We start from the raw sequence: 144,179 nt of genomic DNA, 5'->3' as shown, positions 1-144,179 counted from the left end.
CTGCAGCAACCGAAGAGACTGGACGTCGTTTGCTTCATCGGAAGACTTTACATTGGAGAAAGCATCGAGCACTGTATAAACAGCAATTCAGACACTCGAAAAATTCACTACGGTTTATTTAGGGTTGTCCTAAGATAAGTGTCTTCAGCCAAATTATAAAGCATCGAGAGTGAATCCTGGGCTATTTCTAAGACTCTTTGTTAGTTTCAGCTTTCTACAAGAACTTGGAAGAAGAAAGGTCCTGAGTTCGAGTTTACTGCAAGATGGTTATCCAGTTCCGCGAAGAATACTGCAAGTTCCTGTACATCGTCAGCGCCTCCATGAGTCACTAAACATGTAAGGCATCGGACATGGGCGAGACTTCGTTCGATGGAAGGTGATGTGACCACGTGCTAGGTCATCAGCCACAATCCAGTTCACACCAGTCACATGAGTATTCTTTAAGAATTCAATTTCTTTCTATCTTTGTAAATATTTGTAAGCGTAGCCTTACTTATTCATTTAGATTTCTATTAGTTTTGCAGTAGTTTGACTTTTCATTCTTCTTTCTTTGGTGAGAGGTAGTTAGAACCTTGGAATGAGTGTGTGTTTGCTCTATTAGTTAGAAATGAGTGTGAGTCATCGAGAGAGACCTTAACTGTCCTAAGAATTTAGAAGACAGGAGAGATAAAATTTAAATGAACCCCGCGTTAATTTTGATTGGTTTTGAAATAATTTGAAAATTATTTGAAACAAATTAGGACAGTATTTTAGTGTTTTTCTTCGTGTAGAATTTCATTCTACGATTGTACAACATGTTTGTGGGTTCGAATTTATTTAGAGTCATCCGAATAACTTCACACGACAACTTTGCGAATGAGATTATGCACGGTCAGGAATATAATAATAATAATAATAATGAATAAAAATAATTAAAGCTAATTACGGGCTAAAATGATTGAATAAGGTCATGAGTTTAATGTTAGTTATTTTGGGAAGTATTATCGTGTGCTCACTTGAGGTAAAGTAAGCCTGAGACATGGCAAATTCTCCGGACGGAGTATCGACGAATTATAGGTATATTTCTGCGCTATGAATTTGAGTATGACTTGCAGATGGGCATTATATTTTGAGTAATAATTTATGCACCCATTAGAGTCAATTTTGGGAAGAGATGTGTCACTGGACATGATTTCTTCGAGCTTCAGTGCAGAATAATTGAGAGCCACGACATTATGATGAATAAAAATAAATGCCGCAACTCATGTACCGTAAGCGCGTATTCTATTATTTTGACCTGTGTTATAATTATTCTACTCGCTAAATTAGGATGATTTCTGTTTAAAATACTCCTTGAACATCGTTGTATAGTTAATTTCTTTGTATAAGTGATAACCTTAATTCTATCACATTCTGAATTGATACCTGGGATGTGTGTGATAGTGTCATCTAGAGAATGATTTCCCTAATTTGCATTAAATCCTAAAATTAATAATAATGGGTTAGTGTTCGTGTAAATAATATTATAATAATGACGTGTACCCCTGTGTGAATGTGTGATGTGAGATTTGACCCTAATCTGTGTTTTTTTGAATATTTCATGTACGAATTTGTGATGGTAATTTTCATTATGTGCGTCAAAGTTTTGACCGACTTGTATTATTTCGCGTGTCCGTAATTGGATCAATTTTGAATCTTTAGAAGATTTTATCGTAATTTAAAGTAGATTAGGGCCTAATTTACTAAGTCAAAGTGAATAAGAGAAGGCAACGTCCGTGGACTGATGTCACGAGATTTAATTGTTAGATATTGTACAGTCACTTTCTGCATAAAATTGAGCAAAAGTTAGGATGATATAAGTTCAAGTAGAATTTATTATAAGAAGTTTATTCAATCCAAAAATTATGAAAATGAAGTAATTGTTGAAAGGAAAGTCTAAGGAAGACTTGCTAATCATAAATTAATGAATTAGATAATTTTCAATAATATAAATAAGGAGGAGAAAATAATCATTTTCTTGAAAATAAGTGAAATCCAGAAGGGAATATATTTAATTTAAATAATTGGATTATCATCATAGGAGAAGGATATCAGATATTATTTTGTTTTTTTATCAATTTTACAGTAAATTAATGATTTCTATATTTATTATTGCAGAAAAGAACAATCATTGAAAATTTATTTGAGCGAGATCCCTCATGAATGATAGCACGAGAGAAGATGTTTTTCAAGAATCAAACCCAGATTTGGTAAATTTAATTGTTTTCTTTAAAAGAGTGTTAGTTTAATAAATGTGTAAACTTATTTTAGTCTCCTTTCATTTGTCGCTAGTCCTTCATCTATCCCTGCCTTTAAAAATTTCTGCACAGCCGATAGCGAACGGTTCACCTCTGAGACCCTCGCTCTCCGGCGAGCTGAGCCCGGCATAAATGGGGCAGTATGTATGTATGTATGTATGTATGTATGTATGTATGTATGTATGTATGTATGTATGTATGTATGTATGTATGTATGTATTATAGGAAAATTTTATTCTCTTGTTAATTTAATATTTAGTACTTGACAATAATGTATTTTAGTGAACCATTTGCCACCGAGGTAGACACCTTATTTGCAAATAAAGAGATTTTGATTTGATTTGATTTTGATTCGTAGCGGTAATGAACTTCTTGTGATTTCGATTTTCCTTTTCCTTTCTTTCCTTTTTTCTCAGGAATATTCTCTTATCTTGCTTATTTAGTTTTTCACTAGACTTGATGAAATGTCTTGTACGGAACAAGAAGTCTTGACAACAATACCGGACTTGATATAACAAGGTTTTACCAAAGCAAGAACGTATTAGGCTACATGGTAGTTCTTATACATTATTGGGATAATTGGGTCCGGGGGACTCAGTTACTCCAGTGCTGCCAGACAAACCACAAGCTCAGGAGTGGTTATTATCATATTCATAGATAAAACCATTCATTATGTTCATGACTAACTGGTAATAAAGAAACAGGTATTTACTAAAAAGTGTGGAAGCCCGTAAAACGTTTGAAAACCCGACCTTATTTCTGAAAAATACTCATTAAAATTATGGATCCTCTTAGAACTACAAAGTGGCTCCAATTGAAGTAATGACTATTGTTCTAGAGGTAAACAAAGAAGATGAAGGTGTGCCAACCGAATAATATTGCAATTCCGACAAATATGGATATGAATAGCCCCTAGTCCAATTACCCGCTGGGCCCAGAAACCCCGGAGCACCTTACGCGGTATTGTTTGATAAACGACAATATTCCATTAGTTGTAAATACGTTGATAATTCTCCCTCTACAACAGGCTTTACTGTCGTAGGATTCTCAATTTGCTTGATTTTCAATCTACAGATTAAGTAATGCTACCTTCGATTGATGAAAATGGTAAAATATACATATAAAAACTAGTGGCGAAACTACTTGGAGTCATTTGAGACAATGCTTACCCTAAGAAATACGATTAAACATAAATCTCGTAACAAATGTACCTGCTGTTGTTATTGTATTAAATCAACAATAATCTCTTTAATATGTGCTACATGATGACAGCAGATGATGTGCTTCGCTGATCGCCCCGCTAGATGGCGACAGCAGACTACTTGCTCTGACAGGGAGGCAGTCTGTAAGTTGTCTCACCCGGGACTTTTTGTTTTGTTTCCCTTCAGTCAGCTTGGCGACTGGCACGGGGCGGTTGAGTGAAGATAGGTTTACCGCCCGCACTCCTCTCAAGACCCCAGAGAGGCAAGCCTCCTGTGCTATTTGAGAGCGTAGTAACTCCCAGCGCGAAGTAGCGGTACCCTATTGTTAAGTGTGTGTTTTTCTTTCTTTTGAATTAGTAGGCAATCCGTGCATTATTGGCTTTATTTTTGCCAATTTAGACATGGACTGTTAGTTGCGTAAAACGAGACTGACATCATCCGGTTGAAATGATATGTGATGTAGGCCCCTTCGGGAAATTAACGAGTCTTTTGAACTCTTAAAACCGTAAACCGTTCTCTCTTAGACTTACGAAGAGAAGAGTGAAGCCAAATACAAAAGATGTACGGTATGCCTAATTTGGATATTAAGTATTTTGACGGTAAAGTAGCGAGAAAATTTCAATTTTCTTGGTATGCACGATAATCGTGGTTAACAGCCTGTTCCGAAAGCAAAGACCTAGAGGTGGGAACGGTAGGAGCGGAGCGGAGCAGTTGTTTTCGCTCATCCTCCGGAGACCTCGGGTAGTCCTCCGATTGAATCCACTGGCGGAAAATTCAAATGCTTGAATGTGGGCAATGTAGTAACGGTGATCGTAGGAGGAATTACAATTTAGATTTCATTACTAATTCCACAGATGCATGTGTTCCCCTCAAACGCTGTAGTCGTTTCAAGATCGCCGCATTATTTGTTACGCTATGAATAACAGATTTTGATCAGCTGACATTCAGTTCGCAACAGGTACAGGTCGATAGAATATTGGCATATGTTATACCGTTACAATATTATTAATAGTAAAAATGTTTAAGTACCGTAATAATTATAATCCATTGCATGTAAACATGTACAATATACGATGCTCTTCCATTAATTATACTCGTAGCTCATTTATTACGGAAGAGTACGTCCCACTCCATGGCTACATGGTTAGCGCGCTGGCCTTTGGTCACAGGGGTCCCGGTTCGATTCCCGGCAGGGTCTGGAATTTTAACCTTAATTGGTTAATTTCTCTGGCACTGGAGCTGGGTGTATGTGTCGTCTTCATCATCATTTCATCCTCATAACAACGCGCAGGTCACCTACGGGCATCAAATGAAAAGACCTGCATCTGGTAAGCCGAACTTGTCCTCGGACACTCCCGGCACTAAGAGTCATTTCAATTTTTACTGAAGAGTACGAACTGTTTGAAACTAGTTATATGCTGTACCGGGCTGAGTAGTTCAGACGGTATAGCCTTCTGAGCTCAAGCTTGCGGTTTCAATTCCGACTTTGCTCGGCGGTACTTGAAGGTGGTCACATACGAGAGTCTCATGTCGGCAGGTGTACCGACACATGAAAGAACTCCTGTGGGACAAAATTCCGGCATCTGAGCTTCGCACAAAACCACAAATGTGGTTATGGGAGTACAATAATAATAATAATAATAATAATAATAATAATAATAATAATAATAATAATAATAATAATAATAATAATAATCTTTCTATCAGTTTACCCTCCAGGTTTGAGTGTTGCCTCGGACGCAGAGAGGGATCCCACCTATACCGCTTCAAGGACAGTGTACTGGAGTGTGAGACTTTGGGTCGGGGATACGTTTTTTGTTTTGTTTTACGTCGCACTGCCACAGATAGGTCATTTGGCGACGATGGGATAGGGAAGGCCTCGGAGTGGGAAGGAAGCGGCCGTGGCTTTCACTTAGATATCATCCCGGAATTTGCCTGGAGAAGTTGGAAACCACGGAAAACTATCTTAAGAGCTGCCGACAGTGGGATTCGAACCCACTATCTCCCGGATGAAAGTGGGTTCAAATCCCACTGTCGGAAGCTCTGAAGATGGTTTCACGTCGTTTTCCATTTTCACGCCTAGAAATTGCTCTCCTTTCACATGGTCGCCATAAGACGTAAAGCAAATTGTTACAACAGTAATCGACAAATGAAACACGAACGATAAATGAGAATGTGTATTCGCCTTCATCATCCTTATAAAGCACATCCGTTGCGCACCACTGCTGGAACTGCAAGCTAGCACATATTCAGTACTGTTGCTCCGTCCTCCGCTCACCCACCGAAAACACCGATTGGTTTCCAAGCAACAGTTTACTACCAGAGAATATCGGAAGGAGCGCTGCACTCGCACTACCGATTGCAATCATAGGAGCAACTGCTCCGTTTCCCAGCTCTACGTCCATTGACGAACCGATGTAATCTCAGATGAAACTGTGGAACATGACATAGCTAAGACGAAGAGAGACTGGCTAGAGCTGAGAACGGTAGGAGCGGAGCTGAGCAACTGTTTTCTCTCTTCCTCTGGAGACGTCCGGTAATCCTCCGATTGAATTCACTGGCGGAAAATTCGATGCTTTAATGTGGGCAATGTAGTGCCGGTGATCTTGGGTGGAATTACAATTTAGGTTTCAGTACTAAGTCCACGGGTGCATGAGTTTTCTACGTTTGTCATTCAAATGCTGCAGTCGTTTCAATATTGCCTCATCCTATTTGTTACGCTATGAATAACCGATTTTGATCTGTTGAAATTCAGTTTGCGTCCGCCTCTGTGGTGTAGTGGTTAGTGTGATTAGCTGCCACCCCCGGAGGCCCGGGTTCGATTCCTGGCTCTGCCACGAAATTTGAAAAGGGGTACGAGGGCTGGAACGCGGTCCACTCAGCCTCGGGAAGTCAACTGAGTAGAGGTGGGTTCGCTTCCCCCCTCAGCCATCCTGGACGTGGTTTTCCGTGGTTTCCCAGTTCTCCTCCAGGCAAATGCCCGGATGGTACCAAACTTAAGGCCACGGCCGCTTCCTTCCCTCTTCTTTGTCTATCCCTTCCAATCTCCCCATCCCCCCGCAAGGCCCCTGTTCAGCATAGCAGGTGAGGCCGCCTGCTGAGGTACTGAGCATCCTCCCCAGTTGTATCCCCCGACCCAGCGTCTGAAGCTCCAGGCGGTAGAAGTGGGATCCCTCGCTGAGTCCGAGGGAAAAACCGACTCTGGAGGGTAAAAAAATAAAAGAAGAAGGAGAAGAAGAAGAAATTCAGTTTGCAATAGGTGCAGGTGGATAGAATAATGTAGACTGAATATTGCAATATATTGTGCCCTTACAAATGCATTTACAATATTATAATAGTCAAAATGTTTAAGTAATAATTATATTCCATTGCATGTGAACAGGTGCTATATACGATGCTCTTACATAAATTATACTCGTAGCTCATTTATTACTGAAGAGAAAGAACTGATGTGCTGTACCGGGCTGAGTAGTTCAGACGGTAGAGCGCTGGCTAGTGGAGCAGCTGTTGTGACGTCATCACCCGGTTGTACCGAGTAAACTACGGAGTGAATGTAATGTAGCGGCACTTTTAAACGCGTTATTGGTATGACAACGTAAAGGTATTTCACCCGTCTATTCAATGCCCTTTTCTCACAAGATAACTGTCTCGCTTAATACAGCAATGTTGTTTTCTGCTGCTGAAGCCGATCTGCTCATTTCATCCTTGTGATGCCTCTTGATGCACTACCACCCGTCGCGTAAATGCTGATGCAAATTTGGTGATGTTTATCATCAGTAATTTCAAAGAAATGCCATGCAACAGACGGTCTTCGTGGCATTTGTGGAACAAATTTCTGTAAAAATTTATTAAATTCCTTTAAATATTCTAAAACATGAATAGCATCTAAACATGGGATTAAATATCAAACTAATACCAAATTATTTTGTAATATACTTTGCATTATCTGCAAAACACAACAAGCAGAGGAAATATAGACGCATATTTAATAAGCACATACTGAATACAGGTACAATACACTTACAAGGGGAGGCCACGACGTTCGGATCACGGACTACCTTCAAACTTTGTGCACATTAGGACAATATAATGTGCAAGTAGTAAGGCGTACTACTATCGAGAAAATCGCAAGAGAAATTTTCGCGTCGAATATGTACCGTAGCGTTGGGGTCACGAACACGAAACGGCTGTGGCCGAGTGGTTAGTGTTCAAGCTCCGTAATCGCTGGTTCGAGTCCCGCTTCTCGTTTTGTTTTTCAACACTGGTCATTTTCTTTAAAACGCTATTTGTTCGCGGCGTCCATCCATGTGGCCCTTTTGCTCCTACTGGAACCATATTGTATGAACCTGCGTGTAATTGGAATGGCGGTAGTGTGGAATGTTGTGTGTGAGGAAAGGAAGATTAAGGACATCAAAAACACCCAGTCCCCAGGCCAGGGATATTAATCATTACAATTTAAAAAACCCTGACCCGGCTGTGAATCGAACCCGGGGCCGCCGAGTGACAGGCAGACGCGTTGCTCCGTACACCGCGGGGCTGGACAACACTGTTCATAGTTCAAAGGAAATATGGACTTTTATCGGATATAACACTAACGATCAATGAGAATGTATATGTTCGCCTTCTTCACACTAACGTCGCTACCACGTCCGTTGCGCTCCACTACTGGAAATGCCAAGTAGTACACATTCAGTATTGTTCCTCTGTCCTCCGCTCGCCCTCCGTTCGCCCACCGAAAACATCGATTGGTTTCGAAGTAACAGTTTACTACCGGAGAATACCGGAGGGAGCGCTGCACTCGCACTACCGATTGCAATCATAGGAGCAACTGCTCCGTTCCCAGCTCTACAATGACCTTTTTGGTTGTACGTGTGTTTTGTTTGGTGGTGACACCTTAATTATGCAAATGGAAATAGGGTTTGGCGATTTTGAAAGCATCCGCTTTGTTGAGTTGTTGGATCCAAATCAACTTGCCGTTGTTCCCACCTGTTTTTACCAGCAATCATTCTTGCTACCGTCATGTCTGTTACTTCTAACTTATGAATAAGATATCCCGAGTCCACCCAGCTTTCGCTCCCGAAAATCAAAGTTGGTCTGGAAACAGACCGATGTAAAGATAGTTTCGTCCAGCGGCTGACTTCCTTCTTACAGAATACTGTTGATCGCAACTGCGAGCTCACTGCAATAGCTTTACTGCACCTTAATCCAGTCTCAATATATTACCATCCTAGGAGAACACAGCATAAATACTTAATATTATCTACCTGTTCTAGCTTTGTATCACGAATCTGACATTTAATTCTGTAGAATTTCTTGCCTACTGACAGCAATTTAGTCTTGGAAAGGCTAATTTTCATGCCATACTCATTGCACATATTTTTAAGTTCCAGGATATTAGACTGCAGGTTTTCGGCACAGTCTGCCATTAAGACTAAGTCTTCAGCATAGGCCAAACTGCTTACTACATTTCCACATAACTGAATCCCTCCTTGCCACTTTATACCTTGAAGTAGATGATCCATGTACTTAACAAACAGCGAAGGTGAAAGTTTACAGCCTTGTCTAACCCCTGTAAGTACCCTGAACCAAGAACTCATTCTACCATCAATTCTCACTCAAGCCCAATTGTCAACATAAATGCCTTTTAATAATAATCTACCCTTAATTCCATAGTCCGCCAATATGGCGAACATCTTTTCCGTCGGTACCCTGTCATATGCCTTCTCTACATCTACGAAACATAACTGTCTGTTCCTCTAGTAACATTTTTCAGTTACCTGGCGCATACTGAATATCTGATCCTCACAGTCCCCCTGTGGTCTGAAACTACACTGGTTTTCAACCAACTTCCTCGCAACGACTGATCGTAACCTCCCTTCCAAGATAGTAGTGAATACTTTCCCTGGTATAGTAATCAATGAAATACCTCGATAGTTGTTGCAGTCCTTCCAGTTCCCTTGCTTATAGGTAGGTGCAATTACTGCCTTTGTCCAATCTGAAGGTACCTTACCAACACTCCATGCTAATCTTACTACTCTATGAAGCCATTTCATCCCTGCCTTTCCACTATACTTCACCATTTCAGGTCTAATTTCATCTATTCCTGCTGGTTTATGAGAGTGGATTTTATTTACCATCCTTTCCACTTCATCAAGCGTAATTTCATCAACATCATTTTCTTCCTCCCCATGAGCTTGGTTGTTTGCGACACGAACAGGAAGGTTTACTTTTACGTTGAGATTTTCAAAATATTCTCTCAATGTGTCCAGTGATTCCCTGCAATCTATTATGAGTTCGCCTGAATTACCTAAAACACTCTTCATTTCCTTTTCTCGTCCCTTCCTAAGATTCTTTACTGCTGTCCAGAAAGCTTTTCCTGCTGCGTGACAATCAAGAAGGCGGGGGAAACATGTACACGGGAGTGCGCTGGTCCTTCACTTTTTTGTAAAATGAGTGGAAATAAGTGCAGTTAGAACAAAAAGCGTCTGAGATATGATGTACAGTGCAGTTTGTTCTAGATGGTATTTATAGTGTAAACACTGTGTGCTGGATGTACAGTGTGTCACGAATTGCGAATCGAGTGTATAAATAAAGCAGCGGTAATGAAGGTAATGGAAGAGGACTTAAGCGCTGCACAAATGGAAATCGTTCGACTGAAGGCAATGGACGACGATCATACACAATAGGTTGGTGAACTTCGAAGGGAGATCGAATTTAGGCCTAGGTTAAGTGGATAAAACACGCTTGCGACTTAAGCTACAGTGGATACAAATCCAGTTAAACTTTCGAACAGATTCGTCCTCCTTAGTGAACAAATACCGAACTATATACACTGACTGACAGAGCAAATGCAACACCAAGAAGGAGTGGTCAGAACTTTATGCCAATTGCAGGGTAGACTGACGTCACTGAGGTATGCTCATAATGTGAAATGCGCCGCTGTGCTGCGCACGTAGCGAACGATAAATGGGACACGGCGTTGGCGAGTGGCCCACTTCGTACCGTGATTTCTCAGCCGACAGTCATTGTAGAACGTGTTGTCGTGTGCCACAGGACACGTGTATAGCTAAGAATGCCAGGCCGCCGTCAACGGAGGAATTTCCAGCAGACAGACGACTTTACGAGGGGTATGGTGATCGGGCTGAGAAGGGCAGGTTGGTCGCTTCGTCAAATCGCAGCCGATACCCATAGGGATGTGTCCACGGTGCAGCGCCTGTGGCGAAGATGGTTGGCGCAGGGACATGTGGCACGTGCGAGGGGTCCAGGCGCAGCCCGAGTGACGTCAGCACGCGAGGATCGGCGCATCCGCCGCCAAGCGGTGGCAGCCCCGCACGCCACGTCAACCGCCATTCTTCAGCATGTGCAAGACACCCTGGCTGATCCAATATCGACCAGAACAATTTCCCGTCGATTGGTTGAATGAGGCCTGCACTCCCGCCGTCCGCTCAGAAGACTACCATTGACTCCACAGCATAGACGTGCACGCCTGGCATGGTGCCGGGCTAGAGCGACTTGGATGAGGGAATGGCGGAACGTCGTGTTCTCCGATGAGTCACGCTTCTGTTCTGTCAGTGATAGTCACCGTAGACGAGTGTGGCGTCGGCGTGGAGAAAGGTCAAATCCGGCAGTAACTGTGGAGCGCCCTACCGCTAGACAACACGGCATCATGGTTTGGGGCGCTATTGCGTATGATTCCACGTCACCTCTAGTGCGTATTCAAGGCACGTTAAATGCCCACCGCTACGTGCAGCATGTGCTGCGGCCGGTGGCACTCCCGTACCTTCAGGGGCTGCCCAATGCTCTGTTTCAGCAGGATAATGCCCGCCCACACACTGCTCGCATCTCCCAACAGGCTCTACGAGGTGTACAGATGCTTCCGTGGCCAGCGTACTCTCCGGATCTCTCACCAATCGAACACGTGTGGGATCTCATTGGACGCCGTTTGCAAACTCTGCCCCAGCCTCGTACGGACGACCAACTGTGGCAAATGGTTGACAGAGAATGAAGAACCATCCCTCAGGACACCATCCGCACTCTTATTGACTCTGTACCTCGACGTGTTTCTGCATGCATCGCCGCTCGCGGTGGTCCTACATCCTACTGAGTCGATGCCGTGCGCATTGTGTAACCTGCATATCGGTTTGAAATAAACATCAATTATTCGTCCGTGCCGTCTCTGTTTTTTCCCCAACTTTCATCCCTTTCGAACCACTCCTTGGTGTTGCATTTGCTCTGTCAGTCAGTGTATTTTAGAAGATAAGAGAAGAGAAGAAGACAACTGGGACGACGACGGTGGCGAAAGGATGGGAAACAAGGCTACCGAACGAGCGACAGTCACGGTCGGGAATGTAATGGAATCCTTCGTTCCAAATTAGGCCCAGGTAACGAAGTGCAATTATTATTAAACCGAATGAGCCTTTAACGGAAATTGTGAAAAATTGAAAGTAAGACAGAAAAGTTAGGAGAGAAAGATGTGCTCGTGAAAATGGGGGGAACAAATGATGTACGCCTACATGAACATGTAATGACTGAGGAACTGGACCATGCCATAAGTCATTTCGCGAAGTGTTTGTGTATGTTACGCACGCATCGTGCATGCGGAAGCGGGAAAGTGTGTTGACTGTGTTAATTTATTATCCGGACTGGCCTCAAGGGATAAAATTATTCTAATGTTAAGGACAAAACTTTGAAAGAAAGAAAGAATGAATGAATGAATGAATGAATGAAAGAATGAATGAATGAATGAATGAATGAATGAATGAATGAATGAATGAATGAATACTAATGTGCATTTAGCGCAGTCGCCCAGGTCGCAGATTCCCTATCCGTTGCTTTCCTAGCCTTTTCCTAAATGATTTCAAAGAAAGTATTAAACGTAGTAGACTTAGTTAAATTGGTGTGACTAAAGTGCAAACTGAGACATGGTCGGAAGTAATTGCGAGGAGTTGAAAGATTAGGCCTAAAACTAATCATGATGGGGTCATAGCCCTAGGTATTGTTTTAAGGAATAAGTTCCAGTTCCTTGAATCGATTACCTATAGTGAAGAAAAATGTGTAATGATTAATAACGTTCCAGTCATTACAAGGAAGCCTGCACTGGGGTTGAGGAAGAAAGAATATAAGGTAGTTGAATAGATTTATTAAACACACTGTGTACTTTTAACAAATAATGGTTATAAGGTCTCTTGAAAGTTATCATCGTTTGCATAGAAATTCAGGCAATTTATCCTCTCCTTACAATCGATCAAGTGGTACTCAGGGCAATACAAGCCGCAGAGCGTACAGGAACACTGGGTTGAAGCATGATGGTAACCTCGTTGGTGACAAACATGTCGGAGTTCAAAGTTGGACTCTTTCCATACATCTGTGTTCATTGCTGGAGTTTCATAGAAGTCTGGATCTATTGCTGCAAGCTTTTGCTGTCTTTGTTCCATGTGGGCTTCATATGCTGGGGTGGATTCTAGATTATTGCTTATCATTATCTCCCTTATGAAAAAGTCCGTGTCTACCAGTTTGTCCACTAACCGTGTCCGAACTGTTCTGTGTAGCCGTAATGCTCTTTTCAAGTAGGTGGGTTTCACAGCTTCCAGTCTCCCCAGGTTGGCCATAGTGAGGTGCGTCCATATTTTGCTGATGGCATAGCAGGCTATTGGAGCTATCTTAATGTTAAAGAGAATGAGGGCGGATCTTACTGATAGTTTCTCAATGCTCTTTATTTCAAATATGGATTTGATCGCTGCAGTGCAACGTTCCTCTATGTGTCGCCAGTGAAATACTGTCTATTCTGTTGAAATTCTTTCTTTAAACAAAATTTACAACAGTATCGCGTTATTAAAAGAAGTTATTACCTTCGTGAAATGGGACCGTTGAACTGCTATTTGAAATGCCCTGCCAAATGCCTGCACTAATAGACTATAACCGCTGCCGAAGTTACGACTCTTTTTAATATCCCGTCTTTGTAAGTACCGTATTTTATCAACAAACCTATTGATATTTTAATAATACTATTAAAAAGAAAGATATATTTCTTCTTTCACGCAGACCTAAATTACCAGTTGTAATCTAGAGAATGCCTACGGAACTACTCAGTGTGAAAACTGTAAATAAATGCCACTAATCGCAGATTACTACAAATAAACACAAAACACAATTATTTGTGGAGCTAAATGTATCACACACACACAAAATTTGGCAAATTTCTACAATTATTAACTACTTTATCACTGAGATAACACAGAGCTCTTGGAACAGTCAACCACTCGCTAGCGCACCCAACAATGGAATCATCTTCATTGGGAAAGATCTTCATTGGGGTAATCACATGGGTGGGATTGTAGATGGGGGTACAGATCTCTGCGTATGGTTCTGGGGTTGTTTGGGGGTTGTAGTAAGGATGTAAAGACCCCAACTGGAGTGCGGGGCCCTCACCGGGATTGCTTGGTTCGGGAACTGGAGGGGGTCCAAACAAGGGCGGGTCGATTTGTTCTGGGTGGTTTCCGGCGGGGGAGTGGCGTTGCAAGGGTGTTGCAGGGTTTGGGCTGGGAGGATTTGGGAGGGGGGAGACGAGCTGCTCGACTCAGTGGTATGTTCCGAGCTGTCAGCGGGGGATGGCGTGGAGTGACATCAGTAGACAAATGATTTTGAGTGGTGTCTTTAAAAGTAGGAAAGATCACAATATGAAGATAAAGTTGGAATTCAAGAGGACAAATTGGGGCAACTATTCATTTATAGGAAGGAGAGTTAGGGATTGGAATAGCTTACCAAGGGAGATGTTCAATAATTTTCCAATTTATATGAAATCATTTAAGAAAAGGCTAGGAAAACAACAGGTAGGGAATCTGCCACCTGTGCGACTGCCCTAAATGCAGATCAGTAGTGACTGATTGATTGATAGTAAACGTCTTCCCAGTTACTTGCAAGGTTAAGCATAAATAACGATACGAGTTTACTAGCTCTAGTTTGTTATTGCCGCAGTCAAAGACATCTTCTGTAGAGATATTTCCTCCTCGACTAAATTTCATAACTTTTGTTTTGCTGGTATTTATCTCTATATCATTTCTCAGAGACCTTTCGTGTAGCTTATTGAGTCCTTGTTACAGGGATTTTCTGTTTTTGATAGCAATATCATGTCATCAGCGTACAGGAACATTGCAATATCTTCCGAGGCCACCTCACTGATGACATCGTGAGTTAACAGATTAAAAAGCATTGGGCTGAGAGGGTCCCCTTGGAGTACGCCATTAGTCTGGGTTATAAGTCCAGACCGGCCTACTTTATCACTAACCGTAAGCTAGTTAGAACTTAGTATATCTTCCAATAAGTGCAATAGTGGATTCCCTGGTCCTAAGATAAAGATAGTTTCCTAAATAGAATGGTTCTATTAACTCCATCGAACGCTTTAGTATAATCCACAAAGATAGCGTAAACGAAGCCTCCAGTTATGCTTGTAGCATCACATATGATGCTAAGTACCCTCTCAATTGCTTGGATTGTTGATCTACCGGCAGTAAATCCATATTGCTATTCTGGTATGTACATCATGGCTTGTGGTAGGATGCGATCTAATATTAACTTGGTAAATACTTTAAAAGGAGCACATTCGAGGGCTATCCCACGATAAGAATCTGGTGAGTCCTTTGGCCCTTTTCCTTTATATAGCACCTGGATAGTAGATTCCCTACACCTCCTAGGGATTTTCCTCTGTACGATGCATTCATTGAATATTGCTGTCCATATAACTACAGTTAGAGAAACTGATTCTTTTAGAAGCTCGTTTGTGAGATTGTCCGGACCCGATGCTTTTCCTTGTTTACATCTTTGAAATGCATTCCATACTTCTTCCACTGTGATTGGCACGATTGGATCCTGCTGCGTGGTTCGAGTCTGTATGACGGCCATTTGGGTCCTTTGATATATACTTGAAAAATACTCCTCCCATATTTTTATCGGTATAGTGGGATTCACTTTCGTTCTGTGGGGTTCAAGTATTCTATACGGTTTTGATTCTGCTACTGCTATTGTCTCCAGCTCTTGCTTTACAATGAAGTCTTGTCGCTTCTTTCTGATTAATTCCTTGTATTTACTCCTTTCTTCTGAATATTCTTTCAGCGTTATTTCTGTTTTGTGTTCTCTCCATCTGTGGAGTTTCTCCAAGGTTACCTCGTAACGGATCTCATGATTTCCGTCAAGCAGTGCATGCTCCGCTACTGCTGATTTGTCGTATTGTCCCAAGCGACAATTCCTTTTGTGCTCCGTCAGGCGAGTATTGACACTTCTGCCAGTCGTGCCAATATAAACAGCTCCACAGCTGCACGGTATCCTATAGACCCCAGTAGATGTTAAAGGGTCACGTGGATCTTTGGCAGAACGTAACATGTTTCGTAGCTGTTGGGTCGGCTGAAAAATGGTTTTAACTTCGTGACGTTCAAGGAGCCTTCCAATACGATCAGTGACGTCCCGTATATACGGCAAATAAGCGATACCTTTCTTCCTGGGTTCTTCTCGCTTACTATTCGCTGGCTGACTTCTGGGGTGGAGTGCTCTCCTGACCTCTTGTACCGTGTAGCCATTGGTTTGTAAGGCTAAATCAAGATGCCGTAGTTCCTTCTCGATGTACTCTGGTTCACAGACACGAAGGGCGCGATCCACCAAAGTCTTCATCATGGCGCGCTTCTGCCCAGGATGGTGATTCGAATTTTTGTTTAAATATCGGTCTGTGTGTGTTGGTTTTCGGTATACTTGATGCCCTAGGGATCCATCATTCTTCCTCTTCACCAGCACGTCCAGGAAAGCTAATTCTCCATCCTTTTCCTTCTCCACAGTGAATTGTATACATAGTGATGATGGGATATGAAAGTGTAGGTTGGTTTGTTAAGAGGAAGCCTAGTTATCTTTACTGAGTTAAAATACATGCAACTCGAAGATTTTTATTACCTAGCGTAGAAGCATTTGCGTCGCACATTGTGATGATAGGATATGAAAGGGCTACAAAAGTTACTTGGTTTGTTAACAGCTAACTTGTTATAAATATCATCTAACTGTCTGAAAGTATCGTTAGCACATTCTTATGTTTACATTCACAGCACCTGCATCGCACATAGTGATGATAGGATATGAAAAGGTAAGTTGGTTCGTTAACAGGAAGCCTAGCTATCTTTACAAACATGCAGCTCGCAGATTTTATTAGCTAGCATAGAAGTTGCTTTCGAACAAAAATGCAAACACTAACCAACAGTTTAGGCTTACTTTAAGTTGAAGGCTGCAAACTGAAGAATGGTTACTGGAATAATGTTCACAACAGACGGTGATTTTATAAAAACAAAGAAAAAAGAAATCGTATATAATAATAATAATAATAATAATCATCATCAAAGAATTAATCTTACCTTTTGTTTTACACTAGACGTAGGCGATAAAGTAGGGGAATTGTATATGCACACACACTTAACACATACGGATAACTGCGTGCGCTTCGTACAGACTACACCCAATAAAAATGCGACTTCTTACTAGGCGGGTTATGCAATCTGCAGACGTGCGCACTACACTTGTAACGTCTGCACTACAATTGTAACAAACAGTTTATGCACCGAGAGTTCTCTGTAAATTTACCGAGTACATTTAGACTGAGCCAGGATCGAACCTGCTGTTTTCGGAGACGTCGAGGTGCCGGAATTTAGGAGTTCTGTTAGTAAACGAGGCTGACGTATTTAAGCACTATCGGACTAAGCCAGGATCGAACTTGGAGACGCCGAGGTGCTGGACTTTAGGATTACTGCCACCAACACGAAGCTAACATATTTGAGCACTACCAAACTAAGCCAGGATCGAACCTGCTGTTTTCAGAGAGGCCGAGGTGTCGGGATTTAGGAGTTCTGCAGGCTGACATATTTAAGCACCTTTAAATACTGGCGGATCGAAAATGGTGTTAGAAGGCCAGCGCGTGATCCTCGACCTCTGAACTCAGGAAGCGTAGACGGGGTGCTGAGCTGAGCAAAAAGGGAGGAAGCCAACATCTACGGTATCCCCTGCATGTAGGTAGACGGGGCTCTGAGCTGAGTTTTATGTAGAAGCGATCCACGTGCACTGAGCTAAGCTCACATCTACAATATCCCCTGCGTGATAGCGACCTCTTGCGACCTTTGAGCTAGGGTGAGAACAACACGAGACGCTGAGGTGCCGGAATTTAGAAGTTCTGCTAGTAAAACGAGGCGGACGTATTTGTGCACCTTCAGACTATGCCACGATCGAACCTGTTATGTTAGAAGGGTAGCGGCTCTGAGCTACTCAGGCTGCCGCTGTTACTTTTGATGCAGGCTGTAGGTAAGCAGTGAACTTTGTACTGAGCGAAACTCGCTGAAGGATCACATTCCAGCTGTGTCCATATGCTGGCCGACTTGATGTAGCTTGTGTGTGGGTTTGCTTTCAAGCTGACTCTAATGCAACGTTTCAGGAAAACACCCCCCCCCCAGATATTTTTCTTGCTCGGGAACTCTAGACTCTGCTTATTCGAAACCCGGTGCTGGTACATACCTACTCGCATAACATAACTCCCGAACTGCACTAGGCAGCGGCTAGCTGCTTCCCCGCTCCTAGTCCTGTTTTACAGCCAGATGCACTTCCTGAAGCTAGGACTGGGGATTTTAAGTCGCAAGAACCTGTTTTATAGCTGGATGCCCTTCCTGACGCAAGTTTTTAAATCGCTAAGATCTATTTTACAGCAGGATGCCCTTCTTAACACTAGGATTGAGATTTTACATTGCAAGAATCCGTTTTACAGTTAGATGCCTTTCTTGACGCGAGAACTGGGATTTTAAATCACAATATCTAGTGTCATACATCACGAACAATTGTTTTACAGCCGGTTTCCCTTCCTGACGTAACAGGTCCGGGATTTATTTTTACTTTGTCACTTCCGTTTTGCTTGAACAAGGGCATGTCAGATGCAAGTCGTGCTGAGCAGCATTCAACTAAGCCTGTAGTTGCTTCTGCATGCTTTAACTCGAATCCTAAAACAGATCCGTTGGATAGGGACCGTCAACAAAGAAAATAGCGTCTAACAAATTGCCTGCGTAAAGTTGCAAACATGTAGATTTAGCTAGCACTTTGTTTATAGTCGCTGTAAAATTACCCACCTCCACATTTCAAAGGTATGTAGCTAAAGATAGTAGCTTAATAGTATTTCAAATCAACGCAACCACATTTCAAAAGTATGTAGTTAAAAAAGGTAGCACCACGATGTTTTGTTGATTAAAGATGGTTACAGCTGCATATGGAATTGCCCGCTACTACGATAAAGATAGCAGCACGGTGCTCTGTTGATTAAAGATGGCGGATGACAGCTGAAGGAATATTTTTTAAATTGCCTGTTACTACGATAAAGATAGCAGCACGCTGCTCTGTTGATTAAAGATGGCGGATGACAGCTGTCAAAAAGCACATAGAATTTAAATTCCCACCACCACGACCATCGCATGTCAAAGAATAAGTTTTAGTATCATAAAGATGGCAGCACGATGCTCTGTTGATTAAAGATGGCTCCTTGTCAAAAAGCACGTGGAAATTGCCGCCACCACATTTCAAAGGTAGTACCGAAAAGATAGCAACACTAAGGTAAGCGATGCAAGATTGCGAATAACAATTACCGCCACCACATTTCAAAGGTATGTAGCTAAAGATAGCAGCACGTGCTCTGTTGATTAAAGATGGCAGCTTGACAGAAAAGCATGTAGAATTTTTCAAATTGTCCGCCACCACATTTCAAAGGTAAGTAGCTAAAGATTACAGCACTGAGGTTTGCGATGCAAGATGGCGGATGACAGTTGTCAAAAAATCACGTGGCTTTGTTTACCAATTCGAATCTCGCGCTAGTAAGGTTTAGTTGGCAGCAATGAAGTTTAGGACCGTCAAGATAGCAGCACTGAGGTTAGAGATGTTTTGTTGTTTAAAGATAGCTGTCAAAAAGCACGTGGCTTTGTTTACAATTCAAATCTCGCGCTAGTGAGGTTTAGTTGGCAGCAATGAGGTTTAAGCCCATCAAGATGGCAGCAGTGAGGTTAGCGATGCGTTGTTGTCCATGGCAGCTGTCGAAAAGCACGTGGCTTTGTTTACAAATTCAAATCTCGTGCCAAAATTCATATCTCCCGTCAAAATTCAAATTTCTCGCGGGAGGCGGAGGCCTCTGAGGTGGGCCGTAGGAGGAGTAGGAGGCCGCCGAATCCCATTTTATATCTACTCAAGTGGTTTATAAATTACGAGACCACATAGCCAGCATTCTAGACGTGTATGACAAACATCTTACAATGGAATGCTAGAAACTTTGGCTCATATTCTTATGATTCAAGAAACATGGTTTACTCCTCAATCCCACTTTTCTCTCCAGGGATATAATAATGTAAGACAAGATGGCTCCGGCTCTGCTGGCGTAGCGATATGTATACACAACTTATATTCCTATCTGCCTTTTCCAATCCACAATCAGATCCCCCAAACTTATGTTGTTGGTATCATACATAATGATGTACATTTAGTTAATATATACAGTCCCCCTGATATTTATATTTCGACAAAACAATGGTCTCATTTTTTTCGCAATTCGATTCTTTATCACATGTCATTGTGTTTGGCGACCTCAATTGCCACCATACAGAATTGGGAAGTATAAATGACACACCGAAAGATTCACAACTTCTTCTTGCATCTCAACAGCATAATTTTACGATCCTTAATGACGGTTCTCCCACGCGAATCTGCCCCCCGGGGTCTCCCTCCAGCGCTGTTGACTTAACTTTATGTCGTACATCTTTCGTCCCAAACATTACTTGGCACACTTTATCAGATACTCATACGAGCGACCATTTCCCAATCATCATTACTTACGGTATTGGTAAACCACGAACCTCGATGCGATTAGTAGAACAACGCAGTAACATACGTTCTTTTAGAAATTTTAATAACGATACATACATTGCGTACGTAAATAATCTATTTACAAATGAGCAGTCATAAACTTTCATTTTCAACTATTCTTATAATCCTCAATAATTATCTAAATACTCATCATCCTTTTAAAACCATAGTTTTATCTTCCCCCCAACCTTTCCAAATTATACATTGGTGGGATAAAGAGTGCCATGAACTCATCAAACCACGCAAGATTTTATTTAAAACATATCGTCAATCATTAACGCAAGCAAATTATATCGCTAAAACCAAACTTATATTTAATGCTAAAAGGAAGATGTTCCGTCCTCTTAGAAAATTTATACAGAGCGCGCTCTTGTCCGCGTCTCTATTGAGTGTCCAGAATGCATCTGGTTTCCGACAAGAAAAAGAGACAGGCTCGAACAAGACAACATGTCGGCTAGAGAAGCATTCGCGGCCACATGGCCTCTAACTTAATAGCCATCCAGGCATTTCAGTTCATTGTTAATGTGTAAATAATTTCTATGCAGTTTGTTAATCATGTTTAATTGTAATAAAAGTTTTATTTACGTGTAATATTGATGCATGACTCGGCCCTATGGTCTTATCACGTGCTTAACCAAACTACAGTCCACTACCAGAGTAATCATCGCTGTTTAGTAATACAACATGTGTGCTACAGCATTCAATTCGTCACCCAACATTTTGGTCCATTTCCGGGCCCGATATTACACGGTAAAAGTGAAACGCGTGTGAAATATCCGCAGGATTAGAAACATACAATGCAACGTGGGACTCTTCAGTTTACAAGGTCAGATTCCCTTTAATTACCTTTTCCTTATATTATTTACATTTGTGTGAGCCAGTGCTTTACGATGGACGAGAACGAAATCGCAAAGCTGATCAAGCAACGGGGTTATCTGAAAGGTGGAATCACAAAAATCAAAACTTTCGTCGAAAAGTACGACACTACTCAAAACCTAGCAGACATTAGGGTTAGATATGATGCACTTATTGATTTAGAAAGCAAATACGATTTAGTTCAATCGCAGCTTGAGGTGGAGGATAGTAAACGAGATCATGGGGTAGATAGAGATGAAGTAGATGACATTGTGTACAGTTTGAAGGCAAAAATGCAGGTATTATTGTCGCCAGACCAACACGAAAATGCCGGTAGTACCAGAAGTAACACTTCCAATTCGTCGCATGAAAATATCAACATCAAATTACCCGCGATTAAACTACCCATGTTTAGTGGTAACTATGAAGATTGGATGTCGTTTGAAGATAATTTCAAACTATTGGTGCATGAAAATTCCAGTCTAGCAACCATTCAGAAATTTCACTACTTACTAGGAGCAGTTCAAGGTTCAGCTAAAGCATTAATTCAGAACCTTCCAACTACTGAAACAAACTATACGGTAGCTTGGAACCTATTATGTGATCGGTTTCAAAACAAGAGACTAATAGCAGCAAAGCATGTTAGAGAAATCTTAAACATTGCAACAGTGGAGAATGAAACCGCTGAAGACCTCAGGCAGTTCATCGGCACATTCTCAAGCAACTTACAAGCACTTAAAGCATTGAAATTAGATACTCCTCTCGAAGAAGTAATATTATCACAACATATTGTTGATCATCTTGATTATGAAACCAGGAGGGGCTGGGAACTAGAAGCAAACGCCAACAAAAATTCCTCCCTCAAACAATTAACATCTTACATTGAACATCGCTGCCAAGTCCTTGAAAGCATGCAAACATCTGTCAGTCAAGTCAAGGTGCGCGGTAGTAAAGAAAGCTCACACAAGAAAAAACCGTCGTCCTATACACATGTTGCATGCATTAACAATCAGTGCTCTTACTGTAAACAAGGTCATACACCAGGACTTTTTGCATGTGAAGCATTTCTCAAGTTAACAGTGTCAAATCGCATTCAATATGCTCGTGACAACAAACTCTGTTTAAATTGTCTTAGAGCATCACATAAAACGTCAGAGTGTACATCCAGTCACTGTCGCAAATGCAACAAGGCCCACAACACATTACTACATCTTGAAAATCACAAGTCTAGTACAACTAACGAAACTACTTCTAACAACAAGGTGGTATTTGCCAGCGTTCACACAACCACCAAGAATGAACATCCATGTACTCGAAACAAACCATATGTGTTGTTATCCACAGTTATTGTCAAAATCAAGGATCACAGTGGTAAATTTCGCAAGGTTTGAGGACTCTTGGACAGCGGCAGTCAGACTCATCTCATTACTACAGACACTGTCAGCAGACTAAATTTAAAATGTAAAGAAGACACCACTTATATTGTAGGCATTAACAATTCTTCATCAACTCTGAAACACAGTGTGGATTTTCACCTCCAGTCCACAACATCAGATTTTAACACTAACATAAATTGTTTAGTGGTTCCTGCCATCACAGGAGAAATGCCTTCCATGGAGTTAGACTACAAATCGTGGAACCTACCTAATGACATCACACTAGCAGATCCTAAATTCTACAGTCCAGGCAAGGTAGATTTAATCATTGGTGCAGAGATGTTCTTAAACATTTTAAAGACAGATGGGAAAAAACGTGCAGGTGATTACCCGGTATTGCAGGACACTCATCTGGGTTGGATAATTTCTGGTAAATGCCCTCAGTCAAACAGCCATCCTGCATGCAACACAGTCACTTCTCTCTTTGTCAAAAAGGAAGATCAACTCGACACGCGACTTCGTAAATTTTGGGAAATAGAAGAATTGCACACTAAACCTAAAACTCAGGATGAACAACAGTGTTTACAGCACTTCAAGGAAAACACCACACGCACTCCTGAAGGAAGATTCGTTGTCAGGTTACCTCGTAAAGAATCTCGATCACCCTTGGGGAATTCTCGTGATATGGCAACACAAAGATTTCAACAACTGGAAGCAAAATTCAAGAAAAATCCAGTATTGCATGAACAATATGCAAACTTCATGTCCGAGTATGAACAGTTATCTCACATGAGGGAGGTAGGCCTACATGCAACAAATGATTCTGAACATTATTACTTGCCACACCACGCAGTATTTAAACTAAGCACAACTACATCAGTCAGAGTAGTTTTTGACGCATCAGCCAAAACTACTACTGGAGTGTCGCTTAATGATACATTGTTAGTAGGGCCTACTATACAACAAGACCTTTATTCCATTGTGTTGAGATTCAGGACACACAACATTGCATTTACGGGAGACATCACGAAAATGTACAGACAAGTTCGGGTTCATGAAAATGACACGCACTTGCAAAGAATTATTTGGAGGGAATCGCCACAAACAGCTATCAAGACTTGCGAACTATTGACTGTCACGTATGGTACAGCTTCAGCTCCATATTTGGCAACACAGTGCCTCAAACAATTGGCAGAAGATGAAGCAACTTCATTTCCACTGGCATCAACGGTTTTACAAAGGGATTTTTATGTTGACGATGCCCTCTGTGGTGCGTCCAACATCGCTGAAGCATTAAAATTGCAAAGTGAACTCATAGCCTTACTCAATAAAGGTGGTTTTCCCATCAGGAAATGGTGCTCAAATCATCAAGCTATACTTGCCGCTGTTCCACGTGAAGACAGAGAAATTAACTTACCTTTCCAGTTTGATAATGATGACACCATACAAGCTTTAGGATTATCATGGCATCCTACGTCAGACAAATTCTTAGTGGCAAACAGAATCAAACACATTCCAGGGAACAGTAACATTACTAAACGCACCACTACGTCAGTTGTAGCATCTATATTTGACCCATTAGGATTGATCAGCCCATTAGTGATACTATACAAGATATTTTTGCAGGACTTATGGTTACATCAACTTCACTGGGACGACCCACTGCCAGATCTATTAGCATCAGACTGGGCAAAATTACAAATGCAGCTAGCACACATTGACAATATACAAGTAGAACGCCACGTATTAATTGAGGGTGGCTTGGCAAATATTCAAGTTCATGGATTTTCAGACGCTTCCGAGCGAGCTTATGGCGCATGCATCTACCTTCGGTCAGTGAATCAGGAGGGTGAAGTATCAGTCAAACTGCTATGCTCTAAATCGCGCGTAGCTCCGGCTAAACGAGTCACTCTTCCTCGTCTGGAACTTCTCGGTGCAGCATTATTAGCTCAGTTGGTACACAAAACCATGCCAGTCTTAAACTTGGCCATTAATGAAACACATTTATGGACAGACTCCACTATCGTACTGTCATGGTTAGCATCACCAGCATCACGTTGGAAGACCTTTGTAGCAAATAGGGTAGCTCACATTCAACAATCAACGAACACTAGTGATTGGCATCATGTACCATCACAAGATAATCCAGCGGACTTGATTTCTCGAGGCGTCAGACCAGCAGATCTGCAAAACTCAACCATTTGTTGGTCAGGACCCGCCTGGTTGTCCACTTCTGAGTTAAATTGGCCGCAGAACAACAATGTTGAGGATTCGCTCGCCATAGCAGAGCAGCGACAATCATCCACACTATTAGTAGTGACACAAGCTGAAACTATTATTGAGAAATTCTCATCATTAATAAGACTGCAACGAGTAATAGCTTATTGTTACAGATTTTTGCATAACACTAAGCATGCCAGGGACAAGAAAATTGGACCTTTAAATGTTGAAGAATTGGAACATTCATTAGAAGTCTGCATTCGTATTGCACAAAATGCAGCCTTCTCAGAAGAGATTGGAGACCTGAAAAACGGAGGCGTGGTCTCTAAGAAGAGCCAGACAAGGAACCTATGTCCCTTCTTACACAACAATATTCTAAGGGTCGGAGGCAGGTTGAAGAATGCATCGATTCCGTTTTCATCCAAACATCCAATACTGTTACCATCAAAACATCACCTGACGACTCTAATTGTCAAACATGAACACTTACCACAAGCTCATGCAGGACCAGCATTGTTGTTAGCAACCCTTCGTCAACGTTATTGGATTCTGTATGGCAGAAATGTAGCCAGACAGCAAGTGCACAAATGCGTAACATGTTACAAATTGAAAGGCGTAACTAGTCATCAACTCATGGCTGACTATCCTGAGCATAGAGTTCAACCAGCACGTCCATTCAGTGTTTGTGGCATTGATTATGGAGGTCCTATTCTACTTCGCCCAATTAACAAGAGGAGCAATGTCCGTATCAAGGCATACATCGCACTATTTGTTTGCTTCACGACAAAGGCTGTACATTTGGAAGTAGTCAGCAGTCTTACTACAGATGCCTTCTTAGCCGCACTTCGCCGTTTCATAGCCAGAAGAGGAAAGCCCGCAGATATCTACAGTGACAATGCTACTACGTTTATTAGAGCCGATAGAGAATTAAAAGATCTTCACCAATTCATGGCATCACCGCAGCATCAAGAGGAAGTTGTAAGCAATCTGGCAAACAAGGGTATCAACTGGCATTACATTCCACCTCGTTCAGCCCATTTTGGAGGATTATGGGAAGCTGGCATCAAGTCAGTTAAATATCATTTGCACCGAGTTGTGGGAAACTCATCATTAACATTTGAAGAGCTTAGTACTGTGCTCACACAAATTGAAGCCTGTTTAAATTCTCGTCCACTTACAGTCCTATCCTCAGATCCGACTGACCCTCAACCCTTGACTCCAGGTCATTTTCTTACTGGTAACAGTTTGAATTCCATTCCTGAAACCAATCTGACACTTGTACCCAGCAATAAACTTTCAGCATGGAAACGGATGCAGCAAATGGTGCAACACTTTTGGACCAGATGGCATAAGGAATACTTAACCCAACTACAAAACAGGCCAAAGTGGGCCTCCCAGCAACCTTGTATACAACTTGGAGCAGTGGTGGTTATCAAGTAGGACAATTTACCCCGCTTCAGTGCAGACTAGGTGTGGTTGAGGAACTTCACCCAGGTCTCGATGGACTTGTGCGAGCAGTCACCATAAAAACTGCTCATGGAAATTTCAAGAGACCAATAGTGAAGTTGTGTCCCCTTACCATCGAGTAGTGTTTTCTTTTTAATGACAATATGATTCCTTACAGTGTCAGTGAGTTGATTGGTGTATAAAGTTGTATTTGTAGTTATATTGTACAGTCATTTAACAAATGAACAATTCAAAAACTCTCATTGTGCAGCTGTAAACAAAACAATGCATCAGCCTGCACACCAGTGTACAGTTCTGTTTCATTTTATCTATGTTAATTAGTGATTGACGTTCATTTAAGTGCAACATTTATTATTATGTATTTGTATTCTGATGACATTTTGTTTTATGTTAGTGTTATTTTCATTGAAATTGTATTTTGTCTTGATTGAATGCAATCAACAGAGGGGAGAATGTTCCGTCCTCTTAGAAAATTTATACAGAGCGCGCTCTTGTCCGCGTCTCTATTGAGTGTCCAGAATGCATCTTTTTTCCGGCAAGAAAAAGAGACAGGCTCGAACAAGACAACATGTCGGCTAGAGAAGCATTCGCGGCCACATGGCCTCTAACTTAATAGCCATCCAGGCATTTCAGTTCATTGTTAATGTGTAAATAATTTCTATGCAGTTTGTTAATCGAAAATATTGTTAGATGGACAGCAGACAATGGTATGTTGATAAACGGGGCTAAAAGTCAGGTTGTGAGTTTCACAAATAGGAAAAGTCCTCTCAGTTTTAATTACTGCGTTGATGGGGTGAAAGTTCCTTTCGGGGATCATTGTAAGTATCTAGGTGTTAATATAAGGAAAGATCTTCACTGGGGTAATCACATAAATGGGATTGTAAATAAAGGGTACCGATCTCTGCACATGGTTATGAGGGTGTTTAGGGGTTGTAGTAAGGATGTAAAGGAGAGTGCATATAAGTCTCTGGTAAGACCCCAACTAGAGTATGGTTCCAGTGTATGGGACCCTCACCAGGATTACCTGATTCAAGAACTGGAAAAAATCCAAAGAAAAGCAGCTCGATTTGTTCTGGGTGATTTCCGAGAAAAGAGTAGCGTTACAAAAATGTTGCAATGTTTGGGTTGGGAAGAATTGAGAGAAAGAAGACGAGCTGCTCGACTAAGTGGTATGTTCCGAGCTGTCAGCGGAGAGATGGCGTGGAATGACATTAGTAGACGAATAGGTTTGAATGGCGTCTATAAAAGTAGGAAAGATCACAATATGAAGATAAAGTTGGAATTCAAGAGGACAAACTGGGGCAAATATTCATTTATAGGAAGGGGAGTTAGGGATTGGAATAACTTACCAAGGGAGATGTTCAATAAATTTCCAATTTCTTTGAAATCATTTCGGAAAAGGCTAGGAAAGCAACAGATAGGGAATCTGCCACCTGGGCGACTGCCCTAAATGCAGATCAGTATTGATTGTATTGTTTAATTGTAATAAAAGTTTTATTTACGTGTAATATTGATGCATGACTCGGTCCTATGGTCTTCTCACGTGCTTAACCAAACTACAGTCCACTACCAGAGTAATCATCGCTGTTTAGTAATACAACATGTGTGCTACAGCATTCAATTCGTCACCCAACAGAAGAATGCCTGGAAAGCATTCATATCATCATTAACTTCTCCCAGCGACCCAATTATGGAATGCTATACGAATGATTACAAGAGCCTCTCATCATCAATCACAACTACCTATTCTCTGCTCCTTTCTTAATTCCCTCACTCCAGATTATACGGTACCTCAACTCCCGTCCCCCTCCTACGCGACACACTCTTATTTTTCTACGTTAATACAACCAATGCAATTAAATGAATTACGAGCTGTGCTGTTATCTGCAAACAGTTCTTCCCCTGGTTCGGATTCTATAACTTACAGATTGCTGCGACTACTTCCATCACAGGCACAACTTCTACTACTTAATTATTATAATGAAATTGTACACACTACACGCATCTCCACTCAATGGAACGATTTTCATTTAAAACCCATACTAAAAACACATAAACTTCCCGATACCCCCGAGAATTTCCGCGGAATAGTATTGAGTTCCTGCATACGCAAACCCTTTTGTAAAATCATACTACAACGACTGGAATGGTTGTTTGACTATAATTTCTTTTTTCCCAAATTTAATATGCCTTCATAAAAGGTCGTAATACCCAAGATCCGATTAATATACTTCTTCTTGATATTCTGTTAGCCCACTGGAGGAAACATAGCACTATTGCTATATTTCTTGATATAAAAGGTGCCTATGATTCGGTACCGTTACACCTCCTATGGGAAAAACTGGCTGCAATGGGATTTCCTTTCAAATTCTTATTTATGCCGCATCAATTATTTTCGTATCGTACATTTACGATTAAATCATCACACTACCATGTTCCGAGTCGACAGACATCGCATGGTTTGCCTCAAGGTTCAATATTAAGTGGAACATTATTTGCCCTATGTATGAGTGACTTAGAACAGATCATAACACCGCTTGATAGAGTTTTAGCTTTTGCTGACGACTTAGTCATCAATGTTATACATACAAGCATTGATGAATGTAGACAAGCAATAGCAACTCTCATGAGCGACATATTAAATGGTTCAACTGACACAACCTTCATCTTTCTATTTCAAAGTGCACTGCAACGGTATTCACACACAAACGCTCATTTGATAATAGTCCTATTTCCTTCGATGGCTTCTGTATTCCTACCACCACCCGCCATACCTATTTAGGCATACTTCTTGATCGTAATCTAACTTGGAAACAACACATTCAGACCTTACGACGAAAAGCAGATAGTTATCTCAAAATTTTAAAAACAGTTACCGGTACAAGACGTCAGTGGGGAGCAGAACCCTCAATTGCGTTAACGCTCTATCGGACAACTATACGCTCATATTTGGATTACAGCGCTCATATTACTGATACAGAGTCTGAAACCACCTTATCTCAACTTAATGTAATTCAACATCAAGCCTTAAGACATTGCATCGGCGCCCTAAAAACAACTCCCACTAATGCGCTACTTGTCGAAACAAGTGAATGTCCCCTTGTTATTAGACGCCTCGTGCTTGCAAAAAAAATATATACTGAAACATCTCGCCCTATCCCGTTCCACCCTTATACCGAAGCTGCAATTTCTCCACGAATACTATCGCCAACGCCCTCCAAAAACGGAAGCTTATGTTGAGATGAATTTTCTACGCTTCTCAGTTTTACGTTCTTCTCAGTTATCAATGCATTCTTTTCCTTACAACAGTTTAAACTTTATGCCCCATATTATTATTACTTCCCCATATATGGCCCCCTAATCGCTCACTATATACCCCGTTGTTTACTTCGCCGAATAAGAAGCTCAAAATCTCGTCAATCGGATGTGACGTGAACATTTATACAGATGGATCAAAATCCCAGCGAGGCGTAGGCGGGGCCTTTTCTGACTCAAATACGTTAACAAGTTTTCAGTATCATCTCCCAAATAATATCTCTGTCTCTACAGCTGAACTCTTTGGAATTAGGCAAGCATTATTATATGTCCAACAATATTCCTTCAAAAAAGTAAACATATTTACAGACTCCCAAAGCGTACTACAATCTCTAAGTCCCAATATACATTCGTACAATGGATATTTATATAATGTTAAACACCTTCTACATCAATTAGATAGTTCGGGTATCTACCTTATACTAATATGGATAAAAAGACATTCAGCACTCCCAAGTAACGACAAAGCTGATCTTGCCGCGAAAGAAAAAAGTAACTATTCTTCAGAACCTCTTCAGATTGAGATTCCTCTTACTGATTATTTTCCTATTCTAAAAGGTGACGCTTTACAAACTTGGCAGAATAACATACCTCATGTACGAAAGGACAGTTCTATTACCAATTACAACCTAATATTCCATTGAAACCTTGGTATCTAAAAGGCTCATACACACGACGATATATTACCAACATTATACGATTACGTTTCAATCATGCACTGACCCCTTTATATAAATACCGTTTTAACATCTCTAATCTCCCTTACTGTATATGTGGAAACCCCGAAGGCGATAGTCATCATCTACTTTTCGAATGTCCTCAATATTCTTCCTCCCAACGTATCTTATTCAAACAATTAGTAAAATTCCACATGCCAACAAGTGTTTCTTGTTTATTATTCGAACCTTCTTCGGATATACTTAAACTAATAAACCAGTTTCTTGATCACGCTAAATTAATTTTGTAAACAGACCATCTTCTTTTGTTTTATTCCTAAAGACTTTACACTCCTGCATTTCTTTGTTATTCATTCATTCATTCATTCATTCATTCATTCATTCATTCATTCATTCATTCATTCATTTATTCAATTAATTCCAACGAGCCTGCAGGCTCATACATAGGCATTGTTGTTGCTATTGGCTTTACGTCGCACCGACACAGATAAGTCTTATGGTGACGATGGGACAGGAAAGGGCTAGGACTGGGAAGGAAGCGGCCGTGGCCTTAATTAAGGTACAGCCCCAGCATTTGCCTGGTGTGAAATGGGAAACCACGGAAAACCATCTCCAGGGCTACCGACGGTGGGGTTCGAACCACCTATCTCCCGAATACTGGATCTGGCCGCACTTAAGCGACTGCAGCTATCGAGCTCGGTCATACATAGGAATTGTACAGGACATTACATACTGGCGGGCACTTACACATCAAAATATAGTTTGTGTATATAATATTATTAGTAAATGGTTGAGCATATAAACACATACAATACCGGTATATAAAATTTGTACATCATCAATATGAGGATTACAGATAATTATTTCTGACTGCGGCAACTGTCTACGATTTGTTTCATAGCTCCCACACATAAATGTGTGGTGTAGATAAGTAAGTGAGTAGTTTATTACTGAGTGAATTTTGTGTGGAAACCTTTAGGTCGGTCTCCACTGATTAACATTTAACACCAACATGTTAAATTTAACATGTTACAATTGACATGTATATTGTGATTGTGTCTTCCAATTGACTTTGCATGTTAACTCAGAATGTTGAGGTTAACACTTTTAACATGTAGGCGTGTTTTCCGCTCCAAGTGGAAAACACGTCAAGTCAATTCGTTGTTCGTGAGATGTTGGCACAGCTTCGGCAACTTCTTTGCCGTTTCCATATCAACATATAGCCAGACGACGCAAACGACGTGCTTCTCGTGAAGCAGGATTATAGTTACAACACTCCGCAACACTCATTCTTTTTGTTATAAGCTACAAATCCAGTACCGCTACCGGTACGCGCACGAGTGTCGTTCTCTCTGCACTATACTGAAATTTATAGTCAGAAATGGAGTGGAGCAAGATTATTTTGGACTTAATTGATGACATAATAGAAAGGCCTTATTTGTGGGATGTCTCATCAAAGGTATACAGAGATAAAGCGAACAAAGCCGACAGTTTCCAGGAACTCTAAATTATCTATAATTATTCCTGCGAGTGAATAAAAAAATCTAGCGTCCCTCCGCTCCCAGTACAGTGGATTATTGCAAAAAATCAGAAAAAGTCGGAAGTCGGGGGGCGAGAGCAGACGAAGTTTATACTTCAAAGATGTTTGCTTTCGAAGCAATGAGCAGGATGAGGGGAGAAAATGTATCTAATAACTGCATTTCTAAATCAAAACAAGAAGCAACAGTGGTAATAACAAAGGCCAAATCCTCTTCATCTGAGTCCATTTTCCTTGTTTGAAAATACTAGACACCACCTAAATGTATTACCGCAAATTGATATGATGAACTACCCATATATAAACAAAGAAAGTAAAGTTTGACATCAATCAATCAATACTGATCTGCATTTAGGACAGCCGCACAGGTGGCACATTCCCTATTTGTTGCTTTCCTAGCCTTTTCCTAAATGATTTCAAAGAAATTGGAAATTTATTGAACATCTCCCTTGGTAAGTTATTCCAATCCCTAACTCCCCTTCCTATAAATGAATATTTGCCCCAGTTTGTCCTCTTGAATTCCAACTTTATCTTCATATTGTGATTTTTCCTACTTTTATAAACACCATTCAAACTTATTCGTCTACTAATGTCATTCCACGCCATCTCTCCGCTGACGGCTCGGAACATACCACTTAGTCGAGCAGCTCTTCTTCTTTCTCTCAATTCTTCCCAACCCAAACTTTGCAACATTTTTGTAACGCTACTCTTTTGTCGGAAATCACCCAGAACAAATCGAGCTGCTTTTCTTTGGATTTTTTCCAGTTCTTGAATCAGGTAATCCTGGTGAGGGTCCCATACACTGGAACCATACTCTAGTTGGGGTCTTACCAGAGACTTATATGCACTCTCCTTTACATCCTTACTACAACCCCTAAACACCCTCATAACTATGTGCAGAGATCTGTACCCTTTATTTACAATCCCATTTATGTGATTACCCCAATGAAGATCTTTACTTATATCGCCTAGATACTTACAATGATCCCCAAAAGGAACATTCACCCCACCAACTCAGTAATTAAAACTGAGAGGACTTTTCCTATTTGTGAAACTCACAACCTGACTTTTAACCCTGTTTATCAACATACCATTGCCTGCTGTCCATCTCACAACATTTTCGAGGTCACGTTGCAGTTGCTTACAATCTTGTAACTTATTTATCACTCTATAGAGAATAACATCATCCGCAAAAAGCCTTACCTCCGATTCCACTCCTTTACTCATATCATTTATATATATAAGAAAACATAAAGGTCCGATAATACTGCCTTGAGGAATTCCTCTCTTAAGTATTACAGGGTCAGATAAAGCTTCACCTACTCTAATTCTCTGAGATCTATTTTCTAGAAATATAGCAACCCATTCAGCCACTCTTTTGTCTAGTCCAATTGCACTAATTTTTGCCAGTAGTCTCTCATGATCCACCCTATCAAATGCTTTAGACAGGTCAATCGCGATACAGTCTATTTGACTTCCAGAATTCAAGATATCTGCTATATCTTGCTGGAATCCTACAAGTTGAGCTTCAGTAGAATAACCTTTCCTAAAACCGAATTGCCTTCTATCGCACCAGTTATTAATTTCACAAACATGTCTAATATAATTAGAAAGAATGCCTTCCCAAAGCTCACATACAATGCATGTCAAACTTACTGGCCTGTAATTTTCAGCTTTATGTCTATCACCCTTTCCTTTATACACAGGGGCTACTATAGCAACTCTCCGTTCATCTGGTATAGCTCCTCCGACCAAACAATAATCAAATAAGTACTTCAGGTATGGTACTATATCCCAACCCATTGTCTTTAGTATATCCTCAGAAAACAGATCAATTCCAGCCGCTTTTCTAGTTTTCAACTTTTCTATCTTATTGTAAATGTCATTGTTATCATATGTAAATTTTATTACTTCTTTGGCCTTAGTCTCCTCCTCTATCTCGACATCATCCTTGTAACCAACAATCTTTACATACTGCTGACTGAATACTTCTGCCTTTTGAAGATCCTCACATACACACTCCCCTTGTTCATTAATTATTCCTGTAATGTCCTTCTTGGAACCTATTTCTGCCTTAAAATACCTATACATACCCTTCCATTTTTCACTAATATTTGTATGACTGGCAATTATGCTTGCCATCATGTTATCCTTAGCTGCCTTCTTTGCTAGATTCGATTTTCTAGTAAGTTCCTTCAATTTCTCCTTACTTCCACAGCCATTTCTAACTCTATTTCTTTCCAGTCTGCACCTCCTTCTTAGTCTCTTTATTTCTCTATTATAATAAGGTGGGTCTTTACCATTCCTTACCACCCTTAAAGGTACAAACCCGTTTTCGCATTCCTCAACAATTTCTTTAAACCCATCCCAGAGTCTGTTTACATTTTTATTTACCGTTTTCCAGCGATCATAGTTAGAAACTGCCTCATGCCTGCTTCATCAGCCATATGGTACTGCCTAACAGTTCTACTTTTAAGACCTTCCTTTCTATCACATTTATTTTTAACTACCACAAAAACAGCTTCATGATCACTAATACCATCTATTACTTCAGTTTCCCTATAGAGCTCATCTAGTTTTATCAGCACGACATCCAGGATATTTTTCCCTCTGGTTGGTTCCATCACTTTCTGAATCAGCTGTCCTTCCCATATTAACTTATTTGCCATTTGTTGGTCATGCTTCCTGTCGTTCGCATTTCCTTCCCAATTTACATCTGGAAAATTCAGATCTCCCGCTACAATCACATTTCTTTCCATGTTGTTTCCCACGTAGCTGACTATCCTATCGAATAATTCTGAATCCGCATGACTGCTACCCTTTCCCGATCTGTACACTCCAAATGTATCAAGTTGCCTATTATCTTTAGAAATGAGCCTTACACCTAGAATTTCATGTGTCTCATCTTTAACTTTTTCGTAGCTTACAAATTCTTCTTTCACCAGAATGAACACTCCCCCACCCACCATTCCTATCCTATCTCTACGATACACACTCCAGTGCCTTGAGAAAATTTCTGCATCCATTATATCATTTCTCAGCCATGATTCAACTCCTATTACAATATCTGGTAAATATATATCTATTAAATTACTTAATTCTATTCCTTTCTTTACAATACTTCTACAGTTCAACACTAACAATTTTATGTCATCCCTACTTGATTTCCAGTTCCCTGTTCCCTTATCACTGCTCCCTAGGCCATCCCGTTTCCCTGAATGTACCTCCCTATTACCCTTCCAAACAAATTTCCTAACTTATACGTACCACTGCGGTTTAAATTGAAGGCCATCCGAGCGCAGATCCCTATCTCCTACCCACCCATTAGGGTCTAGAAATTTCACTCCCCGCTTCCCACATACCCATTCCATAGTCTCATTTAAATCCCCAATCATCCTCCAGTCAGTATCCCTCCTACACAGTATTCCACTAATAACAATTTCCGCTTTCTTAAACTTCACCCGTGCTGCATTTACCAGATCCCACACATCTCCAACTATGTTGGTACGTATATCAGCTTGCCTTACGTTGTTGGTACCAACGTGAAACACTACCACCTTCTCCTACCCCTCCTCCCTCTCTTCTACTTTCCTCAACATCTGCCTCAACCTAATTCCTGGATAACATTCTACCCTGGTTCCCTTTCCTCCACACACTTTCCCCACATGTCTAACGATGGAATCTCCCATGACCAGAGCCTCAACCCTACCCACCTCATTTGATCCCCTTCCCTCCTGGTCAGCCCTATCTTTCCTGACAGCTGCAGAATCTACTTCCTCCTCCCTTTTCTCCTTCCTATGACCCTGTTCCATCTGTCTTTTCCTATCCTCTACTCTACATTTCCCTTTCCTACCATTTCCCTTCCTCCTACTTCCACACATCTCAGCAACAGTTCCCTGTCCTTCATCTTCCCTCTGTTGTTTTACCTGGAGTGACTCGTACCGATTTCGCACAGACACCTGTCCTGAATTCTGATCCTGAATAGAGCCCTTAGCCTGCAATCCCCTTTCCCTTAGAACATTAGACCACCTGTCTTCTATAACTCCTCCCTTTCCTTCCCCTCACTCTTGTACACCTACTGTAACCTGTACATTATTTGAGGGAGTCCTATCTTCCTTTCTCTTCTGTGAGAATCCTAATTATCTCCCTCAAACTTTCCAACTCCTCCCTCATACCCCTCAATGCCTCGCCACACCCACAGTTCGTATACTCGCGCTCCTTAGCCATTCTTTATGGAAAAAAATGAAATTAAATATAAAATAACTTATTTGCAAAAAATAAATGAACGGAGGGATATATTGTCTGGGATAGTACACAACAATAAGGTAATTTATATACGACTACATTACAATACTACTTAGTCGTGCTCTATTTTTTTATCCTACAACCCCTAAGAGGATAAAAACTGCTGTTAATTACTGAATATCGAAAGTAATACACAAGAACTACACAATTCCAAACTGCAATTAAGCCTATCCTAAGTACAACAACAGTATTTTAGTAAGAGTTTCTACGGATACCTCTACTACACCAGTAGTAAACAAATTTTTTACAATAATAAAATAAGCACACTAAATTCTAATATATATTACTCGTATACTACTGTACAGTACACTACAGTAATTTTAAACTACTTTCAGACGTATCCTAATTATGATATCGGTACCGTACCGTATGTCACTACTAAGCACAACAGAAATGAAATTTGCAAGAACTACCGTACTCAAAGATTACCAACGAAGCTAATTGCTTAGACAGATTATTATTAGTATTACGGTCTAACAGATACACACGAAAGATAAATGTACTGTATCTATACTACAATGTATCTACACTACACTACACATGTTTATTAAGTGTAGACACAATGTTAAATGAAACAGTATTCAACATTTAAAATTTAACACTTAACATGTCGATGGTGTCACCAGTTAACATTCAACACTTCTAACATTTAACATGTTAATCAGTGGAGACCGGCCTTTTCAAACACAAAAACAGGATAATTATACCACTGATTTGTGACTGGGTAACATTAAAAAAAAAAACAACTCCTCACCCCCCCCCCCCCGCCAAGCAGTAAGAGAAGAAGAAGAAGAAGTATTTCCTTCATTTGTTTTGTTGTTGTGTTCCTTTTTGGAATGTTTGAATGGGGCAAGTATTATATATAAAGTGAGATGATAAATAGCTGGAGAGTTTTATTCTAGTGTTGAAATTAATATTATGTGAATGGAAAATGGTAAGTTAATATTTTATTTTTTGTACTGTGTAAGTTATATTTCTTTGTAGAGACTGTGTACTCGCAGTCTGTACTACTTAACCTTACCTTCCAAATGCGGGGAAATGACATATTTCGTGATAGTGCTGGTGACTGGTTGATTTTTTCTTTTTCTTTTTTTGCAGTTGCCGCTATCACTTTTGAGAACTGCTCAGAACCATCCTATGGTAAGCACCAAGAGTATTATTTCTTCGGTAGTGTGTTGCTGATAATTGCTATGTGCTCCTGTATTGAGTAGTTACGTACCGTTACCGTACGCTATTTTCATTGTCTACAGACGTGCAGTTTTTAACCGACACCTTCATTTTTCGAAGTTTCGGATCGCTTCCATTTTCTCTCCTATTAGTGTAATATAGAGGGTTGCATACTTGTACTTCCTCTGAAAACAATCACCACCACCGTCCATCTCAATCTCATAGGGAGATATATTTAATACCGATACTGGTAACCGAATACGACTTTGTCCCATATTAGTTTCATAAGCAACACAAAGCTATGAAAAAGTGACTTGTCAAAATTACAAACTGAGACATTATGTAAACCTACCAAAAACATTATGAGAATTAAATTAGCTTTGATAAATATTACTGCTGTAACTTGTGGACTTCCAGGTGAAGAACTTGAAAGTGATTATTTCAACAACCAAACCTGTCTGTTCATGCTGAAAATTTCTCATTAGTGTGGTGTAGTAGCCTCTAACTTTCATAATATCATTTATAAGCATGGTTTAATGTGAGATATCTTTAAATTTTATTTTTGAAGTTCTTTCCTTATTAGGAACATTCTGTAATTGAATGCACTTGTATAAGCAGCCAGCATTAATGAGCAACTGCTTGTAATTAATAATATTATTGGTTTTATGTTGTGACTAAATCCTCTCATGTTTTTTGGAGACTACGTATTACTATAGTTTTTTTACTACAGGAGTTCTTTTATATTCTGGTCAATAGAGGCTAATGTACTTTAGCATCTTCAGCCTACCATTGTGAGTTTAGAAGGCCATTCTGAACTACTCATAATCATTATCATGATTGGGTTACACTTTATTAGCTCTTTCACACTTTTAGGAAGGTGAAATTTATGCTAAAAATGATGAAACGATGTCTAAAGTGGATGAGAGAAAGGATCCTTCCTCTGTGCTTGCCAGTGACCCACCAACTTGCCCCTAGAAATTTTCATACTTTAACAGAGAAATTAAAACAGATGCTGTGTCAGTCTCTGAAATTCCTGTGTTACTAATGGCTCCAGGACCGTTCTTATTATTTCCAATAGAGCTTACATCATATGTGGTGCACACCACCACATTCTGTGAATGAAACCACGGTGTTTGAAAGATTTGTGCCGTGTGCCAGATGCAGTTGCAGTATCCACGACGTAACTATTCAATGGTCTAGTTTGTGGGGGTACTATAGGCCCGTTTCCTTGCCCCCCAGCGCATGGTCCTGTCACTAGATGGACATAACCAATCCAGACTAATGGTCTTGTCACTAGCCAAACATATCTCATATTCTGTCATGTTCTTGTTACTAGCCAGACGTGTCTCATGTTCTGCCGTGTTCTTGTTACTAGTCGGACGTATGTTGTATTCTGTTATGTTCTTGTCGCTAGCTAGACGTATCTCAGATTCTGTCATGTTCCTGTCACTAGTCTGTTTTAAGTTCCTAACTTGGCAGGTGAGCTGTGCCATGTATTCTTGAACTGTCTTTTGCAAACTAATTAATAAAGTTTCACCCATTATTGTTATCTTAAGTATGATATAGAGTGGACATACAAATTGTATAGTACAGCCTGGTTACTTCCTAGAATAATAGTATGCCGGGCGAGTTGGCCGTGCTGTTAGGAGTGCTCAGCTTGAGCTTGCATCCGGGGGATAGCGGTGTCGAACCCCACTGTTGGCAGCCATGAAGATGGTTTTCCGTGCTTTCCCATTTTCACACTAGGCAAATGCTGGGGCTGTACCTTAATTAAGGCCATGGCCGCTTCGTTTCCAGTCCTAGCCCTTTCCTATCCCATCACTGCGACGTGCAAAGTAAAGCTGTTAGCAAAAAAAAAAAGAATAATAGTACAAATAGGCACAGCATTTTATGATTATTAGATATTTTAAAAGTTTTGGAACAAAGTACCATAATGAAAGCATCAGGGGCAAGTGTTGTGTAATGTTATTGGTTCAAGAGTTTCACTCGTAGTTATGTAATTAAATCACATCGCTTGGATTATCTGGCTACCTTTATCTTCTAAGCTTCAGTTCTTCAGGGGACACGTCATGGATGTAAATAGTTACCGTATTTTTGACAGTGGAGATTTACACATAATCCTTATAAAACTGAAGCAGCATTTTTTCACTTCAGCAAGAAGTACGCCAGCTGCGAACTGAATATTCAGTTTGAGAACAGTCTTCTAGTCAATAATAAATATCCAGAGTTTCTTGGGGGTCACACTTGACAGAATACTGCCCTTCAGAGAACATCTGGTATAAGTCAAGTGACGTCATGGCTGAAGGTATTGGGAAATTGAAGATTTCCTCCACCCATTTTCACACCAGGCAATTGCTGGGATTGTATCTTACTTCAATACACGGCCACATCCTTCCCCCTCCTAGCCCTTTTTTATCCCATTGTTGCCTTAAGACCGAACTGTATTGGTGTGATGCAAAACAAATTGTGAAGAAAAAAGAGAAATGGTGGATAATTTTGGTAAAGCTTTAAAAACTGGTTTATGAAAGAGATGTTTACAGCGCAGCTAACATGATGTTCTCGATTGGGTAGGTCTGGCTAGTGACAAGACCATTGGGTTGGGGGGTCTGGGAGCATAAGCCCTGGGGTTAGGGTTGAGGAGTGGCCAGCAGGCCTCTAGCATCCCCTAGTGACAAGACCATTGTAATCCACCGAAAACCACTGATAAGATTAGGTGCGACAGGATTTCTTATTGAACAACTGTTGTCTCAATGACTACCACTGTTGATGACATACGATTGAATGCAAAGAACATAAAAATTGAATCAATTATTGGTCCGTGAAGGTTTCATCTGGTAGATATGGGAGAAATTGGTGAACCAACACAATGGATACATAGCAGAGTCCTGCAGAGAGGTCCAGCCTATGAGCTGCTTCGGCAGTAGGCTGCAATGGGCTTTGAAAGGCGTGAACATAAGAAGCCCGTGACGTCATCGCACGGGCCGGTCTGGGCCAGCGCTATGTCATTCGTACGCGGTGAGCCAAGGACAGCGCTGTGATAGTTCTATGGGCTGACTGCTTCAATGTGTACAGTGTACTGTGTGTCAGCGGAGTGCGTTGCATTACGGTCGAGTGGAGCCGATCAAATTTGCTGTGGTTTTCACTTTGACTTCCCTATCTATCCTGTTATCCGAAACGAATGTGGACTGTAGTTCCAAAAGAAAGGAAACCGTGGCAAAAAATCGTGAAGTAAAAAAAAAAGAACAAACAAACTAAAAACCGCACAATACAAGACTTCTGAACCGGATCCTACACTTAAAAGTAGTATTTGGTTGGTATTCAAGCCTGCAGTTGACGGTGATGGGAAAGATGTTAATTTTGTGTGCTGTACGATCTGCAGTGAACTTTATGTACACACTAGCAGTTACCCGCGGCTTCTCGCGTGGATTTCGTAATTTGATAAAAGTAATCGTTCCTCGGTACTGTACTAAGACATTATCTGAAAATCCCTGAGTTTCATTTACCCCAGAAACTCTTTGTAAACCAAGTGTGTGGTATTGCCTTTTGGGGCTGAGATGACCATGCGACATAGAACTGTACACGTGAGAACGTCTTCTCTCAAGTTAAAAAAAAAAGTTTATTTTTAAAGGAGATTACAAATACATATTTCCACATCTGTAACATCTTCAGGTTTTGAGATATAGGCTATGTATCTGCATAAAAAGAATTCAACCCCTTTATCGGCCCTTCCTCCATCCCCACTTACATGGATTTTCCGAAAACAAAAAAGAGTGACATGTTTATTCATTTTTAAAGGACATTCCAAGTACCAAGTTCCATGTCTGTACTATGTAAAGTTTTTGACATACACTGTAGATATACCAGTACTCATTTTAAAAATTCACCTGCTTTTTCAATTCTTTTCAGTCCCTTAAGTGGTTTTTCCGAAAACCAAAAAGATAAAGGAGCTGCCAAATACCAATTATCACGACTGTAACATCTTCAGTTCTTGAGATATTTGTATCCTCATAAAAAGAATTCAAAACCTATTTCAACACCCCCCCTCCGAAGTTAATTTTACCCCCCAAAATGAGTGTTTTTTAATTTTTAAACGTGATTTCAAATACCCATTTTCACGTCTGCAACATATACGTATTTCTTCTTAAAGGAGACTCTAAATACTAATTTTTACGCCTGTAACAACTTCAGTTTTTGAGATATCAGTACCCTAATAAAATTAATTCAACCCCCTTTGCAGTCCCCCCCGCCCCAACGTTAAGTGGTTTTTCAAAAAACAAATAATACCTGTTGTTTTTTATTTATTTTTAAAATATTAAAAATATTAATTTTCACATCTGTAACGTGTTAAGTTTTCGAGATACAGTATATTGTACATATGCTCGGGGATTATGTGTACAAATTTTGGTTGGCAGCCATGCCCAAACGTACATGCATAATCTCATTGCTGTAGAATCCTGGAGCTGGCGTTGCTAAGGTTACGGCAGTTCATTTCCTTATCCAATTCCGAGAGCAGGGGTAGTGTGGCGCCAATATCTCCATAACGGTCGGTTTTGGGGCCTTAAAACATGGTTTTCGGACCCATAGGGCTTACTGAGATTTGTTCTTTGGGTCAAGGGGCTTAAAATGAGCTTAGTCTTGTCCTTGCACGACAAATTCGATATTTCACCTATATTAGCCTATTCTTTTTATATCTCCTTCCACCTCGAATTGTTTTGAAAATAAAATACAGCCCATGTCTCTCAGGGATAATGTATATTTACATTAGTAAAAGGATTTTTAGAATCGGTCCAGTAGTTTCTGAGATTACCATCCAGATATACACAAACTAACACATTTCGTGCTCTCTCTTTATTATATTAGTATAGATTAAAGGAGTCGGACTGATTTTGTCTTTTTATGATTAGATATTGTACCGGGAACGCCGCTACGAGAGAAGTCCGAAGTATGTTTGTTGAACTTTGCGCAAGGTGGAAGGTAGGCAGCCCGCCGAACGCAGTGACGTATCCAGCGAGCGACGTGGCCGCCGTAAGCCAGCTATACGCGACCATATATGGTAATGTTCCAGCTTACCCTCAAAAGTACATTTTGCACTACTTTATCGCTATTTCGACACTGCCATCTTAAAAACCATTACAATGGACGTCATCTGTCAAGATTTCAAGAAAATCCACCGAGTATTATAGGAGTTATAAGGGTAGATAATACCCGGGTTCTAGACACTTCCACGCGAACGGGTATAAAAGGAGGACCACCCAACCTACGAATTCAGTATCTGTCACTCCGCCGTCTCTGCGACACGGGTGACAGGAGGAGTATTGTGTGTGTCGAACTAATAGTTGACAGTCTTCGAAATCCAAGTATTGAAACTTCGGTATTTTCTCTAAGTGTTGTGTCGGGACTTTATCATATTCTTGAAGTGCCTGATTGGGACTTTGTTATTTTCTGCGAGCATCGTGTTGGAACTTCGTCATATTGACACATTGGAACTTTGTTATTTTTCGTGTGTCGTGATTGGACTTTGATATTTTCTTAAAGTGCCATATAGGAACTTCGTTATTTTTCTGAAGCTTCTCATTGGAACTTAGTTATTTTCGCCAAGTGTCACGGTAATACTTTATTACTTTCTTAAGGTGACATACTGGAACATTGTCATCGGAACTTTATTTTCTTCAGGTGTCGTGTTGGGACTTTAATATTTTGACACATCGGAATTTTATTTTCTTCGAGTGTCGTGTTGGGACTTTAATATTTTGACACATTGGAACTTAGTTATTCGACGACGATTGAAAGGACTTTGAATTTCCACGAGTGTTGTGTACCACATGGAACTTACGTTTCGAACTTATTCGAACTTGTATTTTGTGAATCAATTTCTGGAACATTGAAATTTTCCGAGCATGTAGGGTGAACTTGTGCCCTACCAACATAAACTTTCTTGTGAACGATATGACTTGTTTTCCCAAGTGCCTCATTGAATTTACGTTTAAATGTGAAATATGCAATACTTTCCAAGTGCTGCACTGGGGCTTGTGTTTTGATTCTTATCCTCATTAAAGACTGTGACAATTCAGAATACGCATGTCGCGTTCCCAGAAAGCCTAGAACTTTCCAATAGTTGGAGTGAATCCATAATTTATGAAGTCAGACTTTTTCTTTCAAATATCATTTTCTTTAATGACTATTCACTTCGCCTATTGACGGAACAAGACAGTTTCCGAGTGCTGTTTATTCAGTTCATTGCCAATGTGTTTTAAATCTTCAGAAACTATGCATTAAGAACTGTGGTGTCTATAATCCTCTAGAACATTCCAATTTACAGTAAGCTTGCGTTATGAACTTGCATCTCTACCGGTACAAAGTCAAAATCGTCTTGTTCTTCGAGTGATTATTCCAGAATGTTTTGATTTAATATCTAGAGTGCAGTAACCATAATTAAAAGGTCATATCTGTTCAGACAGTGCCATGAATGTGTGGAGTGCCGTGCAGAAAACTCAAGTGTGAATTACGTCCCAAATCGAACCCTGGAACGTGTGCCAATCTTTGAGACATTCCAGAACATCGAGACATTCCAGAACCTCGAGACATTCCAGAACTCCTCATCCGAGCAGGTGTGGTCCCTGCCCAGGCGATGTCCATCGCCATCCCAGGACTCGGAGGTACCAACCAGCCACGACACTTCCATGCTGCTGTACGAAGGTGATATGAACTTGCTTTTGATGATCAATAAACTCAATTTATCAAAAGAATCTCTAAAATTGATAACTATACCCCTCTCTGTACCAACTCCAATGATAAAGCCACTCCCTAGGATAAGATCCATGCTCGTTAATTTAATTTCAAGCGCCTTAAAGATATGAACACTTTTTACGGGTACAATATAGAACTTACGATGAACGAGGTGTGCTTGAATGACAAGCATTCTAATGTTTCCGTGTCATTAGACTCCACGACTATGCCACAACCTGCCAAAGTAATGAAGTTTTCTTCGTGGATTGACGTTCATGATGCTCCTATTCCAACAGATGAGCTGGAGATATTTAAAGCAAAATTGTGGAATGGAAGAAGATGGATATAGCGTCCTATTGGAGAACAAACAGACAAAACTATTCAAAACTTCACTAGATTGGTAAGAAAGTAATATGTATGCAAGCATCAAGTTCAGCTTCAGAGAGAAATTTCAGTTCAGCGGGCTTCATTCTCTTCTACAACCAGACAATTGCTGATGCTCTTCTTTTCATTCACAGTAATTCTATTCCACCACCATTAATAATGACCAATAAACTACGCACACTAAGTAAAAGCTATATTCAGGTTTCTTTTTATTGTTGGCATATTGTACATCATTTCTGTTTGTATTTTATTTTGAGGTAAATGCGAATGAAGTCCTATGAATATGCTTCGTGTTATTTAGATTCATTTTCAGTTAACTTGGTGTCAATTGCAAACGAATATTAGTTTATAATAAAGTTTCTGTGTTTTCAATTATTATTATTATTATTATTATTATCTTCTTCTTCTTGCGTTACGGCCTCTGTAGGACCACGGACAGCTCCTTCATGGATTGCATTTTCTTCTTGTCCTCCCAGAACCTCTTCATCCTTTCTCTTCTTCTCTCCCGCTCTTCTTCCGAGATATTCAGTATCCTCTTCTCTTGTCTACTCCACTGGTGACTCTCAATCCTTTTCCTGTACCCATCCCTATCATTGATCTCTGGCATATTAGTCGGTATGTACTTGCTTCTCCAATTTTCCTTTTCTTCCACCTTGATCCCCAATTCCGACCAATCTTTTCGGAGTTCAACTACCCACTTGGTTCCTGTCTTTCCTCGTGTCCTCGCTGTTGTTTCCCATACTCTTTTCGTCATTCTATCCATATTCATCCTGATTACATGTCCCGCAAACCTTGCTCTTTTCAGTCTGATTTCTTCTGAGATTGTTCTCATGTTCCGGTATAGTTTTTCCCTGGGTCTCCTCATCCATCTCTCACCTCCTCTCTTAGGGCCTAGTATTTTCCTCAATATTTTTCTTTCCTCTTTCTCTAGTTGTTCCGCACCATTTCTTCCTAGTGCTATTGTCTCAGCAGCATATAATAAAGCATTTCTCACCGTTGCCTTGTAATGTCTAATCTTTGCGTCTGTAGATACATTCTTTTTATTGTATATATCTCTGGTCATACAGAAGGCTGATCGCATCTTCTTTACCCTCTCTGTTATTCCCTCATTGCTCCTATTCCTTCCTGTTATATTATTATTATTACAGTGCAGGAGAAATCTCTACCGTTTGATTTTCAAATGCGATTAGCCTACTTTAAAATATGTTATTAGCGCACGGAAATTCGTAGAGTGAATGATCCGAATAGTAGTGTGACGTGAACATTTCGTTGCAGACGGCGCACATTATTGTGGAGAAGTACTCAACGTTATTCTACAGAGCCCGCCCAGTGCGGTGAACTGCGGTGGGCTGTATGAGCCCAGTGCTGTGGGCCAGTACACTGCCGCGTCAGAAGAGAACTGCACTGCACGGGCTGGGCTGCCGGAGCCCGTGGGTTTGAAGTGCTGCGCGGTGGGTCTGGCTGCAGGACTCTGTTACATACTGTAGTTTACAACAGTCGGTAAAATTGTATGTCCAACCAGTGTTCCGTTCCTTTACGGGGTCGGGTATGAAGCGAGATGAACCTTCATAGGGAGTTTTTGCGACCGAATGGCCTTACTGACGTCAACCTCATCAGAGAGTTAATGAGTTGAAATGAATGGTTGTGGTATATGATATTAGGAAGGGAGAGGCATGAAGCCTACTACTGTCGAATAGTACCAAGGGTTCTGCTCTGAGCTTAACATCTCCATCCGACAGACAAATCACCATCAACAGTGTCATATGCCCTCACTACATATTAACACTGCCTCTCCTACTCTGCTGGCCACCAGCTAACGACGCCTTAAGGAACACGGCCACGAGGCGGGCTGCAACAATTAGTAAAATGGTACGGTACTTGTTGTTCTTTAAAGAAAGGAAATATCCCCTCAAGTATAAGCTTAGTTGCAGTGAACAGATTCATGAACAAGTGTTTACCATTTTCATTTGCAGTGGTCCTTATCCAATGTTATATGTAAACCTGCAGAGGTAGTTCTGGTGACACATTTAGTGTTTAACAGACAAAATGAATTAAATTTGCTGTGAGTCATCCAGTAGAGTAGTAGTTGTTCTGCCATCTGGTAGAGTACAATAAAACATCAAACTTTACATGCAGGAGTCTAAATGAGGTGCCTGCTCATGGTAACTGAAATCAGATGATTATTATGTCTACGTCCATAGTGTAACAGCTGCTGTCCTCAGGGGCCTGGGTTTGTTTACCAGTACTGTCAGGAGGGCTAGTACGTGGTTGAAACGGTAGATGCAGCTCACCTGTGTCTGAAAAGAGCTGCACCACCTTTGGGTGAGGACACGAGTTTCTTCATCTGCAGCTGGGTCCATGGTCTACGGGTGCTGAGCCTGGTTCGAGATCCACTCAGCATGTTAGTCACGTCAGTCTATAAAGCCATGAGGACTCTTTGCACTGACCATGTGTCACCTGATAATCTGTAGCAGTGGTCGCTTGGTACACCAAATTCCAGGACTGTAGTGCCGTGACGTTTGGATTTGTATGATACATGACCTTGTTTGGTAACAAAATGGTCTTGTAATGTTATCCAACATGGCTTAGCAAGGTTGACACTACTGCATGGCTGAAAGCAATGGGGAAACTAAAACTGTAACTCTTGATGACAGTTTTCCATGATGTAGCGATGATAAATTTCTTCCAGATAAAATATTTCAGGATTAAGATGGTCCCCTCTATTGGTCTCTGGGTGGGGACTACAAGAGAAATGATGATGCTTGGTAAAATGAGTGCCGATTTTTGTAATTTGGAGACATGAAATGTGACAATTCTGAACTGTTTTGATAGGTTTGGGAATTTGGAAGGGAAGTTGGACTAAAAGTTAGATGGTATAACTGATGGAGATAGGTCAGTCAGGAAGAGAATTACCAGTAATACAGAATCTAGTTGAAGAAATGATGTTTGAAGAATAGCAAAATAAAAGTAAGAGAAGTAAATTACTATGAACAGGGTAGCAAATGGATAGTCATTGTCGAGGTAATATCATCAAAGTAGAAACCAATCTACATGCCTGCCAGTTCTGCAGATAATGAAGATATTGAAAGGATATGCTAAGACATGTAAATTGAGATGGTTAGGAAGTGGCTATGTCATTAACTAAAGTACAGCCCCGGCATGTGCTTGGTGTGAAAATGGGATACCACGGAAAACCATCTTGAGGGCTGCCAACAGTCTCACAATCTCCCGAATGCAAGCTCACAGCCACTTGCTCGGTCGTCGCTAACACTTGGTTCAGAAATCACAGAACACAACTGTTCAGCGTTCAGCTGGATGTCAAGAACGAGTAGCCAGGCGGGAAATAGGGTGTAAAAAATGGATATGATAAAATTTCAGTTTATTCCCCTCCGGGCATTAATAATATCGGACAGATACACAACTGCAGAGTTGAACTATTTTATTGTTATCACAAAGACATAACAGAGTATTTTGAACTTCTAGTGTTCTACTGTTCACTCGTAATCATGTAACACTGGGGCTTACCATTTCGTTGCCGTGGAGTGCCATACGGATTTGTGACATGCGGAATCGCATGCGATTCCACACTAATCCTAGCACCGCTCCCGCACAATACTATGTGTAGTCAAGCTAAACCTTTAAACTCCGATGTAATTGATGCAATTATTCCGACAATAACGAAGATTCGTCCTTGAAATAAACAGTTTTACGGTATTTAAATTTGGAACACCCATTGACTTGGGATATATATTAACATTATGGAACTAGCACATATCTAGGTTGTGTTAGCTGGGCGGTCTGTAATAACGGCAGGACAGTCCACCCAGGGAGAACACTGGAGTTCTTGGTTTATAGGACTTTGTGAGAGTTGACATGGATTTCAATCACAACTTTGTGGTCATAAAATGCTGTCTGAAGTGGAAGGATATCAAATAAATAAAAAGGTAAGTTGAAGAGATGCAGAGACCCAGTATGTGAAGTGAGCCCTAACAAAATTAAATGAGTAGTGCTGCTGATGAAAACAGAAATGTAAAAACCAAGTAAGAATCAATAGACGTGACTGATGATGACAGAAGTACAAGAATACAAAATATGAAGGGGTCAAAACGGAATACAGATGCCTAAAGTACACTGCCTGAAGGGGGGGAGGAAACAGAATGAAACTTCACATGTTGAGAGGGTACGTGACATTGCACCCCTTCTGGCCTGGATGCATGCACTGATTCGATTGGACCTCTCCTGAGGCAACTGTTGTAACTGATCCTTGATATACTGGGACAGAGTTGACATCCGAGCTGGTCCCACGCATGTTCTGTCGGGGTGGGGATCTTGGTAGCCACGGGAGTACCTCAACGTCACGCAAACAGTTCATAGAGACACGTGCCGTGTGTGGATGAGCATTATCCTGTTGAAAAATGGCACCACGATGCTGTTGCATGAGGGGTAAATACCGTTGTGCCATCAAAGTTCCCACAATCACTATCAGCCGTCGTATCTCAGAGCTCCCTACTCCATGACTCCAGGAGTAACAGGTCCCCGCCATACAGATGATGGTCGTCCGGGTTAGTGCAGAACTGCCATTCATCACCGAACACAATGCAGTGCCATTCATCACCGAACACAATGCAGTGCCATTCATCAGCAGCACCACACCTGGGATGGTAATTCCATAATCCGGGATGACACAGAATGTTGCAGCGAGTCAGTTATTTGTTCTTGGATGGCAGGCGCAGATGTGCTTGGTGCACAATACTGCGATCCTCCCTTGTGGTGGTCAGACATGATCTACCGGAACCTTGACCTCGTGTTCACCTGCAGTCCAACGTTGGGCCATTGTCACATCAAACTGCCCTACAAATCTGAATGTTGCAGGTGGCCAAATGGAGACCCATAATAAGGCCTCTTTCAAAATGTATCAGGTGCCGATAACACCGTCTCACCGAGTACGTGGCATCTCCGTGTCCTGCACGACCTCTGACGCTGTTCACGTCCCTCGTATACCCTACCGGGCATCGTAACAACATTCTACGTGTCACAGTGAATTGCAGCTTCATTCATATTCGTGTATGAAGTTACATTGACTTCTGGGTGCTTCTGAAGATTAGGTAGGTAAGTAGAAATATAAAGATGTTGAAGATTGTAGGATATAAAAGAAAGAAGTAGGTGCACAACTTGAGAACTTGGATGGAAAACTGTTTCTAAAGAAAGAAGATCTAGTAAAAGGAAAGTGGGAACATGCTACCAAGGAAAGGAAATAAATGTACTGGAAAGAGAAGAGGTTTATTATTATTGAGAGAAGGAGCTGGTGAGTTGGGTCACAATCAGAGAACAAGGCTGCCACAGTGGGACGAAACTCTGCTTGATGTGTAAAGAAGTTCCCCTACATCACTGGATTTTTGTTTCCTCAAAGAGTGTTCACAATGCGAGGTGATTCGTATTCTCTCCCACATGTGTAAACAATAAGTCCGTGAGACATAGTGTCCACGTTCTGGAAAGTCGGGGGAAAATTCCCCAATGATGGATTTGAGGAGATATTTTTATGCTCTAGTCTGCTGTAACTCAGGCTGTTTCTTTTTCAGGTATGTTTTTACAAGAAGTACAAAACATTTTATAATTTTTGTTGTGCCCTTGCATCATTTGTTTCAATCATTTTTATTTGAGTTCTAGGATGCTTTCTTGAAACTCATGACTATGGCTAACAAGCAGTTTGCTAGACAGTAAAGCGAGTGGTTAGTTGGACACATTGTTAAATGATGCAACTTGAGTATATTGTAAAGTGTGTTGTACAAGCAGTCACTTCTCATGCTAATGGACCTACTCATATAAAATAGGGCTCTTCAGGTTCTCACTGGAAAGATGAAACCTCCGCAGCATTTAAAACAATGTTCCCAGACAGTAAAAATGCTCAGAACTTTACTATGGGGGAAGACTAAAGCTTCCTATGTTATAAACAATGGATTAGCCCCATATTTTAAAGAACGCTTGCAAAATGACTTCAGGCAGTGATTTGACTACGTTGTTTGTTTTGATGAATTGTTAAACAAATTTGTTCAGAGAGGACAAATGGACTTGGGTGTAAGGTTTTGGGATGTAAATCTTCAAAAAGTTGCAACAAGCTATAGGAACATTGTACTTTTAGGCAGGGCAAATGCAGATCACTTAAGAAATGAGTTTATACATGGACTCTCCTTACCTTTAGGAAATATTTTGCAAGTCTCAATGGATGGGCCGAATGTTAATCTCAGTTTTATTTTAAAAACTTGAAAATCATTTGCAAGTGCTAAACCCCAAGGGTAAGTCACTTCTTGATATAGGCATATGAATGGAGCCATGAAAACTGGGATCTCCAAAATTGACTGAGACCTTTGTAATTTTTTTCAGGTCTCTGTACAGTCTTTTTAAAGATAGCCCTGGTCGACGTGCTAAATATTTGGACATGACAACAAGCACTGCATTTCCTTACAAGTTCTCTGCAATAAGACAGTTGGATAATGGACGCTGTGTTGATCGAGCTCTTAAAATATATGATTACATTGACAAATATGTGAAAGAGTACACTGGAAAAAAACCTTCAATACCATAGAGAAGCTGGGAAGAATCCACTACTTAAGGCAAAATTAAGTGCTTTAAGAAGTATCTTGCCAGATGTTGAACCTTTCCTCAGAATATTTCAAAGTCAGAAACCTGTGGTGCCTTACCTTTTTTTGTCGCTTGAAGAACTTATGAAAAACATAATGAGATTTGTTAAGTCTGAAAAGATAGCTGAAGCAAGAACTTCCTAAAAGTTAAAAATATTTAGACTTACTAGATAGTGCCTATCTGCTTTCAGTAGAAAAGTGGACATTGGTTATTCTGCCATGAGCTTACTCAAACAAGTTTAATGTTCTGAAAAAGAAAAGGTTACTTGTAAGAATGAATTCAAAAACCTCTTGATCACATGTTAGAAAAACTGAGAGAGAAATCACATTTAGCAAGGGGTCTCACTGCCCTAGACCCTAAAATGATATTGCTCAAATCCAGTTTGGCAATGAAAAGGATTGATGTTGTTCTTGGAAACTTGCACAGCCATACAAGAATGTGATAAAAGTGCTGAAAAGGCCAAACGACAGTTCTAACTAAGCATGTGTCTACTTCTTTTATAATGTTAAACATGGCTACAAAGCCTTCATAAACATAACCTTACTGTTCAACAGACAAATATGTCACTAAAAGCCGATTATTATACTTCACTTTCAATACTTTCTTCTTTTTTAACTAAAATACTAAGGTGTACACCTTATAAAAACAATCTTTTATCGCACTGACTGTCAGCTTATATGTGTATATACTTTTAATTATATTCATGTTTATATTCAATACTATTAATGTAATATTACTGTAGGAGTCACGATTAATGGAATATATCTTTGTATAGTTGTCCTGGCTGATGATGACATCAAACATTGTCGAAACCGGTACCAAATGTAAATAAACGTGATGTTTTAAATGTAAACCTTCACGTAATATATTGTATTGAAAAGGTGGATATTAACTTTCCCATTTCTGTGTTGTGAGCTATTCAAAAGAGCGAATACTAAACAAGTTATACGGGGCCTAGTTAATAAAGCATTTCCTGAGATGGGATAACCTAAAAGAATACTCGCTGATAGAGGACCGCAGTTTACATCTATAATATTCCGTGAGCGAATGAAAAATGAGGGTATCAAGCATACATTGTGTTCGGTGCGTCATCCGGCAGCGAACCCCGTAGAAAGATACATGAAAGAAATTGCCAAATTCGGGAGAATATACTGCAGCCAACATCATTGGAAATGGGTAGACATGCTAGACATCATAGAAAAGAGCTTAAATAATACCGTTAACCAATCAATCGGTCAGATTCCCAGCGTAGCCCATAAGAATATACACCCGCATAGAACTTGGGACAGTATATTCACAATGCACTTAGAAAAGAAGCCAGATCCGCAAGAAATAACAGTTATGATCCAAGAAAGGCTAAAGAATCAGTCACAGAAGCGGCTAAGAAGGGTATGAAACAAGAAATTTCAATTACCATTTAAACAAGGCAATCTCGTCTTAATTAAAACTGCTCCGTTATCCAATGCACCAGCTAAAATATGTGCAAAGTTCCTACAGTTGTACAATGGTCCATATAAAGTTGAGCGTGTGCTAGGAAACAATGCATATGAGATAGTAAGCTTGAACGGTAGATATCGAAACATGCATAATGCCTTACTTCCAAGAAAATGAGACTGTGGGATCTGAACATGAAAAACAACAGGTCCAAGAATGAATAACAAACGTACCATCATGAAATTCGCTGGGGAAATGATAAAAAGGTTTCATTTGGACTGGACATGAGAAAGAAATCAGCTGTTATATACGCAGTTATCGGCAAAGAAGACAAATAGTATCAATAATGACAGAATCGATATCAATCTAGTGATATTTGGTAATCGAATAGCCAGTCTAGGAATGACAAAGAATCTATACGAGATGCAAACTCACATTTACGATTCGAGTTAGAAAAGAGAAAATATATTGTGACCAATATATTTTTGTCCGTGACAGGGGACAAAATGTGCCCGTTTACATCTCGTATACAGCTTTCAAAATGGCTACGAAGGAAGGTATGGGCCATCCGATCTATGAGATACAAGGAATATATATGTAGTGCGATATTATAGAAGGCCACGCATGTCTGGGAACGGACAAATATTGAAGGCACTACGGGACAGTAGAGAGTCAAGTGAATTGTTTTACAAAAAAAATAGAAGCGAAGGGATTGTTAAAAAACTTCACTTAAAAAAAGAGTGAAGACGTAACTGGTAAACGAGCTATATATTGAAAGAAAATACAAGAATTTAGAGGAGATTCTTGAAGAAAAGGGATCGTCGTTGTAAAACAAATAATATAATTCACTGGCCGACGAACCTGAGTTAATTGAAATATTAAAAAAATAAGCAAGATACGGTGATATACGCCTAGAAGGATCCCAAGAGCAATCTGTAAGGAGGGACCAATTGAAACCCAAGACAAATACTTTGACACGGCAAGAAGACTACCTTGGTCTAATTCAAGAAAGAAGAAGAATAAAAAGTCTTACTCACTCATTATATTCCTATTTATGGATCCAGACATTGTTGCGATTGACAGGAAAGGAATCATCGGTCTTGGGAGCAACAGTTCACAGGCCAAGACACTATGAACCCTGTTTTGGTTAATTTCTTTGTTCATTTTCATATTTCTGTTTCATTTTTAAAAGAGATTTGTTTAGATCTTTTATTTAATTCACTGCCAAAAGTAAATCGCCATTTGTATGGTATACCCAAACAAAGTGTTACGAGAGGATCTACAGTTGATGCAATCTTTAGCATGAGACAGCTGATGGAAAAGAACTGGGAATATGGAAAGGATTTGGTCATGACTTTTCATAGATATAGAAAAGTGTACCCAGAGAGAAGGTTTGGGAAACCATGGTTAAAAAGAGACTTGGAAGAGAAATGTTAGGAATGGTGCAAGCAGAGTATTGACCCCAGTTGGAAAGACAGAATGGTTTAGGAATAAGACAGGGGAGAGTGCTGGTCCTGGACAAAATTGTAAAGGAAACAAAAGATGATGTGATCTGGGGAAAGAAGTGCAACAACAACTAGATGTACAGAACAAATAAAGATTGAGAAAAATGGCATGAAAATCAGTTCAGAGAAAAGCAAGACTATGGTGATGTCGAGAGGGGAAAGGGCACTGTAAAAATTGGAGTCAGAGTCTGGAAATTCTGGACAGCTTTAAATACATAGGAAGTGAATTGGACATGGAGATTCGCAGGAGGGTACAGCAGGGTAATGCATTCTACCAGAGTGTAAGAAAACTTGTTTGGAGTAAAGAAGTACCAAGGTAAAGTAAAGAGATAATGTACAAAATGTACTATGTACCCTTACTGACTTATGTGGCTGAGACTTGGACTTTGACTAGCAGGCAAGAGAGTAGAATTCCAGCCAGTGAGATGAAATTCCTAAGAAGTAAGATAGGAAAGACAGTGAGAAATTAAGATGTTAGGAAGGAAGTTGGCATAGGAAAGCTAAATGAGAGAGTTGAAAAGAGTAAACAAAGGTGGTTTGGACATGTAAAGAGGATGGAGGAGAATAGAATTCCAAGACAGATGTTGGAGGCAAAGCGCGAGGGCAAGAGGAAGATGGATTGAATCAGTGAAGAGTGGCATAAGAAGACTAAATTTAGACTGGGACAAGATCGTGGAAGGGGAATGGTAGAAGGAAAGAGGAAGATGGAGAAGTGCCATAAATACCTCGACCCGGCAGGAACTGGATAAGGGGAAATGATGATGGCCCAATAAAGTATTCCTCATCAGAGATAGCTGTCCGGCAGGGGAATTCAGAATTAAAGATATGTAAACTCATTTTATCCTATAAATTGTATGTGAAAATTTGAATGGTGTTATCATGTACAGTACCCCTTGTCCTTGTTCCAGGGCACCTATCCCTTGTGGATTCTGATTCTTTCTCTGTAAAGAGTTATCAATCAATCACCACTAATCTACATTTAGGGCAGTCGCCCAGGTAGCAGATTCCCTATCTGTTGTTTTCCTAGCCTTTTCTTAAATGATCGCAAAGAAATTGGAAATTTATTGAACATCTCCCTTGGTAAGTTATTCCAATCCTTAACTCCCCTTCCTATAAATGAATATTTGCCTCAATTTGTACTTTTTAATTCCAACTTTATCTTCAAATTGTGATCTTTCCTACGTTTAAAGACACCACTCAAACTTATTCGTCTACTAATGTCATTCCAATGCCATCTCTCCACTGACAGCTCCAAACATACCGCTTAGTCAAGCAGCTTGTCTCCTTTCTTCCAAGTCTTTCCAGCCCAACTTTTGCAACATTTTTGTAACGTTACTCTTTTGTCAGAAATCACCCACAACAAATCAAGTTGCTTTTGTTTGGATTTTTTCCAGTTACTCTTTTGTCAGAAATCACCCACAACAAATCAAGTTGCTTTTGTTTGGATTTTTTCCAGTTCTTGAATCAAGTAATCCTGCTGAGGATCCCATACACTGGAAGCATACTCTGTTTGGGGTCTTACCAGAGACTTACATGCCCTCTCCTTTACATCATTACTACAACCCCTAAATACCCTCATAACCCTGTGCAGAGATCTGTAGCCTTTATTTAGTATCCCATTTATGTGATGACCTCTATAATAATCTCTTATTATATTAACACCTAGGTACTTACAGTGATCCCCATTAGGAACTTTCACCCCATCAATGCAGTAATTAAAACTGAGGGGACTTTTCCTATTTATGAAACTCACAACCTGACTTTTAACCCTGTTTATCATCATACCATTGCCTACTGTCCATCTCATAACATTGTCGAGATCTTTCTGCAGTTGCTCATAATTTTGTAACATTTGTTACTCTGTTAAGTATTTTTTAATACAATTTATATTTTTTATATAAATTTTTTAGCATGATGTATTGACCTTTTTTTTTTCCAGTTGGTGGAATTAAAGAATGGTGAAACCTATAACGGACATCTAGTAAGCTGTGATAATTGGATGAATATCAACCTGAGGGAAGTAATTTGTACTTCACGAGTAAGTATAATTTTAGCTGGCATTATGCTGCCAGAAATGCAATTGTTTCTCCTCGTTGAAACACATGCTGTTACTAGACCTTCTGACTTAACTATGCTGAAGATGCTGTGTCCTTTTCTGTTCATGCGTTTATTTGCATCTGATCATTGGATTCACCCACAGGCATATATTGTCAGCAAATAGCATTAATATTGTACTCCTTCCGAGTGTCCTTTTGAATTTTTGTATCATTCTCGTCCATCACAATGATGAAAGGAAGAGGGGAAAATCATCTCTTGCCTTAAGCTTTATGTAATTGTAAAGCGTTGCCTTGTGCATGCTGGTACATATTCGTAACACCTGCCTGCATTTTGAAATATTTTTCTCATACAATTTCTTTAAAATATGTTTTCCTGAATCACTTATTCATACTGATTCTAGAAATTATGTCCATCGTTCTTCTTCTTTGTCGTTTAGGCCTACTGAGGACCATGGGGCTCGTATCTATTCTTGGGTAAAGTTGTTTCTTTCTTCTTCTTCCAATACTCCATTTGCTGACTATGAGCCATCTTTCTCTCCTCGGTCCACTTAGTTCCTGTAGTCTTCTTACTTGTAAGGGACATTGGGAAAACTCCGTGTCGGATGGCTTGACGGAACAGTAGTCGGTCATGTGTTTGTCCCAGTGGGATATCTAGTTGTTCCATGTCTGACTTAATTGACGTGATCCATTTGTTCTTAGAAGCCTTGCCTCTTCCTGTTACTGTGAATCGTTTGGAATCCAGACGGGCCAAGTGTCCATAAAAGGTCAGGCACCTTTTCCTTATAGATGTGACGATGTCCTCCTGGTGTTCATACAGTTCATCATTATGGTGGATTCTGTAAGTGCCTCCTTCCTCTCTGATTGGTCCTAATATCCTCCTCAGGATCTTCCTCTCTTTTAACTCCAGCTTTCTGAGTGGGCCCTTCCTAGCCATTACAAGGCACTCAGAAGCATACAGAACAGATGGTTTGACTACCGAGTTGTAGTGTCTGAGTTTGAGGTTCTTGGAGAGGCACTTAGATGAATAGATACTATGACACGAGTGATAAGCCCTTTCAAACTTAGTACATCTGGCATCTATGGCTGGGTTCTCGCTCTGATTCGCAGAGATCCATTCTCCCAAGTACTTAACTGCAGGTACTTTTCGTATGGTAGCGTCTGTGAGAGGAATTGTAGAAAGGGCCTCCTTGATATTGGTCATAAATTCAGTCTTCTGGATGCTGATTTTCAGACCAGTCTTAACCGCTACACAATAAAGACTCTTTAAGTTGTAGGTAGCCTCCTCTATATTGTTTGCCAGTAGACTGAGGTCATCGGCAAAGGCTAGGCACGGGACAATGAGGTTCTCTCTCTTGTACCCAAGCTTCAGTCCAGCTCCCGGTGGTAGCATCGTTCTCCATTCTCTAATGATCTTTTCCAGGACACAGATGAAGAGAATGCAGGAGAGACCATCACGCTGTCTAACTCCTGTTCTGATTGGAAAGCTTTCAGATAGTTCACCTCTGAACCTGACCTTGGACGTCGTGTTCCTCAGCGTGGCTTGAACCAATCGTAGGGTCTTCCCATCCAGACCAAGTTCCCATAGTATGGAGAAAAGGGTGTCTCTGTCCACAGAGTCATAAGCTTTCTGAAAATCTACTAGGACCACCACCCAGGAATGTCCACCTCGGTTTTTGTAATTGAGAACTGTCTTAAGATTGTGTATCTGTTCTGGACAAGATCTAGTCTTACGGAAACCAGCTTGGTATTCACCTAACTGTGAGTCTAGCTGTGTGGTGACTCTGTTGAGCAGGGCTACAGAGAGGATCTTGTAGGTAATTTGTAACAAGGAAAAACTTCTATAATTGTTGAGGTCTGTCTTACTTCCCTTCTTGTGAAGGGGATGAATCACGGCAGACGTCCATCCTTCGGGTAGGGACTCTGTTGTCCATATGTCCTTTATGATTTGATGGATGCTCTGCAAAGACTGGTCATCTGCATGTTTCCACATCTTGGCAACTATGCCGTCTTCACCTGAAGCCTTGTTGTTCTTGAGACCAGCGATAATGTTCTTTATTTCTTCTCTCGTAGGTGGTTGAAAATCAGGGTTCCTGTGTGAAGGCTCATGGAAAATAAGCTTTTCTTTAGGTTCCTCTGCGTTTAGTAGCTTCTGGAAATAATCTGCAAGAGTTTTGGTGCAGTCTTTATTGTTCAGTTGAAGTTTACCATCTGGCCCGTGGAGGATGAGGGTAGGAACTGTGCACTGGGTCGTTTGCTTCTTAAGTCCTTTGTACAGGTCTCTTGAGTTGTTTCTCTGAAAATTATTTTCAGCCTGTTGCATTAGGCTCCTGAGGTAATTTCTCTTGGCACTGTGGATGGTGTTAGCTGTAGCTTTTCTTTGCATGAGGAAGGCTTCATAATTGGCTTCAATTTTATGTTGGTTCCACCTAGTCCAGGCTTTACGCCTTTCTTCTATAACCTCATCACACTTTGAACTCCACCATGGGTGTTTGCCTTTGGTTGATGAGGCAGGGATAGTTTCTTGAGCGGCATCCAGCAAGGCCTTTTGTAAGGCAGGCCATCCTTCTTTCTCTGTATTCTTCCTGAGGGTATCCTGAAAATCACAATCCTCATCACGCAGTCGCATAGTGCTGAACCTGGGTATCTTATGACTACTTTGGAGATTTGGTGTTTTTCTAAAGGGTTGCATATTAATCTTTACAAGTAAAAGGTAGTGTTCAGAATCTATGTTGGCTCCTCGCAATACCTTGACGTTCTGTATGTCCGTATGATGTTGCCGTGCTATAGCAACATGGTCTAACTGGAATTCACCAAGCATAGGTTTTGGACTCCTTCAGGTTTTGGCCTTTCTAGGTAGACGTTTAAAGGCTGTTGATTTCAGGACTAAGTTGTACTTGTCACAGAGTTCAATGAGACGTTCTCCATTTCTGTTTGTTCTCTTATGGGCTGGATAATGGCCTACTATCTTCCGGTACTTCCACTCCTTACCGACTTGTGCATTGATGGAATGGTGGGAAGGGATCTTATCTAGAGTTTCTTCTAAGGTGGCCCAGCATTGTTCTACATTTTCCAGGTTTGAACGGTTTGTGTCATTCGTGGGTGAGTGGAAATTTATGATTGTGTATGCTCTATTACGAGACCTGAAGGATAACGTGGAGGTCCTTCCGTTAGGTGAAGTGAAATCTAAAATATGGTCAACCATCTTGTGGTGTACCGCAAACCCAGTACCAAATTGTGGAAGTGTCTTGATAACTCTTTCACCAGGTTTCCCCTTGTAGATTCTGTACACTCTGGACTCTATTGTATCCTCGTCGGTAAACTGAGTCTCTTGTAGCGCAGCTATCATAACCTTGTACTTTTCCAGCACGTCAAGCGTTTGTTTGAGCTTACCTACCTTCAGTAGGGAATTTATATTTATTGTAGCAAAGTACTCGATGTTTCTCTTTGGTTGTCTTTTAGCAGAATTAGATAGAAGTGGGAAGCATGAAGGTGCAGGTTCCCCAGAATCCGATGACCTGCTTGCCCCAGACTGTGTGGGGGTGGATTGTTTACCACCCGGGGTACATTTCTGAATATTCTTTGTCTCCATGTTTCGAGTATTACGAGAGTCGTAATGGTGGTTACCTAAAAGGTAACGGGTTTTTAACTATCAAGGTTGTAAGCCTTGAAGCCACCAGCACTGATCGGCTCACCGACCCAGTTTCCCGCTGGGATTGGTTACCCAACCTTCCACTGGGTTGCTCGGTTTAACAGGGACATGCTGGAGTTGGAGTGAAAGAGGCTAAGTTGGGTTCTCTTGCTGAACCCAATACGTTATAGTTGCAGACGACAAGCAACGACGCGTTTCACTCCCATTTGCCCAGAGCCGTGTGGTGACAAAAGCCACGTGGACTCCTCCCAGGTTAATTCCTGGTGGGACCTATGTCCATCATTATGATTTAAATATTTAATTAAGTGGTTTAAGGACAAATATTCAAACATTATTTCTAACAGGGACTGTTGTTGTTGTTGTTGTTGTTGTTGTTTGAGTCATCATTCCATAGACTGGTTTGATGCAGCCGTCCATGTCACCCTATCCTGTGCTAACCTTTTCATTTCTACATGACTATTGCATCCTACATCTGCTCTAATCTGCTTGACATATTCATACGCTGGTCTACCGCTACCATTCTTACCACCTACACTTCCTTTAAAAGCCAACTGAACAAGTCCTGGGTGTCTTAAAGAAGTTTCCTATCATTCTGTCCCTTCTTCTCGTCAAATTTAGCCAAATCGATCTCCTCTCACCTATTCGATTCTGTATCCCTTCATTTGTGATTCGATCTATCCATCTCACCTTCAGCATTCTTCTGTAACACCATATTTCAGAAGCTTCTATTCTCTTTCTTTCCGAGCTAGTTATAGTCCATGTTTCACTTCCATACAATGCCATGCTCCAGGTGAAAATCTTCAAAAACGTTTTTTTAATTCCTATATCAATGTTTGAAGTGAGCAAATTTATTTTCTTAAGAAAGCTCTTCCTTGCTTGTGCTAGTCTGCATTTTATGTCCTCCTTACTTCTGCCATCGTTGGTTATTTTACTACCCAAGTAACAATATTCATCTACTTCCTTTAAGACTTCATTTCCTAATCTAATATTACCAGCCTTCGTTCGACTGCACTCCATTACTTTTGTTTTGGACTTATTCATTTTCATCTTGTACTCTTTACCCAAGACTTCGACCATACCATTCAGCAACTTCACAATTAAGTATTTATTTTCCACCTAGTCGATACAATGATTGCTTAAGGCAATTTTTAATGGTCAAAAGTGGTACATGTTTCGTATATTATCAACATCTTCAGCCACATAACACTGTTTAGATGAAAAATGTATAAAATTGACAAAGTAATGCTTTAGAGGAAGTGTCCTTAAAATTAACATAAGATTGACAAGATTAAAACAAACAAATAACTCAAGAGAAAATATATAAATTATTTCTACAATAGAAAGCAGTCGTCAAGGAAACACTTGTACAATATTCCATAGAGAAATTGTCCTAATAAATATTCTTTTCTTAATAATTCATGAAAAAAGATCAATTGAAGTGCGATACGGACCATGAAGCTGATTTTATGTAATTCAGCAACTTCTCGAGATGTTCTGCAGTCCCAAATAAAATAACAATATCATTGGCAAATCTCAAGGTTTTGATTTCCTCTCCTTGGATTGTGATTCCCTTTCCAAATTGCTCTTTGATTACCTTTATCGCCTGTTCTATGTAAACATTGAAAAGGAGGGGGGACAAACTGCAACCTTGCCTCACTCCTTTCTAGATTGCTGCTTCTTTTTCAAAAGCCTCGATTCTTATCACTGCAGACTGATTTTTATAGAGATTGTAGACAATTCTTCGTTCTCGGTATCTGATCCCTCTGCAACCTTGCCTCACTCCTTTCTAGATTGCTGCTTCTTTTTCAAAAGCCTCGATTCTTATCACTGCAGACTGATTTTTATAGAGATTGTAGACAATTCTTCGTTCTCGGTATCTGATCCCTATCATCTTCAGAATCATAAATAGCGTGGTCCAATCAACATTATCGAATGCCTTTTCTAGATCTACGAATGCCATGTACGTGGGCTTGTCCTTCTTGATTCGATCCTCTAAGATCAGACTTTACGTCAGGATTGCTTCACGTGTTCCTACATTTCTTCTGAAGCCAAATTGATCTTCTCCCAACTCAGCTTCAACTTGTCTTTGCATTCGTCTGTAAATTAATACATGTTAAAATTTTGCAGGCATGAGATACTAAAGTAATGGTACGGTAATTTTCACACTTGTCAGCACTGGCTTTCTTGGGAATAGGTATAAGGACATTCTGCCAAAAATCAGATGGCACTTCTTCTGTCTCATACATCTTAAAATACCAATATAGTTGGTCCATTATTTGACATTATTAATTTACCAGCTAACTCATACCAGCCCCAGTGTGCTAAGTTGGTAAATAGCACACCCACCAAGACGCATGGCTAGTGCATACCGTGGAGGCTGCTTGGAGCCACCGGCAGTGTCAATGCACTATGAGAGGCTTTGACTCATTTTCAGAAATTAATGCCTGGCTGGCAATCAGATGATAAAGATGTTGATTCCCTTAGGCTGGCAACCAAGAATGAGCAAGCTGGTAAATTAATAATGCCTAATAACGGACCAACTATATTGGTATTATGTATACAAAATTTCAGGTTCCTATGGAAATCAACATCTTTATCATCTGATGACCAGGCAGGCATAATGAGTCGGTCTCTCGTAGTGCATTAGCACTGCCGGTGGTTCCAAGTAGCCTACGCAGTGGCCTCCACGTATGCACTAGCCATTAGTATTTACAATTCTTGTATTTATTATCCACACCATTTCAACACATAAAATGTTTTCTGTCCGGTACACAACCTCCACAACAACAATAGCAAGTACTCTTTTCATTTTCATACATACACCAGACATTCCTTACAGATAACAACCACATAACGTGCATAGACGAGAGGTGCCACCACCAACTGCTCTAAAACCAAACCCTGTCTCGCAGTATATATAAAACTCACTGGAGTACATCAATAGTTGTATTGCACAGTACTCAATTTTCAAAAAAAAAAAATTAATGACAAGAGTTCTTACAACACATCAATATAAAGTATATCAGCCATAGAACATTCTCGACGATCATCTAATGCAACTACATTAGCACAACAACCACAAGAAGATTGAAGAATGAGTGCTACACAACATGAACTCAAATTTTAATAGACGTTTTTAAAATATATACTATGTTTTAATGTGTTATGATTTTCAAGTGTTTTATACTGTGGCCTATATGTTTTAATGTGTTTAATGTACTCGTATCCATGTACACTAAATAGGTTGTAGTTTATTGTAACCATCACCACCCCCTTTAATCACAAATATTTTAACATAACAATACTGCAATATATTTTACTTCCATTCTTCATTAGACATCCGGATGATCTAACGTAACATCTTTGTAATTTTGTCAAATGACTATAAATGTTATGTACTAGCTGATGATGGCCACGATAGGCCGAAACCAGTACTAGTGGAACACTTTTCTTGTCTACAAATTGATCTCTAGAAGGGTCGTCTCGTGCAATCGACCAACCGTAATCGGCAATCGTATTCACATCCCAACATCCCTGATAGCGTCGTTCTGCATCTTTGAGATCCTGGTGAAACCTTTCATCTTGTTCTTCACTGACAGTTCCTAAATTTGGAGGGAAATAATCCAGATGCAAAGCTAAGGAATGAAGCTTAAGGCTCATATTACAACTGAGTTTCTTAAACTTTACCAACATTTTCCTTACAATTTCTGAGGGTCCTTAATGTTGCTAAGGAATTTAGTCACTACATCTTTGAATGCGTTCTATGCCTCTTTCTCAATTTTGGTTATCGTGTCCGTGAAATTTTTTTTTAATTCATCAGTTTACGAATCTATGGTCCATCAAATCTTTGATTTTTGCATCTGATAATGAGGGAAATTTAGTGGATAAATATTGGAAGCATAGGCTACTTTTATCTCTTTCATCAATCCTAATTTGATGTGCAAGTTGAATTTTTTCACGGTCAATAAGAGTTACATTCAAGACATTTTTAGATCCTGGTTGTAATTTCCTTTCTGGCCAATTCACTGTATCCCAATGTTTATCCCATGCCCTGCTATACCATTCGCATAGGAAACAGGGAAAATTTGTATAGCCTTTTTGTTGTCCCAGCAACAATCAAATGATCTTCGAATCATCACAAATTTGCCACCCGTGCTTGTGATATTTAATTTTTTCAAGCACCAACTTTAAGGTCTCGTATGTTTCAGAAATTTTTGTGAAGTGTGCAAGTAGTACGGATGCCAGAACTTTTGTATTATGAAGCAAAACAGCCTTTAAACTTCTTTTGGAAGAGTCAATAAAAACACGCCAGTTACTAGGATCATACTCTTTCTCTCCCAATTGACATAGAAGTTTTGAAACATCGTACAAAATACAAGCTCATCTTCGTGAGTATAATACTTTCGGACTGTTATCTTTGCAAGGAAACTGCTTTTATTGGTCCATCATAAACATTGCATGAGGGCTGGGGCTTTTAACAAGTCTGTTTATTCAAGTGGTCTAAAATGAAAGACAAACGCTCAATTGTCTTATCTTCAATCCTACATACCTCGCGGTCTATTGCGCATCTGGGGGAGTTTGTTATAAATATACCAGGAAACCCCCAACTACAAAATGAAAATTTAGACAGCAATAAACCTATAATAAAATGCAAACAATAACAAATCAAATCACATAATTGTATTCTAAAAGAAAGTTGCACGAGAACATCTCTCAACATTACATCTTACGAATTCATGCGGATATTAAAACACTGAATTGCGTCAAAACTAGATGTGATAGGAAAGAAATAGCATAATTTTCGGAATCAGGGCAGCAATTTCCATAAGAATTACATATTTTCCATTTTTCCGCAAAATCATGTTAGCTAGTGTTATCATTATAGACTGTTATGCTTATGCCTTTCAGCGTTCAGTCTGCAAGCCTCTGTGAATTTACTAAACGTCGCCACAATCCTCTTATTTGTAACTAATGCTGTGGCCTCATTTAGTTCTATACCTCTTATCTTTAAATCATTAGAAACTGAGTCTGACCATCGTCGTCTTGGTCTACCTCTACTTCTCTTACCCTCCATAACGGTCCATTATTCTCCTAGGTAACCTATCCTCCTCCATTCGCCTCACATGACCCACCATCAAAGCCGGTTTATGCGAACGACTTCATCCATCAAGTTAATTCCTAAATTAGCCTGTATCTCCTAATTCTGAGTACCCTCCGGCCATTGTTCCCACCTATTTGTACCAGCAATCACTCTCGCTACTTTCATGTCTGTTACTTCTAACTTGTCCGACTCGTTGGCTGAACGGTCAACGTACTGGCCTTCAGTTCAGAGGGTTCCGGGTTCGATTCGGGGATTTTAACCTTAATTCGTTAATTCCAATGGCGCGGGGGCTGGGTGTATGTGTTGTCTTCATCATCATTTCATCCTCATCACGACGCGCAGGTCGCCTGCGGGAGTCAAATAGAAAGACCTGCACCTGGCAAGTCGAACCCATCTTGGGATATCCTGGCACTAAAAGCCATACGACATTTCATTTCATTACTTCTAACTTATGAATAAGATATCCTGAGTCAACCCAGCTTTCACTCCATTAAAGCAAAGTTGGTCTGAAAGCAGACTGATGTAAACAAAGTTTCGTCTGGGAGCTGACTTCCTTCTTACAGAAAGCTGTTGATTGCAAGTGCGAGCTCACTGCATTAACTTTACTACACCTGTTGATTAAATCTCATTTACTATATTACTATATTACCATCCTGGGAGAACACACAACCTAAATACTTGAAAGTATCAACTTGTTCTAGCTTTGTATCACCAATCTGACATTAATTTCTGTTGAATTTCTTACCTACTGACATCAATTTAGTCTTCGAAAGGCTAATTTTCATACCATACTCATTGCACCTCTTTTCAAGTTCCAAGATATTAGACTGCAGGCTTTCGGCACAATCTGCCATTAAGACCAAGTCGTCAGCATAGGCCAGACTGCTTACTACATTTCCACCTAACTTAATCCCTCCCTGCCACTTTATACCTTTCAGCAGATGATCCATGTAAACTACGAACAGCAAAGGTGAAAGATTACAGCCTTGCCCAACCCCTGTAACTACCCTGAACCAAGAACTCATTCTACCATCAATTCTCACTGAAGCCCAATTGTCAGCATAAATGCCTTTGGTTGATTTTAATAATCTACCTTTAATTCCATAGTCCCCCAGTATGCCGAACATCTTTTCCCTAGATACACTGTCATATGCTTTCTCTAGATGTACGGAACATAAACGCAACTGCCTATTCCTCTCGTAACATTTTTCAGTTACCTGGCGCATTCTGAAAATCTGATCCTGACAGCCTCTCTGTGGTCTGAAACCACCTGGTTTTTATGTATAAATGTATCCTCAAAATTGCATTTCCATATGTCCAGTAGTTTTGGCTCGGCGATGATGAATCAGTCAGTCAGGACATGTTATACCTTGAGAACATCGTGCTTTGCAGCGCAAATTACTCCTGTCTGACATGAAGATAATAAACAAGAGAAAAGTCTGGACCAAAGGAATCACATGGTGGAAATTAGATGGCGAGAGAAAGACAAATACAGGTTTCACAGATTGGTCGGGTCTTTGCCAAATGTTGGTGTTACAAAGCCATGCCGACATCAAATGGATGGATCAGGTACAAGAGAAAGTCCAAGCTAACAAGCTGCTGCAGACAGTGGACAACCATCAGGTCGTTAGAAAAGAAGTCAAGAAAGCAGTAGTGGAGCATTACCGTCGCGCGGGCGCGTGTGTGACAGATGATACTGAAATGGTGGCAAATGTTGAATTTCCTCCTCAGCATTTCCCCATGGCCAGACCACCACCGGACCGACTTCGCACTTCACATCTGAAGAAGCAGATCAAGCGACAACTAGCATGAAGACTAGATGATCTGTCAGCTGACTTCTGGAAAATCAAAGAACTGCATGGAAAGGTGATCCAGGTTTTTCAGTGCTATGATCTATCATGGAGAAGCACTGGGAAAAAGGAAAAGATGTCATCTTTAGGCAGATCAAGAGGTCGGCCAAGGAAGAGATGGTTTGTTGAAATTAGAAATGATCTAACTAAACGAGGTCTGGATTGTTAGCAGGTTATGGAAGAAAACCTCTACATTGACAGAAGAAAATGGAGAGCACTTACGAGGACGGTTTGAAAAGTTCTCGGAATCACCGCTAGATGTCGGTGCTAGAGCAACGAGGTTCCCGCGCAATAATCACACATCCTTTGTGAGTGAACACGTGGCACGTCAGTGCTCTAGCTGCAGGAGTGTGGTAGTGATGACTCTTTGTTGTTGTTCCCGCGTAGTGATTTGTGACATTGGAAAAAACTGAGATTCGAGCAGCGATTAAATACTTTGTCAAGAAAGGTATGAAAGCAAAGGAAATTCATGCCGACTTTCAGAACACACTGGGGGACTCTGCTCCTTCATTTTCAACTGTTGCCAAGTGGACCAGTGAGTTTAAATTTGGTCGGGAGAGCTTGGATGATGATCTGCGTAGTGGACGGCCAAAAAGTGTTACAACCCCAGAATTTATCGCAAAAGTGCATAAAATGGTCATGGAGGATCATTGACTGAAAGTGCGGGAGATTGCTGAAGCTGTAGGGATGTCTTCTGAACGGGTATATTATATTTTAACCGAAGAATTGGGTATGAAAAAATTATCCGCAAGATGGGTGCTGCGGCTCTTGACATTGGACAATAAACGCACCAGATCGGAAATGTCCGAACAAAGTCTGGCCCATTTTCAGTGCAACCAACAAGATTTTTTGCGCCGGTTTGTGACTACAGATGAAACTTGGGTCCACTACTATACCCCAGAGACAAAACAACAGTCAAAGCAGTGGAAACATGCTGATTCACCACCACCAAAGAAAGTAAAGGCAGTGCGTTCGGCCGGAAAGGTCATGGCCTCAGTTTTCTGGGATGCAAAAGGCATTCTGCTGATAGATTATCTTCCTACTGGCCAAACAATTACGGGGCAATACTATGCAAACCTCCTAGACCAATTACAGGAAAAGATACGTGAAACAAGGCCTGGTTTGGCAAGGAAAAAGGTCATCTTTCATCGGGACAATGCTCCGTCGCACACAAGTGTTATTGCCATGGCAAAACTTCATGAACTGGAGTACGAATTGTTGCCACATCCACCTTATTCAGCTGATTTGGCACCATCTGACTTTCATCTATTCCCCAAGCTGAAAATTTTCCTTGGTGGACAGAGATTTTCTACAAGGGAAGAACTGACAGCCGAATTGGAGAGGTATTTTGCAGGCCTGGAGGAATCTCATTTTCGAGATGGGATCAAGGCATTGGAACATCGCTGGACCAAATGCATTAGTCTACAAGGAGACTATGTTGAAAAATAAAAGCAGTTGCACCGAGGTAAGAGACTTAATTCTAGTACATTCCGAGAACTTTTCAAAGCACCTACGTACTCACTGCACCCGGGAAACTGGAACTGGTTCTAGATCATGATGAGGATGATCTACTCCAACCATTTTCCAGGTGAGTGGCTAGCCAGAGTCAGAAGACATATTTTTAAGAACAAAGGTGACCCTGTAGACTGTTCTAATTATCAGTCAATCCAGCTCCGGTCACCTTGTAAATTTTTGAACAAATCTTTGACCATTGCCAACATTTCTACAAACTAGTGTGGATTTGTCATGGGATGTGGGACTATAGTGTGCCGTTTCCGTGCTAGAAAAAATATGCCGGCGCTGTTGGAGAGCTTCGTGGTTACAGTTCGAAAAGAAAAATAGGGTGATAAATAAAACGAACATCTAAAGAATAGGATACCAGGGGTATATGGACAAGTAAACAACAACAATACTATGTGAATAAGAGGCAATATAGGGGGTAGAATGGATTTATTAAACTAAGCACATTATCAGTATTCACACTAAATGCAAGAACAAAACAAAAGACGATGCTGGAAATTGGCTCGAGTAAATATCAAACCAACACAGGATCGATCTTCAAATGATTTCGTAACCAAGTACAAAAGAAAGTCAGGCAACGACCCAAAATGAAATAAAACATTTACATAACTGAATCTTGGGGAACATTACACTTCGCTTCAAGTCGGCGCCACCAAATTCAGTGTGTCTAATATCGCATACGGAATTTAATTTTTAAACCATCTCTTAAGTTGCCCCACGATAGAAGAAAATCACACTAGATCCGATCCACATTTACATGTATATATGAACAAACTGACATCATCAAATCAAAGTTAATCCAGGGTTCACTATCTTAAAACTACACTGGCTCTACAGACAGACCATTTTGTCACAAATCGAACATCACAAAGCTGATGTCCCTTTGAAATTAGCTTCGGCTAATATTTAAGATACAAGTATTTAAGCAACGTTGAAACAATGACACATAAACAACGATAAAAAGACGACACAATCAAACCAGAAGCACAAAATCACAAAATCCTGTAAAATAAATACATGCACAAGAGGAAAAATCACTGCATATCCGGATACCTGAAATAAAATATACATGAAATAAATGCACTTCTTCTTATTGTAGGCTACTGCGATTCCTGACCCAGTTAACATATGCGCTGAGAGCGTGTTTCATCACCGGGCACGTCGTGGCCTATTTCTGCTCTCCCTTTTGTGCTGGCCTCCGTCTGTAAAATCTCCCTGCCTAGCAAAGGGACAGCTCTGCCTGAGAGGGGCTGTCAAAAGGGAGACACCTTCTGTTTCACTCCTCAGTGGTGCTCTGTACTACTCCGGCCTTCTTCCCTCATGGTACAGGAGTTCGACCCTTTCCTGTACCAAGCCCTTCTCTGTATACGCAGCTACAACGTATAATTTCGCCTTCACTAAATTTTCACAGGCATCTCAGCCCTGTCTTGACACCTTGCCTTTCTCTTATAGCTCGGTCCTGCCTTCTTTGCACGGATACTAACTACACAACGCCGCACGTAACTTCCTCATCTGCCATGAAATAAACCTCATGCATAACGACAACATATATTGAAATATATTCCCGAACGATCTTAAGGGCGCATAGCCTCTGCAGTAAAAGAATCTATCTCTTGTCTCTTAACATGACACACACAAATGGAATACACTGAAATACCGGGCGGGTTGGGGGCGCGCATCTGGGAGACAGTGGGTTCAAACCCCACTGTCGGCAGCCCTGAAGATAGTTTTCCGTGGTTTCCCATTTTCACACCAGCCAAACGCTGGGGCTGTACCTTAATGAAGGCCACTTCCATCCCATTCCTAGGCCTTTCCTGTCCCATCGTCGTCGTAAGACCTATCTGTGCCGGTGCGACGTAAAGCAAATAAACACTGAAATAATATCAAGGAAACACACACACCTAACTATAACCTCTTCCCCATGTAGTAAACAAACAAAACCAAACCCCTGGGATCAAGCACAACTGAGCTCCAAATGGCTGACAAGGATCGAACTAGGCTAAATCTAAGGACATGTTGAACTTAGCTTTGCTGATCTCAACGTCACAACACACTGTGTGATGTTAGAAGACACTCTGCTGGTCCTGGTTGCTGCCATCACTGTTTTTGAAATGTAGGTAAGGTAAGGGTTATTCTGCCCGAAGGCAGGTCGGAACCTCCGCAGAGGTGTTCCTGAGCCGGAGTTTACGTGCGGTAGGGTGGCCACTTCCTTTCCGCTCCTCCATTTCCTTACCCCCCACCAACAGCGCGTGGCAACCCATCCAACTCCTGATCACGCCCAATGTTGCTTAACTTCAGAGATCTCACGGGATCCGGTGTTTCAACACGGCTATGGCCATTGGCTTTTTGAAATGTGGTGCTCCTATAATGGAAATGATATTAAGATTTCTTCTCCGCTCGAAGTACACGAGTACTTATACATATATCTAAAAGAATGGTTGGTTTTGGGTAACAGCCGGTGTATTAAATATTCCCGTTCACACAGGGATCGGATTCCAAGCATTGCAATACACAAGAGCGGTAAAATAGCGGAACGCACTCACTACTATCATGACCACAATACGCAAACCGATTATAGTTTATGCATGGCACAAATGCGAATTAAGTCCATGGGCTTTATCATGTCGATCAGTAATGCCGTCTCTCACAGTTAATAGCTCCGTGCCAATCCCACCGTACCTTTACACACAGGGCAGAGATAACTGCCACGCTAACTCGGACTGTTCACTCCCAAATCTGAATAAATTCAGTCGCACAGGGATTGTGCATCTTAATTATAGTCTCAAAATGAAGTCAAATTGTTCTTACGTCTAACTTGAACATAGCGTCACTCCTGAAAGTACAAACTGCATCGACTGTCTACTGGAATAGACTGAGGACAAAAAACAAATGAGAGAGCTTTCCCCGCAGCTCACTCTTTTAAAGATCCCCTAGCTTCATTCAAACGAGGGGAACCCGCACTACACAATACCTTGACAGATCAACCGCTGTCTGAAGACAAAGCACTTCAATACTCCTGCATACAGGTAGCTGTAAATTCTTTGGACAAATCAAAACCGTGGAGCATAGGTTTGATAACAGATTTTGTACATAAAAATGATGATGATCCAGCACTGCAGTAAGCAAAGTTGGTAGTTTTGAAGCCACTTTCCTGGGGATCCCAGCTGCCAGAAACCCCATCTCCAAGCTCGCGATTGGCCTCTTTCAAACGTGCCGCACACAGGCGATACTGCGACACTCCCAACCAACTTATTAAAAAATTTCAAACTGAATGCTGATACAAAGCTAGGTACCGTCTGGTCTCTAACTTCGCGCGGTCCAGAAAGCGTCCGTTAACCAACTGCCTCTCCCACAAAGCTGTCCTTTTTAAAATGAGCCCACTGTGTTATGCAGTATTCCAAATACATATGTCTCAATAGATGCCATATTTGCAGCTCTCCAACTACTGTAATGGAGAAGCAACAGGAGAAGGTAAAACCTTAGATCGTGTACCACATTAACTGATTTGGTATGCTCTCTGTGACTTCCTGAAACACTCGTGAATTGGGTCAGAATGCTGCACGAGTCGTGTTCGTTGCTGTGTAGGTCTATTGAATAGTTCCCCTGTGGCATTCGGCACAGACCACTTTCCACTTCTATTTTTTTTGGTCCTGGAGACCATTATCCGCAATTTACAGAAGGACTTAAGATGTTTCTGTAGGGGACAAGGAAAGAGAACATCCTAAGTGGAAAAAAGTACTGTGGAATGTACTAATAAAAGCTATCCAACAAGGATAAGGAAACCTTAGATTTATTTTTTGCATGAGTGCATGTGTAGGTATAGTGAAAGCTGTCCAACTCCTTGGCTGAATGGTCAGTTCAGAAGATTCCAGGTTCAAATCCTGGTCAGGTCGGGGATTTTAATTGCATGTGATTAATTCTTGTGGTTCAGGGCTGGTTGTTTGTGTTATTTGTACCAACACAGGCAACACGCCACCCTACGAACCACCATAGAAACACGCAATAGTGATTGCATCGCTGTTCAAGGTGTAGAAAAAGCTGTAGAAGACAGAGAGGAGAGTATTAAAAAGGTGTGGAAAACACCAGATAACAAATATGAAAACATTTGGAGAATAAAGGTATCGATGTATTGTTGCAGATTTCACTCTATTACAAATGTTTGTTGAGGCCTTATATTTTGGATGAGTGGGTTTGTTTTCTGGTCTCACTCTTTGACCGTGTCGTATTCAGAGATTACGCTTGGCAGTGTGCGAGAGAATGATATTGCATATTATAAATCTCATTTTATTGGTCTGTATTGAGCTATCATATTTATTCTCAACAATTTTTGATGGTGTCCGCCTTTTCAATACAATTTATTTTTCTTTACAATAGAATCTTTGCATTAACATTGATTCAGTTGTTGGGACATCATTTAGGGCTTCATCCGACAGTTTCTGGACTCGAATACAACCAGAATTCGGATTATAATATTTTAAAAATATTGTTAAACTATTTAGTTGGTTATTTTAAAATTTCTTGTTTAACAATACCCGTTTGACTAGAATAACTACTTAGGTGAAGTAGTGGGATACACAAACTGTCTTATTGTCTGTTCACGTATTCTTCATGATACACTTAAATGTTTATGTTAGGGTGTTCTAACTGCTCCACTATTGAGAGAACATATTTAAAATGGACCGTCAGTTTGAATTTGTAAATAGTTGATACTGCATTCTCTGTTTAAAAGGGCAGTTTCATAACAGTTTTTAAGAACTTCAAAAATCATTAATTGATTTTAACTGACATGTTGTAAATTCAGATTTATGCGTGTACGATGAGTACGGGATGTTGCTTGTAGATGTTCAAGTAGTGAGCCGCATCTTGTTGGAGAGAGTCGAACAGGGGACTTTTCAATGTGTGCATGTAAATGATGAATTGGGAATGAATGTTGTTAAATTAAAAGTGAATGGCATTGGAATCTATCACTTTTGTCTCTCTCGCGGCTAGCTTATCTCGGTGACACTACTAGAACTGCAGGGGAAGGGCAGGCAGATGGTGAATTGGCTGGTCTTGAAGGAGTATTCGTTTTGGTTGGGAGTTTTTTATGCGAAGATTTATTGTCGTTTATAGAAGTTTTCTCCTTTATTTTCATTTTGAGTAACTATGGAATTAAATCATTTAGAGGGATTTTCATGTCTATTGTGTAATTTAAATTAAGGTTTTTATTGAAGTATTGGTCTATAAAAATGTAGATATTTTCATATTCATTCCTTAGATTTCCTTTTCTTAAGTTTTTTAGTATTGTTAAATCCTGTTCTGTTGTTGTGTAAGTGTCCTATCTCCTTCATGTGTACACTCATAGCTGGATATTTATTATGTTTCTTAGCTTTCAAATCTTCCAATTATCTTGTTGAAAAACTATGGCCAATCTGTCCGATGTACGAGGCAAAACAATTAGAGCACGTTAGCTTATAAATTCCTGAACCTGAATATTGATCTTTATTCAAATTAACACTGTTGTGGTTTAAAAATAAACTTTGATTGGTGTTGTGTGTTTTGAATGCAATTTTTATATCTTGTTTATTGAATTGGTTCAATACCTGATATATATTAAAGTTATTATATGTAAATGTAGCATATGTAGTCTTTTTTTGTTTCTCCGGAATAAGATTTGAGATTAGTTTATTTTTAACAGCCCTTGAAGAGTCTTGGCCTACCAAGCGACCGCTGCTCAGCCCGAAGGCCTGCAGATTACGAGGTGTAATGTGGTCAACAAGACAAATCTTCTCGGTCATTATTCTGGCTTTTTAGACCAGGGCCGCTATCCCACCGTCAGATAGCTTCTCAATTCTAATCACGTAGGAAAAATTCCCTGACCTGGCCAGGAATCGAACCCGGCTCCTCCGGGTAAGAGGCAGGCACGCTACCCCTTCACCATGGGGCCGATTAACGATTTCTAAATTAAGTACATGCTCTTAATATATTGTATTTCTTTGTTACGTTCTTTGGGCTTGAGGGGTATTTTATAGTAAGCTGCTTGTTTGTGTGAGTTAGTAGTGATATCTAAAAAGTTTATAGATTTATTGACCTCATCTTCTTTATATTCTGACCTAAGCTGTTCAGGTATTCTAAAATATTGTCACTTTTGTTAAGTTCTTGATCTGTTATTGTATCGTAACCATAAGTTTAGGCCTTGTATGATCCATATAAATAACTGCTAAAATACCTGATATCGGATCCTCCATGGATAATTCCTTGTTGATATAATTTCCCATTAAATGTGAAAAATTGTCTAACATGAAATTTAATATTTCAATAAAGTAATTTCTTTCAAGATTACTCAGATGACTATGTTTAGTACATGTTATATCGAATGACATGATTAGGCTGTATTTAAAATGTTTGTGATTGTTCGCAAAACTCGATTGAATTTCTTAATGGGGAATGGTTGTTAGGTTTATAACTGTGTATGAATCTTGATGTCTTGTATGTTGGACCGTTCTTACTATTGATAATAGGTCTTATAGGAATTTCAGCTTGATGAATTTTAGGCAAAGCCCTTGCCTTAGGAATATTCCGATTCATATTTATTAATTTTTGTGTTTCATTTTTGGATAGTAAAAAAGTTGAATTTTTAAGTAACATTTTGAGGTTGCGTTCTTTCTTTCTTCTTTATTCGTGTCAGAAGTATCAACTTTACTTACAGATATTTAACAAAACCAACAAGATATCTACATTCCTACTATACAAATATACAAGTCTATTATACAATCACAGACAGAGCAACAATATTCGAGAGCTAGATGATGCTTGCCCAGTATTGGGCGACGTCAATAGCGTTGGGGGAGGCTGCAATCAAGTCTTTCATAGTGCACATTGAAGGACATAAAACACACTGACATAGATGTTGGATCGTCTGCTGCTCTCCGCAATCACAAAGTGATGAATCACTTGAGAAGCCCCACTTCCGCAAGTTTACTTTGGTTCTGCCGACTTCTGTACGGAGTCTGTTAAGGGCTTTCCATACTGTCCACTTCTCCTGGTATACACATGGAAGACTTTCCTTCGGCTCTATCCAGTTGGAAAGGTGGTGGATTCTTTCTTTCCACATTGTGACTGGAGCATTCTCTGCTTTCCCCTCAAGGTTAACTGATGTGCGGAGAAAACTTTTCCTAGATTTTAGCCTCTGTGTGGCTGGGTGGTATCCATAGAGAGGATGTGCTTCTGAAGAAGATGCCTGGAGCCTTTCTTTGTTAGCTGCTACCTCCCTACGAATCTCACCGGGAGCAATAACAGCTAAAAGTTGGACCTTCTCAATGGGTGTAGGTTTCAGATATCCAGTAATGATCCTGCAGCTTTCGTTTAAAGCGACGTCGACCTGCTTCGTATGAGCTGACCTGTACCAAACCGGGGAAGCATATTCTCCTGCAGAATAGCATAGAGCTAGAGCTGATGTTCTAATTGTTTGTGGTTGTGTTCCCCAACTTGTTCCTGATAACTTTCGTAGAATGTTGTTTCTGGCAGCTATCTTTTGTTTCAGGTTTTGACAATGTGTCTTATATGTTAATGTGCGATCCAGCATAACTCCCAGGTACTTTGGTGTAAAGCAATGTTCCAGTAAGTTCCCCTTCCATAGTACTTTGAGTTTCTGAGAGGCCTGCGCATGCCGCAGATGGAACGGACAAATTTGAGTCTTAGCTGGATTTAGTTTGAGTTGGTTTTTCTCATAATAGGTACCTAGCTTTTCTAATGCAGCAGTTAAAGAGATCTCTGCTTCATCAAAGGTATCAGTTTGAGTAGTAAGTGCAAGGTCATCGGCATAGATAAAGCTTTTAGTATTTTCTGGTAATGGCTGGTCATTAGTGTAGATGTTGAAAAGAATAGGAGCCAGTACACTGCCTTGAGGTAGTCCATTCCTTTGATTCCTCCATCTGCTTCGGCGTCCTTGGAATTCGACAAAAAAGCGACGATTTTCCAGGAGAGTAGCTATCATCTTGGTTACCTTGATGTCTGTAATCATTCTATAAAGTTTGTGTAATAATATCCTGTGATTTACTGTATCGTAGGCGGCTGAGAGGTCCACAAAAGCCACACCAGTAATCTTCTTCATTTCAAACCTGTCCTCGATGTGCTGGGTTAGATGTAAAACCTGTGCTGTGCAACTCTTTCCTGGGCGGAAGCCACATTGCTGAGGGATTAGGACTTGGTCTACTACTCCCATTAAGCGATTGAGCAACATTCTTTCCATTATTTTGTATAGGTGGCAGAGTAAGGAGATTGGCCTGAAATTTTTGGGGTTCGAAGGTTCCTTTCCAGGTTTCAGAAATGCGATCACCTTGGATTTTCTCCATATTTTTGGAATTTTTAGGGAAGTAAAGCAGTTGTTGAAGAATTTTAAAAGCCATGCCTGTGTGGTTGAACTGAAGTGTTTTATTTGTTCTATTGTGATATCATCTAATCCTGCCGCTTTTCCATTTTGGCGCATTGAATCGCTTTCTGTAATTCCGTTATTTCAAATGGCCGGGATAGGTTACTGGACTTCATTACCTCGCTTTTTAGAATATTATGTTCCATCTTCTTTATTGGGTGATTTGTTTTCCCATTGATGGCAAGCTGATTTGCGATTTGGTTTGCCGTAACATTTGCATGGACTGGTCCCTTGGTTGGATCGTTGCTAAGTCGTTTGAGAAGCTTCCAAGCCTTTCTGCTATCCCTTGACATGTCAGTTTCCTCCATAAGTTTGATCCAAGCATCTTGCTTTGCCTCTGCAATTGAGGAAAGCAGTTTCCTTCCAGCTGAGATAGTGTCTTCACTTAGTGGATCTTCCTGAAACAGTGAAATATATGTGTTCATTTGGGCAGCTGTGTCTGAAGTTAGACCTTGTATATAGTTAACTCTGCATCCTCGTGGTATGGAAGCGCGGGAAGCTTTCTTCACAGCTTCAACAAACTGATCATAAAACTCTGGTGTTGGGTGGATATCTGATATTATTTTATCAAGGGTTGAGCTGAACTTCTCCCAGTCTGCTTTTTTGAAATTATATCTCCTTCGAAACGGAACCTTTATTGGTTGAATTGCAGAGAAAAGTTGACACATTACGGGCCGATGCTGGGTATTTGGAATAGGATTGCACATTGATTTCACACATTGCTGTGCCACGTGTTCACTCACAAATATCAGGTCTGGGTTGAAGCCTCGTCGCCATCTACTGCTGTTAAAGGATGGAGGTAGTTTGGGGTCATGAATAAGTTGTAATTGGTAATCATCAGCCCATTCTAACACAGCTTCTCCATTATTATCATCATCTGTATATCCCCATGCACTGTTATGGCTGTTGAAGTCTCCAACCACAAAGTTTGTCTTTTGCTTGAAGTAGTTATCTGGAATTTTAAAGGAGAAATCTACATTTGGTGGTTTGTAGACGCCCGAAACTGCAGTTACTGAGTTCCACAGTTATTATCTCGATTTGATTTTCATTGGTGGCTGCAACAGACAAAATTTGTAAATTTGGTTTGGCAAAAACAGCGCTGCCATACTGTCTGTTGGGGAATCTCGGTCACAAGTCTCATTCCCGCTATTTTTGGTCGCCGTAGTTGCTCATCTCTGTGAGTTTCCTGGAGGCATAATGTATCACATTTGTAAGTTTGACAAAGCTGGTGTAATATTCCTTCTTTAGATGGAGATAAACCTTCAATATTTACAGATATAATGGTTAGTGTTGGTCTTGATAAAGACCGTTCTGAATATAGCGATTGGGTCATATTGACTGGTAGGTTGCGTTGAACTCAGGCTATGGAGTCTTTACTTAAGGAAAAAAGATTTATCTGAGAAAAAATTTCTGTTTTATCAATATCATTCTTCTTATTCATTATAACTGTGGCTCCTCCTTTATTGGCTTTAGTGACGTCATTCTGTTTTATTTTGGTTTGTACATCTTTGTTTAATTTGTGGTTCATGAGTTTAGAATTTGTATTTAGTTCATTAGCGAAACTGGTGAGTTTTTACTTCATTTCATCTCTTGTGTCATTTCGCTGTTCTATGGGGAGCATGGATATGTTTGATTCAACTTCAGCTATTGTTATAATATCTCTTTCTTGATGAAAACTGGGCCAGTTCAACTTTAGTCCTTTATTAAGTAATTCTGTTTTTTCTTCTGAAAATTGTACGTTCGATATGTTTACCGTGAGCGGAGTATTGTCAACTGTGGAGTTAGATTTTATTGTTTCAGTAGTCTGGTTTGTTAACTTTGAGTAGGTTCTTTTGCGGCGTAAGAGTTTATCGTCTAGTGTTTTTTGTTTCCTACTTAAAATGGTTTCTCATTTATTATTTACATGCATTTCAAATGAATTCCATTCTAAGGAAGCTAATTGTTTCAATGCGTCTTGTACAACTGAGTATTCAAATATGTTTTCTTCTTGTATAGACATTTTATTTTGTTTTTTAGCCAGATTTTGTTTACCTTAATTTGGATGTTATTCATTTTAGTTGTTGGATAGCCTTTTCATTGTGTAGGCTTTATAAAATTGGGTACTAAATTGTCTCTTAAACATTCTTTCAGAAAACTTATATCTTTACCTATTTTACCTATTCTGATTTTGAGGTTTAGGAACTTGTAGGGAATTTTGTTTGCATGGTTGACTACTATATTGCATATTATAAATCTCATTTTATTGGTCTGTATTGAGCTATCATATTTATTCTCAACAATTTTTGATGGTGTCCGCCTTTTCAATACAATTTATTTTTCTTTACAATAGAATCTTTGCATTAACATTGATTCAGTTGTTGGGACATCATTTAGGGCTTCATCCGACAGTTTCTGGACTCGAATACAACCAGAATTCGGATTATAATATTTTAAAAATATTGTTAAACTATTTAGTTGGTTATTTTAAAATTTCTTGTTTAACAATACCCGTTTGACTAGAATAACTACTTAGGTGAAGTAGTGGGATACACAAACTGTCTTATTGTCTGTTCACGTATTCTTCATGATACACTTAAATGTTTATGTTAGGGTGTTCTAACTGCTCCACTATTGAGAGAACATATTTAAAATGGACCGTCAGTTTGAATTTGTAAATAGTTGATACTGCATTCTCTGTTTAAAAGGGCAGTTTCATAACAGTTTTTAAGAACTTCAAAAATCATTAATTGATTTTAACTGACATGTTGTAAATTCAGATTTATGCGAGTAAAATGAGTTGAAAAACTGGCTGATGAAGCCCTAAATGAGGGTGAACATGTCCCAACAACTGAATCAATGTTAATGTAAAGAAAAATAAATTGTATTGAAAAGGTGGAGACAATCAAAAATGGTTTTGAATAAATGTTATTAGAATGATATTGGTCACCATTTTGAACGCGGAAAAACTTTGACCGACTTGAAAGTTTTGACATTCACACCACCACTGTGCACTTAAACATGCGGGTGCCAATGCACTTGGTGAGGGGTTTTAATTTTGTCTTTCTTCTTCTTCTTCTTTTATGACCACATAGGATCACTTTAGTCAGTCCGTCGTTCAGGTCTCTTTGAAGGGATTGTTCGGGCTTTGCGGTCCTCCCAGTACTTCTTCAGACGCTCCGATCTTCGTGCCCTTTCCTCAGTTGAAAATGTGCTTGTTGTTGGTTTGTTTTGTGTAAGGGTAAAGCGGAGGTTTGTATTCTTGAGTTTTGTATTCAATTTTATCTTATTTGTGTGTCTTCTGTTGTAAGGCCTATTACCTTTAGATCCTCTCTTACTTCTCTGATCCATTTACATCCTGTTGTGGTATTTTTTGAGACGAGATTGTGTTGTAGTAGTTGTTTCAGAAGTCTCGAGTCCTGCATCCTCATGATATGTCCAAAGAATCCCAGTCTCCTCTTACGCATAGTATCTGTAATGGGTTCTAGCTCTTTGTACACAACTTTGTTAGGTATTAACCGCCACTGTCCATCTTTCTGGTATTTTTTGTTGATGCAGGTTCTTTCTGTTTTTTCAAATGATATTTTGACGCCAATTTTATTTGCAATGTTTTGAAGTTCTGATATCTGGGTTTTTGCTTCGTTTATGTCCACTGCTAGTAATGCTAAATCGTCAGCAAAACCCAGGCAATTTGTTATGATTTTTCGGCCAATATTTTGGGGGGACATTTTCTAAACCATTCCCTCATTACCATTTCTAGAGCACAGTTAAATAATAGTGGTGAGAGCCCATGTCCCTGCCGTAGTCCAATTTTAATTTCAAATGTCTCTGATGTTTCACCCGTAAACTTCACTTTTGATTTGGTATTGGTGAGAGTTAATTTTATTATGTTTATTAATTTGGGGTGTAGTCCAAGGTGTCTTAAAATTTTAAACAGAGATTCTCTATGGATGCAATTATAAGCTTTCTTGAAATCTACAAATGTTATCACCATATCTCTGTTTCTTCTCCTGTTATAGTCCATTATCAACTTAAGACTCATGATCTGATGAGGACAGCTCCTCCAGGGTCTGAAACCTCCTTGATATTCTCCTAGTTCTTTCTCAAGTTGTAAACTTATCCTATTAAGGATGATTATTGAAAATATTTTGTATGTTATTGTCTAGGAGCGAGATTCCCCTGTAGTTATTAGGGTCGGTTTTGTCCCCTTTTTTGTGCAGTGGATGAATGAGGGCTGTTGTCCAGTGTTCTGGTAGTTCTTCTTTAATCCAGATAGAGACAAGTTGTTGATGGAGGGCAACTTTTGCTGATCTTCCTGTCTTTATTAGTAAACAATTTCACGACTTTATCCGTGTGCATAACCAGGCTATCATAAGACATCTTCACAGGATTATGTTCATAATTTGTAGGTAGGAGATCTGTACTGCTCTGTCTTCTAGATGAAGACGCACGGTGAGGGCTCTTATCTGTTCCATTCACAAAAAACATTTTCAAAAATGTCATTACACGAAGTGGTAATTGCAAAAATTTATGACTTGTTAAGTGATAGATTTAACACTCCAGTGGTCATAGTGATCCATAATACCAATATAATGGTCCGTTATTGGACATTATAAATTTTCCAGCTAACTCATTCTTGGTTGCCTGCGTTTCGCCCTAAAAATATTTTAGGTTCCCTATGGGAATCAACATCTACTTCATTTGATGGCCAGGCAGGCATCTATTTTTGGAAATGAGACATAGCTCTCATAGTGCATTGGCACTGCTGGTGGCTTCAAATAGCCTATGCAGTGGCCTCCACGGTATGCACTAGCCTTGCGTCTTGGGTGGTGTGCTAAGTCCCAACTGACGAGCCTAACTTAGCACACGAGGGCGAAACGCAGGCAACCAAGAATGAGTTAGCTGGAAAATTTATAATGTCCAATAACGGACCATTATATTGGTATTATAAATTTACTCATTCAGGACAAATATTTTAGGTTCCCTATGGGAATCAACATCTACTTCATAGTGATCCAGCCGTTTATTTTCTTTCGCTCCTGTTTTTTGGTATGACTGTTGACCTTGAGCATCTGTGTACCTTCCTCACGCCCCATCCCCTCTCTGCTAACCTTCACTGATGGTTGTTGCATTTTAAAGCAATTTATTCTTGTGGATCACATCTGTGTGATTTCTTTTGACTTTGTTTGTTTTCTTATTACGGTGTCTAATCTCAGTTCATATGCATATATCTACTCCATTAATTGTTGGTACATAAGTACAAAATGGATGACTATGAGAATATAAATCGATGGCTGAATGAACGAGACAGTGAGGGTGTGAGACAAATCACAATGTCCGGTAATTTTTCAGGGATTGTTTATAAATGCACGCATAATTATGATATATTGTGCAGAAAGTAAAGTTCTTTTCACAATGCATAATCATATTCATTGAATAAATAGCATAGAATAGCCTCATATTACAAAGAAAGTACGAATCACAATAGTGATCCGCGCGACCACTGGAGTGTTAATACAATGGGAATCGGGACTTCAAATTGATGACACGTTAAGCATGCTAATGAGGATCACACTCACTGTACTTAGAACCCCGGTTCTATACAAGTAAACAGGTTCCTTTACCCAAAGTAGATAGTGTTCAGTACCTTGGATCCCATCTGCAACTGCAACGGCAAGGGTAAGATCTGGATGATGCGATGAAGGGGGAACCACAGGATTTCTGTTGTTGACTTTCCAGAAAACATAGTGTTCACTAGACTTGTGGAAACCTCAAGGGTTAGAGCTTTGCAGGCCGGAGTGGGCTATTCTGCAAAGAGACGCACTGAAATTGTACTTGGGGTCCTGCAGAAGTGGCTCATACAGGTTTCCCATCTTCTGCTTGTCTCCTGTAAATAGCTCTGCTTCAATATCTATTATGGACAACTTTCTAGTATCTTAATTTAACACGTGAAATTAATAATTGAATACACAATAGATGTGTTCGTAAATGCAAGGTTTTGATATATTAATGAACAATTTCTCCTGCTTCTTTCTTTATATTCTGATATAATTCATAATGTCAACATTCTGAAAAGTCAGGGGAATCTTCCCCAGGGAGGGATTTGAGGGGATATTTTTTGCTTTAGTCTGCTGTAATCCAGGCTATTGCAGCATTTCCTTTTCATGTATCTTTTCACAAGGGGTGCACAACAATTCTACAATTTTTCTTTCAACCATTTTAATGTTATTCTTTTTTATTTCTGTTCTAGGATGCTTGCTTGAAACTCATGACAATGGCTAACAAGCAATGTACATTAAATAAATTCTGGCTAGACGGTAAAGTGTTTCTTGAACTGAGTGGTTGGTTAGACATATTGGTAAATGATGCAACTTCAGCATAATCGTTCAAACTTAGTAATATGTTACCCATGATAAAGGACCTACTCATATAAAATACATGAAAGCTAAGTCTTCCCAGCCAACAATTTCTTTCTTTGCAAAGAATACCTCTACTCCATCTCCACTTGAAAAGTTAGCACTACATCCACAGCTACAGAGGAATCAGCAGTGCCAGGAACAAGTCAAATGAGTTTAAAGACTTTCCGTGTGAATGAAGATGTTACATTGGCTGAAGCCATGTGGGCTCTCCAGGTTCTCACTGGAAAGATGAAACCTCCGCAGCATTTAAAACAATGTTCCCAGACAGTAAAAATGCTCAAAACTTTACTATGGGGGAAGACTAAAGCTTCCTATGTTATAAACAATGGATTAGCCCCATATTTTAAAGAACGCTTGCAAAATGACTTCAGGCAGTGATTTGACTACGTTGTTTGTTTTGATGAATTGTTAAACATATTTGTTCAGAGAGGACAAATGGACTTGGGTGTAAGGTTTTGGGATGTAAATCTTCAAAAAGTTGCAACAAGCTATAGGAACATTGTACTTTTAGGCAGGGCAAATGCAGATCACTTAAGAAATGAGTTTATACATGGACTCTCCTTACCTTTAGGAAATATTTTGCAAGTCTCAATGGATGGGCCGAATGTTAATCTCAGTTTTATTTTGAAAACTTGAAAATCATTTGCAAGTGCTAAACCCCAAGGGTCAGTCGCTTCTTCCTGTAGGCATATGAATGGAGACATGAAAACTGGGATCTCCAAAATTATCTGGGACCTTCTTCATTTTTTCCGGTCTCTGTACAATCTCTTTTAAAGATAGCCCTGCTCGAAGTGCCAAAACAAAACTGTAATCTTTTCGACAAGTGCAAACTTTTCTCCTTTCATTCTTGTATTTTCTGACTGATCTTCAAATTTGAAAACTGCTTTGCATATAGACTTAGACTAATTGGAATTTGTTATATTCATGTACATTACAAACACAGGTTAATTGCTTTTGATCTCTAGAGTGCACTAATTCCACATAAAATAGTATTAGATTGCTGCGGTAAAATAACTTTATTTTCATATTTTAATTTTTCCATTAATAAGTTAGTTGTACTTTGTTCGTTGGAAATGATAAGATAAAGGTACATGTTACCATTAAAATATTTGTTTATATGTTTAGTGCCATCAATGTAATTGTTTTTCCATAAATAATTGAAAAAAAAAAGAAGTGGAGAGGGAATTAGGCCAGCTATGGGGATGGTGGGGGCTGGAATTTCCTTTTTTGTTCCCTGTAAAACATGCTGTTCAGTGAATTAACTTGTCACTCATTTTTCGTGAGTCAGGGAAATTTTTCTTTGTATGTCAGGGAAACTTGAGAGAACATTTCTCTTGACACTATTTAATGGTTCGGAAATATTTACATGCTCTTTTTGTTTGGTTATTCTACCCTCTATTATACTCGTCATGTTTATTTTCTGATCATCCATTCCTTACGTCTTGTTCTGGACAAGCCTGTAAGTCTGTTGCATTCTGTATTCCTTGATCCCTATGTAGAAGGACCCATGATATGAAACTCCTGTTAGTGTATTCTCTCTCCTGTTTTATCTTCTGTAGAACATCTTACACTGAGCTCGATAGCTGCAGTCGCTTAAGTGCGGCCAGTGTCCGGTATTCAGGCGATAGTGGGTTCGGCAGCCCTGAAGATGGTTTTCTGTGGTTTCCCATTTTTACACCAGGCAAATGCTGGAGCTGTACCTTAATTAAGGCTACGGGCGCTTCCTTCCGACTCCTAGCCCTTTCCTGTCCCATCATCGCCATATGACCTATCTTTGTCGGTGCGACGTTAAGCAACTTGTAAAAAAATTAAAAAGATCTTCCTGTTGTGAGGCAGTTGCTTTGTGGACTAGAAGCTGATTTTGACATTCTGATGCTTTCAATTATAACATTTCCCGATTAGGAAGTGGGATAGGTTTCTTGTATATACATACATTACCATTATAGACCGTTATGCCTTACAGCGTTCAGTCTGCAAGCCTCTGTGAATGTACTAAACGTTGCACAATCCTCTATTTGCAACTAGTGCTGTGGCCTCATTTAGTTCTATACCTTTTATCTTTAAATCGTTAGAAATCTAATTTAACCATCATCGTCTTGGTCATCCTCTACTTCTCTTACCCTCCATACCAGAGTCCAATATTTCCCTAGGTAACCTATCCTCCTCCATTCGCTTCACAGGTCCCCACCACCAACGCCGGTTGATGCATACAGCTTCATCCATCGAATTCATTCCTAACTTAGCCTTTATCTCCTCGTTCCGAGTACCCTCCTGCCATTGTTCACACCTGTTGTACCAGCAGTCATTCTCGCCACTTTCATGTCTGTTACTTCTAACTTATGAATAAGATATCCTGAGTCTACCCAGGTTTCGCTCCCGTAAAGCAAAGTTGGTCTGAAAACAGATCAATGTAAAGATAGTTTCATCCGCGAGCTGACTTCCTTCTTACAGAATACTGGTGATCGCAACTGCGAGCTCACTGCATTAGCTTTACTACATCTTAATTCAATCTCACTTACTATATTACCATCCTGGGAGAACACATAACCTAAATACTTAACATTATCTACCTGTTCCAGCTTTGTATCACCAATCTGACATTCAGTTGTGCTGAATTTCTTACCTGCTGACATCAATTTGGTCTTCAAGAGGCTAATTTTTCATACCATACTCATTGCACCTATCTATTTTCAAGTTCCAAGATATTAGACTGCAGGCTTTCAGCACAAACTGCCATTAAGACCAACTCGACAACATAGGCCAGACTGCTTACTACATTCCCCCCCCCCCCCCCCCCTGCCACTTTATACCTTTCAGCAGATGATCCATGTAAACTACGACCAGCAAAGGTGAAAGATTACCGCCTTGTCTAACCCCTGTAAGTAGCCTGAACCAAGAACTCATTCTACCATCAATTCTCACTGCAGCCCAATTGTCAACATAAATGCCTTTGATTGATTTTAATAATATTCCCTTAATTCCAGAGTCCCCCAGTGTGCCAAACATCTTTTCCATCGGTGTCCTCTAAATCTACGAAACGTAAACACAACTGTCTATTCCTCTTAACATTTTTCAATTACCTGGTGCATACCGAAAATCTGATCCTGACAACCCCTCTGTGGTGTGAAACCGCACTGGTTTTCATCCAACTTCCTATCAACGACTGATCGCACCCTCCCTTCCAAGATGCCAGTGAATACTTTGCCTGGTATACTAATCAATGAGATACCTCGATAGTTGTTGCAATCCTTCCTGTTCCCTTGCATATAGATAGGTGCAATTACTGCTTTTGTCCAATCTGAAGGTACCTTACCAACACTCCATGCTAATCTTGATACTCTATGAAGCCATTTCATCCCTGCCTTCCCACTATACTTCACAATTTCAAGTCTAATTTCATCTAATATTGTTCTTGATTTTATTAATCATAAGATACTATTTGAAAAATGCAACTCCCTTAGCTTATAATATCCACCAGGAAAACTAGTAGAAGGAGCCAGCTGTTCTTCAAGCTGGCTCAGTCAACTAGAAAATGTTTTGAATTTTAAAAGGCCATGTAAACCAAAACTAGCATCGGTAACCGAAACAGATTGGTCACCAAATTAAACCATTATCAAAGATAGTTTAGTAAGTAGCCAAACTCAGGTATTTTATTCTCCTATTCATAAAATACCAGTACATGAAACATCAAGTCAGAAATCTCCACCAGTAATGAGTGATACAAAAAGTAGTTGCCAAGAGGTAAATGGCATCCAAAATAAGGATAGCTAGGGTAAATCTCCCAATTTATTGCAAGTGAATATCCAATGCATTAGAAATAAGTTGTTAGAATTAGAACACTTTTGCCAAACCGAGAAAGTTGATGTGATTTGTGTATTGGAGCATTGGCTTTCTGAAAATCAAGTAGAATATTTTGTGCCCTGTGGATATACTGTTGCAGATTTGTTTTGTAGGACTAAAAAAGAAAAACGGGGGGGCTGAGATTCTAGTTAGAGAGTGTTTTAAATTTGTAAAGATTGATTTAAGTCAATATTGTGTGGAATTAGAGCGAGAATTTAGTTGTGTGTAGCTGGTTGATCAGAATTTGATAATCGTTAGTTTGTATAGATCTCCAGTTGCCGATGCTTATGTATTTCTTAAGAATTTTGAATTAATAATGGAAAAAATTTTGAAGTTTAAGGCCAGAGTTGCTGTTTGTGGGGATTTTAACATAGAGAGGCATATTCAGATGGGCAGATTTCTAAAAAATTAGAGAGGCATATTCAGATGGGCAGATTTCTAAAAAATTTCTGAAGTTACTAAGAACTCTAAATTTAACTTGCACGAACAAGCTACCTACACGTAATAATGCATGCTTGGATAATATTATTGTAAATTTTTCAAGAGATTTGTATGAACTTAAGACTTGTTGGTGGGGGTTTTACAGATCATGACCCCTTGTTTATATCATTATATCTTAACCAGCCTGACATAATTTACAATCACGAACCTGTTCTGATGTGGGTAAGAAGTCAGAGTGATGATTATATTAACATATTTACTAGAAATCTGAAAAAATTAACTGGAGCTTTGTATTTGAATTTCAAATGGGCGAAGATGATATTGAAACTGTATTTGGAAACTTTTTAGATAAATTAGTTGAATTGTGGCATTTATGTCCACCACTGGTAAAAATTAGTCATAATGGTAAACTTAAACTGATGAATTGACTCGGTATAGAGAAAGAATGCTTTTGCTGTATAGAATTAGTAAAAACTCTTTTCAAGGAGGAACCGAGCAGAATGGTGTGTATAAAGCTTATCTTAATTGTAAAAAGTTATATAAAAGAAAACTTATCCATGCCAAAACTTTAGCTTGTGAAGAATATATGAGAATGCACCCAACAAATGCAAGGCGGCATGGGATGTTATAGTACAAGAAAACATCCCTATTCGAGACACATTTCTCGATCGTGAAGAACTGAATAATTATTTCTTAAACTCTGTAAAAGAAATCGGAGATCAAATTAAGGCAACAGGTACGGCTGCAAGTGGCTTTTTTCACATTCAACCCCCCCTGCCGAAACACTTTCCATGGGGTTGAAATCACATCTGATGAAGTAATAAAGTTAGCTTAAAATTATCAAACTCTTGAGTATGGATTGTTATTGGTTATCTAATTACATCATCAAAAGAATAATACATTTGATTTCTGAACCTCTAGCTTTTATTTTTAATAAGTGTTTAGAGTTAGCAGTTTTCCGGATTTACTTAAAATTTCTAAAGTTATTCCAGTATTTAAAAGTGGGGACAAAGAATTTCTTCAGAACTATCGTGCAGTCTCAATTATTCTAATAATTTCTAAAATATTTGAATCACTTTCATACAGTCAACTTAGCAACTATTTTGAAACTTACAATCTCCTATCTGACAGTCAGTTTGGGTTTCGACAAGGTAAATGTACTACTACTGCTGTTCTTGAAATTGTCAATCAGATATTAACAGCTTTGGAAAACAAGCAGGCCATCTCTTTGGTGTTGTGTGATCTAAGTAAAGCTTTTGACTGTATTAATCATGAAACTTTACTTGCAAAGGTTGAGATGTATGGTCTCGAGTATCCCTCACTGAACATAATTCATACTTTAACAAGTATCAGTTTGTCTCAATTAAAAATAGGTATTCCACTTTAAAGAAAGTTACAACTGATGTGCCACAGGGCTCTGTCCTCGGTCCATTTTTATTCATTCTGGCAGTCAATGATTTACCGCAAAATGTCAAATGTCATGCTCTTATATCGTATGGAGACGATACAACGTTAATTACAAAACACCAGAGCATGTCCGGTTTGCATCAGATGTCATAGGAAGCTCTTGCAACTGCAATGCATTGGTTTTCATCCAATAGGCTGTTGTGCAATCAGGATAAAACTCAATTTCTCAGACTAGGATTATCCAAAGATATTGAAAGTCAGTCAGTCAAACTTTTGGGATTTCATACATACATACATACATACATATCCCACGTCCTTCCATCTTAAGCGATGGGTCGGCAAACGAGGCTTCTCCACCAGTTGCGGTCCCTGAACTTCTCTCCTTCTTCAATGCTTTCCAAAGTATGTCCTCTCTGTTGAATGTCAATCTTCACCCTGTCCTTGTACCTGAGTCTTGGTCGCCCTCTTGGTCTTTTGTCTTCAAGTTTTAGATCGTACATTTTTTTTGGTAATCTGTTATCACCCATGCGTCGCATCTGTCCATACCATCTCAGTCGCTGCAGTCTTACAACTTGAGCCTGCTTGCGGACTTCCTCATTACAGACTCTGTCCCTCCGTGTTTTGCCGATCATGCTAAGGACAAATTTCAAACATCTTTGTTTCTCATGGTCCATGATTTGCAACCATAGGTCAGGATTGGTACGTAATAGGTTTCATATATGACTCTCTTGCATTTTGTTGGTATTTTCTTGTTCCATATTATGTCTTTAACTATTTTGTAAAAGTTGTTACCTGCCTGAATTCTGTGGGAAATTTCCTTATCTATAGAACCAGTATCAGAGATAACACTTCCAAGATATTTGTATTGATGGTTCATCTGTAGCAGTTTCCCCTCCATTTCAATGTGTCCCGTTGGTTGCCCATATCTCTTCATGACCATAACCTCACTTTCCTCTTGGCTGAAGATGAGTCCATATTCCTTAGCAGATTCTGCCCAGGAGTTTATTTGTCCTTGAAGATCTTCTTTAGAGTCTCCCCACAAGCATATATCATCCGCGAACAATATAACTTTCATTTTCTTACTGTTCCGAGGTATCTGTGGAACAGCAGAGGTGAAAGAAGGTGCTGGGTGGAACAGGTCTCAACTACGAAATTAAAGTTAATTTAAAATTTAACAAAGGTTATATTTTCTTTTCAAGATCAAGAAATAACAAGTATAACAGGTACTCAGTAGCATATCAACAAATTAAGAATGTACAATAGCAATTTGTTAATGGATTTGGGCTTTGAGCCCCCAGACACGCAATCCTTGAGCAATGAGCCCAACTTTACCTATGTACAAAGTTCAACAAAGGGGCAGAAAACCCCAATCATGCCAAGGAGCACTAGCTCCCAATTACCCAGTTAAGCCTGCTCGAGGCACACAGAAACTAAATTTAAGAAAGAGCTACCCGCTCTCAAGCCTATGCAAAGGCCACACCAAACTCCACCTTCAAGCTGCCCTCCGGGTACACAAGAACAGGGTTAATGATACCCAACCTCCTGAGGCCTATTCAGTAAAGAAACAGGTCAATTACATGGCCCAAAATTCTGATTTGAATGGAGGCATAACTTGCACTCCTAATACTTTTTTAAAACCTACTTGGCACTAGGCTGCATACACAAGGGCTAATCCCATACTAAAGAGGTGACTTGTATAAGAAGACTTTATTACATTAAGAAGGGAAGAAACGGTTGTGAAAACAAAGTCACCTCAAAACAATAGGAGTGGGAGCTCGAGAGGGTTTAGCACTCTCTATCCAAATTTATAGTTAAAGAGACGAAGTTTTACCAATTGTATATTACATTTTTAGGATAGGTTACATGAGAAAAATTTCGAACCTGCCCCGAGGGTTAAACTGCTGAGCTAGCAAGAAATTAAGCTATTAAACGGCCATTACCTTGTGGATGAACTGCTGCCCGAAGAAAGGGGCGCTTCCCGCCCCCTGCTACATAATCACACTAGGAGAGTTGTTACTGAAGTGGCCAGGAGACCAGAAAATCAGCAGTTTATATACCCTCGTGGAAAATTCGAGACGTTTCATGAATGATTACAACCCGCCCACAAAATTTTATTGGATAATGGCAAAAACTAATACACCAGACGAAGAAGAAACACCTTATTGGTGGAAAATTAATTATAGAAATTCCTTATTGGTCAAATTCAAAACTGGCGGAAAGAGAAGGTTTATACTGCCAACCCAAACAATGACTGAAAGAAATTTAACAAAGAACAAACTTATGAATAGCAAATTTCTTCAAAAAAAAAAAAAATCCTTCACTTCGCACTAGGGTGCACAATAGTAGTTCTTAAGTAGTGCCACCTAGAAGAGAATGTTCACACTCCTTACTACAGAGAAAACAAAAACAAATCGAAACCGACATAGTTCAGAACACTTCAAAATTTACAGTAAAGACATCATCTGAGAAACCTTAGAATTAATGTGGTTGTTAAAGTTCAGGCTTTCTCCAGTAGAGGAGTTTCAACTGGCGCAATGTTTGAATTAGCGGCGTGGAGGTGTACCGCCCTGTACAGACCTCCCCCCCGCCCAAAAGTCCTTCCAAGGGGTGACACAGAAGAACACCAAATTTGTTTTAAACAAGGTCCAAGTTATGATGTTGATATAGAAATTAATTATAGAAGGATTCACAAAAAGGTACATACATTTTTTCCGTATCCGAAGTTTTCTTAAATTGATTTGATCCAGTTTCAAAATTCTATGTAGTAGCTTTTGATGAAATGTCTTTATGCTTGTAGTAGTTGAATTCAGAAAAAAAATCTTTTAATTCTTGAGAGGAAAAAAAAATTTTCTAAGTTCACCAGATGTTGCAGTTGAATCCAAAAATGTAGTGATTGTGGATATGGAATGTCCATGTAGCTGGATAAGTACATTAGTTGCCAATTACTTTGACTGCGAGACCAGCCGCAGCAGCTTGTGTCCAGAGGAGGCCGCTCGGACCCCTCAAGTACCCTGAGATACCGCTCACCCGCACTATGAGAGGGGTAGTGGTGGTGAAGCACGCCACACACGCGGCGATTGTGTACAGGCCGCGGGCAATTAGCAGGAGGTGCGCCGCACATCAGCCTTGGCCGGGAGGAGGGCTCCGGCTCGCCATACAGTGGTTGACCTCACTGGAGTAGATCGGGTCCGTGCTCCACTACAGTAGAGGTACGGCGCCGCACGGCTGCGGGGGCACTGAAACATTAAGATCTCGGCGGCAGAATTTTTGTTGGACAGAAATGTTTTTAGGGTACAGTCTTTGTGGTGAGGCTGAGGGGCCAGCGGCGTGGAAGTTTTTATTTCATTTTAATTAGCCACTGGTGTGTTTGAGCAGGAGACGGGAGCATGGTAATGGCCGTGGCGAGGACAGGATAGCAGTTTAACTGGTCGGGGGAGGTTGTACAATGAATATTTATATACAAGGAACCTAATTCATGGGGCAGAAGGCCTAAAAATGAAACAAAAAAAAAAATATAACCTTCCGAATTCTTTCAAAATGTAAAAAAAATAAAAACCAGCTAAGTTAGCGCGGAAGTTACACAGGTTTCACCTGCGACAGGTGAACCCTAAATATCCTCTCGGTGGCTGGATTGCTTAATAATAAAGTAACGGGTGTAAGGAAATCGAGAATAATACATGGCCCATGAAATCTGGTTGCAACCTTGCCCGCGGGAACAAAATTCTTGACCATAACCTGGTCGCCTACCTTCAAATGGGTGGGTCTCCGTCCACGATCATATCTTTCCCTAACCTTTTCATGAGACACTTTAAGATTGGCCTTAGCCTTCTTCCAAAGATCTTTAATGTTATCAGGATCTATTGTCTCAGGTAGAATGTCACTCAGAGACCAAAGGTTAGAGAGCGGCGTGTTTGGAACAAACTTGAACATCAAGGAAGCTGGAGTAAATTTATGGGATTCATGAACCGCCAAATTCAAGCAAAAGCTAACCAATTCAGGGATGTGTCCCATCGAGAATGATCTTCATGATGATAGGCAATAAGAGCCGACCTCAGGTTACGATTGACCCGTTCCGCCAGAGATGGTTGAGGATAGTAAGCAGAAGTAGTCACATGTGATATGGACAGATCAAAACAGAATTTACGAAAGAGATTGGATGTGAAAGCTTTAGCATTATCAGACACAATAAATTGACACGGACCGAAAGAAGCAAAAATGGAATTTAAACAAGAGATAGTGGACTGCGCGGTAGCCAGCTTAGTGGGAAATAACCAAGAAAATCTAGTAAAGCCATCTACACACACAAGAATGAATTTATAGGCATTCCCCTGTGACTGGGGAAAGGGTCCTACGTAATCGATGTAGAAACGTTCCATGGGGCGCGACGCTTGATGAGAAGACAAAAGCCCTTACTTAGTGGACATGGTAGGTTTACTAAGCCAACATGATTTACAAGATTTTACCAATTCACGGATTTCTCCGTCCATACCCTTCCAGATGAACATTTCACGAATCTTTTCTCGGGTTTTGAAGATGCCTAAATGCCCCCCTAATGGGGTCTCATGATAGTACTTGAAGATCATTGGTACAAGAACAGTTGGAACTACAACGTTCATTTTTTGATCATGCCTCGACGGGCAACATAAAACACCATTCCTCAATACATAAGGGACGACATGTTCCCCAGAAGAAAGGGTTTCCATAATGGGAGCCAGCACTGGATCTTCACGTTGATATTTTTCAATATCCCTAAACAACATGGGAGCATCAGTCAGAATGGCATAAACCTCAGGTAGTATGGACTCGGGAGGTGAAGAACTATCGACCAGGTTGTGGGTCTCTACATCATTGGAAAACATACGGCTTAGTCCGTCTGCCACAATATTTTCAGTAACCTCTGATATGCCTAACGTCAAATTGGAAGGCAGAAATTCGGATGGCCCACCGGGCTATAGGACCAGTACGACGCGGCCTAGCTAAGACCCAACTTAAGGCTTGGTTATCGGTCTCCAAGTCGAATTTGACATGTTCCAGATAGAGCAGGAACTTTTCTAAAGCAAATAAGACTGCCAAACCTTCGAGCTCATAGATGGAATATTTGGCTTCTTGAGCCGATAGAGTCCTAGATGCATAGGCGATGGGTCGCCTCCCTAGTTCAGTCTCTTGAAGGAGGACTGCAGCTACCGCCGACGACGACGCGTCAGTTTGGACGATGAATTTCTTGGAGAAATCAGGCATAGCCAGAACAGGGGCATTACACAGAGCTAATTTGAGATCTTCAAAAGCGGCTTGTTGAGAAGGTCCCCACTCAAATTTGACGCCTTTCCTACGTAGTAAGTTCAAGGGCGCCGCTCTATTGGCGAAATTTGGAATGAATTTCCTGAAGAAATTCATCATACCAATGAACCTAGCAATACCTTTGATGTCCTTGGGAGGCTTGAAATCACGGATGGCCTGTGTTCTAGAGTGATCGACTGCAACACCATCGGGCGACACAATATGGCCTAGGAATGACATGGAAGGCTTAGCGAAGGCGACCTAGGACAACTTCACAGTTAACCCAGACTTACGAAGGCGATTGAGAACTTCTTTCAGATGATCTAGATGTTCTTCGAAGGTCTCCGAAAATACGACGACATCATCAAGATAGTGGTACAAGTACTCAAATTTGATGTCGGAGAAGACCCTATCTAGCAGTCTAGTGAGCACAGCTGCTCCCGTGGGGAGCCCGAAAGGTACGCGGTTGTACTCATAGAAATTCCAATCCGTGGCAAACGCTGTAAGATGTTTAGATTCTTCAGCCAGAAGAATGTGATTATAAGCCTGATTAAGATCCAAGATGGTAAAGAACTTAGCCTTTCGAAACCATGAAAAACAAGAGTGAAGGTCTGGAAGGGGCACAGATTGTAACACCACCTTCCGATTGAGAGCCCTATAATCAATCACAGGCCTGAAGCCACCTGGGGGTTTCAGGACTAGAAAAATAGGCGAAGAATATGCCGACTTAGAGGGCCGAATTATACCATCCTTAAGCATCTGATCGATGATTTCCTTCAAGGCTTTCATTTTAGGAGGAGACAGCCTATAAGGTGGAAAACGGACCGGAATCGAATCAGTAACCTCAATCTTGTATTCAATAAGGTCAGTAACACCAAGAGTATCAGAGAACACCTCTGGAAACGACTGACACAACTTACGAATACTGTCAGCCTGCTCCTCAGGTAGATGTCTAAGGTATAAAAACATCTCATCCTGGGTAGGCGAAATAGATGAACATGATACAGAACTACACTTTAACAAAGGTATATTACAATTAGAAGCAAATTGTGCACGACCTGCTCTGAATGTCGAGCACTAGACCAGTAGAAGACATGAAATCCGCTCCCAATATAATGGGGCAAGACGATTGCTTAGCCACAAACAGTTTAATTTTCCAAGTAAATTTAGAAATCCAAATTTTGGCCCTTAAGGAACCTAAAATTTCTAATGGAGAGGAATTAGCCGAAACATATTGAACCGAAGACGAGCAAGGATCAGGAAGTTTACAAATAGATTTTAATTTGGAATACCACTCAGCCGAAATAATTGAACAAACACTGCCTGAATCTAAGAGAGCAGTTACGGGCTCATTATTCAATTCAGTTTTGAGAAAAGGAACAGGTGCGGGGGTATCCGCCGCAATCCTAAGACATTCTTTGGGACCTTCAAAAGATAAATTTGAAAAGTGAGTTTTCCCTGAAATTTCGACATGTTTACTTGGGGCTGAGCCTCGGACAGAGGAGTTAGTCGACTCAGCCGAAGCCATTAGTCACTTATTTTTATTGGCCTTGGTAGAAGTTGCACCAGAAGTTGAGCAGGAGGGGGTGCTACTAGCATTAGGGCAGTTCTTGGCAATATGTGAAAACGAGTCGCATTTAAAACAGCCTTGAGATGACCCTGCTCCATTCCTCGTCCCACTGGACTTAATTGATGGGCACTTGTTCCGAAGATGATCGGGCGACCCACAACCATAACATTTACGGGCGGTGACGGGTCGGCGAGGAGGAGGCCGAAAACTACTAGAGGATGGAGGGGGGTTCTTTCGCGACACGCAAGGTATCAGCATATCCAACTCCTTCAGCTGAGACTGCCATAGCCTCTAACTCGGCAAAAGTTTGCGGACGCGACGCAAAACACAAGTATGATCTGTACGGTGGAGAAATACCTTCCACAATTGCCTGTACAATCTGATCTTCAGGGAAGTGAAGGGCAAATACCCTAGTATAGAATTTGATGTCTTGAATGAAGTCTGCCAGGTTTTCATCAAATCGCTGCACTCTATAATAGTATTTCTGAATTAGAGATGACCTAGCTCGAGCCGTAATAAAATTACCTAACAGATGGGCGTGGAAGTCTTCTGTGGATGACTGTTCCGCAATTGCCCTAACTATTTTGTCTGAGAGGACACCAATGGAATAAGGGTAAATTATCTGAAGGATTTGACACGGAGACAGAGAAAAAACAAGGGCATGATCTTGGAATTCAACTAAAAACCTTAAGAAAGCAATGACATCGGTTGTGGAGTTAACAGAAAACTTTGAAATCCCTCTGAGTAACATAGCTAATGGATGGGGTAAACTGCTGAAACTAGGTGACATAGTAGAAAGGAGTCCAAGTGGTGGAGAAGCCGATTCCGAAGGTGCCCTATTTAACACAAAGGGTGGAAGGGACGTGCAACGATCGGACTCAGTTTCTAATGGGGCAGATGTTCATTGGGTAGTCGCCTCAGTACTACCAAATACTTTAATACACCAATACCGGACAGCTGTATCTCAACAGCATTGAGTGGAGTGCGAACAGCGACGGTGGTGACATCTAGCGTGTTGGTGTGAACTGCATACCCTGTCTGTGCTACAGCTGAGAGGAATGCACTACACTCATTGGAAATATTTTTGTTAAAATAATTGAATAACCATAGTAATTAAGAATGAAATTTTAAAATATGAAATTCCTCCTCCATAAACCTCCAAACGAACATTATGTTAGCCGTGCCTTTCGCTATGTCTTAAAAATTATAAAGCAGAATTTGTCTGAGGATCCACCCAGCCTCTGGGGAAATATTTAATAACTACACTCTCCTCTTCTTTCTAGTCTTTTCTCAATTACCTAGCGCAGGATTTTGTATGGACTTAGCCTAGTTTTCCGGCCGGATGCCTTTCATAACAGCAATCATATTTGGAGGGATATATACCGTACTCACTAGTGTTTTTTTGGTTGTTTTTTGCATGATGTGTTGTATATACTTGAAGATGCGTATGAATACGAACACAAACCCGTAGCCCTCGATCTACAGGAATTAACAGATGCGATTAAAATCTCCGACTTAGCCGGGAATCGTACCAGGGCCCTCTGAACTGAAGGTCATTACGCTGACCATTCCGTGGTGGTGATTATTTTAAAAGGAAGTACAACTGGCCAGCCATCCTCTATTAACACTAATCAGAAGGAAAATGGGCCGGCCCCGTGGTGTAGGGGTAGCGTGTCTGCCTCTTACGCGCAGGCCCCGGGTTCGATTCCCGGCCAGGACAGGGATTTTTACCTGGACCTGAGGGCTGGTTCGAGGTCCACTCAGCCTACGTGATTAGAACTGCAGAGCTATCTGACGGTGAGATAGTGGCCCCGGTCTAGAAAGCCAAGAATAACGGCCGAGAGGATTCATCGTGCTGACCACACGACACCTCGTAATCTGCAGGCTTTCGGGCTGAGCAACGGTCGCTTGGTAGGCCAAGGCCCTTCAAGGGCTGTAGTGCCAAGGGGCTTGGCTTTAGAAGGGTAATGGAAGAAGTCCAACACTCCATCCATGATTTATTAAGATTTTGGGAAAGAAAAGAAGCTGTAATTAAGAAATAGTAGTTTGGTCCATTATGTTGACTTCTTTCTTCTTCTTCTTCGGTACGGCCGATCTTCCCGAACTCTACAGAGCAACTCAACCTCACGCTGCTATCTCGCTTTTGCCGTTCTTTGAATTTTCTGTTTTACCTCTGAAGACAAAGATACATAATATATAACACATATTGGGGTTACGTGAGTGAACTACGATGTTCCTGACAAAGATGAAGGGTCCAGAATTTCCTAAAGTCTCTTTCACAAATTAATGCATGAAGAATTACCATACACATGTATTAAATTAATTGGACTGGTGCTCAAGCCTATGCCAATAATGCAATGAAATAATTTTCTTACGCCGGGCTGAGTGGCTCAGACGGTTGATGCGATGGCCTTCTGATCCAATTTGGCAGGTTCGATCCTGGCTCAGTCCAGTGGTATTTGAAGGTGCTCAAATACGTCAGGCTCGTGTAGGTAGATTTACTGGCATGTAAAAGAATTCCTGCGGGATTATATTCCGGCACCTCGGCGTCTCCGAAAACCGTAAAAGTACATAGTGGGACGTAAAGAAAATTATTATTATTTTCTTACAGTAAAAGTAAAGGTGACTGGATTCGAAACTCATGGCTTTGAATTTTCAATTTCAAGACTACCACGATAACCATTACGCTACAGACCCACAAGCTTTCGATTGTGAAATTTATGGCACTGTTTAACAATATGGACCCTCAAGCTTGAGTATACTAGATTTGCATATTTGTTAATATTATTGGTTTTACGTCCTACTAACATTTCAGTAGGGTATTTGATTGAATTTCTTAATATAAGGGGCATAGAATGTAACCTCAACACAGATGCGAGGTCATTACTTTTTGTAATACTTGCAATCCTTATCATTTCTCACGCCCATTATCTTGCTGGGTAATTTTTTTCAGCGCATAACACTTTTCTTGGAATATAACTGCAATGTAAGATTATTTAGTGACAAACACTGATACATTATAAACAACACGGCAGTGCGCCAAGAATCATGCAGATGGCAATATGTTTTTGAAGAGTTGGTCACACCAAGCCATGTAGGTAGCAGCACTAGCGGCTTTCTCGCTGAAAACAGCAAGCTGTCCGGTATTATCGTATTAAAGTATTTGGTACTACTTCCTTCCTCTTTAGAGGAATCCTCCATATTTACGATATTTACGACCATAGGCTGGTTGACTTTGGGAATCGCAGATCCAGATAACAACTGACTAACTTTACTAGACATTTTGGACAAGTTTTCAGCAAAGGCACTAGCTTCCTTACCCTGGAGGTCATTTAACTTCAGAGACAATAGATCACATACCCTGTTATAAAAGTGGTACAACCTGCCCTGTACTCTTTTGAGTTGATTAGGAGATGGATCACTTACTTGAAAAAAACTAACTACAGATGCTAGCTCAGTAGTATTATCATTGATCGTGGAGAGAGCGTCGTCAATCTCTTTCTCTCCCAAAGTTGGGATGGTAATCGGCAAATCAAGGGAATCTTTTAGCTTATTGGAATCGACTGCAACCGTGCCTCCAGATTGAATGTTTCTGAGAAATAGTTCATAAATTAATTCTTCTTTACGCAAATAGAAAGGATGGAGAACCTCGCGAGGGCAGGACATGATGACAGAAAATTTTTAGAAAAAATCAAAAAAATTCCAGCAACTGAGAAAATTGTTAGAGTTCGAATTAAAAACAATGTTTAGCCGTCAAAGGGGGCTAAATTGAGACCCATTCAACCACGCTCTGCTACCACTTGTTCCGAGGTATCTGTGGAACAGCAGAGGTGAAAGAAGGTGCTGGGTGGAACAGATCTCAACTACGAAATTAAAGTTAATTTAAAATTTAACAAAGGTTATATTTTCTTTTCAAGATCAAGAAATAACAAGTATAACAGGTACTCAGTAGCATATCAACAAATTAAGAATGTACAATAGCAATTTGTTAATGGATTTGGGCTTTGAGGCCCCAGACACGCAATCCTTGAGCAATGAGCCCAACTTTACCTATGTACAAAGTTAAACAAAAGGGCAGAAAACCCCAATCATGCCAAGGAGCACTAGCTCCCAATTACCCAATTAAGCCTGCTCGAGGCACACAGAAACCAAATTTAAGAAAGAGCAACCCGCTCTCAAAGTTCAAGCCTATTCAAAGGCCACACCAAACTCCACCTTCAAGCTGGCCTCCGGGCACACAAGAACAGGGGTAATGATACCCAACCTCCTGAGGCCTTTTCAGTAAAGAAACAGGTCAATTACATGGCCCAAAATTCTGATTTGAATGGAGGCGTAACTTGCACTCCTAATACTTTTTTAAAACCTACTTGGCACTGGGCCGCATACACAAGGGCTAATCCCATACTAAAGAGGTGACTTGTATAAGAAGACTTCATTACGTTAAGAAAGGAAGAAACGGTTGTGAAAACAAAGTCACCTCAAAACAATAGGAGTGGGAGCTCGAGAGGGTTTAGCACTCTCTATCCCAATTTATAGTTAAAGAGACGAAGTTTTACCAATTGTATATTACATTTTAAGGATAGGTTACATGAGAAAAGTTTCGAACCTGCCCCGAGGGTTAAACTGCTGAGCTAGCAAGAAATAAAGTTATTAAATTGTCATTACCTTGTGGATGAACTGCTGCCCGAAGAAAGAGGCGCTTCCCGCCCCCTGCTACATAATCACACTAGGAGAGATGTTACTGAAGTGGCCAGGAGACCAGAAAATCAGCAGTTTATATACCCTCGTGGAAAATTCGAGACGTTTCATGAATGATTACAACCCGCCCACAAAATTTTATTGGATAATGGCAAAAACTATTACACCAGACGAAGAAGAAACACCTTATTGGTGGAAAATTAATTACAGAAATTCCTTATTGGTCAAATTCAAAACTGGCGGAAAGAGAAGGTTTATACTGCCAACCCAAACAATGACTGATAGAAATTTAACAAAGAACAAACTTATGAATAGCAAATTTCTTCAAAAAAAAAAAATCCTTCACTTCGCACTAGGGTGCACAATAGTAGTTCTTAAGTAGTGCCACCTAGAAGAGAATGTTCACACTTCTTACTACAGAGAAAACAAAAACAAATCGAAACCGACATCGTTCAGAACACTTCAAAATTTACAGTAAAGACATCTTCTGAGAAACCTTAGAATTAATGTGGTTGTTAAAGTTCAGGCTTTCTCCAGTAGAGGAGTTTCAACTGGCGCAATGTTTGAATTAGCGGCGTGGAGGTGTACTGCCCGGTACACTTACCTTCAATGGTTTGGTGAACTTTTCTCTGAACCTCGTTCATCACAGTGATGAAAAGAAGAGGAGACAGAACACCACCTTGTCTTAACCCGGATTTTATATCAAAGGTTTGTCATTCCTACAGGTGTTTTGACTTTACTTCGTGTATCTTCATACAAATTCTGGATCCGGTGTATCGTGTCATCCTGTATTCCAATTTTCTTCAGTGTTTCCCACACCTTCTCTCTATTCACTGCATTGAATGCTTTCTTGATATCCAGAAAGGCTAACCACAAATATCGGTTGTGTTCATAGTATTTTTCCATTAATTGACAGACTGTAAAGATTGAATCAGTTATTGATCTCCCGTTCCTGAATCCATACTGTCCTTCGAAGAGGTTCTCTTTGTAACGTGACAAACCCCGGTCAGATATTATTATTATTATTATTATTATTATTATTATTATTATTATTATTATTATTATTATTATTATTATATATAATTCGCTGGGACCATCAAGGACCACGTTAAGTCTTGTTGCATTTGACACTGAACTTGGCCTTCTTTAGAGCCCAAATTTCCCTCATTCTTTGTGAGTGGGCCTGCTTACGCTCCTCTGTCCAAGGGGCACCGTGTCTTCTCTTCGGTTGCTCGTCTCGGTTTAGCCCGTTCGTCAATATTTTCTTCCGGAAGAGATCTCTGTTAAGGGCGTCTTCAGCTGAGATATGTAGCATTTGCAGGTCTTCTTTGGTATTTCTAAACCAGGCAATTGTGGTTTTGGGGTTTGAATAAAAAAAGTGAAAGATTTCTTTCGATAACTTTCTTCCGTCCATTCTTTTCAGATGACCGTAAAATCGTGCCCGTCTTTTTCTGATTGTGTCGGTAATTTTCTCTATTTTGCTGTAGACTTCCTTGTTGGATCTCTTTTGATGGATTCCATTTCTGTACTTCGATCCCAAGATTCCTCTCACAATTTTGCGTTCTCTTTTCTCCAGTTCTTCAAGGAGTCCTTTGTTGGCATTTAGAGACGGGGTTTCGGCTGCATATAGAACTACTGGCTTCAGAACTGTTTCGTAGTGACGTATCTTGGTGTTTTGGGAAAGGCATTTTTTGTTGTAGATTGTGCGGGATGTTTGGTAGGCTATTTCCAGTTTGCGTACTCGCTCCTGAAGTGCTTCTTTGTCCAGTCCATTTTTCATGATGTTCTCACCCAGGTATTTGAATTTGTCTACTCGGGTGATGTCCCCGTATTTTGTATGGAGTTTTGGTGGAGCCTCTTTGATGTTAGTCATTACTTCTGTTTTCTCAAACGATATCTGCAAACCAGTTTGTTTGGCAATTTCCTTTAAAATTTCAACTTGAGCTCTAGCGGTTTCTATGTCTGTTGAGAGAACAGCAATATCAATCGGCAAATGCTAAGCAGTCTGTTGCGATCCCCTTAGATTTTGTTGCTATTCTCAATGGACTGTAGTTGGTTTCCTGTAATCTCACCCGCCAGGTTCTGATGATCTTTTCAAGAACACAGTTGAAGAGTATCGGGGATAGCCCATCACTTTGTCGGACTCCTGTTTTGATGTCAAAGGAATGCGAGAGACATCCGTGGAACTTCACCTTGGATTTTGTATCGGTCAGGGTGGCTCTAATTAATGCCAGCAGTTTCAAATCAACTCCAAATTCATTTAAGATGTTTAGCAGGACTTCCCGGTCAATGAAGTCGTACGCTTTCTTAAAGTCCACAAAGACAGACACATACTGCTTGGACCTTAGTGTACAATATCTGATGATCGTTTTGAGATTTTGGATCTGTTCAGCTGTTGAGCGACCTTTTCTGAACCCTCCTTGGTATTCACCTATTTGATGTTCGACTTGTGCTTCCAAACGCTCCAGGAAGGCAAGTGATAGAATTTTGTAAGTCACGGGCAGCAAAGATATTCCTCTGTAGTTGTTGATGTTCTTCACGCTGCCTTTTTTGTGTAATGGATGGATCAAAGCTATTTTCCAATCTTCGGGTAGGGTCTCCTTGTTCCAAATTTCTTCTATTTGCTTTTGCAAGATATCAAGTGATTCTTCTGGGGCATATTTCCATAGTTCTGCTACTACTGAGTCTTCCCCCGGCGCTTTGTTATTTTTGAGACGGGCAATGTGGCGCTTGATTTCATCTCTGTCGGGTGGTCTGGAATCTGGGTACCTGAGTAAGGGTTCCTTAGTCTCAATGGCGCTTTGCAGTTTAGAGCAATTAAGTAAATTCTTGAAGTAATCTGCCAGAATGCTGCAATTTTCTTCATTTGACGTCGCCAGTGTGCCGTCCGTTCGCTCAAAGCATAGAGATGGTGGTTTATAGCCAGTGAGTGTGCGTTTGAAGGCTCTGTAGTACTCTCTGCTTTCATTCTTCCTAAAGTTTCGTTCTATCTTTTCAATGAGAGATTTTTCTTTACCTGTGTGGTTCTTACTTCTTTTAACTTGTTAAACTTTAAGTACCGGGCGAGTTGGCCGTGCGCGTAGAGGCGTGCGGCTGTGAGCTTGCATCCGGGAGATAGTAGGTTCGAATCCCACTATCGGCAGCCCTGAAGATGGTTTTCCGTGGTTTCCCATTTTCACACCAGGCAAATGCTGGGGCTGTACCTTAATTAAGGCCACGGCCGCTTCCTTCCAACTCCTAGGCCTTTCCTATCCCATCGTCACCATAAGACCTATCTGTGTCGGTGCGACGTAAAGCTGCTAGCAAAAAAAAAAAAAAAAAAAAACTTTAAGTATCCAATGAGGAGTCTATGATCACTTTCCAGGGAGACACTAGGATTCACTTTTACATCTAACAGTCTATTTTGTAGTTGTTTCTCGATGAAAATGTAATCTATAAGAGATTCACTTTTTCCATCCCATCCATATCTTGTGACCTTATGGCTTTTTTGTTTTTGATACTATGAGTTCCCTATTATAAGGTTGTTCCTCTGGCAGAAGTCAAATAGTCTAGTTCCTTCTGGGTTTCGTGGACCCCATCCATGTGCTCCTAGAATACTTTCATATCCATCTCTCACAGTTCCTACTTGAGCATTCATATCCCCTATGATAATTGTTGCATCTCCTCTTGTTCTTTCCTCTATGTATTCTTCAAACTGTTCTTTTTCTTCATCTTCACAACCAGTCTGTGGTGCATAGCACTGGATGATGTTGATGTTCTGGGAAGAATCCAATTTCAGCATTATGTGAAGAATCCAATCAGAAACATATTTTACTTCTACTACATAATCTTTCATTTGATGATCCATAACAACACCAACTCCATTTTTTGCTTGATCTCCACCTGACAAAAATAGATGGTATCCCTCTCTGCGTTCCTTTGATCCTTTTCCCTTCCACTTGGTTTCACAGAGTCCCAGAATGTTTGTGTTCCTTGTTTTCGTTAAGTCTACACATTCCTCTATTTTTCCAGTTAGTGTCAGAATGTTTAGCGTGGCAATTTTGATTTCAGTCTCATATTGAGTTTTGTGTGTTCTCCTCTTTGGTTGTGATGGAGCATCGGGTATTGAACCGTCATTAATATCATTACCAATGAGGGAACTAGAGTCATTATTCTGGTGATTACAATATTTCCATCCGAGGCCTCGTTTAGTTTTGCAAGCAATTCCAAATTATTCAGAGGCTGACTTGCTGGGCCTATCACTTCCGAAGATTTTTCTGTCGGGGTTATCTCCCTTAGCCTTTAATAGTCTCCTATCAACCTGCAAGGCAGAAGGCCCTGAGTCAATCTCAGGGATCAGATATTGCCTCTTCCGCCAGATCCGCCGTACCAGTGATTTTCACTTCCGCCTTCACTGCCATTGAGGTCTTCACCCGTATCCCTGGGCATGGGTTCTGTGTTATACCCCACAGGACTGGGTCCCCGACTGAACTCAGCCATCCTATCACTCCGGCCTACTGAAGTAGGGTGCCCAACCCTGCGACGTGGACGCACCAGACAGGAATTACTCAAGTGGAGGAATGGGGAAGGTGACCCTGTCTCCCTTGAGCCGAGTTAATGGTTGTGTGTGGTGCCACAACCAAAGGCAAAATTATTCAGAAGCTGACTTGCTTCTGACTTTCATATTGATGCCAAATAGAACTGGGAAACACACATTGATCATGTTTGTAAAAAATATCACGAGTGGCCTATTTGATATGGAAATTGAGGGATTTAGTTAGCAGTGACTACCTAAGGATGGCATATTTTCCAGTCACACATTACTTATGGACTGTTATTATGGGGGTATTCTTCTTATGAATATAATATTCTTCTAATACAGAAAAAGGTTGTCTGAACAATGTGTAGGGCTGGTGCAGTTGACCATTGTCGATCTCTCTTCATTCAGCTTAAAATACTGACAGTTATAAATTTGTATATTTATATATCATTGACATATGTTAAAAACAACATAAGTGAATTCAGTACTTCATGATACTCGGGGTAAAGCAGACATTGACATCCCAATTCACAGGCTGTCAAAAACTGCTCACTCACATTAAATCAGTTGTTTAAGATTATTTAATAAATTACCACATTCTGCAAGGTCACTCCTTTAAGTAATTTCATAAGAAAATTGTATGATTGGTTAATAGAAAATCCATTTTATAATACCTCTGAATTCTTAGAAATGCATAATGTTAGTATTAAGTTTTAATAAAAGTTGTATGTTTTTTTTAGCCTTACTAATATTAAGTACTAAATTATTATCCAGTGTCGAAGTTACCGTTCTACGTTGCGACTTTATTTGACGTAAATAAATATCACACGAGAACACGTTCACTTCCTTATACAAATTACTGTATTTACACTGTACGTCACAACACACAATTTTACACAGCAGCAAATGACGCTATATACACCACTCAATAGCGGAGTACCCTGAAGTCGATTCTGACAAGTACAGATATCAACAACACTGACGCGCGCACCATAACATACTCTCTCTTTAATTCCCCGCCTCACTCACTCACTCACTCACTCGAGTCCAATGATCTGACTCCACCTCAGAGCCCAACAGTCACTCCCAGTCCATCACTTGACTGAGTCCCAAGAACCAAGATCTGCGAGCTTAGAACTAAGAACTGCCTTCACTGACTGACATCTGAATATTTATACCATTCGATCAACCATTTAGAGTGATCGACTTCTGGAAGGGTTCTTGCAACGCTCTTATGAAACACACTCGAAACATCGATCGACCAGCTAGTCGAATGGGTACTCGAATGTTCTTTTGATATTAAAAAATGTACATGGAAATATCTACAACATTCGTAATGTCTCTACATGTATCTGGATATTAAAAGCTTACAGTAAGTCTCCAGAACCTTTCACCTATACCAAATTATAGTACAATAAGTCTAACATACGAACATTGTGGAATTTTCTACCGCTTCTACTCTATAGATTTTGAGGTTAAACAATACGTATTTGAGGTTATACAATTTAGATACTACATATTTACGGAGGAACCCTATACTAGTCATGTTTAACACATAATAAAAGATAATTTAGCATTAAATAAACTATAATTAAAATATATATTACATACTAATTGAAGGTTTTATGTCTATAGATGTACCTACGACTAAGTCTATTTCATTGTATATGGTCAATAACAAATAAAGATTCTTGATTCTTGATCTGTTCCTGTTGCTTTATGACAGTGGAGTTTATTTACCATCCTTTCCACTTCCTCAAGCGTAATTTCCTCCCCATGAGCTTGGTTGTTCGTTACACCACCAGGATGATTTCCTTTTACATTGAGAAGATGTTCAAAATATTCCCTCCACCTCTCCAGTGATTCCCTGGGATCTATTATGAGTTCACCTGAATTACTCAAAACACTGTTCATTTCCTTTTTCCCTCCCTTCCTAAGATTCTTTATTACTGTTCAGAAAGGTTTCCCTGCTGCTTGACCTAGTCTTTCCAGGTTATTACCAAAATCTTCCCATGATTTCTTTTTGGATTCAACAGCTATTTATTTTGCTCTGTTTCTTTCATCTACGTACAAATCCCTGTCTGCATCGGCCCTTGTTTGGAGCCATTTCTGATAAGCCTTCTTTTTACGTTTATAAGCTGCTCTCACTTCGTCATTCCACCAAGTTGTTCGCTTTTCCCATCTTTACACACAGTCGTTCCTAGGCATTCCCTTGCTGTTTCTATTACAGAATCCCTGTTTGTCACCCATTCACTTTCTATATCCCGAACCTGTTTACTGTCCACTGTTCGAAACTTCTCACTAATCATATCCATGCAGTTCTGTCTAATTTCCTTATCCTGGAGATGTTCCACCCATATTCGTTTGCAGACAGATTTCACTTTATTAGGCCTAGAGATACTTAGTTCACTACAGATTAGATAGTGGTCTGCATCATCGAAAAATCCCCGAAAAACCTGTACATTCCTAACAGACTTCCTGAATTCAAAGTCTGTTAAGATATAGTCTATTATGGATCTGGTACCCCTAGTCTCCCATGTGTAGCGGTGAATAGCCTTATGCTTGAATAATGTATTCGTAACAGCTAAACCCATACTAGCACAGAAGTCCAGCAAATGCTTCCCATTCCCATTAGCTTCCATATTTTCCTCACATTTACCAATCACCCTTTCGTATCCTTCAGTTCTATTCCCAACTCTCGCATTGAAATCGCCCATTAGCACTATTCTATCCTTGCTGTTGACCCTGACCACGATGTCACTCAATGCTTCATAAAACTTGTCAGCTTCATCCTCATCTGCACCCTCGCATGGTGAATACACGGACACAATTCTTGTCCTAATTCCTCCCACTGACAAATCTACCCACATCATTCGCTCATTTACGTGCCTAACAGAAACTATGTTGCGTGCAATGGTATTCCTGATAAAGAGCCCTACCCCAGACTCTGCCCTTCCCTTTCTAACACCCGTCAAGTACACTTTATAATCTCCTATTTCTTCCTCGTTATCTCCCCTTACCCGAATATCACTTACTCCTAGCACATCCAGATGCATCCTCTTTGCTGACTCAGCCAGTTCTACCTTCTTTCTTCCATAAGCCCCATTAATATTGATAGCTCCCCATCGAATTCCATTTCGTTTGCCAAGTTGTTTCCAAGGAGTCCCTCGCCTGTCAAATGGGAGTGGGACTCCATTACTCCCATAGGTCCGAGGCTTGCTTAAAATGTTCTGAGCTTGGTAAATTCATGAAGCAGGATGCTGCCCTACTTGCACATAGTCCAAGTGAGGTTCTCTCCTCTAACGGGTTATGGACCACCGGTGAATTGTATAGTCCTAGCCGCCTGAGCACAAGGAGGGCCGAGATGCCCACTCCCATTCCATAGCAACTGGTATCCCGACTCTCAGGACCACTTACTAGGCCATGGTTCACGAACTAGGACGCGACCACAATAACCCACACCATGAACCAAAGGTTTCTTGTAAATGATTGGAAATGTTCTTACTTTCCCCTTTGACTTCAGCATTGCAGTGATTCCTAAATATATTGTGAATGATGTGTAGAGAACTTGGTGTATATTTTTAATGGGAAAGGATAGTTTTAGTGTGCGTCAAAGCCACTTAAGTGCTGTGGAATTAATCATATTAGTTTTTGTACCTTTTCAATCTGTTAAGTATAGTTTATTTGTTTAGAAATTGTTTAATATTGTAAAAGAAACTGCATAAATTGTGTTTGATGAAGTATTGATGGATTTGCCAGACATAAACTGCAGGATAATAGGCCAAGAGTGTAAAATAAAATGTAGAACCACACTACAAAAATTCTGGATTTAGATCTAGTTGTTTTCTTAATAACGTCACTTGTGAAAACTTTCTTATCCATGGCTTCATTAGTACATTCTCAGTTTCTACTGTGCATTGCATTTCATCTTACATAGACGTGTGAAAACTTTCAGGATGGAGATAAGTTCTGGAGGATGCCCGAGTGTTACATCCGAGGCAGCACAATCAAGTACTTGCGGATACCTGATGAGGTGATCGATATGGTCAAGGAAGAGACTCTTGTTAAGGGCAGAGGTCGTGGAGAAATGAAAGGTCGAGGAGGTCAAGCTCAGAGAGGCAGGGGTGGAGGACGAGGTATGTTCATACTGCACTGTCAGTCTAGAATGAGAATCATGTATGTTGCATGACTCCTAAGATAGTCAATCAGAAGCTTGTCTGTTAGTCCACAGGTGCTTCTTATGGTAAGTTATGTTGCCCTTAGTGTTAGAATTGGGTTCAGTTGTTGGTCCAATGTGTGGCGTTATTGTCGTACCACATCTCATCACTATAACCTCGTAGCTGTTTAGTATGTGACTGTCTCCATGTACGAGGGCTGTGCCAAACATTTCCACCAGAGTGTGAGATTTCAAAACAACTACAACTTTTCAAAATACCCTCTATTAGCACGTATACATTTTTCATTCTTTGAAGCCACTTAGAATATGTCTCAGTCCAACCTTCTTGTACGCTGCAATGGCCTCTTCATCTGACAAAAACCTTCTTTCCTTGGTCTTAGGGAACTGAAACGAGTCAGGTGAATAGCGGGGGATGAGGTAACACTCTCACTTTTTCATTTTCCATTTTCCATTTGCCATTGTTTTGGCAACCCTGTGCACAGATGCATTGTGATGCATCAGAAAATGCCCACTCCTGGACTTCAGGTACTGTGACCTCCATGTGGTGAGGACTTTGGGAAGACATTCAGCATTGACTGTACAACATGTATCCAAGGTCACAGATATGAGATGCCCTATTTTCATAAGAAAAGAAAGTTGCCACCCTGTTCTTTCTAGAGCGCTGATTTTGTCAAACTTTTGTGGGTGATTTCTCCCCTGGAATGCACCCCACAGAAGACTGTCTCTTCGTTTCAGGGTCATAACGTAGACACATGTTTCATCACCTGTGATGATATTTTAGGTGTCTTGAGACTGACCTCCATTGAACTTTTCTAGCATGAAACTACACCAGTCTACTCTCGCCTCCTTTTGGCTTTCTGTCGGGGAATGTGGCACCCAATGGGCACGTCCCTCGGTAAGGCCTAAATAATTGTGAGCGATGGTCTGTGTTGCTGTTGACCCAATATTTAGGGTCCCTTTGATATCCCAAAATTTAGATGTGGATCTTCTTTGATCATTTTCCTCGCAACATCAATGTTTTCCTGAGTCACAGGTGCTGCTAGGCGAGCGGAAGAAGGTTAAATTCCATTTGACTGCCAACCCCTTGAAAACTTGCAAAACCAATTTCCAACTGTGGCCCTAGAAAGGGAAGCCTCACCAAAAACAAACAGCATGGCATTCTTCAGCACTTAAATTCTTTTTATAATCATAAAAAATCATTGCGCGAAAATCGCGGTGCGATAGATCCATCTTGCTCTGCGTCTGACTCAGCACTGTCTGCGGTTTCTTCCTGCGCTGTTGAGGAACCACTGCTGGGAGAGGTGCACGCGCGCATGTTCCAAGGTCGAGAAACATTGCTCTTTCAAACGGAAAGAATCCCGTTCTCCTCAGAATTACAGTTTACGGGATACTAAAATTTTTCAGCATAGCCCTCGTAATGATGTGGCTGGCTTCTTCTGTGGCAAGGTTTTTATTTTACGATATATTTGAGAAACTCAATTTCCACATTGTTCTTTTACTATAAAAGGTACTTGCCTACAGTGTTATCCCTCGTGACGTCTATCGTTGAATGTTTAGTTGGTGACATCCCATTAAATTAGTGGGTTCCTTTCTTATCATTACAGTTCAGTATACTGCCAGATCTTCAATCCTTTACATTTTTTTTCACACTACTAGGGCTGATTACTGCCACCTTTGGAATCAGTAGGCCTGCGTTTACATTTCTTCTTTTCAGCATCTTCCCCCCCCCCCCATCTTCATTTATTCCCTGCATAAGGTCTCTTAAATAATGGACCTGTTACATCTCGATATAATTCTGATAGCTCGTTTCTGTATTAGAAAAATCACATCAAGATTTGATTTGTAGCAGCCCCAGAGACCTATAGCATAAGTGATGACTGAATGGAAATATCCAAAATATGGTATTCTAACATATTCTTCACTACAACTATTAGACAAAATCCTCAAGCAAAACAAACAGAACTCTGAGACTTCCCTATTTTTTAAATATGATAATCCCATCTTAATTTTTCATCTACATATATGGACACCTAAAAATTTTGTGGTCAATGTATTTTCAATTGCATTCGCATTTTATATAAAGTTGTTGTGTTTTCTCTTCAGTTTTGTCATGGTAGTTAGATGCCTTGAATTCCATGTATTGAGTCTTTTTTAGGTTAAGTCTTAATTTGAATAGAATTTTATTGTCGTTAGGCAACTGGCAGTTGCAATGGACGGAGTCATAGGTGCTTAGTTACAAAATATTACAAGTATCTCATTAAGCACAGTAAATAAATACAACTTTATACACATAACACTATTCGTCCAAAAGAGTGATAAATAATTACTAATTTACCAACGTGTTAGGATGGCGTTGGCCTTTATTATAGATGGGAGCTCAAGAGAAGAGTTTCGCTAGGAATGTGGCCGGGAATGCGTAAGCCCTCGCTTCTCCCCTCGTCCCTGGCTTATCGTCACCAAGCTGGTGTATGTACTTGCGTTTCTGAAAACGTTCGCCCTCGCAGTCGCAGTGTCCTCAGGAGGTCTCTTCCTGCAAGGCACTCGATGTATTTTTGTATACCGCAGGTGGGCAAAATTATTCGTCTATTTATAGACTACATCTGACCAGCGGAATATTAAGACAAGGCAGTTTCCAACTAATAGTAATCCAGGTTATTTTCCACTGACACTGGGAATTTATGCCATCTTCAGAATTAGATGTTATCACGGGCAGAGTCCATCCTCAAGGTGCAAATCGAAAGAGCTTCTGTTATTATTTTTTATTTTAATATATATATATATATACTGCATTAATTATTATAATATTTTTTACATATTTTTACAAAATGATCGCCAACGTCCGATGACGGTTACATTACTAGAAGACGATATTTATATCCTGTATTTCAAATGTAGTAAGTTTCATGAAGTGAACTAAAGGCAGGTCAATTTCGTTCGTCAGTGTGCCGAGTTACGAATGCATTCTATCTCAAACACATGTCCCGGCGTGTTCGTTACGTGAAGAAAATAATAATAATAATAATAATAATAATAATAATAATGACCCAGATTGAATATTTGCGCGTATAACAATTCTATGATTACGATCCAATCATTCAACTCATCCAGACATGCAGTCAGTCATTCACTCATTCAGCCATTCAGTTAATATATAATGTCTATTGTAAGCTAAGGAGAAATATGTTCGTACTCTTAAAAACAAATTACACTAATTAATAATAGGAGTACCGGTTAGATACGTGTTGTCCTGTTAATGTCTAGGTCAAAAAGAAATACAATTAAAAAACTACAATTTAGAGATTGGGTGTAGGCTAAATAGTGATTAGAAGTAATTATGATGTTTAATGTAGTAATATATATAAGAAGAGCATTCATATAAAAAATAGCAATAAATGATTACCCTGTCCCCAGTTCCAGGAGATCCGGAACTAGGGGATGGGATTATTCTATTCTACTATTCGTATAACAATGGTCTCGCTTGTGCGTCACGAATTCTGTGCCGCAAGGGATATTTTACGTGTCGATAAAGCTGTCGACACGACGCTGACGTAGTTCAGCACCTTCAGATACCATTGCACTTAGCAGAGGTCGAACCCACAGACATATTGTACGCTCAGAAAGCCAGTGCTGTACCATCTGAAATGGGTGAGAGAGGAGGGAATTTACTCAGTATTCGACGAGTTAGTTTACTGACAAACGCACTTTTATAGAATTTTATTTAATCACAAAATATTTAAAAATACTGTAGGCCTAATTATCTTCATCAATCCTTGTGTCTCTATGTCACTTTTCTTGGTGACACACAAAACTATGAAATAAAATAAAATTTAAAACAATAGACTGTAGGCCTAAATTAGCTTAATCAATCCTTGTGTCCCTATGTCACTTTTCTTGGTGACACACAAAACTATGAAATATAATAAAATTTAAAACAATAGTCTGTAGGCCTAAATTAGCTTCATCAATCCTTGTGTCTCTGTGTGACTTTTCTTGGTGACACACAAAACAGTTTCCCTTCTCGTGCCTCTTCATCACATTCTTGGATAACATGTCTGATAACCTCCCTAGCTTCGCTGTGGATAGTCTTTCCTTTCTTCCGGCAGGGTTCCATAATTGTAATACAAAGTAGCACTATAATAACATAAAATATTTTATAACACAGTTGTGTAAGTCTCAGTATATAAATCGCTCTTCAACACTTACAACACACAGACAAGATCAACACTACCGAACTGTTCAACTGGCCATTTGTATCATCAAAGGGAGACTGGCTGCTGGCTGGCTGGCTGACGATACTTTTAGGAAGAGCCATAGCCGAGACGACAGAGAGAGAAAGCTGCTCCCCCGTGTCCCACCTCACGTCCCGCTAGTCTTCTCATCAGCTCGCATCTATACCCACCTTGAAACAGTAACGTTTTCTTGATCTTCCCTGTGGTCTTCTTCCTACGAGATTAAGGTCGAAATATTTTCTGGCAGGTCTTTCCCTGTTCATTCTCATTACGTGCCCATACCACTGAAGTCTGCGTTTCTTTATGACACTGATGATAGGAACCTCAGTACCAGCTACTTTCCTATTCACTTCATTTCTGATGTAATTAATAATAAGTCTAAATCTTTCACGCCATAGTAGGTAAGCTTACTTACTAATATATTGTGCAGTACTGAATCAAAAGCTTTGCTGAGGTCTAACAGTGTAGCACTTGTAGTGTGATGAGACTCAAAGCCTTGAATTACTTCAGTCACAACAGCAGCTAAGGCTTTAATGGTGGATTTATTTGTTCTGAACCCAAACTGTGCAGCATTTAATAAATTATACTTTACCGAGCTCAATAGCTGCAGTCGCTTAATTGCGGCCAGTATCCAGTATTCGGGAGATAGTAGGTTCGAACCCCACTATCGGCAGCCCTGAAAATGGTTTTCCGTGGTTTCCCATTTTCACACCAGGCAAATGCTGGGGCTGTAACCTAATTAAGGCCACGGCCGATTCCTTCCCACTCCTAGTCCTATCCTGTCCCATCGTCGCCATAAGACCTATCTGAGTCGGTGCGACGTAAAGCAACTAGCAAAAAAAAAATATATATATATATATATACTTTTCAAAATATACAGATAGCTGTTCCTTTATACAATGCTCTATTATCTTAGATATGATTGGAACAATTGAAGTGGATCGATAACTGCCTGGATCCATAACATCTCCATTCTTAAACACAGGATTTGTAACTGTAATTTTTAGACAGTCTGCGAAAGTCCCCTCAGCCAATATCCAATTGATGAGCCGAGTTAAAGGAATAATTATCATGTCAATAATTTATTTTAGAATAAAATTACTTATGCCATAGTAGTCTTCACAGTTTGAAGAATTTAGTTCTGAGACTATTTTGCAGACTTTCTTAGGGTTTATAACTTGCCATTTAAAGGAGGGGGGGGGTCTGTTATTTTCAGGAATTGCACTATTCTTTAGTAGATTGTTGTATACAGCTTCATTGTCCCCCGAGGTGTTACTGATATTCATATGTTTGGGACTGCTTACAAAGTATTCATTAAGTACATTCAGTTCTATTGGCACAGAATTCTCCCTCTTTGCCCTCCCAATTTCATCATTTATGATGGCCTTACATTTATTTTTAGAGTTATCTATAAAATAATCATTAGCTTGTTGTTTTGCCAGTTGAATTTCCTTACGGTAGATTTTTTTAATGAGGGTATAGTTTTCTTTATCTGTTTGTTTTCCTTGTTTTGCTTTATCATCATTAAGTTCCTGATACTTGCAAAGCGAGGAGTGTACCATTTCCCTTTGAGTTTATCTAATCCGTTAATTACCTTTGTAGTTCTAGCACTGCACTCTTCCTCACAATAACCTAGTACCTGTATAAAATTTTCGGTTGCTTCTGAGGTATTATTAGAATTTAGTATAATGTTGATGTGAATCTTAGCTTTAAAATGTTATTTTCGCCCCCTCCTGAAATGCCTATTGTCATGTTGCTTTTCCAATTCAGTTTTTAATTTTAGCCAGAGACCACTATGCTCTGTAACACCACATGTGAACATTAGTGATTATGTTGTCCAAACAAGAATTTTTCCTGGTGGGTTGATCATTGGCTAGATAGAAATCATGAGACCTGAGAATATCACAAAATTGTTTTCTGATGGATGATTCAACTAAAATATTAATATCACCCATACAGTAGATTTTGTAATTCTGATACCTCGCTAAGTACTCTGCAAAATGATCCCACACGTTCAGAAAGGCATGACTATCAGAATCCAGTGTTCGGTTCAGGGAAGTAATTATCAATTTAGTATATGTAAATACCACCCCAGCTTTTCTATACAGTAGTGCTCTAAATCTAAAACAGTGTATTTCATGTTAGAGTTTATTTTCCCATATATTGCAACTCCCCCATTTGTAACTATCTCATATCCTGCTGGGATATAATAACCAACCTCATCCTTTGCAAGCCATTGTTCATTAATACATAAAATATCAACTGGAAATGAATTCAAGAATATTTCAAGTTCACCTGGCTTATTTCTAATTGATCTGAATTTACATAATGTTCTCTTGAAACCTTCATTGCTGGTATAGGTTGGTATTAATATTCGTACTATTTCCTAATGTTGTAGAAGTTACAGAAGTTACCGTTGTTCCCTCATTCACCACCACCAGTGACCTGGAGTCATACCCAATGGCTCCTCGCACTACTGTGCCTCTCCAAAACATGGGACCTCTCCCCGTCTGGTGTAGTGCAGAACACAATGCGATGCCTTTCATCAGCAGTCCACAGCACACGTTGCTGTTTGTGCCCCAGTCCAGCTGCTGGTAGTCTCCAACCAATGGTGTGGCATGGCAAGCGCAGATGTGAAGGGATTACGATTTGCTTGATATCCTCCCTTGTGGTGTTCAGACGTGATTGACCGGAACGTTGATGTGTGTACTTCCCTCACATTCCCATGTAGTCCAACATTGAGCCAGTGCCACATCCGAATGCTACACAAATCTGGATATTGCATGATTAGACTAGCCAGCCAATTGGAGAATCACAATGAGACCCCCTTTTAAATTCTGGCAGGCGGTGATAATTAGTACGCGGCATCTCCGTGTCGCGATCGCTCTTCACGCCACTTATATACCCTAGAGGGCCTAGTAACAATACTACTGTAATTCACTGGCTGTTCTACCTGTCACAGAGATGATGTGTACGTCCATATCTTCTGGGTGCTTCAACTTTGTGGTACCAAATCATTAGGAGTAGAATTGATGGTTATGGCATATTTGTTGATTGACTTTTGGTAGGTTTCATGCTCCTCTAAGCAGCCCCTGCAAGCTATTTACTATTAATGCCAAACATTCTGTGCATTTTTATTAGCTTTTTCCATGTTTGAATTTTTAAGCACTATTTATAAATTTTCATCACCTGCAAATGAAAACACAGTTTGGCTAATATTATGTCATTTGTCTCTTGCCAGGTTCGTTTGGCGGACGAGGTGGAAGGCCGGCACCGCTTGGTCGAGGAGGTGTTGGTGGAAGGAACCCACCTAATAAATTGAAAAATAAATAGCCTTTATCATATCGCAGTTACTGTATGTCGTAACAGAAACACTTGCTCACTGTGAATGAGCTGTATGACCTCTGTAATACACAGGGACAATCTGTTTGTGTGTACATCTTTTCTTTTCTTTTTTTTTTTTTTTTGTTTTAAACTATTTATGATTGCAGACAAAGAAAAATAAAAGGTTACTTTTTCAGTTAAAATGGAAGATGAGGTGTTTTTGTGTTAATTAACCATGTCCACCTGGAATTGAAGCTAGTCCTGGAAATTGTGTTGGATTTTTTAGAAAATTCTATGCAAGTATTCCATATACTCTGAAAACACATGATACCCCTGCATTTGTCAGTGTTGTGCCTATGTAGAACAAAGGTTGTATTTTGTGAAATTCAAAACTAAGGATATCTGTGTAGACTTTTTTTTAAGGCCTTAAGCAGTAAACTAATATCTCATTAATGGAAAGGAACAAATGATAAATCATATAATATATAGGTGGGAGTACATAACAGGATGAGTGCATTGACTGGTCAGAATCATTTGCAGTCGGGAGATGATGGGTTCGAACCCCATTGACGGCAGCCCTGAAGATGGCTTTCCATGGTTTCCCATTTTTACACCAGGCAAATGCTGGAGCTGTACCATAATTAAGGCTACGGCGTGCTTCCTTCCTAGCACTTTTGTGTCACTTTACCATATTTCACTTTATAATTGTGACATCCTTTTTCAATACAAATTCTGATATTAAAATTTAATCACATAATCATTGCATGTTGAAATTTTGTTCATCAAGTTACTTATAAGGTAAATGTAACTGCAGTGTAAATTGCATATGAATGCCCAATTTAAATACTTGTATGGCTTATGGTTATGAGCAGTTTAGCAACACAGTCACATTTGTCAGATGTCGCACAACTTATAAATAAATAACACCAGCATCTGTACGATTCATGGCTTATTGGTAGTTTGACAACGTGGTCGCAAGGCAATGTACAATGACGTTGAGTTCCCACTTGAAATACGTAAGGCTGTAAGTTATCGCCAGGGAATATCAGCACGGCACACGTTTGTTTTCTAGGACTCGTTTCAAAGCCTTGCAACCAGGGATGCTAAGAAACGTATTCATGAGAATAGTTAATATATGTTCTTATCAATGGTATACATCGAAATAAATGGATATTACATTTGTGTAACCAGCCGCCTTTGTGTCTGCTAATTGAACGTTCCGTTATTGGGAAGTACATCCCCCCTCCTTGCAACCCTGGTACTTCACGTGAAGTGGGCCTCTCCATGTTCTGGGTGTTTGTAGTTCTTCCTGTTTCGCGTATATTAGATACTCTCGCAGAGCTCTGGTACGTGGCATGATTACTGTATGCGTGAGTATTGAAGTTTTATTTTGTTTCTGCTGTATTTGTGGAAATATTTTGTTTTTTTAATACAGTAATACTTAACTATAGCAAAACATTAACGTGTTATTAGCTGCCTCTGTGGATCAGTGGTAGAGTGTCGGCCTCCGGATCCCAGGATAGCGGGTTCAAATCCGCCAGAGGTAGTCGGATTTTTGAAGGGCAGAAAAAAGTCCATTCGACACTCCACTATGTTGGCATGTTAAAGATCTCTGGTGACACATTTGGTGTTTACCCGACAAAATTAATTAAATCTCAGCCATAGACTCCCAAGAGAGTTTTGGTTTACTCTAGTGGGCCTAGAGTAAAATGGAACGTCGAAATTGATGAGCAGACAGCCAGATGGCGTGAACTTGAAAGGTCTGCACACGGTAGCTGAAGCCATACAATTATTATTATTATTATTATTATTATTATTATTATTATTATTATTATTATTATTATTATTTCCGATGAGGCCTGCTAAGGACCACGTGCCAATTTCAATTCAGTTCTTCATACTGTGTTGTTTTCTCTTCTGCTCCTTCCAGTATTCTTTCATCCTTTCACTATGCTCTTTCCTTCTCTCCTCGGACCACTTAGCACCAGGCTTCTTGTTCAATCTTCCTTTGAATCCTTCCATACTTACTACCCTCTTTCTAAAAATTTCTCTGTCCATAATTTCTTCTCTTATGTTATTTCTTTCTAAATCTTTCTTTACTTCTTGAATCCAGCTAGTTGTTGGCTTTTTGTCCCAAAAGTACTTGAAAATCCTTTTTGTTAATCTGGAATCATCCATTCTGTAATTATGTCCGAAAAATAATGATTATTATTATTAACGTGTTATTTGTGATTATATAAACTGTTCCGCAGGCTTGTTCCCTGAACAGCACGGAAACAGAGCTACAGAAAGAAAATTTTCAGTGAGTGGGAAGTTTGTGCGTAACTGGCAGAAATTAAAAGATAAGCACAAACTGTTGTAGAGGTCCTAAAGCAGAAAAGTTTCAGACATTTCCATAATTCGGTTAAGGCTATGAGCTTTATGTGGCAGTGTGAACAACAAAACAATCAACTTATGAAAATTTAAATTTATAATGCCACCTTTTCAATACTGTAATCGTCTTTATTAATAAGACTACATTAAACTATTTTGGTGATACATGTTTTGTCCTCTGTCACACATAAAATCATTGATGGTAAGGACACATTAAAATTAGTGAATTAAAATCTGTGAAGCGGTGGATTAGTAAATAACACAACATGAACATGAAGTCCAGTTTATACAGGTTAAAATGTCCTTACATGCGTGGAATTACACACATACAAAACAGGCAATGCAAATTAATTTAACCATCGTAAACGTAATGTGCATGTTCTTGAATGTGGCTACGTTAAAATAACTTCTTGTGATGAGTTGAAGAAAGGTGTGTTGTTAACAATATGGGCCTAATGAACTAATGAAATGTAAACTGTGTGCCCATCTCTTCACTGACCTCCTTGCTTGTCTACCACACAACAAGTGTTGAAGCTAACCGAGTGCAGTCCTCGAAGGGGAGGGGTGTGAGGTATGCGCCTTTGTGTAAAGAATTTTATGATTATCTCCTCAAAAAGTATATTGATTTCTTCCGATATCTCATTCATATTATAAATCGGGTTACATTTTTTATCAGTATTTATTATAATGTTTTCAATACTATTCAATAGATCCCCATTCTTACTTAATTGAAGAATTTGAAAGTTTTGTTTTATGTCCGTGAACGTATGATTGGTATCAGCCATATGAGAACCCATTGCCTAGAATCTACAATATTTTGACGCATTAACACGTTCCTCATACCTTATACTAATATTGCAGCCTGTCTGTCCGACGTAACTGGCGGAACATTGCTGGCACTTTAATCTGTAAACTCCTGATTTCTGAAATTTGTTATTGACATTATTAATGGTGTGCTGATTATTAAAAAAATGAGCGTCGTTGGTTGTCTTGAAAGAAATTTTCGTATTTATTTCTTGAAAACATTTGTAATTTCATAGATATTACTATGACTGTAGACAAAAAGGGCGTAGCTGTATTCTTTCCTTTTAGTATCTTTAGTATTGTGCCATTTCACTGTCCTGAAGTGATAATTAAATGGAGCAAAAATGGACGCAGTTGCCAATATCAAAGTTAAACATGATGCATGAACTCAGTCATTCATATCAAAGAAATACAATATATTATGGCAGTGGCTAACACAAAGAAGGATACAGAATTGTTATGACGCTGTACTATTGAAAATTGATAATTGAATGGGCAATCTCAAGAAACGGACGTGTTAATCTGTACAGACTAAAAATGGACATATATTCTTAAAAGCTGCAAGTGATTCATCATAAGAAGATGATTTACGAGATCAACCTCTATTAAAAGACGCGTATTTGCAAGAGCTATAATAAAAATGGCGAAATACGAAGAGAATTAGAAAGAAATTAATTCGTTGGATTATCATCACAGCAGAAGATAAGCTTTGACACAAGTACAAGGAAGACAAATTCGAGATTTTGCATAAATAGTTAAATCAGTTCATAAAATAACAACTACAATATAGATATCTGAGACAGGGGTAGACATATTGGTAATCTGAAAGCATTAGCAAGATTAAAATCGAGACAAAAGAATGTATGTGTATTATCATTTAGACTTTCACGGCCCGTGTAACTATTCATGAGTTCTATTTTTGGGCTTATGCCGTGTAAATAATTATAAACACACTCAACGTTTCAAAAGGAACCTTGCCTTTCTTCATCAGGAGACAAAAGAGAAGAGAAACGACGTATTGATGGTTGCTAGGAGAAAGCAACAAGGAAGCTTCAAATGGTGCCCAAAGATGTAAAGGGGACGCCATTTTAGCCCAATGCTAGAGACAATGAATAGTAGCAGCAAAGCATTACTCTCTAATGGTTCTGATTATAGGTAGCCATGATTCACTGAGGTTGTAACCTGTATCGCGGTTGAAATTATCTGGATGTTTACGTATTTCAACCGCCTCCCTGATAATTCTTGGGCGATATTGCTTTATACGGGCAAGAACATCCACTTCTTGGAACAAGACATCATGACCAGGTGTTAGGGCATGGTCAGCAACAGCTGATTTATCAGGTTGGTTGAGTCTGATACATCTGGTATGTTCTTTGATGCGAGGACACACCGTTCTCGAAGTCTGCCCAATATAAACCTTGCCACAAGTACAGGGAACTCTGTAGATACCAGGTTGTTGTAATTTAGGCAAACTATCCTTAGTTGGTCACAGGAGTTGCCTAATCTTAACTGATGTTCCAAAAACAGTTCGTACATGGTACCTACGTAAGATTTTAGCAATACGATCCGTGGTGTTATGTATGTAAGGTAGGTAAGCAGTTCCTTTTACATCTTTTTTCTTAACAGACGTCCGATTATGTGCCGATTTCAGAACCCTTGAGATCAAAACTCTGCTGTAACCGTTGCTCTCAAAGGTGGTTCTCAAGGTGTTAATTTCCTCTTGTAGATCTGACGCTTCACAAATCCTCCTGGCCCTGGTAGTCAGAGTTGTAAGGATACCATGTTTCTGGGCAGGGTGATGGTGAGAATCTGCATGGAGATATCTATTGGTGTGTGTGGGCTTACGATATACGCTGTGTCCTAAAGATCCATCCTCTTTCTTGGTGACGAAAACATCCAAAAATGGTATCTTGCCGTCAGATTCCATTTCCAAGGTGAAACAAATGGAAGGGTGCTGGCGATTAAGGTGATCCAGAAAGTGACCAAGATTGTCTTCACCTTCTGTCCATACGACGAACGTATCATCCACAAATCGCCACCAGATCTTCGGTTTGCAAGGTGCCGACGACAAAGCTTTCTCTTCGAAGTTTTCCATGAAGAAATTGGCCACAACAGGAGAGAGAGGACTTCCCATGGCCACACCATCTGTCTGTTCATAATATTTCCCATTCCATAGAAAGTAGGAGGAGGTCATGCAGTGATAGAAAAGCCTTGCGATCTCTTCAGTAAAAATATCATTAATGAGAGACATAACACTATCAACAGGTACTCTCGTAAACAGAGACACCACGTCGAGACTCACCAAGATATCGCCTGGCTGAAGTGATATAGTTTTTAACTTCTCAATGAAGTGTGTGGAATCCTTAATATATGAAGGGGTGTTACCCAGGTGTGGTTGAAGAAGACTACCTAAATATTTCGAAAGGGCATATGTCGGGGAACCAATCGTACTGAAACGTTGAGTGTGTTTATAATTATTTACACGGCATAAGCCCAAAAATAGAACTCATGAATAATGTATGTGTATGTTTAGTCCTCAGCCCTAAGGCTGGTTGGATCCTCAACAGCTCCGCCATCAGCTGTCATAGTTGGCCTAGGCATCACCGAAGAGGCGTACTAGGGAAATGAGGAGTGAGGTAGTTTCCTGTTGCTTTCCTCACCGAGCCAGAATTTGCTATTACATATCAGTCAGCCAAGCCCACTGAAATGCATGCACCAACCGACCCTATGAGCAATATTTTCACACCATTCATAGCAGGGACTGGCTGCAAAAGGAATGGCATTACTAGCATCACTCATACCTCAGTCACTTTCATTTTGTCAAAGCCAAGGATAAAGCTGAGACGGATCATTGAAAGTAACAAGATTGCTCTAGCCCACACCAGAGAAGAGACAGTGCACTGTAAACACTAGGTCCCGCCAGCAAAGGCATGACAAAAGAATAGCCATTTGAAATTAAGATGTATATTTGAATTTTATTTGGCTGCCATGCATTTCTAAAAAGCTGATGGTGACATGTCCAGAGGAGACTACATTCCCCAGGTCATTCCGATGACTAGCGGCAGGATGTGATTGCCAAGCCCAAGCCGCACATGTCGAGGAGAAACTAAGTAAATCCCAGAGCAGCAGAGTGAAAAAGATTAGTTTTTCTTAGTAATGTAGGATACATAAATGTTGCAAATTCTAATATAATCATTGATATCTGTTGGTAAATAGATGGTTAACAGTTGTAGTCTTCGATATATCTCTAATATGTTAGATTCTCGCGTATTAACATTACAGTTGTGTCAAAATATATGGATATAGGTAGTCATCGGAAAGACATAGCCAGTCCTGGTTAGGGAACGTCAAGTGATTCATACGTTAGTGCCATTGCTATGATATTTAAGCATATTTAAAGGTTACCCTACATGAATTTTGATATGTATCGGAAGAATATTTAAGATTATTTGTGAGTGATGGTTAAGATCTTAAAGTATGAAGGTTAAACAGTGCCATATGAAGTCATATTAGTAAATGACACTCTGTAATGTGTTGGAATTCAGATATTTAAGTGAGAATATTTTTCATCAGACACATTTTTATGATTTAATTGCATTGAAAATTATGAGATGAATGATACATTTGTGTTGACAAGTGATATTAGGTATTAATGTAAATATATGATGGCTAACTTGATACTTATCTTTTTCCTGACGCTTTCTAATGCTCATCCTAAGTAATTACAAGAAGAATAAGAAGATTTGATGCTGATATATGATACTTTCCAAGATTTTAATTTACGAACAACCGGGCGAGTTGGTCGTGTGGTTAGAGGCGCACGGCTGTGAGCTTGCATCCGGGAGATCGTGGGTTCGAATCCCACTGTCGTCAGCCCTGGAGATCGTTTTCCGTGGTTTCTCATTTTCACACCAGGAAAATGCTGGTGCTGTATCTTAATTAAGGCCATGGCCAGTTCTTTCCAACTCCTAGGCTTTTCCTATCCCATCATCGCCATAAGACCAATCTGTGTCGGTGCGACGTAAAGCCACTAGAAAAAAATTTACGAACATTTTTCTTTTGTGATTGATGATGTGAAGGTGATGCGTGTTCATTTCAAAGAATTTCAAATTTAAATAATTTTTTTATTGTTCATAACTGTTATGGTGTTTTTGTGGTGGACAGAAGTGAAAGAAGGTGCGGGCAAGAATGGGTCTATGTACTACAAACAAAAGGTTAATTAAAAGCTTTAAAATTAAAGTTATATTACCTTTCTCCTCTCTTTTTTCAAACGCAAAACGTTAACAAAACAAGTCGCTCAGTGACGGAACAAGATTTCAGGTACAAAATCAGAAACATCAACAAATTGCCAATTTAACAGTATGAGCTTAACGCTCCCCATCTTACAAAGGTTACTTGAGCGATATTGCTCCATCGACTCAATAGTCAAGGAGACAGTTTACTAACACCTCTACAAAAGAGCGTCTATGCGACTATGACAACAATCATCATATTTGCTCACTTTCCAGGCACAGCCTACATTTTACAATTCAAACATAATTCATGTGTTGAACCCTCAACAGTTTAACCACTTTTACAGGAGTATCGAATACTCACTCTGCTGGGCCTTTGTGGGAAGAAAAAAGAACAGGTTTAAGTTACTGGCCCAAAAATCAAAATGATGCGGATGCAGACACTTGCAAACCCTAACGTCACAGAGGCTAATCGTGTACTACTGAGATGGAGAAGATTTAAGTTACAAGGCTACAGACAGAAAGCTGTTATAAAACATAATCACCTCAAATTCAAGTTGATGGGGAACTCGAGAGGGTGTCACACTCTCTATTCCCGAAATTAAACGAAGTGCTTTTGGGCTTGTTTGAACTTTACAGTAGAAATTTACATTTTAGAAGATAGGAAACCTTCCACTCGAACTAGCTTTCAACCGCTATCACCTACTTGCTGGGCGAGACACCTCCGCCTCCATTATTAGCACACACTCGGTAAACTGGACGATCTAGAAGACAAGGTGGCTCGAAAATTTGCCAGCTTTTCTTTTTTTTAATGTCGCAACGACACAAATAGGTCTTATGGCGACGATGGGAAAGGAAAGGCCTAGGAATGGGAAGGAAGCGCGGCCGTGGCCTTAATTAAGGTACAGCCCAGAATTTGCCTGGTGTAAAAATGGGAAACTACGGAAAACCATCTCCAGGGTTGCCGACGGTGGGGTTCGAACCGACTATAACACGGATGCGAGCTCACAGCTGCACACTCCTAACCGCACGGCCAGCTCGCACGGTGCCAGCTTTCATACCCGAAAGGAAGGTTCTAGGGCAGGGATGGCGAACCTTTTCCCACTAGTGTGCCATTTCAAGTCTGGTTTATTATTCTCAGCTGTCTACTGTGCCACCTATTATTTTCCTTTAAAGAATGACTTTAAGAAATTAATTAATAATTATTATATTGCATGTTTTATGGTCTTATTTTGCAAATACTGCAAACATATAGCTTTTGTATGTTTTAAGAATACCTAACATTATTGTCAAAAAAATTATATACACTAATAAGCGTTCATTGTAACACAATTCCTCATTAAGTGTTGTTAGATATAAACATCAAAAATACTAATATTGCCAATGGACTTCAAATGAAATATCGTTCTCACATTTAAGTGTGAAACTTGTTGTTGAATCTTAGTATCCATGTCATTTATGTTAGTCTCATAACTTCTTGTTTCCAATAACACACACGATGCACTTAAGTCTGAACCAAGACAGTTTCGAACAGTTGACTTCACAAAGTTCATTGTAGAAAATAGCTGCTCGCAGGCGTATGATGACCCAGACAAAGTAGCAAGTTTCTTCATGACCGAAAACTGTTCCACAGTTCAAGTATTAAGTTCTCTGGCTTCTGGAGAGAGTATTCACCATCAACAGCAATGCTTCACAAGTTGTACGAATTTGTTCACCCATGTACTGCTTTGTTGAAATTCAATCAACTCCACATCTACATGGTCAATAGGTATATAATATTAACTTAACAGCACTCATTTTTTGCAATATGAGGTTTTGAAATAAAGTGCAATGTTTTTACCAAATCTCGAAATTGGAAACATTTCTTGGAAACTATTTGTGTAGGGCAGTCCACATAGACTGCTTCTTGTGTCTTCAAAAGTTAACTGAAGTACACAATTTGACATCAAGTTTCACTTTAAGTGAAGGAAAGTACTTAAATGTCTGTGTTTAAACATTCCTGGCAAATACTTAAAGTTTTTCTTGAAATTATCTTATGATCTCAAACAATCTATTTGTAGTATGTCCATTTCCTTGCAGTTCCTTATTCACATCATTGTATACTGCTGTAAATCACACAGCCAAATAGGGTCTGTAAGTTCTGGAAATTCTTCCTGCTTTTCGTCCAAGAGCTCGACTAACCTCTGGCTAACTTGCCCACGACTAGCCAGCGAACATTATTGTAAATTACAAGTCCATCATATTGAGATTCCACTTCGTGTAAAATCTTCGAGAACTAGCGATTATTTAGAGCACGTGCAGATATGTTCACAATTTGATGAGGGCCATTCAAAAAGAGACGAGCTGGAGGCTATAAAATGAAAACCGTCGAAAGAATCGTAATGCGATAGCCTTCGTCAGAAGGTGCGGCCTTTATAAGAGCGCTGAGGTTCTAAACTCGCCGCTGGAGGGACGTGGGTGTGCACCACATGACAACAGAGTGAGCACGCGTTGATCGTCCCCTGCAACCAGTCGTGCTGACAACAGTGAAATGGAGGATTCAAAAGAAGACCAAAGGGGTGTAGAGCGTTTTCTGACAGCAGAAGGAGTGAGGGGAATTAACATTCATTAAAGAATGGTACAAGTTTATGGAGAACACCTCATGTACGTTGCAAGTGTCAAGGCGTGGCACAAGCGATTCAGGGAAGGACAGATGTCTTTGGCCGATGATGCACGGCCTGGAACTGAATGAATACTGATCTGCATTTAGGGCAGTCGCCCAGGTGGCAGATTCCCTATCTGTTGCTTTCCTAGCCCTTTCTTAAATGATTTCAAAGAAATTGGAAATTTATTGAACGTCTCCCTTGGTAAGTTATTCCAATCCCTAACTCCCCTTCCTATAAATGAATATTTGCCCCAGTTTGTCCTCTTGAATTCCAACTTTATCTTCATATTGTGATCTTTCCTACTTTTATAAACGCCACTCAAACTTATTCGTCTACTAATGTCATTCCACGCCACCTCTCCGCTGACAGCTCAGAACATACCACTTAGTCGAGCAGGTCTTCTTCTTTCTCTCAATTCTTCCCAACCCAAACTTTGCAACATTTTTGTAACGCTACTCTTTTGTCGAAAATCACCCAGAACAAATCGAGCTGCTTTTCTTTGGATTTTTTCCAGTTCTTGAATCAGGTAATCCTGGTGAGGGTCCCATACACTGGAAACAACTCTAGCTGGGGTCTTACCAGAGACTTATATACCCTCTTCTTTAGATCCTTACTACAACCCCTAAACACCCTCATAACCATGTGCAGAGATCTGTACCCTTTATTTACAATCCCATTCATTTGATTACCCCAATGAAGATCTTTCCGTATATTAACACCCAGATACCTACAATGATCCCCAAAAGGAACTTTCACCCCATCAACGCAGTAATTAAAACTGAGAGGCCTTTTCCTATTTGTGAAACTCACAACCTGACTTTTAACCCCGTTTATCAACATACCATTGCCTACTGTCCATCTCACAACATTTTTGAGGTCACGTTGCAGTTGCTCACAATCTTGTAACTTATTTATCACTCTATGGAGAATAACATCATCCGCAAAAAGCCTTACCTCCGATTCCACTCCTTTAAGCATATCATTTATATATATAAGAAAACATAAAGGTCCGATAATACTGCCTTGAGGAATTCCCCTCTTAATTATTACAGGGTCAGATAAAGCTTCACCTACTCTAATTCTCTGAGATCTATTTTCTAGAAATATAGCAACCCATTCGGTCACTCTTTTGTCTAGTCCAATTGCACTCATTTTTGCCAGTAGTCTCCCATGATCCACCCTATCAAATGCTTTAGACAGGTCAATCGCGATACAGTCCATTTGTCCTCCAGAGTCCAAGATATCAAATCGTAATCAAAATCTCTTTATTTGCAAATGAGGTGTCTACCTCGGTGGCAAATGGTACACTAAAATACATTATTGTCAAGCACTAAATATTAAATTAACAAGAGAAGAAAATTTTCCAATAATACAATATTATACAATTTACGCTAACAATGTTTTCTATTAAACACACAGCTCATCATTAATAAATTTATATTGTTTACAAAATTCTACTTATAATATCTCCTGTTCTACTTACAAATATAGTCAACTGATATACAGTATGTGGAATTACTTCAAATGATACTATACAACTGGTATAAGATTAATATTTACATTGCATTTATTTACTCTTTTTTTTTACCCGTTCTGGAACCTAAGTAGCATAACGACCTGCTGCGTCTTAACCAGAGCCCCTTTTGCCACCACTTTTCAGAGTTCCTGAAGGGCCTTCACAGCTACCGTAGCGGTCCCAGGGCCCTTGAAGTCCCCACTGTACTTCACCCCTACAGGCAGTCCCCTACTTTAGCTGTCCAAACTCCATAGACCAGGGGATGGGATTAATTTATTCACACACATTTTTTTATTTACAATAACCTGCACTGGTCGAATGCCCTCAAACACTTCATTTATTTTCTCTGTTGCTGTTTATTCTCTTCTTGAATATCTGTACAGATTTTGGAAAAGGATCAAACACTACCCCTGGTAAACTGTTCCACTCCTTCACACCCTTCCCAATGAATGAAAATTTACCCCAATCGCTTCTGCTAAAATTCCTTCTAATTTTATATTTGTGGTCAGTCCTGCCGATATAATTATTTTCCAACTTAAGCCTCTTACGGATTTCTCCCCATGCTTCTTCTCTTGTATAGGCTCTATATAATCCTATAAGTCTAGTTTTCTCCCTTTTCTTACTTAAAGTTTCCCACCCAAGTTCCTTTAACATTTCTGATACACTACTCTTTCTCCTGAAATCCCCTGTTACAAATCTTGCTGCTTTCCTCTGCACACTATCTATTTCTTTTATTAGGTATTCTTGGTGAGGATCCCAAACACTGTTTGCATATTCCAATAATGGACGAACCATACTCAAGTAACTTCTTTCTTTTAATTCTTTGTTGCATCCTTTAAGTAGCCTCATTATGACATGTAACGATCTGTATTGAACCCATGACCTTTGTGCCCTAAGAACATAATGCGTACATTGACAATTTAATTAGAAGTTCGATTCTTGATGGCATGGATTTGACACGTGACGAGGGGGTGATTAACTTCGGCCCCACGCTCTGGGATACGTGACGTCAGTCGCACGTGTCAACGGCGGAAGAATCTTAAGTCAGTTGTGTGAACTATTTCAAAGCGCGTGTATATGGCGTGCCCCAAGCCAAGTCAAAATATAGTGCCTATCAAAGGAGGTCAATTATCCCACAAATCAAACCCGTATAAATTTTAAATGTCCATGAACACTTCCGCCAGAAACGTAGCAAGTATGTAGTCACTTTCAAAACGCTTGTAATTACAGTTTAGTTAAGTCAGAAAATTTATAGAAATTTTCTTGGCGGCAAAGGGGGTAACTGGTATAAATATGAAGGGACGCCATGACGAAGGAGCAGCTGACTGTCGAAGCGAGAGGTCGTACGTGCCTGTCGCTCCGCTTTCTCTCTCCTCTCAGCGAGAACTTCGAGATACTACACTACCTGCCCCAGCCGGTTACCGCCTCTCGGTACCTGGGGTTAGATAGGGATTCTGTGGCCCAGGGACCCCCGTAACAAGGGATAATCCCGCGTCCACTAGTTCGATTTAGATGTCCCCACATACAAACACACGGCTCCAGACTCATCTTCAAAAGAGCAAAGATGCACTTAGGAAAGAGCAAATTGTCAGTGAGTCTGGAGCCACCACAGACAACGACGACGATCTGCAGGAATTGACGGAGAGTGAGGGGCAGCCGTTATCACGGCAAGCCACTCACTCCACGGCCGTCAGCCCACCAGCGGAGGGAACAGCGCACCCCTCCGCCAACCACTTTCAGTAGGCTAGGGCTGACCAGCCCTATATCATCACACAGGGTCATCCTTAAGGGCTTACTCCTTAACACGTCCCCAGTGAGCCCATCCCAGGCTGCCAACGGCCATGTTCTGCTGTGTACTTCGGTGAAAATCCCATCACCGCAGTTAAGCAACATAGGCCTTGTCAGTACATGGATGGCCGACCGCAAGCGCGCAGCTCAGAGCTAACGGCCCCCGCTACGGCCAAGGACCCGGCCGAGCGGGGACCGGTGGCTACCCAACACAGCGTGCCCCCCGTGAGCAGTGAGCGAAATGCGTCAGAGGAGCACAGAACAGACTTCACCCCTGATTCTGTGCAAGTAAACCTGACGCACGAACCTCACGTAACGGGGTGCGCCACGCAGTACTTTGCGCTTACCACCACCACCACCACCAGCACAACCCCCATAACCACCCCGTCAGTAGCCGCTGTCAAGCACATACCTGTGCAGCTGCTGCCCACTCGGCCGGCTGGCTCTACTCGAGCTGAGCCCCGAGAAAGGTGCGCGCAGCGCGGAGAAAGGTGCGCGCAGCGCGGGGAAAGCGAACCAGGAGGCCTGACGTTAAGTGCGAGTGAGCGGGAACCGGGGTTCGACCCTGAAGTGCCGGAACTCGCACTTGGGAAAGTGACTGGGGAGATACCTGAACACAAACAGGAGACTACTTCTCCCCCCAACACAAATCTTGCCTCAAACTCAACCTAGTGGCAAGCCAGCTGGACGCCGGGAAAGCGGGACCCAGTTCCGCCTACCCGAGCGAGGAGGCGGCGCCCAAGGGAAGGAAAGAGGGCAAGAAAAGACGGACTCGGCGGAAGGCGCAACGTAAAGTCCTACCCCCCCCCCCCCCGGGCAAGCCGGTGAATCGGACTCCGACCCAGATGAGGCAAGACTGGTGATAGATGTATCAAGTACATCCCAGGATGCCGACTCTGAAGGCACGGAGGGAGAAGAGCCGTGCGGGCACGGGGTGACCGAAACCTTGGACCCAGCCACCCAGCCGGGAAACCAGGATGACGGTTTTAGGGAGGCCAAGAGTGGGAGAAGGAGAAAAGGCGAGGAGAAAGGGAAAGACACCAAGCCTATGAGCCGCAAGGCCCAACAGGGCGGGAGTCGGAAACCGAGTACCCGAGCCGAAAGCTCCACAGACACCTCATACAGCTCGAACATGCCACCACCAGACACTAACACGAGACAGGCACAACAGATAAGACCTCAGCAGACACAAACAAGTAAACCAGCCACCCGTAAGGGGTCGACCCCCCCCACCCCTTACGGTCTACAGTAACAATATTAAACTCATCGAAATGGAGCTTCTCAAAAAGCTGACACATGAGCAGAGAAATTATTATTTCTCCAAGCCGAGAATAAACGCACATGAAGCGATCCGGCTACATATGTCCAGCTTCGAAAGCTATGAAATCGCTATGAAAGTACTGAAAGGGCTTAATATCAAGTTTGTACAGATATTGCCCAACTCAACAGTAAAGCGATTTGTAGTGAGAACGCCCAATAACACGTATGTGCCATATGATATTGGGTTTGCCATGCGAGCCCAAGGTATCCAAGCACTTACTGTACACAGGATGCGAACAGGAAACAGGCCAGCCAAGGGCTGCCTCTACCTAGTTGCCGTGGCGGATACCCCTGGAGCGGACAGCCTGCGGAAAATGCGGATGTTGAAGAACATGCTGGTGACAGTCGAACCGTACCGCCCGCAAACCACTGGCCCACAATGTGGGGTGTGCCAGAGGCATGGGCACTCAGGGGCGACATGTCAGCTGGATCCCAGATGTCGCAGATGCGCCGCCTCCCACCTGTCACGCGACTGCCCCCACGGCAATGATCCAGCGTACTCAAAGTGCGCCAACTGCGAGGGGAAACACGCGGCTAATTATAGAGAATGTCCCCGCCGGAGGGACTACGAAGCCGCCTTTCAAGGCAAAGGGCCTAAGGGTAATAAGCGTGGCAACCCTAAAGCCCCAGCAGGCCCATCAGGCATAGACGCTTCACGTAGACAACAACAACAAATAGGCCCCTCAGGCAAAAAGGACCCATCAGGACCTACAGGCCATTCAGGCACCAAGGGCCGAAAGCAAGGCCAATCAGGCAAATTAGACCCTTCAGGTGGAGGCAAAGTATCCTTGCAACCCCCAAGGACGGAGGGTACACACAAAACCGGGCCCTCAGTCCAAGCACCCGCCACCTCCGTTCAAAGTAAGACCTCCGAAAATAAAAACAGGAAGAAGGCCCTACCCCAAAGACCCAACCTAAGGCAGGTTAAGTCCACGCACGCCCCCCCGGAGCAGCCTCAGGGCCCGCCCCAGGGCAGCTCCACCCCCGCAAGGAACCTGCCGCTAATAAAACAGCATCCGACCCCAACCCCCAACCCCCAAACCCCACACAACAACAGTCACACCCATCTCACCACCTGCACCAGTAACACTAACACAGGCTCAACAGCCAGAGGGAAACATGGCAGTAAAGGCGTTCAGGGAAAGGATAGAAGAAATCCTGAAAACCTTCTTTCCGAACCTGAACCTCACGGCAGCCATTACCACTGGGGTAATGATGGCCAAAATGCTCCCATTTTCCTGGCTAAGGGATCTGGTTAATGCGATCGCTGACCTCCTGTCCCAAGATGCCTGAACAACACGACGAAGACCACAATAATAATAACAATAACACGCAGGAGCTTCGAGTTCTAATATGGAACTGCCAAGGCGTCAGATCCAGGAAATATGAGCTCGAAGCCTTCCTAGCCGCGAACACCATACACATAGCTCTCCTAACAGAAACCTTCCTCCCACCGGGGAAGAAGTTCACCATAAGAGGCTATAAAATACACCGAAGCGACAAGGCCAATAGAGTCGGAGGAGTGGCAGTTCTGGTAAGGAAGGACATTAAACATATGGAAATAGACTTACCAGAACTGGTCGAGCTCGAAGCGTGCGGAAATGCCATACCAGTGCTAGGAACACTCGTCAATGTAATATCGGCATACTCCAGACCTAAACACCTTAACGCACAAGATATATAATCGGTATTAAGGCAAAATAGAAACACGATCCTAGGAGGCGACCTAAATTCGAAACACGCCAGCTGGGGGTGCCTGAAACCTAACGCAGACGGCGAAAGGCTGTACAACCACATGCTATCCCAGGACTATGTGGTAACAGCCCCCAGCGAACCCACGTTCCTGGCACCAAACGAACAGGTCGACGATATATTGGACATCGCCCTACTGCGAAATATTCCTCAAAGACACACTATAAAGGTCATTAACGACCTAGGGTCGAGGCATCAACCAGTAATATTTACACTGCAAGCGAACCCTGAGGAATATGAGAATAACCCCAAGCGCCGACTAAACTATAAAGCAGCCAAATGGGGTAAATTTGAAAGAAAACTCGTTTCACTCCTACAGGGAACTGAGGACATACAAATAGTAAACCCAGCCCAAACGGATGAATCCCTAAAAACACTCGTAAATGCGATCCAGGCAGCCACAACTGCGAGCATCCCGGTACACAAACCTAGACAAAACACCAACATTGAAATACCGGCCCACATTAAAGATCTAATACGCCAGCGCAACAGACACAAGCGCAACTGGGCCCGACACCACCGTGATGAAGACCGGATACGTAAAAACGAACTCAGGGTCGAAATCGAAACCGAAATAATGGAGTATAGGTCTCGGATCTGGAATAACAAACTGAGTACGTTTGACACAAATACCAGACCGGTGTGGAACTTAGCGAGATATTTCACGCGAGAACCACACGTGATCCCAACAATCAAGGGACCTAACGGACCAGTATATGAAAATCAAGATAAAGCAGAGGTGATAGCCGACTCACTCGAAGAGGCCTTTAAGCCCAATGACGAACCGTCGGACCCCGCCTTCATTAGGCAAACAGAGGCCAAGGTAGCGGAATTCCTAACAAACGCACCTAAGCCCGAGGTTAAGACGACTAATATCCACGAAATTAAGTGGATAATAGGTCACCTTGACCCGAAGAAGGCACCCGGCCCAGATGAGATTCAGAACATAATACTTCAAAAACTAACCCCGAAAGCCCTCGCACTACTCACTAAAATATACAATGCAATGTTCCAATTGCAGTATTATCCCGAACGGTGGAAAAAGGCGAGAATCCTTGTATTCGGCAAACCAGGCAAGGACAAATCTAACCCTAATAATTACAGGCCCATCAGTCTCCTGGACGCCCTCAGCAAAGTATTTGAGAAAATACTGCTGAAAAGGCTCATAGCACATATCAAGGAAAGAGGAATCATTCGGAACGAACAATTCGGTTTTAGAAACGGCCACTCCGCCCCGCAACTGCTTACCCGGGTCCTAGAACAAGCGACCATCGGACTAAACAAGCGAAGAGACACAGGCACGGTATTCCTTGATATCCAGAAGGCATTCGATAAAGTCTGGCACGAAGGCCTATTAGCGAAATTAATAGACCTCGAATACCACCCAGGGTACATAAGATTAATTAAATCATACCTGGAAGGCCGAGAGTTCCAAGTAGATGTTCATAACACACTGTCAAGCACGCGACCAATCAGGGCGGGCGTAGCCCAGGGGTCACTAATAGGGCCAATCCTGTTCATTCTATTTACGAATGACATGCCGACAGCGGAACTCACTACCACGCACCTCTACGCGGATGACACTGCTATCACAGTACAACACTTTCAGCTAGCATGCGCCCGAAAGAGATTACAAGTAGCACTGTGAACTCTCGAGCCCTGGCTAACCAAATGGCGTATCAAGGTCAACGTTGACAAATGCCAAGCTGTGATGTTTACTAGGAAGAACAGACGCACACATATGCCAGCCAACATAAAACCGCTCAAATTATTTAATCGAGATATAGCATGGCACGACAAGGTCAAATATCTAGGAGTAGTCCTAGATAGAAAACTAACCATGCTATATCACATTAAAGACATCCAGCGAAAAACAAACGCACGACTGGCACAGCTCTATCCGATACTGAATAAAAGATCCAGTATTAACAAGCGAGTAGCAATAAACAAGTACAAGGCCCTAATTAGGTCGATAATAACGTACGCAGCTCCCGCATGGGGCTACACTGCTATGACGAACCTGGATAAGCTGGAAGTAATACAAAACAAATGCATTCGAGCAGCGGCTAAACTCCCGTATGACACACCAATACGCCACCTACGCGCAATTGCGAAAGTCACCTCCATAGGGCAACACATACGAAAGCAAACACTCCGAATGTACAAGAAGTCATGGGGTAGTAAGGTCAACCCACTAGTCAGTGGAATAGGACGCTATGACGTCGACCTATACACCAAATACCCCACACCGAAACACATTCTGTTCAGGCACAGGGCCAGGAGGCCGGGGGCCCAAAACCACCCTCGCTCTTAAACTGACACCAACTCAATACACCGCACCCCTTAACAATATGCACACACACCACAACACCTGTATATATGTACATGCTTGTTTACTGCCTACATCCTTGTCCTAGATTATGTCATTACTATGTTACAGATTTAGCCAAGCGAGGGAGGATTGAGAGAAGAAATACAACACGACGAAGGCAACACAGCCATGAAAGAGACGATCCAATCCAACCCCGCCCCCACCAGCGACAAAGGAGTGGACGAAAAACCCACCCCTGCTAATACCACTAACTATTAATCTACTAATTGTAATTGTACTTGTTCTACAGGAAACGAGAGCGGAAAAGCGGCCCGCACTCTACAGAAGAAAAGTAATAATGTATATATAATAGGATGTGTGTATATATGTGTATATATTTACAGAGACAAGTGTGTGACACCAACACCGCAAAGAAGGGACGTCATCAGGCGGGAAAGAAGATGCCCCTTACAACAAGTAAGGCTTGGCACTACTCCCCTTCTCCATAAAAGGAGACTTGGCACCAGGGACTGCTGGCTGCTGGACCAAGGGACTAACCTGTGGCCCAAAGCCCAGACGCCAGCGGACCCGAGCCGCACCAGGCAGTGACAAGTAGGACTGATCCCCCATAATAATTGACAAAAGCTGGGTAAATGGTTATGATTGCATGACACATATTCCTAACTAACACAACCTCTGGTCTTTATCCAGCCCACATCCTTGCATGTGCTATCAAAAGATGTCAGGTTTACATGTAGGCTCTTTCTTCTTTCTGCCTATGTGGTTTTTCCCTGACCCTTCAATACCATACACCAATACCATATACCTAACACAATCTCGCCTGGTAACGTGTCTGACATGGAAAGAGGCAGATACTCCTTGTATCACTTCCCACTCTACCCATCTATCTCCTTTCTACTTAGAAATTAATAGCATGTCGGAGGCCATGTAGATTGAGTCGATGGTCACGACGGGGGAGCGGGCTACGGGGGCCCCCCGTAAAAAAAATGACGAAGGAGCAGCTGACTGTCGTAGCGAGAGGTCGTACGTGCCTCTCTCCTTGCCAGGCGCTCAGTACTTTCAAGTGCTAACCAGGCAGCTGTACTTATTAGTACGACTTCGAAAGAGCTTCTGTCTGAGCTGAGCACTTCTCAGTGCTCGCTTATTCTCTTTCAGGAGGACCAGGATGAAGAAGACGGACGTGTGGCGATCGCCGGACTACTGCTGGGCAGCGGAGGACAACGAGTCGCCTGCACCGGAGCCGGAGCCGCAGCAGGGGGAGCCGGAGACGGAGCCGTACAGGGACGGGTGCGACCCCCCTGATTGCTTTTTCTTCTCCGAAGGCCACACCGACCCGGAGTACGAGGCGCTGCTCGTACACTACAGGCCGGGGCGCCCAGTAACTTCTGAACGGGGCCTCGTCCTAGACAGAATGCGGCGCCCTCGCCGAGGAGGCAGGATCATCTCGACAACCATGGACATCGGGAGCTTCCTACCAGGAGGCCTCATCATCAGGCATCACGACCAGGAGCGGATGCGCGACGCAGAGAAGGAGCTCTCTACTCTGTTCCAGGTCATCCGTCTACCAGGGAGGGACGGCGTGCCAGGGATGAACACCGGCGCAGTCAGGGCCGCGACGGAGACCAGGGAGACGCCGAGGAGGCTAAGGAATAGGTCGGTTAACACCGACCTAGTCCTGGCCACCAAGCCGGCGACCAGCGACGCCACCACGGAGGTGGGGCATGACGCCCTCTGGCGCCGCGACTGTGCGACTTCAGTGGAGGAGGACGCCCCCTGGCGTTCCGAGGCTGCTGTCCAGGCTGAGAAGGTGCTAACATAAGGGCCTAGGAAAATAGGAACATTCCCAGAGAGGAAGCTAGGTGGACAGAGGTGAGGGAGCTTTCCATCTGTAAATCCATCTGTCTTTTATTCACTGACAACAACATATGTACAACATTATAACTGAAGCACTCTTTCAAAAGTAAACCAATAAACTCCTATTGGCCTCTTACGTACAAGAAAGAACAGGAGATCTATTATCTCCAGAAAATATAATGAAAACAAGTAGTACTAGAAAGTAATATTAAACGTTAACATAAAGAAAAAGAAACGGCCTTCAACTGGCCATAGGCCCCTGGACTACGAACCCGGCCCATCCAAACAGCACAGCACACACAGAAGCACAACTCAAATCCACTTACACACACATTCGCGGCCACAAGCATTAACCTCTCACTCAATACACACACATACAACATTCACTCACGACTTACGCTCCGATGTTCGCAGCCCAGAAGCCTTGGGTTCGAAAGGAACCTCCCAGTAGTTGCTCAAGAGAGCGACAAATAATAAGTGAGAGTCTAACGCTGGATGCAACCAGCCACCAAGACTACGTTTGAGAAGGGAAGGGGAAGGACAGGAGGGGGAACAACCAATGTAGAAACTCACTCACAGCGCAGGCGCACTTCAAGTGTCTGTTAGAGTCTTGTGAGAGAGCGTAATAGAAGTTTCTCGTAACACAATTTCTTAAATATAAAATGAAAATATTTCTTAAATGAAAATATCTGTGATATCCTCCCCGCCTGAAACTGGGCCAAGCCCATACAACACACTTAAGATATTTTTATTAATCCATTGGGGATGCAATACACACACAGGCGTAGCAGTGAATAGCAAAGAAAACACTTCACACAGTAGCTGTCGATATACACGTAGCAAGACTGCTGGGAGGGAGCTGACGAGGTCAGTTACCCAACCGGTTTTTCCAGCACGCGACACACACACTCCAGGTGTGCCGACTGTGGGTACGAGTTCATAGCAGGTAAACAGAGCGGGCAGGACACTCTGCACAGAGGAGACAAAAGTCTCCAATAGCTGGACAGCTGACTAGATCGCAGTGGTGACAAGCAGTCTCTCAGGACACCACACAGCATATCCTCGATGAGGCAGCGGGTTATAGGAATAGAATAATGCTGTCCCCACATCACGTAGCACAGCACCAAGCACCAAAGCGGGAGACTGTAAACTTCTCCTAGTGGATCGACTGGCCATCTCAAACCATTAGGATCGGCTTTCAGGATACTCCAAAGTCTTGTTAACACCACACTGGCTCCCAGAGAAATTCCTGCGACATAAATCAAACACAGCAGAAAGGCGGCACCAAAATGAGGTAAAAGGATTGGGGAACAAGGAATACTTCTCAAACGTAGTAAACTAATGAACGACAGCACATTACACACACAGACATACTTAATCTAATATGAGGCCTCAAAACAAAGAATTGACATGTCAAACTAAGAAATATATATATACAGAACTTACAAAAGTAAGTAATCTGGAAATACTTTACAATATACAAAATGTGACCTGACAAATCATAGCTTCAAGCATAAATTTATGGAAATAGAATAAGACTTATCCCATTATTGACCTGTATGTCAGCTGTCCAAACATTTACTATCTCGGTCATCAGCTTCTGAATAAGTTACAATATTTAAAGGCAGAACGCCTCATAACTTTAGACATTACCAAGAGACCAATAGTATATTACCGAAACTTGGCGAAAACAGCAGTTACCAAGACATTCTCTTAATAAAGCATTAAGTGGCCTTTACCTGAGAAAGATGTACACGGGTCAATTTCCCGTTTGAATTATCCCGAACCAAAAGAGTGACGGGCGTCAAATACTTCACAATTTCCCACGGACCTCGATATCGTGGAGCTAGCTTAGCAGCCTGACGATTGGCCTTAGAACTCACAGGATAATTCCTAATAAAGACAGAATCTCCAACCTTGAAATTACCAGCTTTGCGACCCTTATTATAATAACGTTCCACACCAGCGTGAGAAGCAAGGAGATTACGACGGGCTCTAGTCCAAGTCTCACGGATGGAGGAGGGTTCAATAACCTCCGGCAAAAGATCATTAATCGACCAGAGATTGGCTAATGGAGAATTAGGAGAGAACGCAAACATGAGTTTGACAGGAGTTTGCCCATGCGATTCATGCTTAGCCGAGTTGAAAGCCAAAGACAACCATTCCAAATTAGAGTCCCAACGAGAGTGATCATTGGAGTGATAGGCAATCAAGGCTGATCTCAAGTTACGGTTAAAACGTTCCGCATATGAAGGATTTGGGTAGTGGGGAGAAGTCGTAATATGGTCTATCCCTAACCCAAAACAGAACTTCTTAAATGCATGAGAAGTGAACACTGAAGCATTGTCCGACACTAGATACTGGCAAGGACCAAACGTTCCAAAAATCTGTTTCAAACATAAGACAGTACTTTTGGTTGTGGCATCACGCGTGGGAAATAACCAAACGAAACGGGAAAATGCATCAACACAAACTAGCACGTATCTATGGCCAGACCGGGAACGCGGGAAAGGTCCTAAATGGTCTACAAAGAGCTTCTCCATAGAGCGATTAGCTTGTTCAGAGGCAAGGAAACCTAATCGGGTATTCTGAGCTGGCTTACTTAAGGAACAGACAGTACAAGATCGAATGTACTTACGAATATCTCCATCCATACCCTTCCATATAAAATGATTTCTAATCTTTGCTCGAGTTTTGAAGATCCCAAGATGACCACCTAAAGGGGAAACGTGGAAATATTTGAAAATCATAGGGACCATGGCAGAAGGAAGAACGACTTTCAACTTACGACCATGTCGAGAAACACAAAGCAGCACACCATCCTTGATGACGTACGGCTTGACTTCTTCTCCCTCAGAAATTCTCCGGATAATGCCAGAGAGAGTTTCATCTTTTCCTTGATGCTCATGCAATCCCTGAAACAATTCAGGAATTTCTAGAAGAACAGAATTAGCTATCTCAACCTTTTCTTCTTCTACCAGATCATCAGTACCAGGGTAAAACATACGACTCAATGCGTCAGCAACAACATTCTCGGAGCCCTTAATATGCTTCACAGAGAACTTAAAAGCGGAAATACGGACGGCCCAGCGAGGGAGTCTACCAGTCGAACGAGGCTTCCGTAAAACCCAAGAGAGAGCCTGATTGTCCGTCTCAAGGTCGAACTCAGAGTGCTCAATGTAAAAACGGAATTTTTCCAAAGCGAACAAGACAGCGAGCGCTTCGAGCTCGTACACAGAGAATTTTACTTCCGCAGAGGTTAATATTCTGGACGCATAAGCAACCGGACGGCGCCCTAGCTCAGTGTCTTGGAGAAGAACTCCAGCAATAGCGCTCCCAGAAGCATCCGTCTGAACAATAAATCGCTTGGAGAAATCCAGGATAGTTAAAACAGGAGGGTTAGCAATAGCAGATTTTAAATCCTCAAAAGCAACTTGCTGTTCCGATCCCCAAACAAACTTTACTCCTTTCTTCCGAAGATAGTTCAATGGAATAGCCCTCTGAGCAAAATTGGGCACGAACTTCCTAAAGAAATTACGCATGCCGATGAAACGGGCAACGGCTTTCACGTCACGAGGCGGAGGGAACTCACTTATCGATTTGGTGCGATCAGGATCAATAATTACTCCACTAGATGACACAATATGTCCCAAGAACGAAATCTGTGGTCTGGCGAACGAGACCTTGGTAGGTTTGACAGTTAAACCTGCCTTCTGAAGACGGCTATAAACTTCCCGCAGATGATGGACATGTTGATCAAAATCCTCACTGAAAATAATAAGATCATCTAAATAATTTATAACGAACTTGAATTTGATGTCAGAAAGAACTGTGTCTAACAAACGAGACAAAACAGAAGCACCCGTGGCCAATCCGAACGGGATTCTATGGAATTCGAAAAGGTTCCAGTCTGTAGCAAAAGCTGTTAAATGCTTAGATTCCTCTGCCAGGGGAATTTGAAAATATGCCTCATTCAGATCTAAGGAAGTGAAGACCGTAGCCTTACTGAACCAAGCAAAACACGATTGTAAATCAGGCAATGGGACAGATTCAATAGCAATATTCCTGTTCAGTGCCCTATAGTCAATTACAGGACGCAACCCACCTTGTGGTTTAGGAACCAGAAATACCGGTGACGAGTAGGCAGACGTAGACCTCCGAATGATACCTTGATCTAACATAGCTTGGATTTGCTCCTTGAGGAATTTCATTTTGGGCGGTGCTAAACGATACGGTGGTGATTTAACAGGGGTGTGATTGGTAAGTTCGATCTTGTACTCGAGGACGTTTGTTAGCCCTAGTTTATCCGTAAGGACATCGGAAAATTCCTCACACAAACTCTGAATACACCCTGCTTGCTCAGACGTCAGATGAGACACATCAGGTAGGGCAACATCAACAGACGACAACTTAGTCTCATTCGACGTGACATTTCCAATCAAAGGATATTGATGAAACACAGGGATCAATACCTTGGGCTGAAACTGAAAATGAATAGATCCTGCAGACAAATTAAGAATGAGCCCAGAATGTGTAATGAAATCGGCTCCCAGAATGACTGCACAGGATAATTCGTTCACAACCACGAAGCTGAATTTCCAAGAAAAGGAAGCTATTCTTACAGAAACCCTAAATCTGCCAAGAATACCTAGCTTACTGCCATTCGCCGTCACATACGTAGAAGACACAGGTTCTAGTTTATTAAACTTATTGGAGCTCTTTAACAATTCATAAAGTTCCTTATCAATCAAGGACACTACGCTCCCAGAATCAACTAGGGCAGACATGGGTACTGCCCCCTTTATGCCGGGCTCAGCTCGCCGGAGAGCGAGGGTCTCAGTGGTGGACCGTTCGCTATCGGCTGTGCAGAAAATTTTAAAGGCAGGGATAGATGAAGGACTAGCGACAAATGAAAGGAGACCAAAATAGGTTTACACATTTATTAAACTAACACTCTTTTAAAGAAAACAATTAAATTCACAAAATCTGGGTTTGATTCTTGAAAACATCTTCTCCTCGTGCTTTCATTCATGAGGGATCTCGCTCAAATAAATTTTCAACGATTGTTCTTTTCTGCAATAATAAATATAGAAATCATTAATTTACTGAAAAATTGATTGAAAAACAAAATAATATCTGTTATCCTTCTCCTATGATGATAATCAAATTATTAAAATTAAAATCTTCCCTTCTGGATTTCACTTATTTTCAAGAAAATGATTATTTTCTCCTCCTTATTTAAATTATTGAAAATTATTTACTTCATTAATTTATGATTAGCAAGTCTTCCTTAGACTTTCCTTTCAACAATTACTTCATTTTCATAATTTTTGGATTGAATAAACTTCTTGTAATAAATTCTACTTGAACTTATATCATCCTAACTTCTGCTCAATTTTATGCAGAAAGTGACTGTACAATATCTAACAATTAAATCTCGTGACATCAGTCCACGGACGTTGCCTTCTCTTATTCACTTTGACTTAGTAAATTAGGCCCTAATCAACCTTAAATTACGATAAAATCTTCTAAAGATTCAAAATTGATCCGATTACGGACACGCGAAATAATACAAGTCGGTCAAAACTTTGACGCACATAATGAAAATTACCATCACAAAATCGTACATGAAATATTCAAAAAAACACAGATTAGGGTCAAATCTCACATCACACATTCACACAGGGGTACACGGCATTATTATAACATTATTTACACGAACACTAACCCATTATTATTAAATTTTAGGATTTTACTGCAAATTAGGGAAATCATTCTCTAGATGACACTATCACACACATCCCAGGTATCAATTCAGAATGTGATAGAATTAAGGTTATCACTTATACAAAGAAATTAACTATACAACGATGTTCAAGGAGTATTTTAAACAGAAATCATCCTAATTTAGCGAGTAGAATAACTATAACACAGGTCAAAATAATAGAATACGCGCTTACGGTTCATGAGTTGCGGCATTTATTTTTATTCATCATAATGTCGTGGCTCTCAATTATTCTGCACTGAAGCTCGAAGAAATCATGTCCAGTGACACATCTCTTCCCAAAATTGACTCTAATGGGTGCATAAATTATTACTCAAAATATAATGCCCATCTGCAAGTCATACTCAAATTCATAGCGCAGAAATATACCTATAATTCGTCGATACTCCGTCCGGAGAATTTGCCATGTCCCAGGCTTACTTTACCTCAAGTGAGCACACTATAATACTTCCCAAAAATAACTAACATTAAACTCATGACCTTATTCAATCATTTTAGCCCGTAATTAGCTTTAATTATTTTTATTCATTATTATTATTATTATTATTATTATTATTATTATTATTATTATTATTATTATTATTATTATTATTATTATTATTATATTCCTGACCGTGCGTAATCTCATTCGCAAAGTTGTCGCGTGAAGTTATTCGGATGACTCTAAATAAATTCGAACCCACAAACATGTTGTACAATCGTAGAATGAAATTCTACACGAAGAAAAACACTAAAATACTGTCCTAATTTGTTTCAAATAATTTTCAAATTATTTCAAAACCAAACAACATTAACGCGGGGTTCATTTAATTTTTATCTCTCCTGTCTTCTAAATTCTTAGGACAGTTAAGGTCTCTCTTGATGACTCACACTCATTTCTAACTAATAGAGCAAACATACACTCATTCCAAGTTTCTAACTACCTCTCACCAAAGAAAGAAGAATGAAAAGTCAAACTACTGCAAAACTAATAGAAATCTAAATGAATAAGTAAGGCTACGCTTACAAATATTTACAAAGATAGAAAGAAATTGAATTCTTAAAGAATACTCATGTGACTGGTGTGAACTGGATTGTGGCTGATGACCTAGCACGTGGTCACATCACCTTCCATCGAACGAAGTCTCGCCCATGTCCGATGCCTTACATGTTTAGTGACTCATGGAGGCGCTGACGATATACAGGAACTTGCAGTATTCTTCGCAGAACTGGATAACCATCTTGCCGTAAACTCGAACTCAGGACCTTTCTTCTTCCAAGTTCTTGTAGAAAGCTGAAACTAACAAAGAGTCTTAGAAATAGCCCAGGATTCACTCTCGA

At 40.6% G+C, this 144,179-nt stretch overlaps 1 protein-coding gene across 2 annotated transcripts; it reads left to right on the top strand.

The window, feature by feature from the left end:
* The first annotated feature begins 36,925 nt into the window (after positions 1–36,925).
* On the top strand, positions 36,926–116,666 carry LOC136882818 (U6 snRNA-associated Sm-like protein LSm4). Of its 2 annotated transcripts, none has more exons than XM_068225702.1 (5): positions 36,926–36,987; positions 37,237–37,278; positions 55,933–56,031; positions 108,684–108,864; positions 116,376–116,666. In XM_068225702.1, the coding sequence occupies exons 2-5, from the start codon at positions 37,276–37,278 to the stop codon at positions 116,465–116,467; spliced, it is 375 nt and encodes a 124-aa protein (XP_068081803.1). In that variant the 5' UTR covers positions 36,926–36,987; positions 37,237–37,275; the 3' UTR covers positions 116,468–116,666. The 2 variants fall into 2 exon arrangements, with proteins under 2 accessions (XP_068081803.1, XP_068081802.1); XM_068225701.1 differs by having other exon boundaries at positions 36,938–37,072.
* The last annotated feature ends 27,513 nt before the right edge of the window (positions 116,667–144,179 follow it).

The sequence above is a fragment of the Anabrus simplex genome, chromosome 1, assembly GCF_040414725.1.
Source record: "Anabrus simplex isolate iqAnaSimp1 chromosome 1, ASM4041472v1, whole genome shotgun sequence".
Lineage (NCBI taxonomy): Eukaryota > Metazoa > Arthropoda > Insecta > Orthoptera > Tettigoniidae > Anabrus > Anabrus simplex.
The sequence above is the reverse complement of the archived record's forward strand: the minus strand, read 5'-3'. Positions and strand labels throughout refer to the sequence as shown.

Bases quoted from the DNA above. Each gene is read 5' to 3' on its own strand.
- LOC136882818 (XM_068225701.1), top strand. The intron at 37,279-55,932 runs GTAAGCACCAAG...TTTTTTTTCCAG, and splicing joins CTGCTCAGAACCATCCTATG to TTGGTGGAATTAAAGAATGG. The intron at 108,865-116,375 runs GTATGTTCATAC...GTCTCTTGCCAG, and splicing joins AGGCAGGGGTGGAGGACGAG to GTTCGTTTGGCGGACGAGGT.